A 144,179-nucleotide genomic window follows, 5' to 3' on the forward strand; every position below is an offset into this window, starting at 1 on the left:
AAGGTTGCAAGAGACTGATTGTGCCACTCAAAGGTCACTGAAAAAAATCACACACAAGCCTACGTAGAGTGCCATGTTAATCGAATTTAATATAGAATTATATACAATTAAGGTATACATTAAAAAGTAAATTCTGAATCAGATTGTACATTTGAAATTCATTATGGTGTACAACTGTAAAAATTTGCAGATGGTGTTTGTCAGAATACACTACATAAATATCGCTGGAATGGTAAGGTGAGATGTAAACCCACAATGCCTGCCGCTGCAATCTTGTCCATTATGTCACTGTAGCTGGGCTTTAAGGGTTTGCAAACAAATAAAGAAAAATCCACTGTAATATAGGCCTTACAAGTTTGCTTGGAAAGAAATGAGGTGACTTGTGGCCAAGTATGATGACCCATACTCAGAATTTTTGCTCTTCTTTTCACCCATCCAAGTGCATACACACAGCAGTGAGTAGGGAAACACAAACACACACACAGTGCTGCGGCACCCAGGGATCATTTGAGGTTTTGATGCCTTGCTCAAGGGTCTCACCTCCATCATGGTATTGAGGGTGGAGAGAGCACTGGACTTTCACTCATCCCAGCTACAATCCCTGCTGGACCTGAGACTCGAACCCATGACCTTTGGGCTTACAAACCATTCTCTCTAGCCACAACTCCTCCGGGTCCTCAGTGGGTCCTCTAGAGTGACTGTGGAGTTTAATCATGAATAACCTTTAAGAGAATGCAGTTATAGAGAGAGAAAAGGTTACTGGCAGAGAGCATGTGATTATTGTCAGAATAAGGATAGATCACGAATCATTGTGGATGACCAGCTGGGATGGAGGCCTTGCTTGAACCTGTTGGACCCTGGATCTGAATTCGTCAAGCATCAGCTGCTGTTCTGACTTCCAGTGCTGCTTATTGGTTTCACCCATGATTCATTTCACACAGACCTTAGCTGCAATGATCGTAGCAGAGGCTGATATGCCATGACAGATGATATTTTAAACAAACAGGCTAAAGTCATTAATAACAGCAATGCATAAACATCATGAATATTGGGTCAAATCAGATTCAGTGACTGGAGCTGTCCACACTATCATTTAGGTTAGTCAAAATGACATTCTGGCCTGAGGTTTGCTCTTTGTCTATTGTCATGCCCTAAAGTCAAAAAGTGAGTTTGGTTCATGTGGTTCATTTTAACATCCCAGAGAGCTCTGTTTTCTCCTGCATGCTGGATATGAGATGAAGTGTCTGACCCAATATCCTCTCCTTACAGAATTGTGGTTGGCAAACTGCCCTCTGACCGGAATATAAGTCAGTAGCATTATTATGTACCTTGGAGGCCAACAAGCCTCTATAAAAAGTCTGTTAATTAGTTGTGGGTGTCTTTCTGCAATCTACTTTATAGGTGGTGGCAAGTAAGTGAATTTATGATGAATTATTCATTCAACAGATTTGTTCAAAACACTGCTTCATTCCGTGACAGCATCCTACTGTATATACCTGCTGCTGTCTGTCATCTGTTAATCAAACAAAAGAAAATGAGAATAATTTGATGATCTTCACTGAATATTGCTCATAAATGTATGAATCCATTTATGCTAAATTTACACAGTGAAGTCTATGCAGTGCTTTATTATTTACTTTGACCAGTTTCTTTATAGTATGCTATTATAGGCTAAATTGTTTTAATTGTTCAAATTGATTTTTATGAAGGTACACACCCACTTTAGGGCCCCCAGAAATCTAGGATCAGCTCTGAACAAGTGACTCTTTATGGGCGAGTCACTGAATCATTCATTCTGCTGATTTGTTCAGAAACACTGAGTCATTCAGGCCCACTGCTGTGTGTTGGCAAAACTGTTCATTCTGTTGTGGCTTTCTTCTATGTACGTTAGCAGAGCAATAAATAGACAAAGTAACAGTCAGTGTAATATGAAAATCACTCAAAAATGTAATTGTTGTAGCCTATAAAATTAATTTTCAATATCAGCATGGCTGATTACCTGTGCCTCGTGACAACAGCCAATTCACACTCTTGCTTGTGTGATATTTCCCTTCTACACCGGAAAACAAGCTACGCCTGCGCATCCCATCAAAAGCATATAGAACTCATTATAATCAAAGAATCTGTATCCACCTTATAGAAACATGAAAGCAATATGAAAGTTAAGAGGAAGTAAGCTTTGGCTGCTGGTTTGAGGGGTCATGAACTGATTTAAGCTGGTGGTCCTAAACTGGTCCTGAGCTGGAGCTAGCTGCTTAGCACCAGCACATGACCAGCTAAAGACCAGCTCAAATCAGCAGCCATCTTTCAAAACATACCTAATCAACATATGCTGTCTTTTCCAACAGGGGGACATTATTATTCTTTGTTGAAACACAAAATATAACTAGTTCATGTTCGCTTAATAATAATAATAGTAGTCATAATAATAATCATTAAATTAAATCGATAATTGAATCTGATTAGACCGTTAGCACTGCGCTAAAAAAAACACCAAAGAGTTTCTATATTTTTTCTATTTAAAACTTGACTTTACATTGTGTACTAAGACTGACTGAAAATAAAAAGTTGCGATTTTCTAGGCCGAAGTTTTAAATACGAAAAATATAGAAAGTCTTTGGTCATTTTTGAGCGAGATGGTAAGGATTTTTTCTTATGTAGAAAAATTTCTTATGTAGCCCTTCTACACAAGTTTGAGCTTCTTCCTAACCAGAGCCAGTGAAAAAAATGGCTCTGCTTCCAACAATAACAGGTACGGAGCCCCACACATGGCATGCAGGAAAAAATAGTTGTAAATTGTTTACTGTTTACTAATTTGTTTCTTTGATTTGCTAAAACGTGTACACAATTTACAAAATCGAGGGAATGATTTAGCAAATCGAGGGAATTTAATACTTATTGTGTGCACATTTTAGTACATCCAGGGAATTAATTAATCGTGCGCATTTATTAATTTTTTCTTGCATGTCATGTGCGGGGCTCCGTAAAAAGGTGATGTTTTTGCTACTTTTGCTTTGATTCCCCCGGTGTAGAAAGTGTTGTTGTTGTTTTTTTTTAAGTTTTCTTGCAAATGTGTTTTATTTTACATTTTGTGCCTCAAGTTTGTTGTAGCCTTTATTGTCTTGACTCATAAACGTCTCTTCATTTGAATCGAACCAATTCCTGCACTGCATTTTCACTTATAACTTATAATAGATTCTGTTTTGTAGTCACCTACATTTTTTTTTTTTTTCGCAGTGTCATATTACTAAATTTGCTGATAGCAATATTTTTAATCTCAACAGTGTTTTGGATTTGTGATGTTAAAGTGTGTGGGGAGCTGTGAGGGGACTTTTGACACTTTGTCCTTTGATGCATGATAAAAACAAAAAAATTCCAAAATGAAAAAAAGGAAAAGAAAAAGCAAGTAAACCAAACAAACACTGCCCACATATCCCCCAAACTCACTCAGCAATCCTGTGGCCGAGCAAGGGCCGGACTTCTCATTGCCATGTGGCTGATGGAGGTGGGGTGGGGGGGCATTTTAATTTCCACATTCTTTCAGAAAAAAAAAATTCTTCTCCCAGCATTAATATTTTCAGTTCAGCTCTGTATGAATGGAAGGTGATGAAGAGGACAGAATCAATTGCTTCTCTGGTTGCCAGCTGTATGGTCTTAAAGATGGAGATACTTCATGAAGACGGGGCATCTTCAACTCTTCACTATACAACTGTATAGATAAGAAACTTGTGATTTAACAAGGTCAAAAGAAAAAAAAAGGTTTGATGCTGGATGACATCATCATGGTCAGGTTTCGACATAGGATTGACTTCTTGTTGTTCAAGTGGGTGTATAAGCACCCTGCTGTGCTTGTAAGAAAAGAGCATGTTTAAATGCTGCAAACTATGTATGTTGTGTTTATATTCTCATAGGATTTTTGGCATCAACTCTCTTTTTTTTCATACATGTGCTTTATAAAACCGAAGCAGTGTGGTTTTGTGTGAGTGTGCCTATGCGGGTATGTGTAACTGTTAACACAGCTGGCATTAGCTGGTCTGTCTAGCAGCCCGTGGTGGTGGTGTGGTCTGGGTGTCTGAATGGTGTGCTCAGAGAGTGAGGACTCTTGAGTGGGAACTGTTGTCGAAATCTTAATCCTTTAGGTCTCACCCTCACGCTCTCTCTCTTCTCTGTCCCTCTAAACTGTCCAGTCTCTCTCTGTGCCACACAGGGAGGTAAAGATGAGAGCAAGAAAGAGGCAGCTGAGGAGGATTTGCACTTCTGTTCCTCTTGTTTCTCCAGTTTGGCTGGGTTTGGGACCGGTTTAAGAACATCCACATCTCCTTTTTCACTCTCCTTGCTTCCTGTATCCGTCTCTCTTTATGGAGCTCCCCAGCATCACACACACGAGTGGCAACACGGCAGAGAACGCTGTGAAATGGCAGCTGTGTTATGATATGACAGCTAAGACCTGGTGGATGGTGAGTGTTATTATTTAACCTACTTTAAGGAAACTTCAAAACTTTGTGCTAACCTGTTGCGAGTTTCACATGTATATCTCTTTTTTAAAACCAGTCATGACGTAATTGACTGCGGAGTAATTGTTTGAGGGGTCTGACGTGTTATTTGTAGTGTGGTGAGCAGGTGACCTCAGATGACTTTGAACGCTGTTGTTGGGATGAAGCTTAGACATGGTTTCAGGGAATTTTTATTTTCCCTTTTACATGTTTTACTAAAATTCTAAACACTAAAAAAGTTTACTGACTTAAATATCTAGTGCCAATTTTACTTATAAATTAAAAATACATTTTGAAATAATTCTTTATAATTTTCTGTATACATAGTGAAATATTTCAATAAATGAAATATATATAAAATAAAAAATCTAAATTGACTTTATTACATTTCCATAAAAAATGACTCATTTTTTTGTTCTTTAACTAATCTCTCCCTTTATTGTGAAAGACAGGCATTTTATTTATTTAAAGGTTATCAAATATTTTTTCTTGAATTGCAGGCACTTAACTTTGACTTAATGCATACCTGACATTACTGTCCATAGTGCTCCTAAATGACATGTGGCATTAACTCAAGCTGATTTGCAGCATAATGCTTTGAGTATCAGTTTAATATATTACAAAATGTACAGATTGAGCCTGCTTCTATTCTACATGGGCTGATTTTGTTTTCCTCACATTATTATTAGTACATGAAGTTGTTGAAACTCAATTCCGTACACGTTTTATTTCACATGCTTTGTGTTTTAACTTATCTTAGCGTGTTCTCCAGAGCTGGAGAGCTCTTTTCTTCTCTCAGCCAGTTTCTGTTGGAATTCTCTTTGTTTGCTCAGTGCTCAAGTCTTCAGTTTTGCTTATTTATTCATCGATAATAAATTGATTTTGTTCGCTGTTTCGTCTCTTTTATAACAAAAGTGATTACCCACCCTTTATCTTTCTCTTGCTTGCTTTCTTCCTCTCTGTCCTCCTTCCTTTTCTCTCTTTACTGCGTTAGCCACCCACACTTTTGTTTAAATTAACTTGGCAATTAACATTTGCTATGAGCCCTCACTAATAACTAATCACAAATGAAGGGCTTTGATTGTTTGTCGAGCCCAGTCTGAGAAATGACCTTACTCTTAGAGCTGGTGTTTCACACATGTTCTTACTCATTCACTCACTCAATCTCTTCTTCTCTTCATGCTTTTATCCTTCTTGTAACTGTTTCACTGTTTCTGTTCCATACATAACCCAAAGGTTCGTCTGGTAAAGATGTTTCATAATTACATTTTCTTAAAATGTCTGTTGTTCTCAAGTATGGCTTGTATACATTCTAACAAACTCTTTATTTCCTCCTGTTTTAAAATACATCTTCTGTGCATTTTGCAGTTGTGGGTTGTTTGGTAAGACTTTATCAGGTGTAATGCATCTGAATGTAGAGTCTTGAATGCACACGCAACTTTGGGATGCATTTTGACTCAAAGTGCCCAGCTCAGTCAGGACGTGTGGGTGGGTTACACATGTTGTGCTGTTGCAGCCACAACCTTTGAAATCACATCTGACAAGCGGAAAATGAAAATCAACTTACAACAGAGAGAAGCACAAATGTTTTCAAAGTGACAGCAATTCATCTTTTTTTTTTGCATTTTACGTGTGGGTGGAGGAGTTTATGCTGGCTTTGCTCTTCTATAGGCTCTCTTTTCATATTTAGTGCTGGAGGTCTTCTTGTAAACAAGGGAAATGAATGATATAGACTGATATGTGCCATATGCGTGACATGAAAACCTTTGGGTTGCTTAAATGATCAGGTGTGTCTGTGTGTGTGTTTGTGGCAACTTGCAGCTCAGAACAATCATTTTAATCACTATACTGTAGCTCAGAAACCAAAGATTGTTCTAGATTGGATACAGTCAATTCTGATCGCCTTCCTGCCAATGAAATAAGACGGTGTACAAGAAATAAAAAAACTTAATCAAAGGAACATCTCCTCAGAATTTGGGATTTCCTTAAGTAGGAAGGAGATTAGGTTTGTCTAATGGGGTTTTTGAATTAAATATAAACATGGTTACAACTTAGCTAGACTTTTGCAGAATTACACTTCAGCTAAAGCTCAGGGTAAATGGGTTTTAACTTTAAATTCTGGTTTTTACAGATCATGTGTTATTCACAATTAGAACAATCTCAGTTTATTTTTTATGTTGTTGTAGTGAAGGGCACCTTATTCCATGTTGTTCTCTGGGCTTTAGTCGATATTTCACCCAAACATTCTGCTGTCATTCACTCACCGTTCTGTTATTTTACACCTATATGCCTGTCTGTGTAACACAAATGAATACATTTGTTTTAAAACTGTCTGTTTTGTCCAAAAACCCCACTGGCTTTTTCAAAATATTATCTTTTGTGTTCAACATGAATAAATGCTTATAGGTTTGGGGCAACATGAGGGTGAGTAGAATCAATTTTTTGAGGGAACTATCCCTTAAAGAATCGCAAAAATCTATTGATTTTTGTTCATTATTGGCTTGAGTACTTTACTGATGACTCAGTTTGGCACCGTTAATATATCAGTTATTAGATTTCATTCAAGGCTGCATCATTTCAAGTCAGGCAGAACCTTTTTTGTTGTTGTTATGCTTTATAGCTACCGCTGTGACGCAGTATGGGACAAAATATATCAGCATGCGTAACACTTTAGACTTAACGGGAAGCAGTGAAGCACACATTGGGGTTGTGTCGCCAAACCCCATTAAATGGGAGAGTTTGATGGTAACTCAAAACAGAGAGGATGGCAAAATTTGTACAAGGGCCCATGATTCTTTCCCCCGTAGTGATTTTCTACAGCATGAGAGTGGGACAGCACGGGGGTTGTGGTTCCAGCCCGTGACTTCAGACGTCTGGAAACTGACATGAATCATTCCCAGCAGTAGAGAGTGCACAGAGGCTAAAATTAGAGAGCATGGTCATTGAGGAGACACACTAACAGCCCTCACAGATGCAGCTAGTCAGTACCGGCTGAGCTGGCCCGGCCTGGCCTGAGGTGGGAGGGTGTAACCCCCAGGCATTTACACGTCTCTTTAGCCATTTACCAGATTTGAGATCCTGTGATCTGTGACTTTGTGTGTCCTGGTGTAAATGCAACTATATTGCTGTTAGTAACTTCAGTATGGCTATATAATGGTATAATGATGCTAACACCATGGTAGTTTAAAATATACCATAGTGCTGAATGATTAAAATATGCATCATTTTTGGTACTCCAAAATACCATGGTATTACCATGATACTACATCAATAAACATGAAAATACTATGATAAATTTTTCTTTATTGCTATTATTGACTGGTAGTACTACAGGTAATGTTGCAATCTAACAATGGGAATACATGTCACTGCCTTTTTTATTACAATTAAAGAAATTATATTTCACCCAAAATTAAATTTGACATCAGTTTTTCACCCACATGTGTTCCTAACCCATATGACTGACTGGCTTCTGTTTAATATAATAATACTCATAATAACATCAAAGGGGTTGCCAGGCTCTTAAAATGACAAAAATATAATCCATATGATTTATACTGTATGCTATATCGCAGGCTTTGTGTGCAAAAACATTCCAAGTAATTCACGGATAATCTTCCCCACCATTGTAGCTCTTAAATTTTATGTAATGTGAATGATTTGAATATGCTTATATTAATGTGTGTGCAAGTAATTTTAATATTTAATACATTTTAAATAGATTTAGAATGAAATTAGGGTGAGTAAATGAAAACAGATTTAGATTTTTTGGACAAACCCATTAATACAGCTCATTTTGACATGCAGTTCTACTCATACATTTGTGTAAACCCTTCCAGAATAGGCAATAAGAGGGATCATAAAAGCAAGAGGCATACAAACCTATGAGCAGAACTGTAACTACAAATGTAGAGCAACTAAATGAAGTCTTAAAACCTCACAATTAAACATTTCCATTCATGCCAAGTGGATCTTGAGGCTTTAGTGCTTTCAAAGGCAATCTGTTGGCCCTGGATAATCCACCACCTTAAAAAGGGAAAATATTTTGTTTCGCATTTTGCCTGCCAGTATAATCCTGACACCATCTGTGAGAGAGGATCTTCAGACAGCTGCATGCGATGTTGTGTCTACTTGTTTAGTCATGCCATTCAGTGCTTTGCTTTAGTACCCAGCAGTACTAACTACCAACACAATCTGCTTGATTCAACATGCAGTTCATAACATGTTGATACTACAGCATATGAGGGTTAAGAATCAACCACTAAAAACCCATACAGATCCTATATATAACCCATACTGTTAATATTGCCTGGGTGAAGAAATTATTCTTGTGCCTGTCCTGGTATTTGCGGCTCTGAAGCACTGGCCAAATGGCAAAAGTTCAAAAAAGGGGATCAAATACAACACATTCATCTGATTGACTCATTTGTTACATCAGTGTCATCTTCAACATATTTAAGAGTAGATCTTAATATAAAAAATAAATCATATTTGGCATTTTTTGTCAATAGGTAAATATACAATTATTTTAGGTTGAAATATTACATGTCACCACAAGGGGGAGACAACACTTTGCTTTTTCGTTCATATGGTATTGATATGATAATTATCCAGAAAATACGATGTATAATAGCAGATTTATTTTAAGAATTAGACTTAAGATAAATAATTAATAGGTAAAACCGAGACATTTTTTATTTGATTTTTACCTGTGCTTCACTTTCCACCAATATTTGTTTTACTTTATTCTCTTTGTCACTTTAATGCTCTTTGATTTCAATATAGGTCCTTTGCAGATTTTTCGTTTCGGCTTGTCATACATTATATTTTTGTTTTATTCATTACAAACTTAACTAGTTTACTCTATTCAAGGCACCCAGTAACTGGACCGTGTCCCAGTCCCAAACACTGCAGCTTAAAGCCAAACCTCATGTATCATCTTTGTAGTTCTGTAAACATGCTGCATGTAACATTGTTTATCTGTGTTGGAAAATGGATTTAAGCTTTGAGGTGTGTCCAAAACTGAAATACAAAGCACATGAAAATGATTCACATAGTGGGATAAAGCACAACACCACAGACAAACATCTGTAAAGGGTCAAACATTTCATATTGCCTTCTTTTTTGTTTCCAGTGATTGAACCTTAACAGACTTTTGATTGTGATGTAAAGCTGTTAGGTCATAAAAATAATTTACATTTCATTAGAACTGAGTAGGGCATATAGATTTGAACTTAGATGGGCAATATTTTTCTTTTAGTATTTTTTTTTTTTCAAATTGCTCACTTCAAAATATAGTTAGACACTTTTTCGCTTGTGTGATGCCATCAAAACATCAGGTTTTGCATGATCTGCTCTGCATTATCTTTATTCACATTATTTTTGTGTTTTAATAAAATGTACTTAAAACAATATTAAAGGGATAGTTCACCCCAAATGAAAATTCTCATAATTTACTTATGCTTATGTTGCTCCAAACCTGACTAATAAATATATATATATATATATTTAAATGTATATATTTCTTTTAACAGTGAAAATATAACAATGAAAACAACATTGGACCACAATGGCAAAACATTCGAAACGTTCCTCAAGAATGTCATACAGTTTTATCTAGGGTGAGTAAATTATGACTTTTTATTTTAAGTAAACTATCCCTTTAAAAAAAAAATCTAGTTTCATTTTCGCATCCTAATATAATGTATTATTAAAATTTAGCTTCTTATTAAAAATTATTGAAAGTATAATGACAAGTAAATGATTTTGCACACCAGTAATGTTTATTTTAAATGGCTTTGCATTTGAAGCATCTTAAAACAGACATATAACACTTGGTTTTATATGATATGAAGCAGGAAGTTGCTGCTTTGTCTCTTTATATAGTACAGGGCCCTTAGCACGGAAAAAGATAACTTGAAAGGTTGATTTTAATTCCTATAATTGTCGATTTTCATGACTCAACTATCATCAGCAGCTAATCCCTTCTAAATGTAATTGATATCATTCATTTAATGAAGAGATCATTAGTGGTAGCTGCTTTAGGATAGAATATGTGCACTTGTCCTGAGGTCTTGACATGCACTAACTAATCTGCATGTAATTAGAGTTCTTGGACTCTGCTGCAGGGTGCCGGGTCATTGCCTTATCACAGAATAATCACTGGCCAATTACTGTAATCATTTACCCAATAGCCATTAGTGAGGTCCCACAGAGGATCTGGTGATTAATTTCTAACATTATGCAAATTGTGGATTTTTGATGCTGAGCAAGGCTCTTTTCTCAGACTGTCTTGTTCATGGCTGCTCAATGAACCATGTCAACATGGTAGCATCTACTGCATTATGGATCCATATGTTTGCTCTCTCAATGAGGGTTTGGCCATAAGTTCTAAGTACATCACGGTAATTACATTTGGTGTGCATGTTGCATGTTTGACTTTGCAATTAAATGAATAAACTGCACATTTCATCTCGACAATAGTGCTATATAAAATCTAGCTATTACAGATAATTTGGAACAAAATACAAAAAAAGGTTTAATGGTTTTTAAGGTCTCGTACTCCAGGTTTTATTTTAGCAACACTAGCACAGTTAGCTTACTATAGCTAATTAAAGAACCACTAAACTACATATTTTTGTGTTATATTTAGGCAAATAATGATGATAGTTATATTTTGTTGATGTACTGTCAGAATAGGATCCTAATTTACAAAGCTCTAGCAGTTTAATGTAGAGTTGCTGTTTATTTAGCAGATTAACTGGACTGAACAGTTGAAATTTTAAATACACACAATAAAAAAACATACTTATAAGACATACTGTATCAACCTTTTTGTTCTCCTCATTTGCACCCTGAAATGTACCATTTAATAAAATGTGCACTTAGAGCGAGCCTGACTTGATTTGAACCACTTGTTTTTGATGGAATTGCTTGGCTTACTCTGGAGGTGACTGTAATGTGCCACAAATTATCCAAAATTGGAAGATTATGCACAATTTGCCCTCAGTTAGCATTCAGATGGCAAGAACAGTGAAAGAAATGTTGGTCCTCTTGAGAAGAAGGAGCAGAGTCTTGGCATTGGACTGCATGCCTTGGATCTGTGTCTTGAGAAAGAGAGAGTTTCCAGACATGTTCACCTCCTCCTCTCATGTTGCAGTTGTTTGGAAAAGTGAAGTTGTATTGGAGATTGGGATTTGCCTTGGGCAACAAATATATATGTGTCTCTGTGGAGCTGGCCAATCATACGTTGCACCTACATATGATTTCATTACATGGAAACAGCCACAAAAAGGCAAAGTCCACATGTGCTAAGAGTCTTACTGTTACTTCAATGATGCAATTTGAGGGGGGAAGAGAATACAAATATATTTGACATATTAAATCTGCAAAGCACTTGCACTCAAGCAGCAGTTAAACAGAAAATTATCCAGCCATTAGACGGTAATTTAGACTGGTATTACATTGATACATTGAAAGTATTGTTGCTAAGATGTATCTTTAAGCTTCAACAAATCCACACTTTATTCGTGATATACTGCAGTATTTCCATCTCACCACTAGCAGGAGTATGACACTGTAGTATGAACTGTAGAGAACACTTGATAGTGCCAGTAATTGATACCCAGTACTCTCTGTACAGTCTTTTTACACTTGATACCTTATCTGTTAGCTACAATCAACTAGGTACCTTATCTGTTAGCTACAATATAGCTAAATCAGTATACTCACATAATTCATGATTCCTTTGAAATTAAAAAGGTGCCATTCATAATTTAATAGGTACTGTATATCATATAAATTGTATATGGCTTAAATGGTTTTAGATATAGATATAGAATCAGGATCAATCAAAATAAAAGAATCAGATGAAATATTTTTTGGTAAACCTCTGCATTGGCTTTGGAATGTTTTCCACACAGCAGTACAGACGTTTTTGGTCTGCTCTGTTGAGGATGCCCACTTTTATGTGTCAGAACGATTACTAACCCGCAGGCTGTTTATTCAGAGATTATGTACTTGGGTGCTTGGGTGAGTTAAAAGGTTAAAACAGAGCAAACATGTTTCCCCCAAACATTTCATGAGTTAGGTTTAGATGACATATGATCTATCAACACTCACTTGTCAACTAAATAAACCTGTGCGGTTCATTTAGCTGTGGAATTTCTGAGTGTTTACTTTATGATTTCTCCCGATACAAACAGAAAAAGAGGGAAGAGAAGGGGAAGTTGAGTCCTTTTATGACTGTTTTTTCTTTAATCAAATGTTTAATGTAGCTCTTTTCATTTGTACAAGTGTTCAGGCCAGAGATTTTACCTCTCCGGTATAACAACACACCACAACATTTGCAGTTCACATGTTATACATGGGTGCATTTTTTAGCTCAAATTATTTGTATATTTTAAAACTGGTTATTTTTGGACAGAATCACTCAACTATGCAAATTACACATATTTCCTTTAAACTGTGTTTTTTACTTTATACATGTTAATCTGCAGTTTATCTAAAAAAAAATTACATAGGCATCTGGCCTATTTATACAGACGTATTTTAAAATAATAGAGTAAAAACTCTTGAATAGAATTAGAATTTTTTTGCTTTAAGTAAAATCATTGCAATTAGGCTAGACTTTCATGTTTTGTTTCCTAAAACATGATTCACTCTGAACTGAAGAGATGATTTTGAACATCAGGGCAGTCAAACCTGCAGTTTCCTGTACAGTATATTGTATCTCTTCTCTGGATGAAATGCATCTTCTTTGTTTTTCAGGTGCTTTCAGGTTTGACAGTGAAAAAATGAATAGATGGATAATACATTTGTGTATGGCAGCCAGTTTTTGAAACTTTAGTTTATGCGTGGGATGTGTGTGATTGTGAAAACCTGTACATGTGCCTTGTGTGTTTTTTGACCCTGCTGTAAAGTTAGAACTTCAATTTTATGTGCTCTTAGTCATAACCGCAATTCTGTCATCATTTCATGCATGCATAAATTAAAACTACATTGTTATTTATGCCATCAGCACCGAAATGTCTTTCAGTAGCCTATATTTTAAAAAAGAAAAGCTAAAATGTAATTTTTAGACATTTAAATAGAGCGAAAATATTTAGGACAAAATCTGCATGTTTTAGAGAGTTGAGCAGAAGTAGGTATTTTTTTACTCAGAAGCCATTTTGTGGGAGAAACAAAAAGAGCGTTTGCATGAGGAATCAGGCCACCAAAGTCCGAGGGATCCAAAATACGCGACTGCATTCAAAAGTGCCAGCCAGCAAATACACGAGGACATGTGGATATTGGAGAAGTCTTGTTGGAAAAGGGTAAAACTATTTAAAATATCGTTTAACAGGGCTTATTTGCACATAAGTAGCATCTATATTTATTTGAGTTCTAGAGTTTTTAGATTTATAGAGTTCTACCACGCAGATGAAAAGTTATTATTTTAATTACTGAATAAAGTTAAATAATGGTACATTTATTTCGGGAAAAAAATTATGGTAACAGCACGATAGTATTTCATATGTGTTAAAACGTTTGAAGATGAAATCATGCGATATATATATATATATATATATATATATATATATATATATATATATATATATATATATATATATATATATATATATATATCCGGAATATCAGCACCGAAATTTCTTTCAGTAGCCTATATTTAGAAAAGGCGAATATATATATTTAGCTAATTCATATCTCAACTGTAAGATTTAAAATTTGCGCCTCTATAGGAAATTTAGGCTATATAATTTAGCTTAAAAATGTTCATTGTTGTAAATTATGCTTTAGAAACCGACAAATTAATAAGGCAAATAGCCCCAAAATATTTTTAAATTGCGCTTTTAAAAATACAAATAAACTAATTTCATTTAGGCTCTACATTTTCCTTTTTTTATTAAACTCTCCATATTAAATTATTTTGAACATAATCATTGCTATATACTGATCAATACTGTAATGTACTGACCCATTCGATTTTAATTTTAAAAAACGCTATTTTATATTCATGTTATTAAATTGAAAAACTTGAAGCTTTTACCATTCTCGGCTCTGACCGAACAGTGCCTGATGAGGAACTCGAAAGGTTAAACATTTGGCTTTAGAGTTCAGGGAGCTGTTGCAGCTTTATCGAGGAAGAAGAAAAGCAAGACTCAAGCTTCGACGACTTTAAAATATTCTATTAAATAAAGTTTACTCTTTGAGACCCCACTGTGTGTACCTTTATGAAAAATTAAAGGCGTAAAACATTATGTGCAGTAAACTTACCCGCAATAGTAGGCTACAGTGGGCCTACTTGACTGTCAGTTCATTTCTGTTTTGAAATGCCCAAGGCGTCCTGTGACACTTAAAATGAAAGTAAGGTGTCACTTAAGGACACTACAATAATTGACTGAGCCCCTGATGACTTAAAATAGTTGAAACGCAATTTCAAGTGATACGACACGTTCTCATGTCAAAGACTGGTATGAACGTTCCCTTTAACTTGTTCAAAGCAAGTAAATTTTTTATAATAATAATAATAATTCTTCTTATTATTTTGTGTGTGTGTGTAAAACTAGACACTAATGCCCACACAAAACAAACGCACACGTGAGTTTTACGCACACACTCAAAACATTTATTTATTTATATCTTGGATACAGGGTTGGCACGATTCTAAAATCAGGTTTTGAAGTTAATGGAACATGTAATGTTTGTTCTGTCATAACCGGTTTAACATTCTTAACCTTGAACTACTATAAGCCAATGACAAATAAGGATCTCTGAAGCTGTAAAAAATAATATTTTGAAAATATACTTTAAAATACATGCAGTAGCTAAGCTATCGTTCTGATTGCATGCAATTTATAATTTTTTTTTAACTCTACAAAATTCAAGTAGGCCTATAACCATCAAGTCAAAAGTAGCCTACTAAAATACTTTTCTTTCGAATAGAATACACTGTTTTTTTTTGTAAGTTTTCAAACAATAGGTCTTTCTCTTTTTTTTTCATTTGATTTATTTATAAATCATTTTCATGCATCTCTGGCAAGTAGGCTATTTTTAGGATTACTCTATTTTACCCGAACAAAAATGAAAGACATGATCGTAATATAGCAAGGCCTAGGCTATTGATGGATGCATTAAAGTTATTTTACATGAATTGCATTCTTAATAACTTTATTGATTCAGACAAAAATTTGTGATACGTCACTGACCCATATATATATATATATATATATATATATATATATATATATATATATATATATATATATATATATATACATACATACATACACACACACACACACACTGTACGGTTCTTCTAAACGAGTGGCTACACTGCATGCACACACACACACACACACTCACGCCACCCACGTATTTCATCAATTCCTTCTCCGCGAGGACTGTAAGATGTGTGTATGGAGCTCAGAACACCGTCTGTGTTGCTATTCGTGTTTTGCAAGAAACAAAAGAACAGACGAGGCATTGATTCCTCTCTATACACAAGGACATCTATACGCTGCAAGTGCAATGCTGCAAAGCTATGAGACCGACGATTCAGCACTGTAAATTAAAGATACACGACCAAAACAACAGCCAGCACCTCCAGCCAGTGCACTCTCTGCAGCAAGCAGTGCATTACTGTAAAATGTTTATGATGTCCTTCTGCACCTTGTAACGAGGATTTCGGATTAGACGAGGCTCGAAGACTTCGCGTGGGACGTTTTGTATTTGGTCAGTGTCCGGGTTTATTCCTCCCATCGGAAGAGCACGGATTACTTCTTTGCGACGATAAATGGATACGGAGTTATAAAAGCCTCCGACGAGATGACCAAGCGTTGAACTGCAGAACTACAAAATCCTCTAAGCTTTAACTTTTATTGGTGGGAGGTTGGCAGTTTCAGCTTCGAAATGGTACGTTAACAAATCAGTTTCATCGTCATTATTATGTCGTTGCACCTAAAGACGAGGCAGATCACGAGTTATGCACCTCTTAAAGTCAAATGAGATCATCGTCAACGCACAGGCGCCGTGTTTCGGTTTCCCCCCTGCTTCCTCTCTTACCAGCCGGTTACTCCTTTTCTCGTTGGTTCTCGGCCAAATGTAAGGTTTTGTGGGAAAGGCTTAAAAATGCTTGCGAATTATTTTGAGACGCGCAGTGATTAAGAAAGCAAGCGGTTTGTCTTTTCTCCCATAATTAAAGTTATTAGTTCTGTGACAGGCGAAGAAAAAAAAGGTGTGTGCGTGCGTCTGTTTAGACCAAGTTCAAGTTTAAAGCCAGTAGAGGCAGATGCCCAGCTGTAGAGTTTGATCAGCAGAAAATGGCCGCAGGCTCGCCGGCATGAATTTGACATCTACACCGAAAGAGGCGCTACCTCCTCGGCAGAAGTCTCAGATCGTGTGCCTTAGTCACGACCGGGAGTTCGGCATTGTTTCAAAAAGTGCTACAAACTGTATATATAATTAGCCTACTTGTCATTTTCGCATGGCTGTAGCAAACTGAATATGTGAATAAAACAAATTAAACAAGCTTCACGAGATAGTGCCAAAAATGGATTTGACCTGGGTTGGCTGTTTACAGAAATATTTTAGCCATGTAAGCTCGATACACTTACAAAAATGTTTGGCTACTAGTGTTTTCTTTTGTAAGCTTGAATATAATTTGGAGTATAAATACAATGCTGCATGGATTTCAGCATTATGTATAAAATACCATGATATGGCATCTGATAAAGTACAGTAGCCTACTTTTTCTTCTGAGAATAAGAAATGGATTGTCTGCCCTTTAAAGGGAAGACGTTATTCTCTGCGGTTGCCAGTTAATTTGCGCTTACGGCAAGTTCGTAAAATAAGTTAAAACTAAAAAAATATTAAAAAAAGTATTATTATTTTTTTAATTTATTAATTTTTTAAGGGCTATTATGTTATGTTTTGTTATGTTAATGTGTTTTGTATCTGTAACTTACTCAAATCTTTCTCTTTTTTTAATTATTGGCCTATGATAACGTGGCAGTTTCAGAAAAAGTTTAATAATGAATATTTGCAATTGGATGGATATGTTTAATGTCAAAATTATGTCATTTTGAGACGACGGTGTTCCAGTAGTGTGATAGACTTCTCTCTCCCTGTCCAATTTTCAAGCCACAGTGCCTTCAGTGCATATTCAAGAGAAATAACAGGTGTTGTTTACACTGTTGGTTTTAATAGATTGCCTGGTTTTACACTTTAACTAAAGTCAATTGACCCTAGTTTATTTGATCTCCGTGTGATCACTCCAACAGAGTAAACTTGATTTCTACAAGGAGTTAGGTAAAAAAAAAAAGATTTGTTTTTGGGTAGCTACTACTGACCATCAGCTAGGCTACTTGTAGATGACAGTTAGTGATTACGCTTACCGAGGCGCGTTATTTTCTTGTAGTGACTTTATAATAAAGTTTCTGGTCATCAAAATATGCAAAAGAACAGAAAATAGCCTCACTAAAACAGTATGCGTGCACTACTATGCATATTATTCTCATAGGCCTATGTATTTATAATTAGACGCGTTTCAGGAATTTAAGTGACTGACAGATAAGTCAGTCCCTCGTTTACAAAAAAAATATTCTATGTGTACAGTTATGAAGGTTATGGTTATAGTTTTTTACGCGGGCTGAATTTTTTTTATGCACCCAACTTACATTAATCATCTGCCTCAAGAACACCTTTTCATGAATGGACACATGCATGTGCGCTCTCTGTGACGCAATGTCCGCGCAAGGCTGGCTCTAAAAGTTACTTTAGCGGTGCGTGTTGGAGTAAAATTGTTTGGAATACACGCGCGGGTGAAGCGCGCAGAACGTTTCTGCGCCCGAACAGGATCAGCGTGAGCGGGAAGAGCGAGCGGTGCGCGCGCACTGGCGAACAGGGGAGAATATAGTTTACCACTTTGTTTCGCACCATATGAGTTTCAGAAACCGAGGCACATAATCTTTTTATTATTATTATTTCACGGACTTAACGGATGCCCCTGGACAGTGGAAACCAGGGTTAGCCTCTCTTGCTCCTTCAAGTACTTTCGTTGGGATGGGCTATTTTCATAACGTCATTTCATTCCTCCCTCTTTTTCATGCTCTCTTTCTTTGATTCTTTCTCCCACCATTTCCTAAATGGAACAGATTGCAGCACCCCACTCGTTTTCCTGCCTGCAAAGTTTGGTTTCTAACGTGTACACCGTCTGCACGTTCTCCTTTGCCGGGCGTCTCTTGATTTAACGGACTCGAAGTGGAAGTCAGAAGTGGCGGCGGTGGAAGTGTTAATCATGATGAGGCTTGCCATGATTAACTGTGAAAAATGATCCACTAACTTGTCGGTGTTTTGCCACATTTCAAGTCACGCGCCCCCCTTTCAACATGATGTATTCTCCTCTCTGTCTAACTCAGGTAAAGTGCTTGTTTGTGTCTTTCTGAACGAATTGCTCCATATTCGCGACAAGATTTCAGTTGTTAAAGGGCGGGCTGAGAACTCTGCTTCTCTTTGCATATAGAACATCCATTCAAATAACACTAAACCGTATCCTCAAGTGTATATTAGGTTTTTGAGTTGTTATATGTTTCTATTATTGACCTTTAACAATGTAAACACAAAGTCGAAAATCAATTTGAAGAGGTAATAGAAGTCGTTGTTTATTGTTGTATTTAAGATGGAGTTTCTGTGCAGTAGAGGAGACGTTAGACTTCATAGACATTACTTCAGTTTTAATCATAAACTAGAGATTAATGTTACATGGTCATAGTTAAGATAAAAACTTATTATTTCATATTATAAACTTTATTAGTGTGTATTTTCCTCTGAAGTGGATTAATATATATATATATATATATATATATATATATATATATATATATATATATATATATATATATATATATTTAACCTATATGAGCACATATACTGTATATGTACACCAGGACTAGTTCAGTTCATGAATAGCGTCAAAAGAGAGTGCATTTTAGTAATGTTTATATTCTGTGTTAAGACTGTTAAAACTTTGACGGTTTTATTGGTTACAAAATATATAAAGTTACAGTATTCTGAAAGAGATTTGGGATGATATCTATACAATCCGGACTTGACCGTGGTTTCAGCTCTTTTCTTGTGTGCCTTCTAAGTTTTCAATTGAAATGATACCAAAAGGTTGGCTATTGAATTTTTTTTTTAGTCTGTTTAATTTTTAAACAGCCAGTCACTTAAAAAGAGATAAAAAGCATTCTGGACAGAATAACACTGACTTGCCAGATATCGGCCTTTTGGCTGTAATTTATCACAATTAATTTCAAATCCCATATTACTTGTTATAGCCGAATCAGTTATCAAATTTAAAATAGAGTTTTATGCACTGTGATAGTGGACTAGGCTTTAAGTAAATGTGATAGTATTTTAAAAGTATTTTTGTCAGCTGTCTGAACTGAGGCAGGCACAGAGGGTTTTTAAGGTCACTTTACTGTCTCAAATTGCCTTGCTGTATATTGACATGAGTCACTAGGTTTTTAGATGGCTGATGATTGCTTTGACCTTGGCTTGGATGAGAAAGTTGCCGGGAAATTTCCCCTGATTAACCAATGTCCACTTTTTGTCTTAGAAACTTACATAATAATAATAATAATAATAATAATTCAAATGTAAAAAGTACAGCTCAAACGTTGTTGCAAACTAGCAACTGTAGATGACAAAGAAGTTTTTGTGAGGGAAATTTTTTTTTGTTCTCTGCTCGGTAAGAAAGTTGTTCCATATGCTCGATTCAGAAAAAGCCCATTTTACTGACAGACATAATGACAGTTTGTTATAACTGTCAATCTGACAGTAAAAATTTGTAAATAGCAGCTATTTTGAAAATGTCAAACTTTTTGTTTGGCAGTTTATCTTGTGGTATAATTCAGCTCGTAGTTCATATCAAACTTTGTTTGATTAACTGCCTGGAAAACCTTTGGGATTTGGGCTTTTAAGTCCCACAAATATGTATTGAACTTTTCAGCTCTTGGTGAATGTGTCCAAACAGGCAACAATACACGCCTCACCCTCCAGCACTTGAATTTATTATTAAATAATTTACGGGGCTATGTTTCAATGCACACTGTGTTTTTTGGTTCTTTATGACAGTTGCTAGTTTCAGTCTTTGGATTAGTAAACTCATTATATTTCTGTGTAAACATGAAGTAACCATAGTCCAGTTTTGGAGTTGTGTAACTTTACCTAATTTAGTTTTAGTGAATTATACAGGTAAAGTTTAACTATCATACTTTGCTGAAAAATGTAAAGTCTTAAAACTTGTTGATAATAGTGTGCTCCACCTTAATATTTATAAACCAAATTTGATCTACAGGTTGCGATAAATATTTAGAAATGGAATAATCTGCGCAGCATTACAGATCTGGGTTGTGTAAGCTGAACTGTGAGCCAGCAGTGCGGAGGCCTTTGGTTTTCTCTGTAACCGCTCGGCATGTCCACTGCCTCTTTGGGCTCTCTGTTGTAGGTGATAGGATAATGTGATGTAGCAGCCTGCAGCGTTCGAGGGAGGGCATGCACCGAGGTTCTGGCCGTAGTCTGAGTGAGTGTGTTGGGCTGAGAGAGAGAGTGAGAGGGACAGATGAGGCATGTGCCAGACTCCACCGCAGTCCCGCTGGCAGCCGGAGGGGCCTTTCGCTTGGAGCTTCGCTGCACACAGGCGCTTCACAAAACAGCTTTTAAGCTCAGAGCCTTTTCCGTATGCTGTCATTACAATAATTCTGTCTCCTGTGAGCAGCAACTGCCTCAAATTGTAGTACTGGTGGAAAATATATATATAATATAATGTAATATATGTACTTCTTATTTTTGGTATTTAATTTTTTAGTTTGTTTTACTTTTCTGATTCTAGATTCTGTATATATATGTGTGCCTATATATATATATATATATATATATATATATATATATATATATATATATATATATATATATATATATATATATATATATATTTATTTATAACTTTTATTATTTTTATTAATAATTTTTTTAAAAAATCCAGATACTCACTGATCAAATGTATTTAGTACAGACCCAGTTTGATGCATATTTGCCAACAGTGTTGAGTAGTATCAGTGGGAGATCTGAGAGGCACTATTCTCCTGAGCTGGCAACACGCTGTCCTGCCCCCATTCCTCATCGATTTATTCCGTTAGAGCCGCAATTAGTCCCCCCTGGGAAAGAAGAGAAGGGCGATCCAAGCATCGAGCCTTTCGGAAACACTCTCACTCGAATGCGTTGACAGACAAAATACTATAAAATCTGAAACTTTGCTGATAAATGATAGCTGCTCTGTGTTGTTGTTGTTTTTTATGAGAGTTTTAGTTTTCATATTTCTGTGCAAAATATTCCAGTACTGAGAGCCTTTTTTCTCCCAGTTGGGCTTGAAATGACTTTCTTATATAAATGTTTTGTTCTCTAAATGAATGCATGCATAGTCTGATATTTATTTTTGCGATTCATTTCAGTATGTAAGTTTGGCTCATCTTTACTAGTTACATGTGCATGGCAAGCCAGTGTAACTAGGTCCTGATGTAATGAGTACTGAAATATTCTCCACCCCTCTCCATGGACGGGCACTTTGTGTTTGAAGTGCCGCTACTGAGCTCTCAAACGGCCCAGAACACCCCCGCAGCATAAATCCACCGGTCCTCTCTCGGTCTGCGTGTGTGTGCCCGCCTGAGGGTATTTTTATTTATTTTTTGTCAGGAGAGAGTGTTTGCTCTTTCGCTCGGCTCAGAAATGCTTGCCCCACTTTCGTCTGACAGCACTGAGTGGCACAGTCACTGTCGCGTCCCAGTGCGGCAGCTCCCAATGTGCCCATTTAACAGATTAATTAAGCTGTTTTGATCACCCGCGCTTCCTCGCCTGCCATCCGCCCTGCATTTATTGCACCTTTTTTAAACATTCAGCTGCTTATTCGTGTCGGAGCGGTTTGGAAAAAAGGGTCAGAATCTTAAGTGGAGCATTAGCTTTCATGTGTTGATCCTAGTGGCTGATATTCATTAGAGGACATCGAGGAGATTTTTAGGGGAGGGGAGAGGAGAGGAGGGGAGTTGGGCACAAAGAGTAGCCTCAGTTATAAAGGCCTGAGCTCTTGGCGTGAGTAGAGGACTTCATGTGGCCAGGGCTGGAGATGTCTGTGGAAGGTTGGCTGCATTTCATATCACACCCAGGTTCCTCTGCGGGGAGAATGGTGAGCAACCCTAAATATTTACTTTATGAAGATGTGTTTGGATTCCACCTGAGCCCGCAGCTTCGCTCTCTCATCCATGTCAGTGTATTACAGCAGAAAAGAAGTTTATTTTTGTTGTTTACTAGATGAGATGTGGTCCAGAATGAGTGCCTGAATCACCCTCTGGAGTCTCGTTTTTTAAATGAGCCTTACAAAAAACAGCTCAAATATCTGGAACAGATTAATCAACCATGCAAAGACAAAATATGTTTGGTTCTGCTCCACAAGTACCTCTGCATTGAAAAAGATCATATAAATTATACTTCACGTCAGTCATAATGCCGTTACCTGACAAGAAAACTTAGTTTTTTTGACCTTTGCAGATGTTTAAATCTGTATTTTTTACCTTCTGTATGTTACGGGCTTTGATGCTGGCAGAACCGTTGCTTTTCTCTCCAGCAGGGAGAGAGTTTTTGTCTTCTGCCCCAGGGTTTGGAGTCACAGTAGTAGGTCATTTTCAGAAGAACCTCTGCTCTTGGCAGAGTCAGCTCTGCTGGGAAGGCTTTAAGAAATGTTTCCAACTGGAAGGCGATCAAGAAGAGCAGTGCTGGCGTGGCAGGGTGCAGCGGGCTGTTTATTTAAAAAATCTCTAAATCTACCTCTGCTTCTCCACTACTGTGGTGGTGCTTTTCCAGTCATACATTTGTTAGTCGGATTTGATTTCTGCCACAAGCCTGACACTTGATTACATTCTTTGGTTATGCCTCTTACTATCCAAATGTAAGGAATACTACGTTGTATGTTGTTTTTTTACTGTAGTTCATCCTGATTGAAAGAGCAAATATTTTAAATTATACTGTTTAAATAATAGAATATATTTTTGAAATTGTATATGTATATGCATTTTATATATATATATATATATATATATATATATATATATATATATATAGAGAGAGAGAGAGAGAGAGAGAGAGAGAGAGGTAGCAATCCAAAATAGCTCTGCTGTGTAATTATTCAATAATTCTCTTTTGCGTCAACTGCAGTTATTGCATTAAAAAATAGAAAATTGTGCTTTAACGTATTCTGTATTTGAGTCTGAACAGATGTGGGGGATATTTTCTTGGCCTTCTCTTCCTTGCCTGCTTGCATGAGTTCTGCAGGCAGCTTGCTGTGCCTGATTTACACCTCTCCACTGCTCTCCAGAGCCACTTTTGGAAGACCGCGTGATATGATTTCTTCATTTGTGACGATGCAGGCAAATAAATTGTGAATGGATAGATCTGGTCTTGTTGCTTGAATGCCACTGAGAGATCTGTGCTATTGTTTCAGCTTACATTAGGTGACGTGACACAGCATTGGGTCATTGCAGGACAAATGCATGTTTTGTCAGCATTGGTAAAGGAATGTTTGCAGTGCAGACATATACCCAGACAAACTTTTAATGGTATGGAAAAGACTTATTGAGCATCATTAACTTAAGTGCCCTTAAATAAATGTTTTTCTTTCATTTACTCAATTTTTATTTTAGATCTTGAGAAATGGGAGTAAATATTACTGAATATAATGTCTCTGCGCCTCATGTTTCAAAACTTTACCCGCATGTTAAATGGAAGCACAAAGATGCATGTCACTGTACACATTCCTCACGAACCATAATCCATCAAGAGGATCTTCTGTGTTGCAAATGGTTTGAAAGGGTGGTTGAGCAAGCTTTCACCCCATATAAGTGCGTGTGTCTGGACCGCAGCTGGAGGAAGATGCCACAGTTCTTGTGGTGTAATGGAGACTCTCCAATACTGCAAGATAAGCGACTTCTTGTTGCGTTTGTATTTTTTTGCACATTAATTGCAAAGACCAAGATCCCTGTCCATGGCCTGGAGTAGAGCTGGGCTTTTAGATCACGTTCTTTCCCAGCTCCGATATGTCTAAAATCAGAAAGATTTAATTCTGATAGAGGAATGCTATCTTCACAGATTGAGCATATAGCTGTCGTTAATTAATATGTGTGTGTGTGTGGTCGGTTGAGGGGGCGGGAGATGACAGAATCGGTTGTGTTATTTTACAGGGAGTTGATGTATCCTCTCTGATGGGCTTTCAAGTTCTCAGGCAAGGCAATAATGAGAATGTTTATCAGTGCACGTGCACGCATGTTCAGTCATTTTATTGACAGCTCTGATTCATGCATCAGCCCACTCATAGCTGCACATTAAAACACCTTCTTTTGGGAAAAAGGATGATCTAGATATCTTGTTATAATAAGAAACCTGTGCAAACAGAACCTGTAAGGTATGCCGCTGGGGTTCTGATGCATTGTTCATTGTTTTGCTGACATGCGATTGAATAATGACCTGTGGCAATGCATTGCCAAATAGAATGAAACTTGTGGCATTTTTACATTCTCAGTTGCACTCGTGTTAAACCTTATCACCTTATCTCAGCACTAAAAGCTCCTAAACCTCTTCAGTTCGGTCTTCGTGAGATAATGTTTCTCATTTAGTCTAGGGGACAAAACATAAGAATCTCTTTGTGATTCCTGCGTAAGCGTAAGAGCTTTTTTATTTTATTTTTTGGACTCTGTATGCAGTGAATTATGTTGTATAAATTCATATATAGCTGTCATCGCTGAGAGAAGCTCTTGGTGTCCAGACAAAGACAAAGAGAGATGGATAGATGGGGAAATCTGTTAGAATAGCCCACAGGATTTGTGGCATTGGCAACATTAGAATTTCTGTCTCCTGATCAGTCTCTCTGGAACCACAATCATGTTCTAGGCACGCAGCCCAGCTATGAGTAAAAATCCTTGTGCTTCTCCAACAAAGAAATATTAAAGTCAAATCATAGGTAAATTAATTCCCGCTTTTGCACTTTGGGATGCAGTGACATCAATTTGTTATTTTGATAAAGGGCAGGAGCTGCTTTAAAAACGCAGCAGAGCAACACTTCGTCACAGTCTGAGGGCTGCGTTGGAGAAAAGAATGTTGCTGCATGGGATCAATTCGAGGAAGGAGAAAAGAGAAAGAAAGCATTTGTATTAGTGGGGTGCAGGAGAATTGTCAAGGTTTGACTGATAATTAAGGCTTGATGGTATAGCTGAACAGTCTCTATATTTCTGCTAATGGCTCAGAAATGCTCATTTTACTTAAAAATGTTATTTCTCCCCAAGATTTTAAGTGAATATATGTGTATATTCAGTATGTTGTCCTAGTATGTGCATTGTACATTGTTTGGGGAAATGTGTTTTTTTTTTCAGTCAAATCTGATAATGCTTTCTCTTCCAACTTTATCGTTTTGATCATTGTTAGTTAATCTTGCCGCCTCTGTGAGAGATCGAGATCATAGTACATCCGTTCATCTCTGCTTTGTCTCATGGCAGATGTTGAAGTCCACCCTGACTTGCACTTTGGCCTCTTTTTCTCTGGTTTGAGATGTCTCTGTGCATATGCATTTTATTCCTGCATTACACATCACAGATAAAAGAATCAGAGGTGTCAAAGCTTAAAGCGGAGACAGGTTATAGGCCTTAGATAAATATATGTGTGTGGGTGTGTGTGTTTGCACACTACAGGCCTAGACAGATATCTCTATGAATTAGGATCGGAGCCAAACAGAACAGTGCTGGGAAAGCAAAAGGACACGTCAACACTTGGCAATGACCTAATATAACTCTGGCTTGCTACATGGTGAAATTGGGGCAGTCACTTTTCTAGACAGCTTGTACTCTGAGCAAAGCACCAGTTCTGTGATAATGCTTAATGATACTTTTTGTTTAATTGTTCATTTGCTTTTAATAATGGGTTATGTGCAGTTCCTTTTGTTGACTGCTGTAGCCACATTTCTTGGAGAGATGCATGTGTGAAATTTACATTCCATTTACATTTATGTATTTAGTAGCCACTTCAATCCAAATTGACGTACAAAAGAGGAAAGATCGCAAATTGTTACAGAGCCAGTAGTATTCACAGTAGTGCTAGGTTTAGTGCTCTTGGCATGGCAGAGGTTGGGGAAAGAATTTATGAATGAAAGAGTGAATGATTCATCAGACCTTTCTGAAAATTATGAAAGTTTAAGCCTTTCATGCATTTCGAGCTTGACTAGAGCAGTTATCTTTGCTGTTTTGACAAAGTATTTCCTAATGAAACAGGAAGTTTGAGTAGGGCCTTTTTTATATATAAATGTAATTATTTATACTTGCATTAAACATAATTATTTAAACAAGCCTAATATTATTTTATTAAATACATTATTAACAACATTTTATTAAATATATTTTAATTTGTCATGACACAGCCCTGAGCATGATTTGTTAAGTGGTTGCAAGTAGAATTTGGAAAGACATTCTTATTTTAGAGAGCATCTCAAACAAAAGTAAACATGGATTTAAATATACAAATTCTAATCTTGATTTCATTTCACAGTTAACTGTGTGAGACTTAAGGAGAAATTAGAAAGGGCCTATTTTAAGAGACATATCATCTGTGAAAGTAGACAGGCAAGTTATCAGGTCTGAGTGTAGAAATGACATTTAGTACAGCTTCTGAAAAAGCATTGTTTTCCACTTCTCGCCTCTCATGGAGGAAGATGAGAGAGATTTTAGTGCAGGCTTTGTTCTTGAGCTCTGTACAGGGCCCTGTTGTGGCATGACTCGGATTATGGAGATTAGCAGGCTAACTGGTTATGTAATTGAATGTAACTGCAAGGAGAGCGAGAGAGAAAGCAAGCAAGCATGAGCAAGGAAATGTATTGAGAGTAGGGGAAAGAAAGCACTTTACCATGAACCCATTTTTTTTTTTTTTGAGTAGTGTAAGGTCAGAAAAGGGTCAGGCAGGTTTTGGCTTCCTCTCACTTCTTGTTGCTGGGGGGAAACACTGACTTCAAGAGTTCATGAACTCTCAGAGCCCAGGTCAAAGAGTTTCCACGTGTCTCAGAAATGATTCTCACCTTGATCTTGAGGACACATTTTCACCTCTTTCAGAGTTCATCTCTTTCAGAATTCATCCGCATAGTACCAGTTTCGGTCAAATATCACGCTGAACTTAAGGTGAAATTGATTCGGGTTCTATGTGTGGAATGATAAACTGAGAAACAAATAAAAAAGGAGTGGATGTTTTGGCAACTCCAATTGGTGCTTTTTGGTCTTTAGTTAGTCTTTATTATAAATTACTAAATTGCTTGATATCACCGGCATTTTCTCAAAATAGCCATTCGTAAGCATACTCTGTAAAATGTAATCAGAACATTCTGTTCAACTACCATGAAGTTGTCCGAAGCATAACCAGGTCAAACTGTGTTTTTCAAACAAATTATCCAAAATTTTGTCCATTTGTGGAACTTTTAAAGTGGGTAAAAATATTATTGGACTTTATTGTGACTAATGGCCACATTTTAATGGCAGTGAATAGAGCCTTTATAAAAGGCATTTTTTTTATTTAGTGTAACTGACGTACTTGCTAATGGCACTACTTACACAAAATGGAGAATTGAAACTGTCATATTTCTTTATGAGTGAAAGCGGCTATTTTCAGTGATGCTTTAGGACTCCTCTGCAAGAAGGCAAAGTAAGAACAAAGATGGATCTTAGCTGACGGCATACAGGAATCTGGATTAATTGGAAGAGGTAGTCGATACAAGAACAATTAATGGTCTTAGAGTCTGACTGAAAGCCTGTTTGAGATGTGCATGTTGTCCATCAGACAAATCAAGTCTTTAAAGGTTTTCCTTTGTGAGGACATGTAATAAAAACACACACCATTAACCCATTCACCCTTACCGGAAGAGCCAACTAGGCCTAATCAGAATTAACTATAGCCTAAAAATTCTGTTCTCACTCTTAAATAATTGAAATGATCTGTAACTGCCCCCTTTTCAGTCGATCAATTATTCATACTGCTTGGAAGTAGATTTAATTTGATTTGGGATACTCAGAGCCGATGTGCTCCCATGACTCACTTGGACCAAAAGATTTCTAGGTTCAGAGGGTGAGGGAAGACCCAGTTCATTTTCCCAGGATTCTCCAGGATTAGACCGTGCTGTCAAAAAGCGAGCTGAAGCCTCAGCTAAACTCAATTACAGGGCTAATGTAATTAAACCCACAGAGAGATAGGCAACGTGTTCTGCTACCAAAGGCCTCATTAGGGTCTACCTCATCTCTGCCATCATTTCCTAATTAATTACTCTGATTTAGTAAATTCAAATCACCCGTTTCCCTATACTTTAGTGGCTGTTTGCATTGGATTAGTGACTATATATCGGGGTGTATTCCATTTGGGCAATTGAATCTTTACTAAGCCCCGCCTCTTTTAATTACTGTTATTAATTTAGGCACGCTTTGACAGAATGTCGTGTAACAATGATTTATTGAGTAAAATGTACTCATAAAGTGCTAAAAATGTAATATATATATTTTACTTATATGGGCAAATAAAAGGATGTGTGGCAGTGCAAACTGCAAAAGTGCCTTTGTTGTTAAATAATTTATTTAATTGCGTGATTAAAAAACTGTGGATACTGCAAAAGGTTTTACTGATGTTTTGAATGTTCATTGGTAATGAGGGCAGACGTAGATTTATCCATGGTGTGCACTTCTCAGTGTTTATTTAAAGTTTTAGAAAAGGGCAAAAAAATACCACGTCCCCTCTGGGTACCATATGTCACTAATATAAGTGCCCTGCTTTTCTGTCTTTGTAGGTAATTTATTTTCTTGTGGGTAATCTAAACACACTCAACTTTAATTTGAGAAAAAAACTAAGGCTTGTTTGATATGTTATAATAGGGGCATAGCAAATGATTATTGGGTAAATTGGCAAACAAACTTTTTTTCTTTTTTTTGTTCAAATCTTTTGTTTTACATTTGAAAGGCTTTTGTATTGTTGCACATGGTCCTGCTCCGAAGCGTTTGAGTTTCTCTGATCTACATGTGATCATATTTGGTTGTCTATACTCATCCATAATTAATATTCTTGTATATGCTGAGCTTTTGTTTTTCTACTGTTCTGTTGTTTTATGGTTGGAAAATGTAAAATCAGCATGTTTGTCTATAGGTCTGGCTGTTATTTGAAAGGTGAATATTTGATCTTATTTGAGGTTGCTTTGTACATGCTGTACGTCTGTACGGTTATCAAATGAAGGCATAAAAAATTTATTTCATTGATCTTTTAATGAATGAAAATTAAGCAAGTTTTATTTTTTGACCAACAAAGGAGATTTACTATTAACATTAAAACATGGAAGAACTGTTGTCTGATTATTCCTTTAAAATGTCTCATTTTAGTACTAGTAGTAGGCTATGTACATTCTACTGAAAAATGTCTTCAAATTGAAACCAGACTTTTATTTTGACGGGTTGCTGTGAATACCTTTACAGTTCTGTTTATGTGATATGACGCAAGTTTTACTCAAATCAAATGTACAGATGCTCATGAAGTGATTCTCAGAGCAGTTCTGGATATGTTGTTAATGTGTTTATTATGTCATTTGGTGAGACAGCAGATGCTGAAAATTCCGCAAGCATTAAAAAAAACAAAAAAACACCACAAGCATAACGTGCGCTTCAGCGTGTGTAGTTAAATATGAAACCAAGCGTCTGCGCCTTTCATTAACAATGACATGCAAAACATGGAGGATTCATTTTTAAATCAACTTCTGCAGCTTAATATTTACAGATACTAGACCATATCGTGATTTGATTTAAGTGCAATGACCTACCTTTGATCAATTAATTCAAAATTTTACAAATTCCGTACCAATCCGCTGTAAATTGTGAATTATGTTTTTATGACTGGATTCCGTGATTCTGTCCACATTCTCTCCATCACAGAAATCATAGGGCCATCAGTTGAACATAATTTATTCAGGCAGTTCAGAAGTCTGTTATACTAATGGAGAAATAATACATTGCAAAATCATTAAATGGGAAAGAAAATGCATCAAATTTGCATCTTTCCATACATTGAACAGTATATTATAATTTTTTTTCTTCTGTTTTTAAAGATTAATTTAATTTTAATAACGACAAAGGTAATCTGTCAAAATGGGCTGAAATGAATATGCTAAAATACATATTTAGTAAATAACCAATATGGTTCAGATATATTGTGCATACCTGTTTTTTTCAATGCACACACACTGGCCATCATTGTCAATAGTACAGAAGAAAATAAAACTTTCTGCATTTAAATGAATGTGTGTGAAGATTGATTGAGCAAAACAGCTGGATTAGTTTCCATATACACTCATTCTCTTTTGTATTTAAACTGTGTGATTAAGGTCGCATGACAATCATTGAGCACGATATATGACCTGATTGAAAATGTATAAACGCTTCAGACTGAAGCTCTTTGATTGGCTGTACTTAACTGTAACAGTTGCTTTACCAGGTGTGCATCCAGTTCAGTAGTAATGCACTTGAACTGAGAGGTGTGGCTTGGCTGTTTGTAGAGATAAAGAGGCCTAAGTGCGCTGTGCGTACACGCGCGTGTGAGGGCAGGAGGGGTAATAATCTGAGGTTAACTGAGGTAACTGTGTCATTGTTTGCAGACATCACATGATCCACAGCCGTTTTCACGGTTCAACTATGGGCACTGTCCTGAGACCAATTACATTTGGAGTTCAGGTTGTCTGAGGTCCTCTATGAATTCTCTCGAAAGCAAGGGGATCACCCATAAAATTGTTTGTCCCAGGCCACATGTTTTTTTTAGAAACACCCCTCTCTATTTTCTCCTTGTATGCAGCATTTCAGTGTAAAAACCTGCATCTAATTAATTCACAATACCATTTAACCGCAAAATAAGAATTCAGTAATAGGTCTCTTTTTTTAATTCACAAGTTTTGGTGAATTTGAATTTGGAAGTTGAACTGTAATTATTAATGGAATTAAAGGAAGTGGATTTTTATGAATTCTTGGAAATTAGTTTTTTCCCCACTCCACTCTATACATGTACAGTATGAAGCGTAGAGAAGTATTTATTTAGTTCAAATTTAGTTAACGGCACATTTTTAGATTCATTATTTATTTATTTATCTAAGTTTGATTTTGCTTCTTTAAATTAAAATTCCAATGCAAGCTGCAATTCTGCACTTGCAATGCCAAGGCCCTGAGTTTGAATCCCGGGGAACATACAAACCATAAAAATGTATAGCTTGAAGGTGTGTCAGTTTGGTTAAAACTGTCAACCAAAAACATATGTAAATGTAATTGTATGTAAATTATAAATATGTAAATGATGCATTCAGTGTCTTTTCATTGCCTCTAGATGGTTTGTGGCATTTTAAAGAGTTGATTCCGGTATATGGATCACAGTAGTGCAGCAATGCTAGAGATTTTGGTGGTGTTACCTGATTTGCATAAATCCTTTAGTGAATTAGCCACTAGTGAATCAACGAATACAACAAGTGCAAAAAAGGCACTATTAGCAGACACAATAGATTCTTAAATTAAGCTAAACCCAGAAAACTGCACTATGATTATTTCTATGCAATCTAATACATTCCATTTTAAACACAAATGGATGTTGGTAGTAGATTTGTCAGGCTAATGCAGGGTGATGCTTTCATGTATGTCTGACTAGAGAATCCTGTGGTCATGACCTTTGTAAACTGGCTATTGAGAGTGAATGAACAATGAAGGCATGAGCCAAGCTTAAGCTCGTCTCAGCGATCAGCTGGGGCCCGTCTGCTGAGGGAGAGAGAAAGAGAGCAAGAGACATTCAGATTCATGCAAAGATTGGGTTTGTAGTTTGGGTGACCCAGTGATCCTCTCTAATCCTCACTAATGGTTGCATATTGTTCTGGAATGCAAAGGTCATAGCTCAAGTGGAGTGGGTGCATTGCATTTTGCAGACAGCATGCTGCTCTAATTTACCCTACAAATCTGTAAAACGCTTGATGCTAGAATCGCTGCTCAAACTGTCTGAGACACTTGGCTAATGGGACTCCTGGAGAGCTGCTATAAAACAGGTTTAATAAACCTTCAGAGCTTAAAGTCAACGTGAAACTAAAATGGATCCTATTTGGATTTGATATACAGGGTTTAATTTTTTTGTGTATAAATTGTGCACACTTAATCAGTGCATGCAATTCTGATGAAAAATGTGTTGGTTTTTGTAATCTTTCTTAAAAATGTAATAACTAAAACAAAACAATTCTCCCTTTTGACTGATGTCACCCAGGTCAAGCAGACTGTTAATGTTATTTTCCAATTCATTTGAATTTGTATTTTGAGTAATATTTAAATATTTTACACATAGGTTCATGCTCTTATTTTAATTTATTTTAAAATATGAATGTTTAAAGCTTGTTAAATTTTTTTTATGTAATTTATCATGTATAAATTATTACATTTGCTATTAATTTAACTAAATGTATAGCTACTTCACACAAGTATATTGAGAGTGAATGAACAATGAAGGCATGAGCAAGCTTAAACTTGTCTCAGTGGTCAGCTGGGGCCCGTCTGCTGAGGGAGAGAGTACATTTAAATAAATCTAATTTAAAAATTGAAGTAATACTTAATTACTTAATGCAATATTTTGCATATGTTTTATGACACTATTGTGTACGTATGATACTGTTTTATGATATTGCTGTGTGGTTTATGATACAGTTAGGTTTAATATTGGTAAATGGTAATATAATAATAATTGCACCCATAATAGCAAATAATTCATTCCATGTCAACTCAACCAAATTTGAGATCCCAGACTAAAATTTTTGTGTATATGCATAAATGAAGAAGAAAGTAAAATATGAAATGTTATAGATGTATATTTACTAAGTAATCCACTATTTTGTTGAAGGGGTCAAAATTACAATTTTCACATTATATTTGGAGCCAAATTACTCGAGGTCAAAATGTTGTCTTGAATATTTCTAGAGTTACAGGCATGCAAACTTTAGAGAAAAAAAAGAAGTGCTTTTCCCAATTGAAACTGTCACCATAGGCATATAATGCAAGTAATTCTTATCCTCTTGAAGTTTGGCTTTAGATCTCAGGTGTAAATTGCCATTTTGGACCCCCTTTATAATAAATAAATTAAATATACATCAATTAAATTAAATATTTAGGCTTTTATCAATATTTATGTCTTTATTGAGAAAAAAATAACAAAATCAAATATTTGAGCTGTGGAAGCTTCTTAAATTTGACACAGAATTACAAAATAACAATAGCTTTGAAGACACTGGGATACACTGAGATGGTCTTGAGGTTGAAATTGTTTCCTCAGAAATTCCTGATGGATAAAACCAAATCCTGCCTTTTACTCACTGAATATCCAGTTTTGCTTTGAAATATGTTTACAGAATTTCAAATATGTTTACAATGTCATATTGACAGCAGTTCAAAATAATACTGGGCTGGAAAACTAGCATTGATTGACACTCAGACAAGAGCTTTGTGTGGCTTTGTGATTCACTGCACAAATCAATCCTATGAAAGCACAGCTGTTTCCCAGGAGCGTGGTTATGCCCTAGCCTTTTCTAGCGGTCCCTAATGATCAAACAGCGTAAGAACAGACTGCGGCCTGTGTGTTTGTTTGGGAGTGTTTGGGTTTGGAGTCACTGGGCTGTTTGTATTTGAGGTTCTGCGGTCAGTATGTATGCTACGACGATGAAGCTACAGCTGTCCCTTCCTCTAAACGTGTGAATGGGTGGAGCGAGGAAATTAAGTGTTTTCACCAAACTGCAGTGGACAGGAAGACAAAGTACATTATTAATAACAGCTGGCATATTTGTTTGAAGGGGATATTTAACAAAAATGTTTCAGCGATGGTGATTGATGACCAAGTCATCGATCAGATGTACCCTATTCACTGGGATTGTGCCTAATTGTGCATAATTCATCACTTCATGTTATTCTGAAGAAAAACAGTGTTTGTTTTTATAATCTTCATAATCATTTTTCTCTACCTCTAAAATGACACTTACAGATGGCATATTCAAGGCTGCGCAAGTGTTGAAAAATGGTAGCTAATAATATCATAAGACACTTTTCACGATCCAGTCAAATCCGATGGATAAAATTAAGTCTTGTCCTAGTTTATATTAACATACTAAATGTTCGATTTTGCTTGGAAAAAGGCATATGTTACATTAAAAAGCTAAACGCATTTGTGAAATCGGAATACATTTATCTCCCACTAAAACATATGTACTTAAAAAACTAAAGAGTTTGAACAAACAATCTGCCTGTGTTTTGTCAGTGTTATTTGTCATTTGCAAACCATTTTGTAATGTGATGTATGGTATTTCTGAGAGAAATGCAGAGCAGAACTTGATTTTATCCAATGGGAATTGATTGGATGTTACACACCAGAATGGAACAGTCTCTCAATAGCTATTAGTCTCTTGGTCAACATTATCCTTCAGCCTACATTGCCTCAGTGATTTCAGCACAAAAGTGAGGTCAGTTTGGAGAAAGAGCAAGTCATTACATTTTGACAGAATAAAACAATTAGTTCACAATAAGATCATGAATGTGCATTGAGAAGGTACACACTCAAGTTCAATTCTGATTTTATGTTAACTGAATTAGATAAGAAGAGGTGGAAACTACATTAGGCCTTGTGCATAAAACACATTCTGAACAATGTAAATCATTTGTAAAACCGTTCTTACGTAAATCAAATGGTAAAATTAGTGCTTGTGTATTATAAATAAGGACAAAAAATACAGAGAGATTTCTCTTTAATTTCAGGGAAAATAGTTGACCTTTTGTGGAGCATCACAGAAAGTTTGTAGTTTGTGTTCGCGTGGGCAAGGTGTCTGATACCTCTCAGATCTTCATTTCTTTGTTCAGTGTTTTGTCCTGAGTCATTTAGAAACCAGGAAACTTGGGGACATTTTCACCACTGGCAACCCCTTCTGCAAATCAGCCAAGCAACTGCTGAGTGGAAAATACCATACAACTGAATTCTTTGCACGCACAACACTTTCGTGTTTCGTGAGCCCCGATCTCTGCTAAAATCAGGGCAGTGGGGGTTCTTTGAAGTTAGTCAGTTTGCTTACTGGATTGAAAAGACATTACTAGGCACTTTTGCTACAAGAGACAACATTTTCCCATGTTTTTGATTGAAGGCTCTCATTCTTCCTTTCCCCGCTCCCTTTAGTTCTAGCAGACACACAAGGAACCGGCCCTGGAAATCACAAAGACCTAGAAATGGTGATTGTGAGGCACTAATTGTTGCATAGATTGAATCATGCATAATTATCCTCTTCCATCTTTGTTTCAAATCCTAAAAGAAACAAACCCTCTCCTTGTTTCATCAATGAGAGTTTCAGGGCATTTCAGATGCTAATGGAACAGGTGCTTTTAGCTGTCATGGGAACATGAACCCTGTGACTTCATTCAGCGATAGATAGGCAGGCACATGTATCTTTTAGAGTATGTTTTAGCATATGGAGACATTCTTGTTTTTCCCCTCTGTCCTTTGTGCTAATGAAATTAAATTTCCCTTTTTGCCCCATGTTATCAAAAGATCTTCTGTTTTCACTAGTTAAATACTTCATAGATGCAATCAAAGGGAAGCATTTAGGTACATGGGTTTTAGTTTATGGCAACAAGATTTCAAGTAAATGTTATATTATATTTAATTTGATAATTTTTGACTATTTTATTTTATTTTAGATTTCATTTGATTATTTTTGACAACAGTATCTGAAAATATAAGGTAAGTTGCTTGCGTGCAGACTGGCATCTGTGGGTTCCTGTTTTTACCATCTTGCTACATTACAGTTTTAATTAATTGCTCTAAATTTACAACTATATTAGAGATAAAATTGTCACATTAAATAGAAAGAGCAAACAGCGTAACCTAAATACCACTGCAGCACATCATCCACACACTGCCTTTCCTCCTGAGAGAGGTTGGTTACCCAGCATCCCCCTCCCTCCATTATGATGCTGCATGGCTGAGGGCTGACTCAGCGCTTGTGCAGAAGAGAGAGCGAGGGAGGGAGGAAAAGAAAGATGCAGTGTGAGTCACAGAACATCCACTTTGATCCACTCAGCATTCAGATCCTCATCTCCCATCAGCCCACTGGGCACCGAGGAATATCCTACTGCAGTGTTCTGTGTCTTTGATAAGCTCTCAGATGTATCCAATAGTGTTTAGAAAGGAAGACACACAAAGGACTATAGAGATGTTGTTTGTTGTCTTGGTTAAATGGCAAATTCTTTAAAGCACATGGCACTTTTTTTTTTTTCTTTATAGTTTTATGTTGAGGACTAAAACAGTCGTAAAGGTGTACTTGGGTAGTGGACATGAACTGTCATTTAGTGATAGTGGAAAACTATTTGAAACAACATTCTATATTAAATATATTTTAATTATTAAAGTGAACTATTAAAATATCAACCAGTCTATCAATCAATAAAGTAGTCACACTCATGTTGTTCCAAATTGGCCTTTTTTCAGTGCAAGAAACTGAATCAAATTTAAGTAACTGTAATGGAAATCTTTTTTTTTTTTTTTGTGCATTTGTGAACTGTCTTTTTAAAATATATGGTGTTCGCTTACATGTTAAGTCACACTTTATTCAGGTCCGTAGTTTTTAAATAGATTTGCTCGGTGGTATATGTAGTGCATATTTTATTGCTGCCAAACCTGTATAGCAGAGTATAGACAGAAAGCAGGACAGTACAATACCCAGATTGTCGGATTCTGAATGTGTCACAAACAGAAGCATGCCTACTTTTCCTTGTTTTGATATGTTGGCTCTGAAAGAATGTCAAAGTTGAATCCATTAGACATATCCCAGTCGATCCACTTCCCAGCCAGTCAGTAGGAAGAGAAAGAAAGTGCTTTTGGCAACAGCAGTGTAAAAGTGCAGGAAGGGTGGGGGAGAAGAGTCTGCTTTTAATGCTCAGAGGGCATTCTGGGTAAACTGCAGTGTTACAAAAATTCTCACTGGCATTTTCTTTCCCTTGGCACACTGCATTCTACACAAGGTGAAAGGTCAATCATAGCAAAATATGAAAACTGCAGGGTTATTTAATTGATCGCTACATATGGTTTTACTAAAATAGTAGTTTTAAAAGCCGGCAGTTATTTTTTATTGCTTGTGATGAGTCTTGGAAAATCTTCGAGTTCTTCAGCATCGGAATCAATCTTCAATTTTCCCGCCCACGTAATTTTGGGAAGACTGTCTGGGAAAAGCTCAGCCCTGGGACACATGCTTGTGACACGCGGGGTGACCATAGCAACACATTGTGTGGGTGTGGGTGACCGCAACACCCCTATTTTGTCATCTTTTGGACTGCTCCCTCCCTCTTTCTTTCCAGCTCTCTTTCTCTCTCTCTCACTCTCTCTCTCTCTCGGTCTTGGAAAAAGATTTGCGCAAACGAAAAAAAGTCACATTCTCTGTTTAAGACATAATAAAGATGGTATCTGAGCAACGGACAGGAATAAAAACACATTTCCCTGAGCTCCGCAATAACAAAATGATTCAATTACTGCATAAATACAGCTGTGTGTGTGTGTGTGTGTGTGTGTGTGTGTGTGCGTGCGTGGCTGCCAGAGCCAGAGCAGCAGAGCTGGTAGGCCCGGCTTTTTTCAGGACACTCCAGTGGTCACCGTTTCCCTCATGCTATCACAGCCGCCCTGCCATCAGCCTCTGTCAGATCAAAGATGCTCAGTTCATCTGCCATAATGAAGCCATTCATCAGCCATGTTTATCAATAACATTCTCATCTTTAATGTGCACACAAAATGCAGTCAAAGCGCACTTCTCAGACTGATTGTTGTAAAAACAGAGCATTCCGTTGGAGCACGTCCAGGCCTAATATGGAAAAATTAGGCAGGAGAGAAAGGGAAAGCTGGAAAGAGAGAAATGCAATATGCTACTCGTTCTCCACTAATCGTCTTCATGTTAGTGTTGTAAATAGTGTAGCAGTAAGGCACAGTGTTTAAAATGTTTTATTTCCAAGTCATAGCTGTGGTTTAGCCCCATCTGACTGGTTGAGTTGAGGGGTGCTTATGTGGGCGACACAGGTTCAAGTTTTCTTCATTCTTAGGGTTTGGTTGTATGACGGTGTATATATTGTTTGTCTAGTGCTTCTATTGCAGTAGATGTAATTATGGACAGGAGCATATTAATTTATGTACATTTTAGCTACACAAAAATAATACAAAATTAAAATCAAGATGAGGACAAACTTGTTAATTTTTGTAAAAATAAATAAATAAATTATATTAGTAATCATTTGTAACTGGTCACATTAAGACAGAATTGTGACAAGTGTTGTTCATATATTGTCTCTTTTACAGTGACTTTGTGATAATTCCAATCAGAATTTAGTGTTAGAGTATTTTGTTTTTAATTTAACTGTTTCAGAATGTAAAGATGTTTTGGTTTTAGTCATCAATTTTTGCAGTTTGGATGTGCATTTTATTTATGTATTTGTTATTTATATTTATTTTATTGAATTGCATTTTATTGCATTGGATTGCATTGCAGAGTTGTTCCTCCATATCCGTGACTCATGCATGATTAGACTGACTCATACAGTGATCTATGATGTGTTCAGGAAACTTGTTTAAAAAATAATCAATTCTGTTGCAGTTCTGTTTGTTGCCACTAGTGATGCAGAAATTACACAGTTGCCCAGTTGTGTGTCTTTGCCTGGTTTGGGCCTCATTTGACCTGCCTCTGAGCTTTATCCAAGGCTGCGGAAAGGAGAAAATGCCCAACAAATGTTTATTTTTACCAGAGTAGTTGGTGTATTTGCTAGTGCTGAAGCTAGAAGAGTAAAAGGTGAAAGGAGTTCTAAAGAAAAGAAAATAAATCCACACACGTCTGCAGGGAAACAGGCCCATTTCTAATTCTCCTCTATTCCTGAAATTACTATTTCCTCCTGGCTTTTCCTTCTTGGAAATTTGGGCTGTCAGTGGGTGAAAATTGTGTCCAGACTCCTTTTAAGTTCTCAAGCCAGAATGTCTGTTTGAATATTTGTTCAATGGACCCAAATTTAGTTGAGAAACTATTTTGGGACAAACTATTTTGGACATTAATTTAGCTAAATAAAACGACCTTACCATTTCTCTAAACACATGCAGTTAACCCTGATGAGTTTTTTTGGAAATCATATCTTGTGTCTGTTTGTGCAGCTTGGTTTGCTGGTTTTTGTCAGCCTCGATTTTCCATATTCATTCTTTTTTTTTTTTTCTGTAAATCTTTGGAAAGTTTACTCAGAGTCAGTAACTGTATCAGTTCCGTCTGAGTCGACTGATTACAGATGTGAGTGTGTACAGTCAGTGAGTCTATAGGCCTCTCAACCTCCCAATTACAGAACTCTTTTTGCAATTAGCTTCTCCCGGTACAAACGTTTCAATTACTGGAAATAAAAACATATTATATATGCCCTGCTGTTGCAATAGGGTTTAAAAAATTTTTTTTTCTTTTTCAGGACATTTCAGCAAGACCACTCTTAAAGGAGGTTTTATAGTCTTTCCAATAAAGCTCTGAAGCAGCACAAAGACAGGGCAGTCAGTCAGTTTTTGTGACGGAAAAAGTGCACGCACAAATATGATTTCTGCACTTTAAAACTAAAGAAAAGCTGTGCTATCAAAATATTGCATCATTTGTTAAAGGAAGTATGTTTGGGATTTTTTTTTTCTCTTTTTGAGATCCGTTCTTTTCTTTAACACCAACATGCACTGGCAAAATAAATATAGTAAACAGAAATTTTCCTAAAATCAACTACAAATATTAATTATAATATCATCAATCTTTATTTTTATCATTAATAATTATACAAGTTTCTTGAGATTTATATTTGATGCAAGTGAACCTGTATTTAACAGTCTGTTTTGTATTTTCTTTTAGCTTGTGTAGAGTTGTTTGTGGTTTTCAGATGAATATGTGGCCGGAATACCATGTATTTTGCATTTCTATCCTAACTGCACAATTATATGATTAGTTGCATTTATTGTTTGCATACATGCATTAGGCTCAATTTTGGCTCTTGACCATCACTGGAGGTCTTGTGGTGTTTTGAGGAAGGAGTTTAAAGAGTCTAGCATTAAATGTTCTGTGTTTCAGGAGATGGTTTCAGTGGAGCTGAGTAGCTATGAGATTGTAAGAGCGTTCACTGCCGTGAGCTGCAGAAATTGCTTATTGCATGAGATCCACAGTGTGCCGAAGTCACGTCTCATTATGTTCATTTAAAACCTGCTCACTGCTCGCAGCACACCCAGACCAGGGTGCGCTGTTTCCTTTCCTTTTTTTTTTTTCTCTCTGTTTGAATTACTGCAGCCAAGCAGCCCTTGGCCATTTCTGTCTCTTTCTCTCTCTGTGGTTGCATTATGCCTAAGAAAAAGTGACACGCCGGTAACTATGTCATGCTATATTGATGCCACAGCTGACATCATTCATCTTGAGCCTGAGTTTCATTATTTTGCCATAAGCACAAAACCCTCCTATTGAACATAAGTTCATTCGCATATGGGGATTTTTTTTGGTTGATGATTATCACAGATCTGTAAAGCAGCGCTCTCATTATGACTTTTTTATGCACACAAGCATAAATGGCCACGGCGGTGCGCACAGTGCTTTGAGTCTTGTTAATGATAATTGATAGATGCGCATGTTTAATGTTCGGTTGGGGTTTTAGTAACATTTATAGCACAGTCTGCTGCTAGTTTAGGCTTTTAGAAATGTTCAGATATGGAAGTAATTAGTCAGACCAAATGAATGCTGCAGTAAACGGTTAAGGGACTGCGGTTCGCAACGTGCCTGGGAGGTACATCTGTGTGTGTTGTTGTTGTTGAAAACTTACCGCTGAAAGTGAAAATAGTCAACAAAACATAATTGGATAAATAATGACTGCACATGGGGCTTCGGCAAAAGTTGCAAACAATGGAGGACTGTGGGTGCAATAGAAAACTCTGTACACACTTAACATATATATATATATATATATATATATATATATATACATGTATATATAAATCTGTAATTTACATTTTCTCATTGGTAAACTACAACGAATGGGAAAAAATTCATTGCAATAAATGCGTCAATAGAGAAAAGAGCCAGGATGATTCATTTCCCCTTTCTACTCAAATTGAACTGCAGACTTGGCTTTTGTTTGTCAAAAGTAGATTTTGAGTAAACACATGAATAAATGTCTTTTTTGTCTTTTTTTTTTGCTCTTTCCTCCCAGGATGAATTCCATCCGTTCATCGAAGCGCTGCTGCCGCATGTGCGTGCCTTCGCCTACACCTGGTTCAACCTGCAGGCCCGTAAGCGCAAGTATTTCAAAAAGCACGAGAAGCGGATGACCAAGGATGAAGAGCGCGCCGTCAAGGATGAGCTCTTGGGTGAGAAGCCCGAGGTCAAACAGAAGTGGGCTTCGCGCCTCCTCGCCAAGCTCCGCAAAGATATCCGGCCTGAGTGTCGGGAGGACTTTGTGCTGTCCATCACGGGGAAGAAGCCTCCATGTTGTGTCCTCTCAAACCCGGACCAGAAGGGGAAGATGAGGCGAATCGATTGTCTGCGGCAGGCGGATAAAGTCTGGCGTCTGGACCTGGTTATGGTGATTCTGTTCAAGGGCATCCCGCTGGAAAGCACGGATGGGGAGCGGCTGGTCAAAGGCGGCCAGTGCTCTAATCCCATCCTCTGCGTCCAGCCTCATCACATCAGTGTGTCCGTCAAAGAGCTGGACCTCTACCTCGCTTACTTTGTGCAGGAGAGAGGTGAGTTTGCACGCCTGCTACGCTAACATAGCTTATGCGATGCTTCTCGGAACTACGTTGTTGCTAAATGCTAGTGCTGGGAAGTCGTGTTGTGCAAAGGTACATAGAAACCTATGCTTGTGGAGTGGCAGTTTGGTGTGTGGAGTATATCAGAAAGATGCTCTGGCTCATTCTTCTGAGAAAAGCTGTTGACTCATCATCCTGTGCTGTTGGTACCAGGAGCTCCAAATTTTGAGTGCAGCTTTTGCTTGCAGGCCTCAGAATGCAGCGTGAACCACTACGCTTTTTCAAACCTGAGCCGCACTTTCAGAATCACCAACATTTAGTTGGTTTTAACCAGAGAGACAGGAAGACACAAGCAGTGCCAACACTGTAAATTATTTAAAATAAGTTAGTCTGCTCTGACAGGCGGGTAGATGTGTTTCTATTTATTGGATGTTTGTTGTATAAATGGAGCTATGAAGGCTGTTGGGATACATTCAGGCTGATTTACCATTTAAACCTGAATTCGTCATTTGTGAACTTGACATTATGCTGTAGTTTCTGCTTTAATTTGGTGGCATAATCTTTTTGCAGGCACTTGAAGGACACGAATTAATGAATTAACTTTATTAATTAATTAACTCTATTCATCAAAGAACTTAACATTATGGGCAATAAATCGTAACCATAGGTTCATCCACATAGAAAATAGTCAAACCTCCGAATAATGATTCAGACGATTTAGTAACCTAAACAACAAACATTTTTACAGCAGATTTCTTAAACTTAACTACAGGTGTCACGTGCTCTCCCTGAGTTTCCGTTGTTTATGTATTACTGTAAATGGATTTTCCGTTCGTTTTTTTTTTTTAACCAAAGTATGAGTCAGCATTATTTTCTGTGGTAATTGACAACATGCTACAGAAGCAGTAAATCTGACTTTGTAATACCGTTTACTCGTTGGCAGTAATTAAAATATGATTCTGTAGAAGTATAAGATGCTCAATTTCTCAATTTTGTATGTATTTATTAAGGACGTGTAGTGCTCATAAGTTCAGTTGAGTGGTCAATGTGACAGGATGAAGAAGTGTATGTGTGTGTGCTCGTGTGTTCAGTACAACAGCAGTTAGGGTTACTCGGCATTTTCAATTAAATCCCAATTGTTTATTCTCTCTTTTTTTATTTTAATTTTAAATATATGTACCAAACAGGCATGTAAATTAAAACTCTTGAAAAAGCAGTCCTCAAATATGATTGGCTGAGCAGCGTTGATAAACAGTCCAAAAACACTGGAACTTTTTACCATCTTTTGCAGTTTTCCAGTCCAAACCAGAGTAAACTGCTGCTTAAAAGTGTGTAGTCAGTAAGATTACAATTTCTTTATAAAAAGTCTCTCATGTTCACCAAGGCTGTGTTTATTGATCAAAAATACTGTAAAATATTATGAAATATTATTACAATTTAAAATAACTGTTTTCTATTTTAAAATATTTTGAAATGTTATTTCTGTGATGCAAAATATAATTTTAAACATCAGCCATTCAGCCAGTCTTCAGTGTCACACGATGCTTCAGAAATCCTAATATGCTGATTTTATATGAAACATTTATTTTTATTATCAATCAGTTGTGCTGCCAGGCCAGCATACAATTTCATTCAGGATCCTTTAAAACATTTATTTGAAATATAAACCCGTTGAAACAACTTAAATGTCCTTATCGTCACTTTTGATCAATTTAATGCATCCTTGCTGAATAAAAATATTAATTTCTTTCAAAAAAATTCTAGTCTACTATAACTTTTGAACAGTAGTGTACAGGTATGTACGTGCAAGGTTTCTCCCACCACTGACCTGAGAGGAGGAAATGGAACCATTCCGCTCGCATATCCTGTTCCACAAAATGCATTTCTTTGGCCTAATTAATTTTTATTCGTCAACATTTATTTGTTTATTCGTCTGGTGTATAAAAACAACATCACATCAGCAGAAGTGCTGTAGAAGGAAATAAATGTTTGCAAAGCATTTGAAAATGATTTTAGTCCACAGCTGCAGCCTGCAGTCTTTCACTGCCTTACTGACTCGTTCTTTCTTATTTCCGCCCCTTTTGTCTCTCCGCCCCCTCAGGCGACCTTCACCCTTAGTTGTCTGGGTCAGACAGGCAGCCCGCATGTCACCTGACCTGCTTAATAGCATACAAACTCCTTGCTTTAAACAGTCCGATAAGGAACTGCGTCAGTTCGCCCTCACTCCTAATAACGGCAGCACTGCAGAGAGAGAAGGAGAGGAAGTGCAAGGAAAGGAAAAGGGGGAGTGGCCGAGAAAAAGGCAAGAGTGAAAGAGGCATACAGTCAGCATTTGCCCTTAAAGACACAGGGCCATCTTTCACTTGCAAGGCATGCTCAAATTCCCTTAATCTCAGTGAAGTTGAACAAGACCAGCAATGTTTCTGCAGTAGCAGCTGTGTTAGTGTGTAGATACCTGTCTGATTTGGTATCTTTGCTAATGGAGCAAAGAGCAGGGTGAGGTGGGGGTCCAGCATGGCAGCCAGATTGAGAAACAGTGGCCATTAGTCTTACTGCCCTCCTTCTCTCATTCAATATGCTTTTCACTTTGCAAATGTTACAACCGCAAGTCTCTCGGGGTGAAGCGGCTCCCTCGAAGGATGATCAAATTAATTACATTTTTGAAAGATTAGGCTACCAGCCTCATTAGAGAGCTATACTATTTATCTAATGCCGCTCTTCGTTTCGGGCTGTATCAGTTTCCAGCGGGGTCACATGACCTGGCTCGTGCCCCAGTCCTCCTCTGATCTTTTTTTATAACTCGGAGTCTCTGAAGCTTTTGTTGGGACAATAAATATTATGCTTGTCAAAACATACAGGATGGTGGTTTGACCGAACTGGAGCACACGGCTGGTTTGGTGGCACTGGAGGCGTCTGTGCCAGACATCAAGCCTTGGTGTCCTGGCATCTGAAGAGGCACTAAAACACATCGGCTCTCTTTCCATTCATTTCACATGTGAGAATGCACTGCAAGTCAGCTGAGCAGGAAGATGCAGCGCACACATGCTCAGTAAACACAGAGATGGAATGTGCTCCAGTGCTCTGGCAGCGGAAATTTGGGAGGGGTGGGAGAAAAGGGTCAGCTCAGGTCAAGTTCACAGCGCTGTCCGCCTCCAACAGGGGGAGGTGTTCAGCATGCTTATCTTATTAAAGGGCCAGCAGCCTATTAAGCAAAGCAACACATGCTGGGTTATAAGAGTCTTATTCAAGAAAAGTACTTTTTATATACATGGTATGGTTGCTATACTATTGTGGGAAGATATCTTGTAGTAGTCTATAGGTATTTCAGTAATAATTATTGTTGTAATTTACATTACTGTTAGATATAAAGTTGAACATCTGGGATTTAAGATTGGATTTAATCCTTGAAATATACACATTCTTAGCATTTTGATCAAATCTTTTTGACAAAAAATGAATGATTTGTTAATGCAAAATTAATAAAATATTTTAGATCCTGCACTTTGTAGGTTACTAATCAAATAAGTAAATATATGACATTGGTCAAGTGAACTCTCTCTGTACATGCTGGAGAATGTGATCAATAGGTTTTTAACATCTGGAGTTCATGCAGCTCTCGTCTCAATAAAGCAAAAGAAGTACAAACCGAATGATAATACATTCTGGTTTTGTTTTTTTAGAATTTTTATTTAGAAACTTAACATGGAGCAAGGAGCATTTCCACTAGAGCTCTCAGACTTTTGGATTGCTACGTGAAGCAAAGATATGATTATACAATAAGACTGACTGGCAAAGGTGTGATTTCCTGACATGAAACAATAGCTGCTCACTTGTGGCTGAAGCTTGCGGGTCTCATAAAGAAATATCAAAGTGTTCCAACCCCACAGTACTTTCTTTTCACACTTTACTAGTTCTTTATGTGTTTCAGTGAAAGATGCTATTTACAGTAAATAACTGTTAGCCCAATCCTCCAGCTGCTTTCTGAGCAGTGCTTCCTGAAAGAGAACACTATTCCGAAATGAGTCTGACATGCAGCCTCTCTGTCTGAAGGGAGAAATCCTTGGAGTAGGAATATGTCAATATTCAGTAACATAATGGAGCTTTGATTCTTCGATGAGTTCTGTCAATTCAGCTTTTACCAGTGGTATCTTTGCAAAACTAAACACTTCCTCTGATGCATGAAGCTCCTATTTGATGTCTTTCTAGCTCATTAAAAGCAATGTGCGATTTATAAATCATGATGTAATTGTGTTCTTTACAGTAATGTAATTACATATACATGTGTATGTATATATATGTGTGTGTGTGTGTGTGTGTTAATAATATTTATATATTTTAAATATTACATTTCAGATAACTTCAAGTTAAATCAAAGAATGTATAAATTCATAAGATGCTGCATAAGTGCTGTCAATCGATTAAAAAAAATTAACTAATTAATCGCACAATTTTTTAAAATTAATCGCGATTAATCGCGATTAATCGCAATTAAAAGACTGAAACTTTTTGGATATGTAAATGTAAAATGTAAATAATTAATGTAAACTCAAGACAAAGAAACTATTTAAATTCAAAATATGATTGTTTATTGGAATTTTTGTTTAACTTGTAACACAGATTTTCTCATGTAAACAACATACCTGCAATAAACCATCAATATCCTCCAAATTAACTGTTGGCTTGAAAGCCATATTTATTACAGAAATAAAAACACAGGCATGTAAGTACCATTTGAATTTCAAAACAATCAATGCCAATAAAAAACAAAAATGATTTCCATGTTGAATTCTAAGTGGACTGCAAAAAAATTCCAAAGTATAGTCATTGCCAGTGCTTTAAGTGGGCCAGTAGCACAGGTACTCAGTACAGCCACTTCCAAATATAGCTCTTGAGCGTACTGCCACCTCTCCGTGCGCCCAGAACGTGCTTGTAGCGTACCGGTACGCTCATTTGGACATCTGTTTTAATAGAGGTTTTAATCTTTTACCTGCACTGCCGATTTTCAGAGCGCCCTTCACAATGCAAGCTTCCTAATTCATCCCACCCAGAGCAGAAACTACATTACCCATTCACCCTTAAGTTATACAAGTGAATAGCGCATGTGTCGCTTTTCCCACTGTTAAGTGTCAACAACTCAACGTGGCCGGAGAAGGTGTGTGAAACTCATTGTGAGTTATACTAAAGCAAAATCTTGAGTATTTATTGTCTGATAAACATTTAAAACTGTCTGCGGAGGTTGAGTCGTCCTGCAGCCCCTGCTGGCTGTTCATTGGCTGCAGCATCTTTTTTCTAAGTTCTAAAAAAATACCATAGACGGCAAGGCACAAATTTAGATATTCATTTATCTAATTAATCTATAATATATAGTTTTATACTGAAACTTTCCATCTAAAAGTCCTTCCTTGGTCTTAACCATATTTCTTTGCACGTTGAACACACATAGGCCACAACTGGAAATAAAAAAAACTGCAACCGCGTTAATTGCGTTATTTTTTTTTAACGCGTTAAATATTTCAAATTAATCGAATGCGTTAACGCGCTAATTTTGACAGCACTAATATATATATATATATATATATATATATATATATATATATATATATCTCCAGTATATGGAGAGAGAGAGCATGAGAGATGCGTGCAGAGGGAGGTCACAGTTGAAAGTCAGAAGCATTGCAGCTCTGTGGTAATCAATCTGTCAGATCAATGTGTGGGGCAGCTGGGGGCAGCTGGGCAAAATACAACGTATTGTGCTGACTGTTCACAATACGCTCACTGCTCCACTCCACGTGAGATACGCTAAGTTCCCCTGAGATCACAGCAGGACAGGCCATCCAGAAAACTGCACATCTACTAAGTAATATTTTACACTCACCGAGAGGAAATATGAGAACTCTTTGTTTTGGTGCATAAATAAAATGAGTATTAGGCTACTGCTTTAGGAATTGTGATATCTGTAGGAACCAAATAAGTAATCTACAATAATTTGCTTAGACGAGCAGAATTACGTTATTTTTGGACTTTCTTTTCAATTCTTCATCAGTCTGTTGCTTAATAGGCCCCCCATGGTTCTATCCTTTGAGAATGGTCTATTAAAATATTGCAACTCTGTACTATCTAATAAATATTAGTGTCAGCCAATAGAACAGAACAGTTTCTTCTATCACAGCACATAACTGTGCTGTGCATCCACATTAAATTACATCTAAAGGTTAACATCAGTCGATCAGTAGCGTGCTGACCTTACGTAACCTCCTGAAGAGTGTGAATGATAACCAGACATGGTTGCTCCCTGATTAAACAGTGACTCCCTGATTAACCCCTCATTCATTACTGTATCTCAAACTGTTGTTACAGGTCACCATCGTTCTGCCATCTGGAACTCTGCTTAGTGGAAATTTAATAGAGGCCACCTGAACTATCTGAGCCGTTGGGCCTAATTTAGTCGTTTGTTCACACAACACTGAGTGTGAAACTTGGCTTTGATTTGATTTTAGGACATCTGTAGAAAACACTTTGGTAACACTTTATTTTTGGGTCCCTTAACTAGTTGCTTATTCACATGTATATTACTAGAATTTTAGCCATTTATTAGTAGTAATTAAGCACATATTAATGCCTTATTCTACATGACCTAATTTTACATCCCTAATCCTACCCAATACCTAAACTTAACTACCTTACCAACTATTAATAAGCAGCAAATTAGGAATTTATTGAGGGAAATTTGTATATATACTCATGTATGTTCCACATTTCAAGTTACACACAGTAAAAAAAAAAAAAAAAAAAAACCTTTGGGAAGTTGTAAATAAAGATCATTGGAGTAGGTTTTGCATGAATATACTATTTCAGTCTTTCTATTTAAAGTTTTCACATTTATCTCAGTGTATTACTTCTTTGTAATTGAGAAATTTACTAGCATTTATTGAGTGAAAATTGTTTGTGCACCAAATCTTTTTCAGTATATAAATTAACAGTGAACACTGGTTTATTTATGAATAAACATTTAATTATTAAATGCTATATATTTCTTGCCTAATGAATTAAGTTTAAATTAGTTACATTATTAACAGCTTGAACCTTAGTGTACAGTGTTAAGTGCAGAGACATTTACTGGGCGACATCCATTCTTTTCAATGGAAACCATGCATTTGGATTGAAAAATTTCCTTGTACAGGTTTTGCAACAGGATCAGGTTTTTCACGAATTTGCTTTGTTGACCAACAGAAAGATACAGTCCCGGTCTTTAATCCTTTATAAATGCATTAAAATTTTAATAATAATAATAATAAAATGTATTAATTTAATATTGTTTATCAGATCTATGGTAAAATTCTATAAGATATATATAAGGTTTTTCTTATTTTTATAAACCAGTAGGAAGCGTTTACATTTTATGTGAATATTTATGTGAACTTTCAAACAATTTAAATAACAAAATTTTGGCCCCCACTTTATGATTTTGTGAATGTTCATGGATTGCATGTGCATGCAAGAGTGGTGTTTTTGTTGTTGACTTGTCAGGGTGTTTGTGACTGGCAGGCACACGTTTTAGTTTGCTTTATAATGAAAGGAAAGCATTTACATGACACTCACTGTTTGCAACTCCCTGTCTGCCAGTCAGATTCTACTAAACCAATACTAATTAGAGTGTGTGTGTAAGAGAATGAGAGAAAGTGTTTGAGGTTCTAAAGAGGCCAGCCTCACTGGGAGTCTTGGATTACTGACTCTTTATATAAAAAAAAAATAGATGGAGGGAGTGGACGACGAAGTGCAGCAAATCTGTTTGAACCTTCCAGGAGATTGAGTAGAGCGAGTGGGTTTGTGCGTGACAGACTGATGGTGTCCTCGAGCCCTATAAAAATGTTTCTTCTGAAATGCTGGTGCCCCAGCTGTTACAGTGGAGATAGACATCTCTACAGACTTAACCCATCCTGTCCTTGCTCTGCCAGGCTGTGTGTGAAGTAGACTGTCAGCTTTATTTCTCAACCTTGGCACAGCTGCCAGGGAGAATTCGCTTAATTTCAGACATGTAGGACATTATTTATTTTGCAGAACACGAAAGAAGATATTCTGAAGAATGTTTTAACTTTTTTCTTACACAATGAAAGTCACTGGGCTCCAAACTGACGCCACTTTTATTTGGTTTATGACATCTCTAGGATGCACTTTATTATAACGTTAAATTGTTACTACATTAGATATCATGAATTTTATAGCATTTTTTATTCTAGACTAATGTAATCACATTCACCAGTGTTCAGCCAATTCGCCACATTGACCAATATAAAGCTTTGGCCTTAAATGGGGTTCAAAATAACTCTGGAGCTCAATGATTTCATTGTCTGTACAAAAATAAAATAATAATAATAAAATCCTTTTTTATGACTATAAACAAGGAAAACAAGTTAATCTAAAGGAACCACACATTAACATGGTTTTGTTATACTAGCCATTTAGTATTTATTGTGTAATAATACTAATGGCAATCATTCTGAATGAATGCAATGCACGCATACAGAGCGCGTGATCTCTGTGACGCCCAGATGCACAAATCAGACCCTCCCACCTCTGTAATAAACACGGAGATGTTAGTCCCGTCCGAATTGGTACATGAAAATCACAGACGTCAGGTGGTAAGAATCGAAACTCAAACGTAGTTTAGAAAACTAGTCCCGTCCGAATAGTGCTATAAGATTGATTCTTTATGCCAAAATACCATATGAAAAAGTATTAGTATCCATGATGGAAACTATCCTTTTTTATTATGAATAAAAATGTAATTAATTGAAATTCTGAAATAAAAATGGAAAAATTTGCTCATTATGTTGCAAGTCGCTGAGCAAGGTGCAGTCATAAAGAACAGGATCGAAACTGAAAATTACAATTGAAACCAGGTACATCAAAGTGTCGTCTTTTGCACAGATTTGAAAGCCTTTTCATGTTTGGCTGGAAACCCCTTGATTTAGTTTACTCTCAATACATGTCTAAACTAATGCTTTTGTGACCACAAATGGGAAATTAAATTGGTATCATTTTCCATCTTGACTCAGAAGGATGTCTGAAATGACGACAACGGAAACCGTTCCCCCTGAACAGGAAGTGACACTCTCATTTTTCTTTGCCGTTGATAGCACTGTTTAAATGCTTTTACTGAAACTGCTCTGCGATAAATGAAACTTAAAGACGCACTTCTAAATGCAGTGACGCAAGTGTCTTAACTTTACAAGAAACTTTTCTTTGTGACAGCAGCATTCTGCTTTAATGTGGTGTGTCGTGACAAAAACAGTTGAAGGCATGGTATTCAGCTTGAAAAATTCCCTCTCTGGCTAACATGTTTTAACTGAATTGATGAGTAAGTAAATTCAGAATGTCATTTACCCTTTGAGGGGCATCCTTTGACTCCCCCCTGACGTCTCTGAGGTTTTGAAAGTCATTTGCTCTTGCTGTTTTGGAGATTTGCATGGCCTTTGCATGCAGCAGCCTTTGTTGAAATAAAAACTGTCTGTCAGCAGATTAATATGGCCGCGCCACCATATTGCTAATCCCTAGTTTGCGTAAACGATCTATTGAATTAATAGGAAATTGTATGATTTTAATGAGAAAATATCACATAACAAGCCAGCGTTTTTAAATCTGAAGTATCCCTGTAGATTCTTAAAATACAAACACCATAGGCATGAAAACGGTTATTTTTTAATGTCGGGAATTTCCCCTATTTATTAAAAAGCTACGTTCATTACAGTAGTGAACATCATGAACATGATAAACATCAGACGGACACGACCTCAGCGTATATATAACAAATGACAAAGTGCTCATCCTGAAATCTGAAGAAAAATGTATGCTTTGTATACCTTTATTTGCCTTGAACAGTTATTCATTTTTTATACAATTTTGTTAAAGTGTTTTATTTGTAATTCGGCGCTAAGTGCAAATGTTTCAAAAACAGTTAACTTTGAAGCGGGTAATGATTTAAACGGTGGTTAGATTAATTATTAAATTAGTAAACAACATTTACATGGAAACGGTAATGCTATAGTTAACATATTTGCGCCATCTTGGAGAGTCTGAAATAGATGTTGCTCAGTCAGGGCACTGAAAATATACACTTACTAAATACAGAAATAACTGACTAAATACAGTATGGATTTAAAGACATTTAAAGGCTTCATTTGCAAGATAGTAAGTTAAGCTTTTCATTTCAGTAAAGAGCAATATTAACAGAGGCCATTGTATTATTTATTGTAATATATTCAAATCCAGTTCTGATACTAGTACGTTCAAGTTTAATAATTCCTGAATAATTACATGCATAAAGAAATAGGCTATATTTTGTGTTGGATCAGTTACCTGTGTCAGCAATGCGCAGCAGAAACACCCACCTAAACGGTTTAAATATATCACTTATGCTGCCCAAAAAGACCAGAAACATTGCAGATAACATCTGAAGTAAAAATAAATTTAAATACACACAATATAAAAAATATTTGTTTTGCTTAAAGGTGCCATCTGTAATGTTTGGCAAAAAAATCAAGTCATACTCCACATTCCATACCAGATGGGGGCAGTATGCCTCAATAAAGTGAATTGGTCTACTCTAGAGTAACAAACGAGAAACGGCATAGTCTCTATGCTCCGCCCCTACCTTCACAACAACACTACAGCCATAGCCGAAGCCTAACTGTGCGTTCACACCGCCGGCGTTTAGAGCGTCAAAAATCGCTCTTGCCGCTCTGCTCACGACGCTGCAGAAAGATTTGTGAGCACTCAGACGCTCTAACGTAGATCGAATGCTTATTTTGTATTTAAAGCGGCCGCAAAGCAAACAAGCTTGTTGATCTCGTGCAGACTAACCACAAGGAGGTATAAGTTAACCTCATTAAATATTGTTGTGGACGAAATATTAGGATCCTTTACTTAAAATGAACAATCTCAGACACCTTGATCCATGTATCACTTTTAATTTATTTTTTATGTCCCTGTACGCAAACAGGGACACATCATAGATTAATACAAACGCTAAACAGCAATAATCAACCTGTCCTTTATTCTGCTTGGGAACTGATGTGCCAACTCTCAAGCATTCACCGTGAGACACACGCAATTGACTCTTTTCACATGCTTTCACGCCACACATCAATTTTTTTCACGCACAGAAAAACCACGAAGCAAAGAGGACACAGAGACCAACATACTAGACAGAGCAGGTTAGTTATGATATAATATAATGGGTAACGTTAAGTTATAGCTAGCTAATTATCAAATGCAGCTACGGTTAGCCATCGCTAACATTAGCACGTTTATCGAACAGCCTTCGATACATTGCTATGTTATAACTTCCCGAAAACAAATACACAAACATATAAAACAAACTTCTAGCGAAATACTAACAGCATCTAACTTACTGTTAGAAATGTTGCAAGTTCGGAGTCGAGCCTCATTTCTTTATGGTCCATCAGTTGTCTCCAGCGATTGAAAGCAGTGCCGATGTTTACTCTGATTCGGCTCCTTTTCTTATCGGATTTGATTTGTGATTCCGAGCGCGGTTGTTTCCCTGTAGTGGGTGGTGGTGGTAGAGGTCTCTTGCCAAGGGCTTGAGACATCATTTCTCTCTCTTCCCTGAACTGAAATGAAGTGGGGGGCTGTACTTTCCACACGATTGACATCAGGTTCAAGTACACGCCCACAAGCCGTGCGAGTTATTAGTGTATTGCAGGTTGGCTGGCGGTTATGTTGCCCGCATACCACCTTCCATGGCCGAAACTGGTATTACGACACCTGTCGGGCCTGGGCTAGTAATGCTAATGGTAATTAAGGTTGATATCTCTGCAGCACTATAACTTGACATTTTTTTTATGACATCATCGCCCTTATTTTTTCTCATTCTTTTGATGCGTGTAGGTCATGTTATGGATATTTTTACCTCAATTTTTGCATATGGGACCTTTAAGATTGGGTGATTTAAGGTCAGCTGTTTGCATGTGACTCAATGGTGCTCTCTGCTGGTAGGGACTAGTAAGATGGCGGATCGAACCCTTCCGATGGCTTCACTGACTTTTGGCAGTTTAGAGCGCGATGAGCGATCCAGTCATATACTATATAGATTAGTGGATTAATCTTATATTTATTATATTTTTTTCTTAAGGAAAGAAAACTAAATAAAATATATTTCATTAAAATAATATATATATATATATATATATATATATATATATATATATATATATATATATATATATATATATATATATATATAAATTTACATACCAACTAGATTGATTTATAGATAATTTACAGAAAGAAACATTTCATGGAGTCAAATAAAACGTGAACATTATTAAACTTATATGCTTCGTGTCACTCTGTCCGAACTGTGTTGCATAGCAGTACGTTGTCATCTGGATCAGTTAGCAAAATTTTACTTTGGTATATCACACAATCCTGCGGTGGCTATAGTTAGCTGTGCTGGCTGAATTATGCTGTATATTTTACCGTTACTCAGCTAGGGCAAGGTGATGAAGGAAACTGGGTATTGTACTTTAGTTCTCTCTCTCTCGCTGTCTGACTTTGAAGCCGCTTTGGTATTGCTCCATGGAGGTTTGAGACCTTAAGACTGAAGGATGTTTGACACAGAGCAACAGATCAAAGTGTGGAAAGAGAGAAGTGACAGATGAAAGACAGAGACAAGAAGGGAGACTAGAACCTCACAGGCCAGAGACTAACATCCTCACTTGGCATCACATATTATCCTCATTTCAGTGCCCAAGACAGGACACATACACTTTCACAGACACATAATTATGCACACATAAAGCCACGATAAATGCAAATTAATATACACATGGGGCATTTCTACTGTGCAGTAGATATTAATGGTACCATCATACATATTTCATTATATTGGATTCAATTTTCAATTTTAAAGGCGCAAATCATATTAGTAGAGTGAACATAGTGGTTAATTTAAATAATTGAATTATTGTTAAATAATTTAAGCATGAGGGATTTTTTTATTTAGTAATTTATAATTAATTTAGTATTTTTTACTTTTGTATTTAATTCGTAACTATTTTGATATAAGAAAATGTTTATTAACGTAATTATTATTGATGAAATTTATTACGAAATATTCTATAGAAATATTCTAATTTTTTTCCTCTAAATGAGATGTTTAAAACAAAACTTGTCAGTTTAGTTAGCTTTCCATTTTATTTATAATTAGCAATAATGCCAGTCAGTTTCCTTTAGAATATCTTTTTTGGTGAGAACATGCTAATGTCAGTAATATTGAATTCAATAATAATTCAGTAATACAGAATTTTGTGATGTTTTTGGTATTAATTATTTTGTTTTACTGTTTTTGTTTTAAGAATCCATTCTGTTTAATGCAACTTTTTAAATCATTAAGATAGCATCATTTAAGGAAGTATTAAATATTTATTTTTAAACTATTTATTTTTATCCCTTTAGGCTTCTCTTTATTTTATTTACAATAATTAATGTGAAAATTAATTAAAGTGTCGGAGCCTGGTCAGAGCACATTTCTGAATGTCTGAACTTATTTATAGAAATACTTCCTTAAATGACAAAGCACACTTTTTTTCAGACTTTCAAAAGTTAAGTTCAAAATAGTGTTCATTTCGTTAAAAAAACTAATTAAATTAGTTTTTTCCCCTGACGAAAATGAAATGATAATAAGCTCATTCAAAGATAACTGAGAATAAATAAACATGCAATATCATTGACAAAAAAAGACGAGATTAAAATGTAGTTAAAAAAACAAAAACTTTACAAAAACCTTTTTATTTTTGTTGAAAAAAGTGGATCCAAAATATTTCAGACTCCTGTACAAGACTCTATGATGCAAGCGTTCGTGTTTGTGGTTGCCAGATAGAAGACCTCAGATCCCCCAATTAGAGCTTTTCTGTTAAGTGGATACAAACTCTGCCTGTCTTTATGCAATCTAGCAACCTTTCCATGTGCCCTTTCTGCGGAAGGGCCGTGATCTGAAAACACCAACATACAGTAATGTACAAGTAAGCTGGAGTTCAGCAATCTCCATTTGAAGTATTCTGCTTAAATGAAAGTGTCATTCAGCTAGTCTGTGTTCTGTCATGGATCTCGACTGTATTGTTTGTGATAGTGGTTGTGGATTGTAATGTTACTCACTCAATTTCTGTGCAGCAATAAGTCTTCTTGCCATTTTTTTAAAAGAGAAACATTAATGCAATTTGGAATTATTGAAATTACTATTAGGATTTTCTCTGTTATAATATATGAGAGTAGGTTTTTGTTAAACCAGTTTTCATAAAGTATACAGCGAGTGTACACCTGAAGTCTTTGGTGTTTATTTAGCCTCTAATTGATATCCTGTTATAAATCTGTACACTAATATTAGATGAGGTCAGATGCATGTGAGTCGATATTCTATTGATTTGTGCTTACTGGTGAAAGAGCAACTAATGATGAAATGTAAAAATCACTCAAATTAAAGTTGAGCAAAATAATATATTTTTTTCATAATTTAAACCATTGTACAGTAAGATGAAAATGTCAAAAATGTGTTTCTCTAAAACTAGACTAAAATTCTTAGATATCTTGACTAAAACGAAAACAGGCCAAGTTGACTAAATATGATCAAAACTAAAAGTTACTAAGACTAAGACTAAATTAAAAATAGCTGACAAAATTAACACTAGATCAAAATACAGTCATGACCCATATCAGTTCACAGTGTCTGTCAGATATTGACTCAACTATACATCAAATAAGCACTTACTTCATTTTAGGGGGATTTATAAAATGTCTTTACCTGGAGCCAACTGAAAGAGAAATGTCAAATTTAGTTGTTGTTTGAGTATATGACTGGTATGAATGGTGCTGTTGTGTCACATCTGATGCCTGTGTATTTGTCTCAGTGCACATGGTGTCTGTGTTGTGGGTCGTGGCATGCCTTGCAGCAGCAGAGACAACAGCTTGCTTGCCCACCCCCAACCGAAACCACACACACAAATATACATTTCTACTCATTTCTTCACCGTTTAGCAATGTTTAGGATGTGTGGGGTTTTGCATCTGTCATAAACCGAATTGAACTGTACTAATTACTAATTTGCCATTTAGCTTGCTTGCATCAACTAGTAGACTTTTAGTAAACTTATTTACAACATATTCATAATCAACTATTCAGCAGGTTGTTGGAAAGCCAAATCATCTTAGTAATAGTTACATATCTGTGTAACTATAGGCTCCAATAGACGCATTATTTGGTGCAAGTGTTGGTAGAAAATATTTTTTCACAGAAGAAAAAAAAAGAAAATTTTTTAAATATGTAGATTGACTGTGCAACACCTGATTCCCCTAACTGTCACTCAACACACAACTCTTAAAGTTTACCCTCTTTAAAAAGCTCTGTGACAGCATTGATGCCTCATAAGTCTTTGAAATCCTTTCCCAGAAGTCCTTTATGGGTCTCATGCTAATGATTGCTTCGTGCGCAGTGATTTACACTGGGGGATCCTGGGAGAACTGTAGTCTTGGCCCAATTTAGGCGCTGGGGTCCTCACCACCTCTCCATTGCCTCTGATCTAATCCTCCTTGCCCTCAAAGGAAGCAATTAAGAGGCTGCCTTTAATCCACACAGTTAGAGAGGGAGATTGCCCTGTGCTTTGACGGCCAAATGATGCATAAGTGGTTGTTTTGGAGTGGGAGCCCTATTTGAAATCGCTTGTCCAGACTTTCTTGAGTGGGTCAGACTGTGAACTTCGGCAAACTGTGTTTGAAGTGAAGTATGTCTGAAGAGTCAAGCGTGAAGCAGACTTTGCATATCAAACTTAAATTAGCTAATGATTCTCTCATGAATGTGTTTCAGTAGTCAAATAATATCATTTTTACAGCATTCACCTTTAGTCTTTTTTTAGTGGTGAAACAAGAATTTGTGCAATTGTTGGTCATATGTTTTTACTGAACTTAGTTTCATTGCCTATATCCAGAAGTTGTAATCTTAAATTTACTCTGGCTACCAATACCTGCTCACATAAAATTCCAAGGCATTGATGTTTGCCTACAAAACTACCACTGGCTCTGCACCCACTTACCTAAATTTATTACTTCAGACTTCCCTCTAGAAGCTTGCGTTCTGCAAGTGAACGTCGCTTGATTGTGCCATCCCAAAGAAGAACAAAGTCATTTTTACGGACTTTTAAATTAAATGTTCCCTCCTGGTGGACCTGCCCAATTCAATCCTCATGAATCGGCTAAAAACACATTTCTTCTATCTTTATTTGACACTCTAACTCTAACACTCTCTATTCTAATTCTATTCTTAAAAAAAAAACGTGCACTCTATTCATCTGATGATTGCTTTCTTATGCCATTTATGTACACGTACACACACATACATACACAAAGTATTCATTATTATTATTATAAAATAATAATATATTATGAAAAAATGTAAACATCTATTTCATATTTATATGTATTTACTGTACAAAGATGTAGTGTATAAAAGCATGGCCTAATCAGAGCCCAGACTTAAAACCTGTTAAAAATCTGTGGAATGACTTGAAGACTCCTGTGCACAAATGCTCACCGTCAAATTTAACTGAACTTGAGCAATTCTGCAATGAAGAGTGGGCAAGTATTGCAGTCTAGATGTGCAAAGTTAGTAGAGACAGAGACATATGCCCACAGACTAAAGGCTGTAATTTAAGCAAAAGGTGGTTCAACAAAATACTGACACAAGGGGGTGATCCTTTTCCCAACTCAGTGATTCTGTTTTTTTATTATTATTTTTTTTTCTGACATGTTGGTGTTATATCTTTCACTTGGATGTTATACATTTACAGCTGGATAAAACTAAAACTTTGTCCTTCTTCATTTTAGGGTGCAAAGCAACAAAATATTATTATTTTATAGGGGGGTGTGTCTTTTCTATACCCACTATATATCATTTGTTGATGGTATTTGTACATGGTAATACAAATAAATTATTTATTTTGGGGGGGATTTTAAGGTTTACTATTGAAGTAAGTTTTTTAATAAACAATTTTGGTACCATGTAGAGTCACTCGCAATCTGGATCCTAAATCAAAACCAGTTGCAAACTGCTGCTCTGAATGGAGAAGTTCTGAATATGTCCTCTGAAACACTGCTGTCAGACTCTGATTAACATGTGCAGGGTTCTTTATGGGGAACTTCACTGCACCGCACAGATGGGAACTATCACTCCTCCTTCAACCTTGCTTGTCTTCCCATTCTTGATATTCACCACAGTTCATCTCTTCTGCCATTTCCATTATCAGTCATTTTGTATGATAATGAGAGTAGATCCTGAATTTTAAACAGATGTATGAGCCCTGCTTCTACATCATCTCATTCACATTTTCCAGTTTAGACCGCATTTGCAACGGCAATGTTTACAACAGGATATTTCAGATCCTTGAAACCAGATATTAAAAGGGCTTTCCCTTTTCTTCGTGCTGATCAGCGTTATCTTATCGATAAAATCAGCTTCACTTTTCTAGTCCGTACTGTCCATGTAGCCTGATTCATGGTGCAAACCACATTATATGTTAAAGGAAGTCAAACTTAATTAGCGTCCTTTGCAGACTTTAAATGCAATTACTCTAGCATGTGGCTCCGCCTCCTCACTCTCTAATGCTTGGCAAGCATCCTGTGTGATCTTAATCCATATCCTATGCTCATTCTGCAATGCATGGCTTGAGCAAGGTGCTCTTCTCACAGTTTGCTGGAGCAAGAGCGATTTGGTTTGTCGGCATGAAGTATTGCAACTGTCACTTTAATTTACTGGCATTAGCTGGCATTCTCCTGTTTTACAGTAGTATTTATTACACTGTTAAGGAGGGATGCCTGCAGTATGTGCGTCTGACCCTATAGGCGTTCTTTCAGAAAGCTTTTTGATTGACATCTTCACACTCCTCTCGTGATGATTGGCCTGTTGAGAGATCCTAACCTCTCTCAATAGGGAGCTGCCACTCTTGTCAAAGCTGCCCTGAGGTCAGATCATGGACAGTGTCATTCGCCCTGTGTGAGAAATGTAAGGTCACATGGAGGATAATATTTTCATATTTTCCTTTGCCCTGGTTGTGGTATTTTGGTTTCTTTCCCTGTCAACTTCCATCCGCATGTGTTTATTCTTCCATGCCAATCCTAGCTGCCTTCTTTCACATCCTGTCTTCTAATTTGTTTTTTCTTCCCCTTTTGTTATGCGTCCGTCTCTCTTTTCTTTTCCCCTTTCAGTCTGTGTTTTTTTTTCTTGCAAAGAAACACACGGTTGTACTAATGTTTTTTTTTTTTTTTTTCAAAAGACCCTTTTTCATACATTGTGTTTTGGGGCTACCAGGCGATACATTGTCAATATTGATTTTTAAACGAGGCAATAAATACAAAGAGCTCTAGTCAAACATAACAATAACGGTAAACGTGGAAAAATTATTGTTGCTGAGCCATTGCGGTCACGCCAAGGCCCGTTATTTCTACCATCACTCAAGCGTGTCATATTTACATTGAAAAGCCTCATTAAGATCGTGCTCTCCATTAAAACTCAACGCCAAGTGCCGTGTGTGGGTGTTCAAACACGCTCCCATATTGTAGCATTTGGAACGCATTTTAAAGGAATGACATGCGCTGGAAACAATCTGCTTCCCGCAGCTTAAATACTAACCCTGATACTAGAACCCGAACTGCCCTTCCCGCTAATATTGCCTGCGGTCACCACAGCCATCCTCGGGGTTCTAATGATGGAGAGTTGTTTGTGGGATGGAACTGCTGGCAGTTGGCATGGCTCCAGGGGGCATGCTGGGTAAACTGTGTTGATAGGGGCGGGGCTAGAAGACAGGTCCTGAAGTGCCCTTGAATCCTGTGGCACTGCCTTCTAGCTGTCAGTCAGGAGGTGATTGGTGTGGCTGAAAGAGGAGGGGAGACTGAAGGCTGTGGGTAAAGTCATTAATCTCAGTAATCACCCTATCTAGAGAAAGTCACACACTAACACTTACACACACTTGAGCTCTGTGACAAAACATAGTGAGTTAGATACAGAGGCAGCTGGCATCTAAGGGAGCATTCTAACAATCATGGATACTCAAGAGGGACTGATTTGGAGCTCTCTACATAGGCAGCAGCCCCTAATACATTATAGCAAACAATTAAATTAACTGAACACTCAACAAACAGAGATTCCACACTCATTTTAAATGTAATAGTCTATAATTAAGAGTATACATTTAATAATCTGTAATATATATATATATATATATATATATATATATATATATATATATATATATATATATATATATATATATATATATATATTTTTTTTTTTTACTATTTACTGACAATTTCTTTATAAAAAAAAAATACACACACACACACTTTTTTTGCTTTGGTTTTTCTGACACCCCATCCCCCCCAATTTTTTTTTTTTAATTTATAACTTTTATTTACTTCTTTATTAACTTGAATACTGACATAATGGCAAAAATATATATATAATGGCCATAAAACAGCTGAAGTTAATCATTACAGTTTACATGAGGATATTGACTTTTTTAACATTTAAAACAATTTATTTACTATGACAAAAAAATTATTATTACTGTATAATATATAATAAATAATATTTTGTTACATCCACAAGCAATTGGTGCGTTTTTGTTAATGAATATTGCTAGTCTGCACATTCAATACATATAAAAAGGTACAAAAATATTGCACCTTTTCCCAAATCTTCCAGCTCCTATACTGGCTTAAAATACAGCTTGGCTCTCTAGGTTTTACAATAATACACTCCCTCACACAACATAGACAATGCAGTATGATCAGCTTTAGGGTGTTCTAGTCTATCATGTTATGCTTGGGAACAGTTCAGCTCTTAGGGCTTAGAACTGTGTCCTGACTCATTTGCATGTAAGTCTGTGTTTGCATGAGCCCATCCAGCAGGTTTTACAAATGAACATAAATAAGACATAGATTGATGCTGCCCCGGAGGCAAGTAGATCTTCAACAACATGCATACAAAGAGAGAGTGGCATGTGTTGTTTAATAGTTTCTCTGCGCGTTTGTAATTTAATACACTCGCTCACATGAGTCTTTTGTTTTTCCTCTTTTAACCCTTTACAAATCACGTCATAAGAGCTGTGCTGCTCAGCAGATGTTCTGTATGCTGGTATTCTATACACACACACATAAACAGGCTGTTTTAAGGTGGTCAAAGCCCTGGTTTCACACACTATACATGGGACAGAAGTGCTGTTGGCAGTCCATCTGCTCTGGGCCATAGCGAGGGACTAATGCTAGCAGGTGCCCACTAGCAACACACTTGCAGCATTGTTAGCGCCAGTAAGTTTGTAGATTTACAGAATGCAATTATGTTGACATACTCACTGCATTATTTATTGTATTATTGATATTATCTTGATCTCCTTTTTCTTTGAACTGTCCAGTTACTGTGATAATTTAGTTAAACTGTGCAGCCGGTTATGTTCAATAGAGTCTCTTTGTGTCTTGTGTTATCTCCTCGCTCCGTCCCCTCCCTTTCCTTCTGCTCCCTGGCCACAGACAGCTGCCCGCGGGCTTTATGGGGTACTGCCAGTCCTGGCATCAGCAGACAGCATCACTGATGGCACAGAACAATGACAGGGGCACCCATGGCATGATTGGCATGCGGCCTGCAGGATGAAACAGTGAAAATTATATGGTTGTTTAGGTTTACTTAACTGTCTCACCACGTCACACTTGGCTAATTCATTAAGTGTTGATTAAAACCTCCACTCAGCTTGGCTACAGCTGTTGTAAAGAGAGAGAGAGAGAAGCAGCTGTCTGAATTTGCAGAACAGTTACAAGCGCACAGGCTGGTGTGCCATACACTCACTTGCATGCTCGGGCTTTCATCCTGCTGTTCATTCACACTGCTCTATATCTGCTCCACTCTACAGTCTATGTCTTTGTCAGCTTTAATTGCATCTATATTTATGAGCAGAGAGGGAAACCCCCAGTCGTTCAGTGTCTATGAATGGAGGTTTTGTGTATGACACCATGGACAAAAACAACCGTATTGTACAGGATCACTGAACTGAACCATCACAAATAGATGCAAGGTCCCAATGGAAATCTGTCTCGCAGACTATAGATAATCACAACATTAAAATAAACTAGGAACAGAAGCCAAGCAATTGAATTATAACAATTTGTTATTTTTGTTAGAAGTTTTGTAGTGATCTATCTATCTATCTATCTATCTATCTATCTATCTATCTATCTATCTATCTATCTATCTGTCTGTCTGTCTGTCTGTCTGTGTCTGTCTGTCTGTCTGTCTGTCTGTCTACAGTATCTGTCTGTCTGTCTGTCTGTCTATCTACAGTATTTGTCTGTCTGTCTGTCTGTCTACAGTATCTGTCTGTCTGTCTGTCTGTCTGTCTATCTACAGTATTTGTCTGTCTGTCTGTCTGTCTGTCTATCTACAGTATTTGTCTGTCTGTCTGTCTGTCTATCTACAGTATTTGTCTGTCTGTCTGTCTATCTACAGTATTTGTCTGTCTGTCTGTCTGTCTACAGTATCTGTCTGTCTGTCTGTCTGTCTGTCTATCTACAGTATTTGTCTGTCTGTCTGTCTGTCTGTCTATCTACAGTATTTGTCTGTCTGTCTGTCTGTCTATCTACAGTATTTGTCTGTCTGTCTGTCTATCTACAGTATTTGTCTGTCTGTCTGTCTGTCTGTCTATCTACAGTATTTGTCTGTCTGTCTGTCTGTCTATCTACAGTATTTGTCTGTCTGTCTGTCTACAGTATCTGTCTGTCTGTCTATCTACAGTATTTGTCTGTCTGTCTGTCTGTCTACAGTATCTGTCTGTCTGTCTATCTACAGTATTTGTCTGTCTGTCTGTCTGTCTGTCTATCTACAGTATTTGTCTGTCTGTCTGTCTGTCTATCTACAGTATTTGTCTGTCTGTCTGTCTATCTACAGTATTTGTCTGTCTGTCTGTCTGTCTATCTACAGTATTTGTCTGTCTGTCTGTCTGTCTACAGTATCTGTCTGTCTGTCTTTTTATCTATAGTATCTGTCTGTCTGTCTGTCTGTCTGTCTGTGTCTATCTGTCTGTCTGTCTGTGTCTGTCTGTCTGTCTGTCTGTCTGTCTGTCTGTGTCTATCTGTCTGTCTATCTACAGTATCTGTCTGTCTGTCTGTCTACAGTATCTGTCTGTCTGTATGTCTGTCTATCTACAGTATCTGTCTGTCTGTCTGTCTACAGTATCTGTCTGTCTGTATGTCTGTCTGTCTACAGTATCTCTCTGTCTGTCTGTCTATCTACAGTATCTGTCTGTCTGTCTGTCTGTCTGTCTACATAACAATCTACTTAACATTATATCCATCCATCCATCTCCGTCTGTCTATCTATTTATCTATATGTTTGTCTCTCTTTCTGTCTGTCTGTCTTTCTCTCTCTCTCTCTCTCTCTCCCTCTCTCTCTCTCTCTCTCTCTCTCTCTCTCTCTCATTCTCTATATTATTTCTCACATTAGAACCAATAAATCAGCAGGTGTGTGTGGGAATGTGATGCCTTCAAACTTTTAAAGCTGATTTAACTGACAGGCTGCTTTTAAATTGTCTTAAGCAAGAACAGACAGATTATATTAGCGGGGAATATAAAAAGCTCTTTGTTGAAACTGGCACAGGCAGTGATATTAAAGAATTCAGGAAACATATTGTCATGGATTTAAAGGCACAAATACATATTTCCCCTCTCCTGCATTTTTGCATTTTTATCTGCAAATTTGCTTAATTTTGAGGGCTGTTTCTACCACGAGGGTCCCGTTTACATAGTCATTCAAGGGAGCAATTCGACATTTCTTTATATAATCCAGATCACATTTTAAAACCATTGGCCTGGAAAGAGAGGGTCACTCTTTCCACTCTTCCTCTTCCTCTCTCTCTTACTTTCAGTCTCAGTCTCATTCCTTATTAAAGTGATTGAGGGCAGGAGAAACTATGCTCGGACACTTAAACCCACCCTGAAAATATGGAACATTTTCTACGGCTGTTTATTTGGAATAAAATGGGCATGCTGAGGGATTAGATGGAGAGAGAAAATGCTGGCACCAGCTGTTTCAGAGGTTTGAGTTACACAGCTGCGCTCCTTCGTGACATCCCCCCACTCCCCACCCGCAAAGCTTCGTTCAGCCCCTCAGCCTGTTCTAGGTATTTCTGCCCCATAAATTACTCTGAAACTGCATGCTAGATCAGTTATTGCATCACTGCAGCAACCGTTAGAAGCTCCGGTTCCCATAGAAACCTGAGGCTAGACTAGCCAATACACATGTGCAGCCATAACTGTGCATGCACATTGGCTAGACTAGCCTGAAAAATATACTTTTAAAGCTGTTTGAGCATAAGAAACAACATACATGGGGCAGTTCATTTCAGATAATGTTGATGATTTATGATTTGAAATATGTAATTTAATAGTGAGTTCATATGGCAGTTTTTGAGATTTCAGTATTCTCCCATTCATTTAGATAGGACTTGTTTGAGCTGCCCAGATGGGTTACAAATATGTGCGCCAAGTGAACAGACTTTCCTTGAAAGGGAGTTTGGTGATATGTATGGTGATATGTGATATGTACGTTACCTGAAGCCACAATGAAGCTCTGCCAGGCCGAGACTAACATGCCGATGCAGATCTCAACCAAATTTCTGTGTATTTGAAGGCAGTTGTTTGTACAAGTGTATGTATTTGCCATAGCCAAGACTATCTTAAGGCACTCAGGGCCAGACGCTTGCTTGTGTGAGGCTGGAGATTGAGTTTCTTGGCTGACTCTTTCTGTCTGTCTCTCTAATATTGATCAGGCCTTTCCATCCTATTTATAACTCAGCCGCCTGGGTCCTGGGTCTGTAGGATCGGCTCCTCGGCCCTGTAGGGTTTCTGCTCTCATGTCTGTCTCCACTGCGCATTACTCTACAATTGATGGTGGCCACACTGATGAATGGAAATGGGGATGAAATGTTCCACGGACAAAACTGGCTTGATTTAGTTAAAGCAACAGTTAGTGGTGACATCTGTGGCTTGTGTTAAATCAGAATCTGCTTAAGGTGTTAGCTTTGACCCAGTCAATGACTTGACGGTGGCTTTTACAGAGAAAAAAATCATTTGATTGTTTGTAAACTGTAGATTGTGCACTAGTGCTTATGTAGACAGTTTTAAAGCATGTACATTTAAAAAAAAACTTTTTATTGTCCTATTAAAGCTTAATTTTCAGAGATATACTTACACTACCTTTCACACATCTAGGGTTGGTAAGATTTATTTGTAAATGTTTTTTTAAAGAATTCTCATCACGACTGTATTTATTTGATCAAAAATACAGTAAAACAGTTATATTGTGAAACATTATTAAAGTTTAAATAACAGTTTTCTGTATTTTAAAATGGAATTTATTCCTGAATGCCAAAGCTGAACTTTCGGCAGCCATTACTGCAGTCTTCAGTGTCACATGATCCTTCAGAAATCTTTCTTATATGCTGATTTGCTGTTCAGTAAACATTTATTATCATTGGCAATGTTGTTTTATTATCAGTTGTGCTGCTTAATAATTTTGTAGAAACTGTAAATAATTTTTTCCAGGATTGTTTATATAAAAACAGGATTTTTTTGATATATACTCTGTAACATTGTCTATACTGTCACTATTGATCAATTTAATGCATCCTTGCTAAATAAAAGTATAATTTAAAAAGCAAAACGAACATACTTTTGAATTGTAGTGTAAATACTTTACACTTCAAGGATAGGTAAATTATTAGTGTGCTAAAAATTTGAATGTGTAAACATTCTTAATAAACATGTAAAAATGTTTACATTTTGGTAACCCTCACCAATTGATGGTATTTAGCTTTAAAGTATTGCATGATATTTAATTCAATTATTTTCATCAACTGCAGCATTCACTGCTGAAGGGGGTTAATGTGGCTTTGAGGGAAAATAAAAAATAATAAAAGAGTGAAGGAGGGGGTGAGAAGCAGATATTGCTCTTTTATAATGAGTAGTCCAGATGGCTTGAGGTTAATGTTAATGTTTGCCACATTGCAGCGTTGTAGCAGAAAGCATATCATAAAAAACGAGAAAGGGAGTGAGGTAAAATCGATGGCAGGGAGAGCAAGGGAAAGTGAGATTGTTAAAGGAGGGGCAGAGGCAGCCTCTACTGAAGAGAGGGCATGTGAGGACAGCTGCGCTACGTCACTGTTGTAATCTCTGTGCAGCGTGCTCTTCCTGTCTTGCACACTTATTTCTGTCTCCAGTTAAATGGGACCGTTTCATGTTTAATGTCATAATACTAGACATATTCTTCCAACATACTGTATATATTTGATTTTATATTGCATTTCTTATTTTGTTTTGTTGTATATATGAAGTTACAGCAGATATTGACTGGAGGTTTGATTCAAGTTTTTTTCCACATCATAAAGCCATGCATGACTTTTCCTTTATTTTGAGGCACGTTGCTGTTATACGCTGATTGCGGTTTATGCAGAAGTTTATACACAGAATGGAGAAAGGGGATCAGAGCGGGGCTGTTTCTACTAAATCAGATACAACGTCAGTTGCAGTGTGCAGCCAGTGTAATCAGAGAGAGAGCAGAGTCCTGGAGCAGATCACTGTCTGGGCTGATAATCGACCCACCCTGAGACCTGCACAGATGTGACATGCTAGTTGAAACCCAGAGAGGGTGAGAAGAGGAAAAAGGAGGAAAGATATAACTGACATCTTTAAGATACGTGACTGCTGAGCAGGAGCATAGCTAGAAACACTTAGGCAACATTTCTCAGTAGTTGGGTGGTACGTCACTATTTTTTATGTAATTGAGCCGATTCTTGAGCATTGCATTTTACCTTACAAGTGTTAGGAAGTAAGTTCCAGATGTCAACTTGCATTGCCTTATCTTTTGACTCTTTCATTGAATCAAATGAATGGCTCTGTAATGCATTTAAATGTAACCGATGTTCTAAAACCATAAGATTATGGTTAATATTTGAAACACAAAAACCTGAGAGGTGTCTGTCATGTTTGTGCCTCATTGTTTACCGTATGTGATGTGCTCTATGTGTGAGTGTCGAGCATTATTTAGATGTAAATAAAAGCTTAAATTCAGTCTGGTAATCATAAAGCAATTGTGCCATTTGGATTCTTTATTATTCCTTTTTGACCATTTGGAAGTTTTGGTTACCTGGACTTTCAGTGGAGGGACAGAATTGTTTCAGGTTTCAGGGCTTGCAAAATGTTTAAATCCCTGATAGTACTTTGGGCAGACATTCCTTAGATTTTGACAACGGTTGGAATTTTGTCACTATCACATGGTAGCCCATCGGGCAAGGTGGTGATACATTTTTTTAGCCCAACTGGAAAACACAAACATATACGCCACGAGCCCTGGGTTTCATAAATATATATTTGTGTTTTGAAGATTAACCAATGTATTGGTTAATGTCAGTGTAAATCGATTATTTATTTATTGTTTTAATTTTTTGGATGAACAATTCCATAACATTAGTTAATGCATTACATTAGATAAGAGAAACTAACAAAAAACTAAAAAAAAATATTGTCATTTATTAATCTATTAATGTTAGTTAAAATAGTATTGTTCATTAGTTCACAGCACCTTACCTGTTAACATATACTACTTCTTATTTTTAAAATAACACTAAGATAATAAATGCTATGGAAACATTATTCTTTGTAAGTTCAAGTTCATATATTAACTAATGCAAACAAATCAGACCTTATTGTAAAGTGCTACCAAAAAGTAATAATTAATAAATAAATAAACAACCCTACTTTATAGCTAGCTTTTTCAGTTCTGGTATAGCTAATTTTTCCGTTGTTGTTAGTTAGTTTTCTGTTGTTTTAGTTACATTTCTGAGGACCTGGCACAATACTGTTGCTCTTACAGGTTTGTATGGATTCATGAAAAGTCTTTTTTGAAGAATCACTAAGCTGTTTCGAGTCCCACAGGGTAGCACTTGCATGAGTTCTATAAGTCTGTAGTTAAATTTCCTTTCTCAAAATTAAATATAATCACTTTAATACAATCCTTTCGGTTTTAACTTAAAATCTTAGCTTTGAATAGACTAAACAATGAAGATTAATTGTGAGATCTCAGAGCTTGGCCTGCATGACCATTGGTGTAGGTTTTCCAAGCTTTCTGAATGAGGAAAGCCCTCATCAGTGCTGGACGAGGAGCATGTTGCATGCAGCCAAGCCACCACACTGAAGCGGTGGAGACTGCCACGTGAGGACTGAAGGATCCAAGATCCCCGAGACTGAGAGAGAAAGAGACAAGGATAGTGTTTATCTGTGTTTTGAACCACTTTCCACCACAATGCAAACCACCCGGGGTGGTTACCACCCTCAGACACCCAGCCTGATTTTATGGTTCCCTCAATTCACATGAGGAACAAACATGACGTGACATGTGGCACACGCATGACAAACTCCTGACACAGTGTAGTGGGAACATTGTGTGATGTCTTTATGAGGCTGTTTATGAGCTTAAATTGTTTATAAATAACTAGTCTTAGTATGTTAAATAGCTGGTCTTGTCGTGCATGTATAATGAGCATAAAATCATTGAATAGACATTTTATTTTTAGTTTAATAATGCATTACACTTTACCAAACTGTATACGAATTGCAAATATCAAACAACCTGTAGAAGTGAAAATATTAGTCCTGGAAATTGACACATCTATAGGCAGTTTCACTCTGTGTCAATATGACACTGACTCCGGCAAAGCTGCCCCCTATTGGTTGCACTAAACGTTTACACACACACATATAAACTGGTGATAATGGTAATAATAACCTCCCAAAATTCCTCAGTGTCTTCAGGGTCTTGTTTGTTTAGGGGTAGAAGTTGAAAGCATAGTTCACCCAAAAATTTAAATCACACCATCATTTACTCACCTTGATGTTGTTCCAAACATGTATGGCATTCTGTCTTCTACGAAACACAAAGAAAACTTTTTGAAGAAGTGTTTTTTGTTGTTGTTGTTGTTTTTTCTCTCTCCATACAGTTTTATGGACTAAAACAGTTCAAAATATCTCATTTATGTTCCACAAAAGAATGAAAGTCATTCAGGTTTGGAACAACATCAGGGCGAGTAAATGGTGCCAGAATTGTGAAATGTTTGTATAGGTAAAAAGCAGTTTATCAGCCAATACTGTTGTGGTTTCTGTTGTATTGTTTGTGTTTGGCTCTATGTCCGGTCCATTCCGGTAAAGTCCGTAATAGCAGAGCGGGAACCCGGGTGTCAGATCAGAGGGGATTGTAGCCTCTCCGACCTCAGTGGAGGAAAATTTCTATTTATTATGGATCTCCAACCACATTGCTGGGCCCTAAGAAACCGCAATTTGAAAAGAATCCTGTGCCGAGGAGAGACAGGGAGGGTGATGGAAGTAACCCAGAGGGTGAGGCCTCTGTGTTGAGGGTCCTGGCGCGACTCTGGCCTTGGAGCCCTCTCCAAACCAAACACCCTCCCAGCGCCCACCCAGACAGTCCTGCCCTGCTTAAAGTCCCGGAACGTTGGAGGGAGAGCAGGGAAGTGAGCTCTGCGAGATCTGTCCATCTGCCATGACTTACTGTAGCCTCCGCTCTCCCGTTAGCTCGGCCAATTAGAGATGTCAGAGAATGTTTTGATGGAAACCCAAATTAAGTCTTTTCTCAATTTCATCCCCATAATCATGGAACAGTGGATAGCGGAGGCACGAATTGGTAGCCGCTAAAGGTTTTCCCAAACACACGTGATGTTGGAACTTTTACCTTACTAATTGTTGTGTGAGTGTTGCATGTACACTTCTATGCATGTGCACAGATGTATTTGCATGTGTGCATAAATTGTATAAATTCTGTGTGTGCGTAGTAATCATTTAACATCATAATTTCACGTGCCAGTGTTTGTGCACTCTGCATTGGTCCTCACAAATGACACGCTATCCTCGAATTGCAGAGAGGGCGCTTTATAGCTGATCCAAAGGCTATGGTGGGTGGTTTAAGCCATTTTATATAAATATATATTTTAATATGTCTATGAAACTCATCCAAAAATAACTTGAAAGGAATACGCCGTTCACATCTGGTTTTTATATTGTGGCTTGCGGAAAAGCAGAAAAAGCAGGAGCTTTATAATTCTTTACTTACAATGGGAGTGAAGCCTCAGAGTGCCCTCTTCAACTTGTTTAATGAGTAATGCTGGTTTGGCATTGAACTAGTACTACTAGTTTATTTCTCTTTCAAAGGCAGAACATGACACTATTTTACCTCTGAATGAGATTGATGAGGCTTAAAGATCATTCTGGTGTCCAACTATGAATTTATCTTAGACCTAGAGCTTCAGTGGTAAGCGGCAATGATCCACCTGTTGAAAAATTGATGGCAAAAATCATAAATTCCTTACTGAGGCAATTATACTCACTGAATATTGTTTTCGAATGCTTATTTTTAGTTTCTCATGGAGAATATTTTTCCCATTTGACTCTTGTTGTTTGTGTCTGTTCAGACCAATGTATTTTTACATTGCAAGTTGACCATGATAATGCTGTTATATGTTATATTTAGCATTTAGTGTTCAGAAAAGATTGTTTGTTGATTTTTTGGCACAATATAAAATAATAAAATAGGGCTGCACAATTAATCGAATTTGTAATCGCAATTACAATTACAGATGACACAATTATGTAATCGTTTAAAGGCACAATTACACAAAAAAAAAAGTTCACTTACATCATTCTGTGTGCATAAGATATGTTGTTGTTCTCTCTACAGATTATCTTAAGGGTTTTTTTCCCAATTGTTTGAATTTCTTTGTTTTAATATAACATAATACCATGCATATATTTACTTTGGTTTGGTTTCTCAGAAAAAATAAAAAAATAAAATAAGTATAATTTTATATATATATATATATATATATATATATATATATATATATATATATATATATATATATATATATATATATATATATGATATTTGAGGCTTAAAAAAAAAGAAGTTTTTCAGGAAGAGTGTTTTCCGCTGGTTTATTTTGATATAACAATATGGCATGCAGTGGCTTCAAACAATGGCATAAAGCTATTAAAAAAATTATTCAATCTAAATTGTGCTAATCGTAATATATAATCGCAATTACAATTTCAAGGGAATAATCGACAATTATGATTTTTGTCATAATCGTGCAGCCCTATAATAAAATAATTATTAGTCATTGTAGTTGTAGTATTAAATATTAATAATGCACATTACATTTACTGTGTAATAATAATAATTAGTACATTTTTAATCGTGATTAATCACATAATTGTCTGCGATTAATCGCAATTAATCACATTGTTATGCACAAAATTAATAATGCATTCTAAAGTAGTGTACTGTGCACTTTTTTCATTTTAAGTACTGCTATATGAACAAAAGTGTAATAATATTTGGTTTGCAAACACTTTAACATAATAGCAGTTAAAATATTTCTTGTAGTCTAAATCTCAACTTTTAACAATAATGTAATTAAATTAAATATAAAACAAGCCATTTGTCACTGCCGGGACATTGAGGTTTTTATAGAAAATATTTTATAGTTTTTTAATAGAAAAACAAGTTATGCTCCAGCCTCGATCATAACATTATAACAGACACCTTCCTATTAGAGACCTGCATGATCGGGTGCCCCAACGCAGCAGAGTGTGGCGCGGGACAACACTTGTACGGGAGAATAATTATGGAGTGCTCACACTAGGCAATCTTAACTGTGGCGGAGTGCGTTTGACCCCAAAAGCCTGATTCGTTTGACTAGTGTGATTGCTACATTTAGCAGTCCCTGGCTCGGTTGGAAGAGGTGGGCAAGAGCACAGTTCAGATATAGATCAGTGAGTGAGCGCTAACCACACCAGAGTGCAGATCTTCTGATACGTGCTGCATGATTGTGTGAATATTTCTGAGCGGCAAAAGCAATAGATCTGTAAAACAATATATTGTGTGAGGGACGTGTGTTAACAAGTTAACAAAACAATTCCCTCCCTCAACTGTGTTGAGCGTGTCTTTACGTGAAATTGGAAACTTCCTATTTCCAACATATAAAGTCATGATTACAAGCTCGTTGCATTCTTTTCTGTTAAAAATAACAGTGGACAGTGGTTTGTGAATGTTGATGCTAAGCCTAAATATTTTGATCAAGAGCATCCCCTCCTGTGACCCGTGATTTGTCTGTATGTGTATTCAGAGCCAGTGAGCAACTGACTTTCATAATAATAAAAAACTTTGTTAACGCACGATAAAATAATTGTCAGCGTTAATCAATTAATGCGATAATAACGTGTTAACTAGCCCAGCACTTATAATAATACAGCATAATAGTGATAAGAAATCAGAAATATGAGTGCAATTTAGGAATGGTGATCCCTCCTTTCAATTTAAAGAGCAGATTAGCTGTTTTTGGTTCCTTTAATAAATAAGCTTTAATTTTCCATGTGTCTTTCACAATTTAGAGGTATCATTGTTAGGATGTAACATGTGCAGTGTGTGTGTCTCTGCACCTGCAGTGTGACTCTTGTATAGCCCTGCCTGTCTTCCTCCAGCTGGCAGTGATTTGTTCATATGTTCAGATTGAGCAAATAGCTGCAGTGTGTTATTACTGTCAGACTCAGGCAGTCCCATAATACCCCTCTGCCACAGGAAGCTGCAATCTTGCAGAAAAGGTCAGCTGAACCAATTACCTCCGCCTACCATTTTCCCCTTAGTGAGTCCCTCTGAGCGTCCCGCGCCCACTCCTTCCTCACAGGCCCCCCGGTATTTGAGACAAGAAGTTAAAGACTGTCATTTGGATGTTGCAGCTGTTGGACATCGTTCCCTCCTCCTCGACTGCATATTTGTGAGGGTTTGTCCTCATTGAATATTGTTTTTGAATGCTTATTTTTCCATTCCCATAAAGATTAAGAAAATTTTATTTTCATTCTTCCATCCCCCCTCTCTCTCTCTCTCTCTCTCTCTCTCTCTCTCTCTCTCTCTCTCTCTCTCTATATATATATATATATATATATATATATATGTATAGGACACCAGTTTGTCGGACCACATAAAAGCACAGGCTTCCTTCATTAATCATCAGCTTTGCAGCATTGACCCTGTTCTCCTTACCTCAGCATCTTCAGAAAAAGATTTAAGAGTAGACATTCCCTCTCTCTCCTTTTCTTTTTATCTCTCACTCTTGTTCTGTCTTTCTCAGAGTGCTGTATGCAGGGTCCAAAATTTAAACTTGTCAAGCACCAAACACAAGTTTAAATGGGTTTTGGCGAGTAAATAAAATTGAATTATTTACCGTTTGGCCACTAACTTGATTATAAGATGCATTATTTAAACTGAATTGTAACAATGCTAGTCAAACTGCAATAATAGAGTCACAGAAAGCACTTTCTAAATAAAATATCTAATACGACTTGAGCCTCAATGGTGAAACCTAAATTAAATTACATTTTATTCAATAAAAGTAATGTCAAATTTGTCCACCATGGCTCAATGTTGTTCCAACATTTCCTCTCAGCTCCCGATTCACAAACTGTTTTTGCTTTTTGACACCTGGCGGCTATGAAAATCTAAACCCGCTGTTGCATTTCTTCTCTGTTTTACCCTGGCGCTCATCCATCTAGTGGGTCTGTAATGAATTTAGATGAACACTGATATTCCTAAGATTTGAAGATAACCCATTAAAACTTTCCCAGTGGATTCATATCCATGCAGGCCCGGGGGCCAGTGCGGGCCACCAGACTGCTAAACACTTAAAGAAACCCCTCCCTATCAGTCTCTCACTTTCACACACACTCTTCTTCAGTCTGACATTCTCATTCAGCTCTTCTCTAGATGTTAAAGACTTATTGACTGGCTGTGATGGCCGTGGTCAGGATCAATAACTCTTATTCCGACAGCTCTCACACTCATCGGAGACAGAAAGAGATGCAGACAGAACAGGAGTTTTGTAGAGATTTGCATTCACTGTTTGTTTCTCAGCAGAAAACAGCATTGAAATCAGAGCTGTGTAACTGATCAGCCGTGCTGGAGAGAGTGACAGAAAATGATACACAGGATTAAACGTTGGCAGAGATATGATCAGAATAACAGGCCATGATGTCTGAGACACACACTTATCGATTGTGCTGTGTTACATTATGTTGCATTGTGCTGTGTTGGATTACCTTATGTTGTAGGATGCACAATATATCTGTAACATATTAGTGTTTTTCAAAATTTATTTTGGATATTAAACAGTTGTGCAAGATGATTTCTTTTAATTTTACATTTAGATTAACTTTTTGTCATCTAACACTCACTTCAAATTATTTAATGTTGAACTTTGCAGATCTTTTATCTAATTTATGTGTAATTTGTATGTTACAGTGATATTAATTTAAGTAAATTAACAATGTGTATTCTTTCTTCATGGTACCAACACCAAAACGCATATGATTGTAATGCGTGTCTCGTTAGTAAAGCCGGTTCTGTGATTAGTGGTAAATGTCCATCACCTGCTTTCAAATGGAATGGCACTTAATGGACAGAGCCGTAGTTCGTTGACAAGCTACGCAATATCGCCTTCATAATCGCATGCGATTAATCTGCGATTATGAACGCGATATTGCATAGCTTGTCAGCCTATTGCATCCTTGTTGTGTTTGTCTGCTTTAGATGGTTTTGTACTGAATTATTGTTATGATGTGTTATGTTATGATGATCAAAAGCCTGGAGTGAGTCTAAAATCCATTTGGTCTGAGGACTCTAGTCAGTTCAGTATTTTGGGCATTTGGTTGTTGATTGATTTCATTAAGTTTTTGCGGCCCAGAATTTGCAGCATGGCTACATTTTGGTTATCCACTGTTTAAACAGTTAAAATACAGAACAAAACTTTGCCTGTTTTTTTTTTTTTCAGGTGTTCTGAGTGTTTTTAGCGGGTTGCTAGTGTGCTGTGGTTGCTAAAGTCTTCAGAAATATTCCTTATAGGCCCAGAGCTAAAAAGAGCCCTTGACCAGGTCTCTATATTTTCGTCCCTGTATAAATGGCTCAATTTCCTCCTGTAAATCCAGAGGATTTCTTTTGCCGTTTGATCACTTTTGAGGCAGCTCTAGTATATCTCTCACCAATAAGTTCAATACTTTGCTCGACTTATCAAATGTTACCATGAAAGTGTTCCAGGATGGTGTGCGGTTATACAAGATTCATAAGGGCTGCTTGTGGCTGAACGACTCGGTTTCATACTAAATTCCAAAGTTGCAATGTAAAGGCACAGCTCATAATTGTTTCAGTATTTCGGCAGACTCAGTGGCCCTCGATCCATCAGTCTCATTGGCTCTGTGCTGAGGGAAAAAGCACCTCTTCCTCTCAGTGATGGAGAACGCTGGGGTGTGGTATGACAATGTCTCCTACTTATCTCTGATATACTTGACTGCGTCTTTGTTTTTCTGTATTTTTTTTTTGTTTTAAAATATTTAATATTTCACGAGATGAAGCAGTTGCCTTTTATGTTTACAAATAATAATTTAATGCTGCTTGCATTTCAAGCCATTAAAATAATTGTTATTGATATGCAAGATATTGATACTTATTTTGCCTTTTGTGCTCACAAAATTAGATTAAAACAGATATTGTAAAATATTATGACGGTTTAAAAGAGCTGGTTTCTATTTGGATATTTTAAAAATGTAATTTAATTCTGTGATGGTAATTAGCATCATCACTCCAGTCTTCAGGGTCACATGATCCTTCAAAAATCGTTCTAATATGCTGATTTGCTGCTCAAGAAACATTTCTCCATTTTGATACAGTAATGCTTTTGATGAAAACTGATTTTGATAAATTGATGCATTTTATATATATATATATATATATATATATATATATATATATATATATATATATATATGAAAAGTTACATATAACAATGAAAAGCTTTTTTTTTTTTCTCCACAAAAATTTGTGTGCGATCACACACATGGTGACCTTAATTATCTGATGAGGTGTTTTGAGCAATTGGAAAGTGTTGAGTTTCTTTGTGTCGATGTGCAGGATTTCTAGAGGAACATTCTGAGCTCAGCTGCAAACTATATGTTTATTTTCTTCTGGGTCTGCGAGAGTGGAAGTTCACTCACTCTTCCTGCCATGACTAACTGTGTAATACCTCATGTTGTTATTTAGCTGTTAGTCACTCTAATGGCTGAAGCCGTGCACAGGAATGTCTTTCACGTAAGGTCATTTCCACAGCTCAGACTTTCTCTCTGACTTTCGTTCTCTGCCAACTCCAACTTTCTAAATCTTCAAAATCGCTGCCAGCCATTTAGCAGCGGCCATTTGCCTCTTAGTCTGTCTTTCTCTTGCTCTCTCTTCTGCCCTGAATGGAGAGAGTTGGCACATGGGCAAGCTGGCACTCTTCAGTACAGTTACTTATACTTTGTTCTTGCTTGAGAAAAAGAGGGAGGGATAGAGTGAGTGTGAGAGATAGAGAGAGGGAGAGAAGGCAGAAAGAGCGATCTAAAATGGCTGCCAATGGCAAACCTCCTCTCTGCTCATGAAATGTCTGCCAAAAAAAAAAAAAACTTAAATGGCTGTGTCGATGTCTGATTCCTGGCTTGAAATGTAGCTTGTATGAAAAGAAATAGAAACAACTTTTACTGGAAGTAACCTCACCTTTACTGCAGTGACGGTTTTAGTATGGAAAGGACAAAAAGTTTTTAAGCGCGGAGCCATTAAATCATCAAGATGCTAAAGAAATTACACCAAGGAAAAATTGGGTTCTGTTGAGGGGGAAGGAAGCAGTCCTCTTGATATGTCAGAGAATATTTCTCGGGTTACTAATCGACTAGACTTACGTGTCCAGATCACACATTGGGTTGTAGTCCAACTAAGGAAAGCTACCGAAGCGTTTCAGAGTTTGAGCACTTTACAAAATGGCGAGCTTGAGAGAAAATGGACGTTGTACAAACACACTTTCATTGCATCATATTTTCCGTCTGCATTTCTACTTCTTTGTTTGCAGAAGCGATTCTTCTGTTATTTACGTTGTGAATGTTACTTGCATTCTCCCTCAGATTTATGTGGAAAAAATAGTTTTACGATTGGATTAGATTGAGTTTTTTCATTATCGTGTCACTTTTTGAGAAAACGCCTTACAAAATGGCAAACATTTACTCCATGGACCACGAAGAAAATGGCCGTCGTTCAAGTACACAGTCTTGCATCATATTTTCCATCTGCATTTCTACTTTTTCTTTCTGGACTTGTGTCGAAAACGAAATGAGGAGCTCTCGGTTGAAGCAACTCCTCTCTTATTTACATTTTAGGTTTTGGTGTCTTCAGCTTCACGGGTCCTTTTGGACACTGAGATGTGTCAGAGGTGCTCGCTGTCAATTCCTCCCTCAAACTGACACTTTTATTTTTTCTTCCCTCCGATTCTCATTGCCAGAGATTTGGTCTGAGGGCTGCCTGCCTAGAAACCGGCGCAGCTTTTGGCAGGAGTGTACGGGACTCTGAAGACAGTCGTGGAGGAGAAAAGCCGAGGGAGAGAGAGAACTGGAGCGTGTCCCTCTGTGTAGCTGGCAGCACTAATCATCCTGGCCTGCGAAGAATCGCAGCGGTGACAGACATGTTTGTTTATGTTTTGTGTTGGGTTATTTTTTATTTTTTATTTGCCGCGCTTTAAAGCATTGCTCATCTTCTCTGGAACAGACTTCAGACCTCTCAGCATCCATCTGTCTCCTACTGTTTAAGGCCTCTCCAATTTTTCATTATCAAAACATTGAGTATTATGGCCCGGGTCCAACCGCTTCCTTTGGAATGTCATTGAACTTTTGAAGATTTGTAGGACTCTTTTTTTCAAGACCATGTGTATTTTACTTGCAACAACACAATTAGGCTGCACTTTGCACATATATTTTAAGAAAACATTTCATATTTCCTGGCATCATTATCCAAGTGGGCGAGACTAGTTGTGATGTTTAAGTCAACATAAAATCACTTTTTTTCTTAATGCACATTCCCTGCCTTATCGTGGTTTACTCAGGGTTTATTTCAACGGTAAAAAATATTGTGTGATCTTTAATTATAATGAAATGACTTTGTTTTCCTGTTACATCACAAACGCCAATACTTTTATTGTATTAACTGTTAAAAAATAAATATAAGAAATTGCAATTGTGTTGATGCTGCTTGTGTGTTTTCATGTGTTTCTTGAGCAGTAGTTTGCGGTCGGCCTCTGAGTCCTGCAGGCCACAAAGAGTGTGAGATTTGTAATGAAGCGTTGCATTCAGACGTGTGCAGCCGGTCGGACTCTCCTCAGCTTTGAACTGGCAGTGGCATGCATCCCATCTGATAGGGAGCTTTCTTATTTATTTATCCAGCTTGAGCTTTTTTACTGGCTTTTCTTTGAACGCCTGCCAGAGTCCTTGCGGTAACCCCTCTATTCTTTCATTCCCTATTGAGAAAATCCTCTGCCGCTGCTTGACTCGAATTTGTTTTATGTGTTTATCTGCGTTTTCCCTCACATCCGTGTGGCAAAGAGCTGGAACGCACACAAATGGGAAGGTTTTATGGTTGGATTAGGTTGTTTTAGCATTATTGTTGCTTCAATGAGTTTACACTTTGGCAATACAGTCCCTGTGCTCTGCCAGGGAAGAGGGTTCAACAAGATTATGTTCGGCCTTGCCAAACAAGTTGAAAAGAAAGAGAATATTTTGCAGCACTTTGATACGGTGTGTTTCTCATTTACAAGGCTTATGAGCCATTTGGCCGAGCCTCAGCTCGTCAGGGTATCAGAACGCATGGCTGTATCAGTAACCTGTGAGTGATTTGTTTAAAACATACAGAGTGTTCGCTTTCTCTGTTGTTTATACAGAAACATGTTCTTCTGTCAGATTAGCAAAGCTATAGCTGACATGATTAACCACACGCTGACATGTCAGAGGTTTCTGTTCACTGAACATACACTTGAATTTAGGAAAGACTCAGAATCTTGGACTCAACTTTTAAAGGTGATGATACACGAGGAGACTATTTTGAGTAATGTTGCTTGGGTACTTTTGCATTGAGAATGGGCAACAAATTTCTGGATACTTTAGATTGGTCATGGGTTCTGTGTCTCACCTGGGTGCCTGTCGACAGCAACATTGCTCGAAAATTTGCCCCATGTGTCATAACATTCATGCGCTGCAATTTGTTCATTATTGGCATTTATAAAAATGTACCACATATAGAATCAGAGTAATCATTCAAATGCTTATTATTTGTATGTTTTATATCCATATTCTGCTGGTGTAATTGTACCAGTAATTCAGATTTTCAGATAGTCCTGTAAAAAGAGCCGTGAATTTAATCATATATTTTATCCAGCAGAAAAAAGTAATATTTTTTTATAATCAGTGGTGTACTGGTTCCTTGAGAATTGGGTATAGTCTTAATTTATGCTCTTTAATTTGTTATTTGTTAATTTGTTTAATTTGTTAAATTCTGTAATTTATGTTGTTATTTTCCTATCTCTTTTAATTGGCTGAGAAATCAAATACACCGCTGGAAATGAACCAATAGTAACTTTTATTAAAAGTAAAAAAAAATCAATTTTTATTACAGAATAAGGCTGAAGATATATTTTATAGTTTCTAAAGCCAACTGTAATAAATTCTATGTCAATTAGCACTGCATTATTCAGATGCTTTTTATTACCTGGAGAAGCAATGTGTGTGTTTATTGTCTTCATGTTTCATCAGTTGACATGTTTCTTTTTATTCAGCATAGCTACAGCATATTTTGCTTTGGCAGCAATAGCTGGTTGCCTTTTTCCATATTAGGGATTTCCTGGCATGTCATAAATTATGACTTCTAGGAGTCTGTTTTGGACTTTCTGCGTGAGGGCGCCCTCTGGCTCTTCCCATATGAATGAAACACGCTGCATGAGAGTGTTTATGCCTCTGTACTGACTGCATCACTGACTTTACTGGGTGTTTGGAGAATATTTGCAGTATTTGTCAGGCCAGTCGGGGCCTGACTTGTACAACATATCGGTATTTAACTTAAGGTCAACAGCCTTTGCATCATGTCATGTTATTTAAGAAATATGTGCAATATTATGATTAATATTTTTTTCAATATAAATTAGGCCTAGTCTTTCACTATAACATATAATAATTTGGTTCAGTGCTTCACAGAAAACCAAATGTTTAAGATTGCAAAGCATAAAAATTGAAGGTAAATGAATGCAACATTTAAGGTCTGATCCACCATAGTGAAAATTGTGCAAAATATGAATATTGACCTGAATACTCCAAGCCCCTTCTTCTTTATATATCTGTTAAGAGAATCTGCTGAGTTGAGGTCTAATGCCTCTCTCTCTCTCTCTCTCTCTCTTTTTCTTTCTCAGAAGCTGAACAGAGCAGTAGTCCTCGCACAGGCATTGGTTCAGATCAGGAGGACAGTCGAGCAGCCACCATGGGTAAGAGAGCACATGTACACACACATTCACACGACCACGCGTACAGGAATACTTGCAGTACACATGCATGTACTGTGTGCTGCAGCATACAGTGTGGTGCAGTCCTGTAAACGTCCTCTCCTGCACTATACAAACATCCTGTTTATACAACGCTACCTATATGCACGGCTTCAAACCAATACCCACACACTAAACCTCTTTCTCTATCTTTGCCCAGTTCATTTCACACTCCTACCCACGTTCCCCTGTTTCAGCAGAGCTAGTCTGAAATGCCAGCACTTTATTATGCATTATGTGTGAATAAAAGTCAGTTTGGGGAAACGTGCGATCAGGACAGTGGCTTTAGTCACATATTCAGTCCTGCTCATAATGCTGTAGTATTATTATGGGATGGGTGGGATGGCTGAGGTACTTTACTGTGTCCATTGGTAACTGTTTAAAATAGGTTTGGCAATCGCTTTCAAATTTTAGTTTAATTTCAATATATATATATTAATATTACATACTGATTAAATGTATGGTTGTAGTAATGCGATTGTGATATACATTACTGTTGAAAAGTTTGTAGGCAGTAAGATATTTTTATTTGAAAGAAATGAATACTTTCATTAATAAAAGTGACAGTAAAGAAAGTATTGCAAAAGATTTCTGTTTCATATGAAAGCTGTTTTTCTCTACAATCAGCATATTAGAATGATTTCTGAAGGATTGAGAGACACTGAAGACTGGAGTAATGGCTGATGAAAATACAGCTCTGCCATCACAGGAATGAATTACATTTTACATTTATATTAAAATATAAAACCGTTATTTCACAATATTACTATTTTTTGTAAAAAATAAATCCAGCCTTGATGTTTTTATGCTTATTAAAATTCTGTATTTATTGCACATATCAATATTTTCAACAAAACAAAAAAACACACACACAAATGAAGGTGATTCAAAAGAAACTTTAGCTGATGAGTGAAACACTGTATCTGAAAGTTCCTGTTGTTTGTAATTCGCTCCAAGCCACGTCTACTGGCTGAACAGCCTGAGCTTATGTAAAACTTCTACATGCATTCATTTAGTAGATGCTTTCACCCAGAGTGACTTAAAAATGAAAACTAAATTCAATTTCTTTGTGCGTGAGATGCTGGTGATATCCTTGTGTTGGAAAGTTCCATCATTTATTCCATGTTTTCTTTATCTGTTTAACAGATGCTCCAGAGTTTCAAGATAGCTTCATAACTTCAGGCGTCTTCAGTGTAACAGAACTGGTGCAAGTATCAAGAAGTGAGATGCTTTTATATTTTATATACTATACTTTATTCGAATTTCAATTTTTGTGTGAACTGTCCCTTTAAAAGCATCTCTGGGAGACCGATGCATTTTAGTGAATGATTTTGTCTGAGTTTCTAGTCTTTTTTTTTTCTTGCCTTCACATCTCATCTGTCCCTTCCCACCTCCCACATAGTCCACATAGCAGGCGCAAGCGTCAGTTTCACAGCCGTTTTATGTCAGGTTTGACAGTTCCTCATTAGAAGGAAAGGAATCCTGCAGGTCTGTCCAACGTAATTGATTGTGTTTAACTGAAATTATTTTCTTCTTCTTCTTAGTTGCCTTATAAATGAGTCAAGTAAGCAAGACCGCTGTGTATCACTCCTCACACCTGTGGGCAATCACAGAGTTTTACAAGTAACAAACAAACTGTTAGATCGCGAATGGATGCTAAGAGCTTGAGATTAATTAAATGTCTTTATTGTGCATTATGCAATTTCATCAGCATTAACCAACATTCTCAAACCAGTTATTTTTTTTTTTAGTCCTACACAATATTTGATATAAGTGTTCATATACTGTAGTTCGCAGTCATACAGTACGTGCTGGAACAATAAGCCCATTGTTCATACTTTGTATTTACATACAACACATTCAGGCATAACTGAACACACACAAAATACAGCCTGTCCATTAAGCCCGAGCAATCACTGTGCAGCTGAACACACATTCACACACAGAGTAATGCAACGATATTAAGAAAGAGGTCAGCTCAGGTAAAAGCAGACATGCAGTGGCACAGATTCCTAAGCTTCACGTGGGCTTAAACATTAATGTGTGAGATTACACCCAAATAATGCAAGTCGTGCTTCAAAACACTAGTTTACTGTACACTAGATAACAATCACTTTTCTGTGATAGTCTATTGTAGACTAGATAACAATCGGCATTGTTAACCATGTGAGTAAAGAGACAAAGACACAGCTCAACACCAAATATTCTTTTATGTGAAGGTGCTAAGGGATTCATAAGGATGTGAACTACAGTTTTTATTGTTCCATACAAGCAGTAATGAGTCATGGCCTTGGTACAGTGGAGGTATCAAAAGCTAGTTCTCTGCCATGGTATTTTGATATTTTTTATGGTACTGAATGATTACTATTTTCCTTTACCACAATATTTACATGATACCTCAGGCTATTTTTAAGAATATTATGATAATTCAATGATACAAGTTCAATAACATTATATGGCATTTTATTGATACCATATCCAAAAAAAAACAAAGTACTTTTTAGTCATTGTTGCGATAGATACATTGCCATATAAAGGTTTGGGGTCGGTAAGATTAATTTATTTTAAAGAAATGTATACTTTTATTCAGCGAGGATGCATTAATATGATCAGAATTGACAGCAAGAGATTTATAGATTTAGAATAAATGCTGTTCTTGTACAAAAATATCAAGCAGCGGGATTGTTTTCAAGATTAATAATAAGACAAGTTTCTTGAGCGCCAAATCAGCAAATTAGAATGATTTCTGAAAGATCATAAAGTTATACTGAAGACTGGAGTAATTCTGATGAAAATGCAGCTTTGCCATCACAGGGATAAACTGCATCTTAAAATACATTAAAATAGAAAAAAATTCAAATGTAAGATATTTCACAATATTGTTTTTACTTTGGTTTTGATCAAAACAAATGCAGCCTTGGTGAGCAAATATTATCAACTCCAAACTTTTTAATGCTAGTGCACGTTATATATATATAATATAGTTCTACACCACTTTTTTGTTAACTGTTTCATGCTTATCATAATGTGTGTGTGTGTGTGTGTGTGTCTGTGTGTGTGTGTGTGTGCGCAGCACCAGTGGTGACGGGTACGGGGCCGAACTTTTCTCTCGGAGAGCTGCAGGGTCATCTTGCTTATGATCTGAACCCTTCAGGGGTGGGAATGAGGAGGACCCTTCCCAGCACCTCCTCTAGTGGGTAAGTACACACTTCTCCACCATCTACCTGCAGCAGGTTCACCTCCTCTTGTCAAAGCCACTGTGTCCTTCAGCTACTTTTGACTGGTGACTTTTGACCTGTGTTTGTGCATGCATACGTACAGTAAAGAATCAAAAAAAGACACAGAAATTAAGCCACATCTGGTTATCAAAATGCAAAATTAAAATAAGGAATCCATCCATGTCCAGCTTTGATAAGTCTTGAACATCCTCTGATTCAGTCCAGTGGTTCAGTCCGATGTTAATTAAGGAGTGAACCAGATACTTTACCAAATTGTCCACAGTTGTTGTCAAATTTTTCTTTTCAGTGTCTGATTTATGATGCCCTTTAAGTAATGACCTTTGATCTTTTTCAAAAGGCACTGTGATTTTTATTTATAAGATCTATAGAATACTTTTATTCAGGTATCATATATGTATTTAATGTAGTTTACTTTCCCTAACTGAAAATATATCTGTCCACTGTATTAAGTCCATTTGCTCGCTGAGCATTTAAGTAGGAATTTCCATTCAACTTAAAGACTGAAGTAAATGTGGCAAGCATGTAGGACTCTAACATAATTTACATATATATTGTCACGGGAGCCAACGACAGACACAGTGGGCGTGGCGTCAGGCCTCGGAGAGGCTTTTATTAACAGAATTTTTTTTTTATTTTTTATATGTATCGGAGGGTTAACTTTGATTTAACTTTCACGTCTGCTTCAACAAAAGCTGTAGTGGCATCCAACCCAGTTACCTCAAGACCAGAACCAACAGCAGCTACACTGTTGAAGATGTTTGTACGCCAGCTGTTGTTTTTGAGTTTGGTGGTCCTTTGTGTTGCCATGAATGCAACAGCCTGCAGCAGTTGCTGATTGGTTCAAACCAGAATTTGTTTGGCCTCTTTATCCGAACCAGGCTGAAACTGTGGAGCATGTGAGATTTCAGGGAGGTTAGACAAGGCTTTGGGAGTTTTAAATGTACCTGTCAGCATCTCTCCATGATAAATGTTGGCTGTTAACTATTTCTATATTGGCTGAATTAGACAGAGGGAGCCCGAGGCATTTTGAGCTCAATACACCAGTACAGCTCGGTGACAGTAACATTTGTCATGTGTGTGTCACGGCAAAAACCACCCCAGGCAATGCACAAAGCTGAATAAAAACATTGCAAAACTAAATCCTTACATGCACCTGGGAAAGATGGGTGAGTGTAAAAGAACACGGCCCCTCACTCTGGTCTGCTGAGGGCAGTTTATTTGATTTATCTGCTTTTGTGGTTAGCCAAAGCCTCAGCCCTGATTAATGCATTTATTTTCTATTAAACGCACTGCAAAGCTAAAACAAAAGGTGAATTTTGGCAAACTGCTCATCGTAGCTAAGTGCCTGTAAAAAGCCGGTCCAAAGGAACATCCATAAGACACGTCCAGACAGTTTAGGAGAGCATTTGTTCATCTGTGTGAGAAATAAGATTTGACTAAATGCTTGGCTCTGTTATTAATCTTTTCCTTCTCTTTCTCCTTACACAGAAGTAAGAGACACAAGTCTGGATCCATGGAGGATGATATAGACACCAGCCCAGGGGGCGAGTACTACACCTCTCCCAACTCCCCTGCCAGCAGTTCACGCAACTGGCCAGAGGAGATGGAAGGAGGTGAGCCTTGTGTTTGATCTTACAATACAGCATTTTAACATAGAAATACAGAGTTGCAAATGGAAATAAAAAGTTTCATTTGCTTTGCTTTCATTAAAGGTTCATTCCATGAACTTATTGGGCAATAACTATAGAACTGGGCCATAAACTTATTACAGGGACAATCCCTCTGGAGCGACCTGGATTAAAGCACAATGGTGACTTACAGTATATTGATTGTACCAGCAACCTTCCAGTTTCCTTGATCCTTCACTACACCAACCATAATGACTTTCTTCTTATAGATAATAGATTCAAGATTTTCAGTGGTTTTAAGTTATTATATTAATAGTTTTAACTATTTAATAGTTGCAGCCTTTACAGATTACCATACAAACATAATGACATAGAAATGCAAATAATTTGTAGGAGAATCTTCTTCCTGCTGTCAGTATGTGTATAGATGGAACTGAAATGAGATGCAGTGAATAGTGTGAGAACTAATCGATTTGTCGACTAGTGGGTGCCTACTGTGCATGGAGTTCATTTTTGTAGCACTTTCAGATAGTGAATGACAAACATATCAGGTTTTCAGCTGCAGTAGAGGAAGTCTAAAATCACAAGCTTAGACTGAACTTGGATTTAAATTTCCTCAACGTATTGCCAAACCCTAATTAATTCATGAACTCTCGTTTTTTGTGAAAGTTTGCAGAAAGCTGCACTGCTTTGTGCACTCTACACTGTACTGTTCTGTACCTCGGAGCAGTATTTGCTGTTTTTTATACTGACAGAGGCCTATTTGCATGGTTATAGTACGGTCTTTGACCTTTCAGTTGTCTACTCCTCTGCAAATATAATTTTTCCATCATCTTCAGATCTTCATGAAGCATTTCTTAGTAAATTAATTACAACTAGAATAACTGGGTTGGCTGGTTTACTGCTGTGCTCATCATGCAAATTTGTGGCTTTGTTTTGAGGCATTTCGATTTATGTAATCATATGGAAGAAATACATTGGGAATAACACAAGTCTGACAGTGCATATCAGAATCACCTGTGATGCTAAAGCATAACCAATGAATGAAAAGGTATCAAGAATCACTGCCTTCGAAGCTGTGAATAGCTGAGGGGTTTTGACAGCCATCAACCCACCATAAAGATCTTTAAAAAATCATTTAAGACAGGTATTTTTATGCTGAAGCAGCTCTACTAAGTTCAGATCAAGTAGGGCAAGCAGTAGATATAGAAACCATACTGTAATCCACCTCTCTTGAATTAGGGGAAGTTTCTATGAGCAATCTATGTAGGGAAAGTTCCGTTTGTGGGAGCAAATATAGGATGTGTGGTTCGTAGGTGCAAATGCAGTGTTGATGTTAGTTCATTGTTTGTACTGAAACATATTCGATTTTGAGTGATCTTGCATGGTGTGCTTTTAATAATATGTCAAATTAGAGTTCAATGGAATGCTTTGGTCTAAAACCTAATGAAGAGAGCAGTTTAAGGTAACATATTAGACTCCTGATAAGAAGGCTGTTTATTTGAATTATTTTGCCTGATAGGATAGCTTGTTTTGACCGGATTCTAAGGCTTGTATGCTTTCTGGAGAATGTAATCCCATAATGCATTGTTACGAGCTCTGAACACAAATAAATCCCAGAGACTTCTTTTAAAACATTGCAAAATCTTACCCAAATTTTTGAACGGTTGTGTAAATATAGTTATGTGTGATATATGATTATTACATAACCATTCAAAAGTTTGAGGTTGGTAAGATTTTTTTTATGTTTTTGAAAGATGTCTCTAATACTTACTAAGGCTGTAGTTATTGAATCAAAAATACAGTAAATATTGGGAAATATTTTTACCATTTAAAATAACTGTTTTCTAATAAAACATCTTTATGAATATATATTATTTTTCAATGTTGAAAGATACATTAACAGTTTATTGTAACTGAAATTATTTTACCCATTGATTAATTTACCTGTTATTTTTGTTTATTAAGAGTATTGCGCCATTAGCTTAGAAACATGCTAACGAACATGAGGTTTTAAGATGGTTAAGACTCAGTTTTGTTTAGGAAGTAGGCCTAGGAGGCAAGGCAGCTTGTTTTGAAAGAGAGCTAAAATGCCTTAAATAAAATAAAAAAATTACATGCATTTTCAATTAATTTGCATGCATTAAGTCATACAGTTTAATATTTATTAATGAGCAAAAATGTTTCAAGTTTGTTGCTCCAGATCAGCGTTAAAACCTTATTGTGAGATTAGAAAGGTGCTGAGTTGCTGTTTCACACCTTGCATAACATCTGACTTCTGTCACACCCTTGTGAATATACATTAACCCTCCAGCCAAAACTGTTGCTTAAGATCTCAGGAGACCTTGCTTCACCCCTCACTATTGATCCATAGCCAGCTTGAATCTGAAATCCATGTGTATGAAGTATCAGCACTGGTCTCATATCAGCCTCTAGGACAAATGCCATCACTGTACTCACAGTTGAACCCCCTGCGATGGACCAACCCTGCCCACTTAACTTCCTGTCTTGACATTCCTAATGAGTTTCTCTTTAACAATCTCCCAGCTGATTGCTCTGGTCTCATGCACCTTTGGTTTAAGCTCTGAAGGATAAAATGCGGAACTGTAATGTCCCTCAAGGAATGTTTCACTCAAAAATGGAAATCCTGTCATCATTTACTCACCCTCATGTCATTTCAAACCTGTTTGACTTTTTCCGTCTGCGGAACATAAAAGAAACTTTAAAGAACGTGGGAACCCATTGACTTTTAATGTTCGGAAGAAATATACAAATCTGCTTTTGTGTTCCACAGAAGAAAATAAGTCAATCTGGTTTGACGTGACATGAGGGTGTGTAAATGATGAAAGAATGTTCATTTCTGGGGGAACTATCTCTTTAAATGGCACCCTAAAGCCGCAAACAATATGAAAGAATGTAGAAGATCTCCACATATCCTCCTTTAAAAACAAGGCAGTTTCTGTAAACTTATTAGGAAAAGCTTCCATATCGGCAAGGTTCTATATAGATCACTCTGACATCCATATGGAGACTGTATCTTTACTTTGACCTTAAATAACCGATGCAGATCATTAGCTACAGACTTGTTTTCCCATAATCCCATACGTCTGGCTGCAGAGAAAGAGTGCATTTTCTGCATTGCACTGCTGCACTGTTAAAACTGTGGTTCTCTCGTCACACTGCACCTCCTTGTGGTCAGCTGTGGTAACTAGAAGCATTTGCTGTGACCTGACAGAAGCATCGAGAGTGACCACGCATTGCTCAATAATTAGCTGACTAAGCTTTCCTTTAGATTTAGAAAAGTTGTCCTTGTATAGAACAATGGAGCTGAATGTGCAGTATTTCATATAAGCGAAGCACACGCTCTCCTCTCTCTCTCTCTCCTCCATCTCTGTCTACTCTTCTCTCTTTCTCACACAGGAATCTCCCCTACAGTTAAGAAGACAGAGATGGATAGTCCATCTCCTCAGGAGAGCTCTCCACGTCTCAGCTTCACACAGCACCACAGACCTGTCATTGCAGTGCACAGCGGTGAGGGGACAACACACACGTGCAAATATCTGTCTGTTCTGTCATCACACGCCTGCACACACAAACACAGCAAATGACTAGCTGGGAGAACAAATATACAAATTCTACTGTTTACTAATATACAAATATACAATTTCTACTGTTGTGTTTAGTTATCCAAACTGTCTCCTCTAATATCAACATACAGTATCATGTACAACCCACTTATATAAGGCTCTGTAAAAAAATCAACATGATTTGCGATTCTCATTGTATTTTGAAACCTTAAATTTGAAGTTTTTGGGATGAAATGAACTAGAAAAAATGTAGGGGCTTTATTTTAGCCATCAGGAAATGTTTAGATGGTGAAAAGTGGGAATAATATACCAGAATTGAGCCACTCTTCGTCTAAAAATAAGTAGTCTAAATAGTTATTTGGCTACTGGTTAACACTTTCTTAAGGGATGTCAGCAGAAAAAGAAAGTTATTACACTTTGATGAAAAATTATAAAGTCAAACCATTTTTTCCTTGGGAATAACATTAATTTTTCATGTTGAGACCAAGATTGTGCATTAAAGTAAGTAGTGACAGATTTTTCCTTCTGTGTTGTGAAGTACATTTGCATGAAACAGATAATTGAAATCTGAATACACCTGAAGATCTGAATGCATGTGAATGTAAGAAAGGTTCTTGTGAAACATATGAAACATGCACAGATAAATGATTCACAGTTTAATTGGGCTGAGACGAGAGTACTGTCAGGTCATTTCTTATAGTAGTACAGTGACCCGTCGTCTCCAGAGCCTCACAGCTAGCTGAGTTATGCTCAAACAATTAGTCTGGATGGATGAATTGGTGGAGCGTGTCAGCCATATGCTGCCTGCACCGTAACATCAAGCTGATATTACCTCTGCTGGGCTTTGTCAAATGTGTTACAGCATACAAAGTGTTCTGTAGAGAGTTATGATTGTTAAATATGACAGGGAGGTGTCATCTCAACAAAGAGCTCTTTAATTATGATGTTGGTTATACACTATGCAGCTTAATCAGATGTGTAACTAAAATGCAAGGCATGAGCGTTATCGTTTTTGTTTATATACAGGTACACTAATGTTTAAATGTTATGGGATTGGTACGATTTTTAAAAAATGTTTTTGAAAGAAGTCTGTGAAGAAGTATGCTCACCAATTAATTTTTGTAATTACTCCAGGCTTTAATGTCACATGATTCTTCAGAAATCATTCTAACATGCTGATTTGGTTCAAAGTTGAAAATATTAACGTAATAATAGTATTATTTCAGTTTTTCAGGGTTCTTTAATAAATAGAAGCTCGGAAGAAGAGCATATATTTGAAAATGAAATATTTTGTAACATTATAAATGTATTTACTGTCACTTTTGATAATTGAATGCATCCTTTAAAAAAAAATCTCACTGATCACAAACTTTTGAACAGTACTGTTCTTTGATGATGTTATTTAAAACTACATGCCAAATATTGTTTGTTTCAAAGCTGAAGTCCACAGGTATTGATTTTGACAGGAATTATTAACAGAATAATTACAGTTCTGTCATTCTTTACTCACCCTATTGTCCTTTCAACTTATAGGACTTATTTCTTCTGTCGAAAATAAAATGAGATATGTTAATAAATGTTCATGCTGCTCTTTTTCATACAATAATCAGGAACTGAAAAGTACTAAAAAGTAGTAAATGCACCAATTGTCTGTCAGCAGATACTTCCAGTAAATAAGGCATTATATCATTATGTCTTTCAGGTCTCTCTCGGAGTCCACATCCCTCCTCGTCTCTGCACTTCCCTGGCGCTCCTATTCTCCCCCAGACTGCCTCCACCTACTTCCAGCACACGGCCATCCGGTACCCCCCACACCTCAGCTCTCAAGACCCGCTCAAGGATCTTGTCTCTCTGGCCTGTGACCCGTCCAATCAACAGCCCAGCCCAGTAAGATCATCCCATTGAGCAAGCTGATACACTTTATATAGACATCAGCTTTCATTCACACTCTAACAATCATATATGTGGATATGTGAAAACATATCCAAAATTACCCTATCATCAGCATCACATGTTTAGTTCAACCAATCAGCAGCCATATGGTCCCTTACATGAGCCTAGCACAGCTCGGAGCCTGCCGTGTAAATTCATATTCAACAATGGATTTGTTAGTATGCCAAATTAAAAAGGAGTTGAATTTGTACGTAAAGGGGTCATATTTCCATGACAGTCAAAAACTGTGTGGAATAAAACAGCAAGTCTGATTGTCCTGACTTAGTGGATGCCGCTCATTTGATATGCAACGGGAGCATTTATTAAATGGACAGTTCACCCAAAAATTAATATTGTGACAGAGTGGAAGTCAGTGGTAACCAAAGCTGTCTGGTTACCAACATTTTTCATTAAACTTCTTTTGTGTTAATCAGAAGAAAAAAAGTCATACACGTTTTGGAACGACATGAGTATGATTAAATAATGACAGAATTTTCATTTTGAGTGAATTATCCCTTTAAACTTTTAAAAAAGGATCATTTAATTCTTCAGGCCAAGTAAATGTAAAACAGCTAAATTTTGGTAGAAAAAAAAAATAACATCAGTGGACTTCGGAGAGACATTTAAATAATAATAAATCCATGTTATGACCCCTTTAAATTAAACCAGAAGGGATTAATTAGGAGATTGACTGCTTGCTTCCTGCATCTGCATTATGTATTTGTGTGTGCAAGTGAGAGAGAGTCAGACAGAGTGGAAAAGAGACAGATAAACATGCCATCATGTGCCCTACATGGATCGTAGCCCGTGTAATCTGAACCAAAAAAGAGCTGACCGCTGTCTTGTAGAAGCATGCAGCCTCGACACGGTCAGATTTCACCCTTTCCGTTAAAGCAATCTGCAGTCTAGATACAAGCATCGATAAGCCCTCTTTCCTTCACAACTGCTCAAAGACAACAGATGAAAACCTATTTGGCTGAGTATACAGGTGTATTTAACTTGAAGCAGCGCTGTGTAGACTGATCATTGTATGACATCAAAGTATCATGACCGCTATAGAGAGCAGATGCTCCTTATGCTTTCGAATCATTCTCGTGGTACTTTGATGTCATACACCGATCGCTCTGTGCAGTGCTGCTTCAAGCAACCTTTTAACTTATCAGGGGCATGGCTACAAGCTGAGTGGGGTTTGGGCTGTACCCATTCAAAAACACTGCTTGTTTGAAATTTTAGTGATGTTTAATTGAGAATGCTTGTTTCAACTTAAAGTTGATCTTAAAAAAAAATACTAATGAGCCTATCAAATGTATACAGTGAATGAAATGCCAGTTTACATAAAATGAACTGATAAAATGTTAACCTTGCCAAATGTAAAAATATTAATATGCCTAAATTCTCTTTTGGCATTTAAAATGATTTATTTTAGTTTTTAGTGTTTCATTTTTTATTTATTTAGACCAACAGCTGGAATTGGCCGTTTATTGGTTTTTGGTCAATTATTGGTTATTGGTACATGAAAATAAAGATCAAATTATCAGGTAAAATGTCTATATATATCAGCGCATCCCTAAGCACTTTAAAAATTATACAATCAATAAGGTATGACAACATATGTTTTTCCATTACTTAAACTCAAATTAAAAAGTTATTGAAAATAATTTAACCAATTTCTCTTCATTTTTACACAAGTTACCCAAGATGCAGAATTTTTTAAGTTAGTTTAATATAATTTAAGTTGAAATAACGTGTAACTTTTTAAGCTGAAGTGCATGGAATTTTTTTACAGTGTATTTTGCATTACAGCGGTAGTGTCATATATTTAAAATATATGCTAAAAAAACTTTATTTGAGTGTTATTTCTTCTCATTATGACATAATGTTCCGGATGTCATCTGAGTAACATCACTGACTCAACAGGGTGATCAGCTCTGGAAAGATTCTGCTTGTTCTGACTGTAGACCAGGAATACGCACTGGCTGGATGGCTTCATTCTGACAGTGATTTGCAGAACTACACAAAGTGTGAACGGCTTCTCACTTTATCCTCAGGGGTGCCTGTAGGAGAGTCAAATGCCATTTCCACGTCAGGCAGAGAGAGCGAGAGAACAGGAAATACAGCCAAGAAGGAGGAGGACTCTGTGTCTAGGGGTGTTGCTGATGTTGGCACAAATATGGGGGAAGAGATAGAGACACACACATTTATGAATCTTGCCCTGTGTCAGCCGTGCCCCGCAGATTCTGCAGACTCATTGAAATTCCCCCTACTGCAGTCTGACCGTAGCCAAGCAGTCACAAAGAACAGCCGCACCGGCCCACAATGCCGCTGACTCACTCACCAGCTATTGTTGTGCAGGGCAGTGAGTGTGCAGTTTTACTCCGAGGGAATGCAAACAAGAGCCAAACCCTCTGAGAGACAAAGAGAACATGATGGAGGGTTTTATGGATTTGTGGCCAGGGTAGAACGATAGAACGATGCATAATGGTCCGTTCGCTAGAACAGTGTGCACAACGTTACTCTGTTTCTTCCACATAACTGCTGATGGCAGGGGGAGGTGGAGATATGTGACTGGACTTTATATTTTCATCAGATACCAAGTGATTTCTTCCACTTTAAAAAATGTATTAGCTAAAGAAATTAAGTACTTCAGACAAATACAGCTTGTTTGGAAAAATATCTGCTCCTTCGACAATCCACAGCAGCTCTTAAATGTTACATGCAAATTTAGACATCAAAATATTATGCTTTTTAGTATGAAAAATGAATAATTATTTTGAGATTTCCTAAAGACTACATTATTATTAAAGTATACGTTTGCCAGTTTTCAACAAACTTTGTATTGTTACAATGTCAGTAGTGTAAATGAATAATGTGTATTCTTTCTCTGTTACACACACCCATCTCCGCTTACAGACAGTTGGATTGAACCCAATGTATTATGGGTGTTGAAATTTCTTTCCCTTTTTGCCAATGGGAATTCCACCACCCTTTTATTTATTTATTTATTTTTCTAGTCATTAAGCAACTTTTTTCTCTCTTTCAAATATCAACAGAGATAGTTATGTACTGTTTTTAATTGTCTATGTAACTATTGGCGTAACAGGATTTATTATCTGTAACGTAGGATCTAATTTTCAAATAATAAATAGAATATATCACTGGCAATGCCAAGGTCATGCATGAACTGATGAATACTTTGTATACGCTGAATGCAATGTAAGTAACTTAGGATATGAGCATCTGCCATTTATTACATAAAAGTAACATGAAATAATTTTTACAGTTAACTGTGCCCTCATTGTCATGCATTTTTATCAGTGTCAGTTTTAACGAGTTTGAAATCTTTGTGGCGTTACATTGCACTTTTCCAATTAAGTTGGAAATTCCAATTTTTAAACTGAATGGAACACTGCATTAGTTCACCAAAAATGTTATAGAACTGTTAAAATCTTCCATGATGTCAACCATGATATTTAGCTGGTAGTCCTAAATATGCAGAGATCTTTTAGCATTGAGAGAAAGCACTGAGAGTTTTAGCATTGAAGAAAAAAAACAGAGCTAAAGAGAGAGTAAGACAAACACAGAGACAGTAGATGCATGTATTATGATGTTAGCTGTGTTGAGGCAGTGAGGTATCCCTCCCCACAGTGGCTGACTATTGCCCTCTCTTCCTCTGCAGCTGAATGGCAGTGGTCAGGTGAAGGTATCCAGTCACTACATCACCTCTCAGATGCTGGCCCCCCCGCCACCCCCCGGCCTGCCCCGTTTGACGCTGCCCCCAGAGTCCAAATCCAGCACCACCTCTGCAGACGCAGCTGCCAGCTCACCCACCTCCCCCAGTAAGTGGGACTCTTGCAACCCGTCCATTCGTTCACCCTCTCTGTCCCACCTCTGACCATAGCTTTAGCTATAAAGTCAAGTCAAGTGACAAATAAAAGGCTAGAGTTAAAGGCCAGGATTTAGTAAAGTATACCTTTATAGAGTGATTAAATTAGCAAGAAACCTTATAAACGAATCAACAAATGAAGATGGCTGGCTCAGAGTTAGTGGTCTGGCTCATGTAATGAACCATTTACACAGTCACAAAGACACAACACAGTTGTTTTGGCTGCTTGAGTGGTCGACACATTTTGTTATTTTATCATATCACATTTTATATACATATATTTACTTTATATAATATTAGGCATAATATTATCATTATACAATATACAATTTTTATTAATTTTAATTTTAAATAAATGCAGCATTAGTAAGCATAAGAGACTTCTTTCAAAAATGGTAGTGCATTTAAATGATTTATTTATATTAACAATCAGAATAAACAATGTTTCATATGTTTTTTTTAGTTAATTAGCATAACTATAGGCTTTTTACAGTTGGAATCAACGTTGCAACTAGGAACAAATTATATATATAATTATATAAATTATATATATTTTAAACAGCTTCATAGTGAACTATCTGCTATTAAAACAATGCTGATTTCAGTGTGAGAGAGAAACAAAGCAAGTGTCTTTCTATCAGTAAACCCTATAAACAACACAGATACATTTGGATGACAACTCGATCAGCTCTAATGGACCAGTGCTTGCTGCCTTGTCCATTAATCATGCTAATTTAATTATTAATGCAGAGAACAGATCAATATGTTCACCATCCTCTGAGCTGCAGAATCCCTGATGATCAATCGCCTCACTACGCCATCTCACACAGTCGGACTCAATGCTCAGCATGATTATTCAGCTAGAATCACGTCCTGTAATCACGTCAGCCTATCCAAAGGCCTGTTTGATAAAGGTGATTCCTTATTTAATAACAAGACATGGAGCATTTCCAAAGAAACATAAGAAAGCACATCAGCTTCTGTAATTGCTGATAATACAGTTCTTAAGGGATGAAGACGCACATTCACTAACAACAGACTGAATTTACATAAGCAGACAACAGAATGAGCCTACGCCACACAGAATATTTATTTACTCACTCTGATGGTAACAAACTCAGAAACTGTGACTCATTCACTGTCTGTGCGAAACAGATGTACACACTCAAACTGCATTTTAAATCAGTACTGAATATAGTAATATTAAACTGTGTTTTTAACCGCTAAATCCACCGGGAGCCAGATATTGAAACTTGACATTACAGAGATTTGCATCATGTTTAGAATTTCTCATCTTGTTGATGCTCTCACAACTTTATGGTCCCATTTTAATCCAATTTCTCTGTTTTTCTTTCAGCTTACTCTGCTCCCGGGACGCCACCTGCCAACCGCTCCTTCGTAGGAATTGGTTCTCGAGACACTGGCAGTCTGTATCAGGCACAGGTATCACAACACAAACCTCCATGTACATTTTATTTGCACACAAACTCGGGTCATCCACTCTCAAAACAGACACACACAAACACAGACATCAAATTAAATTGTAATGCATATTATAGATTAAACTGAATAACTGCATTTTAACTACTGAAAACTTCAACTAAATTCAACCTTAATTTCAAGCAGTACTTGAAAATTTCCCTTGAACCCCATTGCCTGAGGAAACACTACAGCAGCGCTCGTCTGGACCCTCTGAGAGACCCAAGTCTTCTGTGTTCAATTATAGATCAGAAATGAATAGATACAGGATCTACCGCTGGACGCTCAGCTGCCAAAAGAAACGTAGTCCTTTACATTAAATATAGAGCCAATGTAGATACAACACCTTAACCCATATATGGGTGATTCATAGAATGTGTATAATTCATATGAATTATATAAAAAATTTTACATTTAGTTTTTCTTGTTTTAAGATAAATTAGACTAAAACAATGTAATATTAAGACTTGTTTTCAGAGAATATTATTATTTATATAAAGTATTTTTTATTTCACGTTTAAAAAATAAAATAAAAAATTCTGCATTTCGTGCTTCAAACTAAATATATTCTCTGAATATACAACAAAATATTAATTCTTATGTAAATGATTATTGATTGTTATTATTTATTATTATATGATTGTTTTATTGTTTTTATTGGGAAAAAACAAATCAAAAAATATTTTTTATATAAATATACAAAATATTAATAAACAAAGGCGTTTTTGTTTGTTTTTGCAGTCCACCATATAATCCTGTGTGTTCAGCCTTCTTATTTATGAATCACATGCAAAACTTTTGCATGCTCAGCACAATCCTGACCTGATTAAAAGGCACACAATAGTAGCTGAGATTCTCTGTGATGCTTCATTAATCCTGTAGTCCCATAAATAAAGACTTGAAAGGCCTTTCTTAAGTAATAGCTGCAGTTATGTGGGATTTGGCTAGGGAATGCGGCAGTGCTCAGGTAAAATCTGGACTGTGGAGGTGAACTGCATGGCTCTGGAGTCCGGGTGCACTGCTGCATTGCAGTGCTTTCAGCTCCATAAAAAAAGTGTAAATGCACTCGATTGAGCTGTGTGACTGGAGAGCGGGACAGAAGAGTGATCGATGAGTACTAGTGTGTGTTAGTATGTATTAAAGACCATTTCTTGAAAACCTTGAACCCAACAAATGACAAACAGACATAGCAGTTAAGGTTCTTCCTTAAAGTCCAAACTTTTCTAGCTCTCATGTGTGTCTGTGTCCTTTTGAGAGTGTCATGAGCTGAGAGGGAGGGGGAAAGAAGTAATCAAATGAGAGGAGGTTCCGTTCATTTGCTCCGTGATGGTCACGTCCAGGGCTGTCTGGTTGCTTGGGGAAACCAGACATGATGTAATTGTCAGATAAACCTGTGCTTGAGGGAGTGGAAAAAGGAAGAGAGCACTGTGACCAATCAAATTGACCACACTGTCTTGTGTGACTGAGACTAACACTGGACTGGTCTGGGAATCACTGACTGTCCAGACCTCGTTTGACAAAACACCTGATTATTAAGAAAAGAACTTGATTTTTATTATTAAACAATATTTTTTACTTAAATACAACATGTTAATTAAAAATTATTCATTTAATCCTTTTTTAATTTCTTTTGTTTGCACTGTGAAAAGCAGGGTTATTGTCAACTAAACCTAAAGACAACCTGAAAAAATATTTTTAATCTGAAATAAAATATAATATATAATATATTTTTTTACGTTTTAAAAGCTAAATTAAACAAAGCAGACTGAAAATATTAATAACAAATATAATAGTATTGAAATTTTACAGAAATAATACTGGTGAAAAGTAAAAATGTGTAGTTTCTGTCCTAAATGATTTGACCCTAAAAAATAAAAAGTAAATAATTATTATAATAATTATTATTAAACAGTATTGTTTTATTTATTTTTAATATACCTATTTTTTACTTACTTTCTTTCTTTCTTTGACACTCTCATTCTATGTCTTTGTATTAAACTCAGAGTTTAATAGACTTCTGTAGTTTTCTTTTCACTGATGAAAAGGGAATGTTCCTAACAATCTTTGTTTTTGGAGGAGCTTGTATTTCAGCCTCACCTCCAAGCTCCCCTGAAGCATTGTAATTAAAAGGAGAGACTGTCATTTGTTAGGCCCTTGTGGTCTAATATGTCCCCCTTCTTGGACCAGTAACCTGCCTTCGTCTCAGCTTTATATTTTCATAACCTAAACCACCTGTCACAAAGACAAAGCCCATTACTTTTATAGGGAACTAAATATTTAGTTTGGAGTGAACGCCTAACCACTGTTAGCCTGGGCTCTACTGATCTCTGTGTCCTCAGGAAAGAATGAGTGAGTGAGAAAGTATGAGCTTTGGATGTGCCCTAGTGCAAGGAAAAATTAAAATATCAGGCAAAAGAGAACAGTCTGGAACAGTGGACTGAAACCTGTGTGATGAGACAAAGATGGAATGGTTACTCTCCAGATTTTATACTTGGAATATTATTTTAATACCTTGCCGTGAACTTGCTGTTTTTACAGTTTAGATGATAAAAAATTACATTTGTGTGCCATGAATCTCAAATATATGATAAATGTGTTCATTAAATATTATATTTTTTCACAAATGTTATCACTGTATAATTTTCACATCTGGGGTTTGGCTATAGTGTATAAATATTTATAAATCTTTTATAAACTGATTTTAATAATAAAACCAGATTTTTATTATTATTATTATTTAAATATAACATAAGATGTGGCAACATGGTGTGCTCATAGTTAATCTAGTCAAGCTTTTACATTTAACCCATTTGTTTATTGTTCCTCCAAGCAGCCTTAATTAGTTTGATCTGACTCAGCTCACCAAGATAATTGACCACTGAAAACATCACAGTTAGGTAACGTTGAAAATCTGCTTAATTTAATGACTTTAGTCAGCTTCACTAGTGGTTTTGCATTGGTTTGGTTGTATCAACATTTGTGGAGATGAATTTGATAATAACTCCCCACTTTCTGGCCAGTTTCTGGCATAAATCAAAGAAACAACAGGAGACGATGCTACACGTGACATTTTCTTGAGCTGTTTTGATCATATTTAAGTGTAAATTCTAATCTGGTTTGAGGTGAGGTTAGAGAATATATCTATCACAACCAAGAAGAGGGGCATATGGTGCAGCACATTTTCCTACCAAAGAAAGTATAGAGTTTCCATAACTTATGTTGGAAATATATTAAATCTCAACTTGACTCTCTAGAGAAAGAGGATTGCGGATTTATCTCATAAAGAGACATTTTCAGTATAGTAAAATGGTGTGTTGTCACTTGAAGTCAAAGCCAAGATGAAATCCAGAGCTCTGGAGTATGTGTCTGTGAGTGTGTTTCTCCAGAATTTATTTATAAATTCAGTTTTTCCTCTCAAGCATTCAAGGGTAACATTTAGCCTTTCGGTTTCGAGTGAAATGCATTTTGACAAAGGAGTGGTTTTAATTGTGCTGTCAAATTCACAAGGCTTGAAAACAAGTACAATCCCCACACTGTCCACTCTCTCGGGCTTGAATGTGATCCAGTAATCAACACAAAATATGATTTGGGAATACTGCATCCCAGTACACTGTAGTTAGTAATCACTCAGAAAGCAACATCTTTGCATTTCCCTGCAGTGTCAGCTGTCATTATAAACGGTTTTCTCTTTCTGACAGTAGTTTCTAAATGATGCTGAAGTTTTATGGGTTGTGTAAGGTTAACCTAAATTCAAGTTTCCATATCAGAATCACACCATTCTCAGATAGCTAGCAAACAGAAGTCAAAATAGACTGATTTCAGCAAGTAATTATGTTTATATACTTAATTGTAAGCTTAATAGCTTGTATTGTGGCATGAAATGTTAGATACCTGGTCTTGCATGTGGTCTGTAGATTGTGGAAACACCCTTATTACTGATCTTTTTTACCTAAATGTGTCAAATTTTAACAAAGATTCTCAAGGCTGTGTGCTAATATCTGGACACTGCATTGTGGATTTGTGGAGTCATTTTTCTGTGGTTTGGTGTTGTACAAGAATCAAGCCATTAGTGTGATGTATACAAACTCTTCAGCAGGGAATGGGAAAATCTTTTCCTTTTTTAGCATTATTAAATCAATACATTCGGGGGTAGTTGAAGACGTCTGTTGGACTGCTGTGAAATTACTTAAAACCTTAGTGGAAAATATTGAGCCAGGGGCTTATGGCATGAAATCCTTTTTTCTGTTTTTAAACCTTGTCAAATTTTAAAAGACTTCAGTGGTCTGTGAATGAAAGCCAAAATCCTGTTATGCTTTTAAAAGGTTTGGGTGGGATCCTGCTGAGCTCTTTCTCACTGTCTGGCACTCATAGCATTTTACTCTGTATTAGTTTTAATAGGTTCCTCAATTCTGGCCCCTGACTAAGTGTTTGCCTCCCATTATCAGAAAGCCACTGATTATATTTGTAACCTCCAGCTCATTAGATTCTGCTTTGGGGAGTTTTTGCATTATTTAGATCCTCACAGGACGCATACCACTTACTGTCACCACCACATACAAAACCTAAACACACACACAACTCACACACTAGCAGGGTAAATGGATGTTTCTTTAGCTGCTTACACTCAAATGTTCTAGGGTGGGATTTCTTTTTCTTTTTTTCATCAAGACTGCATTTATTTGATCAAAAATACAGTAAAAAACAGTAATTTAGTGACATATTTTTACAATTTGAAAAACTCTTTATATTTTAAAATGCAATTCACTCCAGTTATTCCAAGTTATGAAGCCATTCTAATACATTGATAGATAGATTTATTATCATCAATGTTGAAAACAGTTGTAATTATTTATATCTTTGTGCAAAACGTTGAAATTATTGAAATGTTTATATATGTAAACATGTAAAAGTCCTTACTGTCATTTTGATCAATTTAATGCACCCTTGATGAATTGGTGTTCATTTCTTAAATATTACTGACCCATAACTTTTAAATGGTTGTGTAAATATAACTTGTGAACAGAATTATTAAAGTGATCAAATTATAAAATTGTCAAATTATGCATTAGGATTCATGAAAAACTACTTCACTCAGTTGCTTTCTGATAAAGGGAGGCAAACTGTTGGTCATGAAAGTCAGCAAGACAAAAGTAGTTGGCCTTTTTATTTCAGAAATGTAATTTCAACCACAAAAATGCTGTAACAGTACACAATCTGAGATGTGATGGAAATATTTATGTGGTTTGAGAAAAATGGAAAAATGACAGAATGATGAATGAATGTTTGTGATGAATGTTTTCCTGTGTTGAACTTTGTTAGAAGACAAATAAAGTGTGTTTATTCTACAAAGCCAAAGGTGCCCATTGTTTAAGAAAACCCATAGAAATTGCCCTGTGCATTCAATTTAGAGGAAGCTGCCCCATCTCGACTAGATTTTTTATCTGATTTAGCTGTATATCCCATAGCACTCCCCCTGTTGTGTTACTTGTGTTTGTACAGATGTCTTGGTGATTTTGATTCTCTCTCTTTCTCTCTCTTGCAGTCCTGGTATCTGGGGAACTGATCGTCACACACACGCAGACGAACCCGAGGAGGCACAGACATGGATTAATTTTTTTTTTTTTTTTGTGGGATTTATGAGAAAAAAGTTGTGAACAAGATGCAAGAGGGAAAATCAGATATATATGCAGTATTTGTATACACACACACACACACACACACACACACACACACATATATATATATATTAGGGGTGTAACGGTTCACAAAATTCACGGTTCGGTTCGATACGATACACTGATGTCACGGTTCGGTTCGGTTCGGTTCGATACGTTTTAGATACAGCAAAATGTAAAAACATCTCAACTTTTCAGAATGCCGCAAGCGCACCGCGGGTCATGTGACAAGAACCAACCAATCAGCTTCATCCTTTCCCGTAACAACGTTGAGAGCTCAGCCAAGATGAAGGAACAGCTGATCATAGTTGTATATGGATTGCAATTTTGAAATAAATTCAGTAGCAGAGCTACTGCAAGCGATTTTTAGAGCTGAAAATCCATTTATCCTTCGCTGAAATTTCCGCGTCTCATGGAGAGAGCACGTCATTGTTGCTTAGCAAAGACAGACGCCTCAGGAGAAAGACGCGCTTAGCGTTTTCCATGCGTTTTTAGGCACGATATGTGAACGGCCCCTAATTAGGCGCTCGCTCACTCAGCACGCGCTGAAGGCTCGTTGCAAAATGTCTAATGCATTTAACAGACCAGAAATATAAGATCCTAAAATAACCAACAGGTCTGGTGTTTGGGTTAGATTCCCTGTAAGCTATAGTGTCTAAATGCTGCAGGGATAGTTTGCTGCGTGCATGTTTCTCCTTTTTTTCGTCTTTTCCCAGATAGTACTGACGCATATATCCCAGATATTGCCGCTGTTTTCTTTTTTTTTTTTTTTTGTAATCCCGCTGGTGTACCCTGTCATGTTGCAGATGCGACATACCGTTGTTTTTTTATCCACCACTCTCTTGCCATCACCATTATAGCTTAAAGGGAATCCAAAGTGCACCCAAACACCAGACCTGTTGGTTATTGGAGGATCTTCTCATTTCTAGTCTGTTAAACGCATTGGCTATTTTGCAACGAGCCTTCAGCGTGTACTGAGTGAGCGAGCGCCTGCTGAGTAGCCTAACATAAACATATAAGATGGTGTTTTTTTCTTCTTCGGGAGTGTCAGGGGCGTTGCCTGTTACGTTGTTTGGGTTATTGGGCTACCTTGTTGAACGCATATCATTATATTTCTTTCTCTCTCTTTTTTTTTTTTTTTCAAATATAATTAATTACTCCAACGAACCATTCGGTATACATAATGCGTACCGCGTACCGAACCGAAAGCGTCGTACCGAACGGTTCAATACGAATACGCGTATCGTTACACCCCTAATATATATATATATATATATATATATACACACGCAATATGTGTGTATAGATATATGTGCACACATATTTATATATTGTGACGAGTCAGCTGCCTCCTCCCTGATTGTCACCGGCACCCCGTCCTAAATCGCCGCCCTTCACCAGGCTCCCGACTGGAGTGGGTGTGTGAGAGGAGGGGCGCTGGACGAGTCAGGGCTGGCGGCGTGTGATGGGGCACACCTGAAGGAAGTGGAGCCTCATTACCGCCGCTGTTTAAAAGCCCAACGCGCCTCTCCTCAGGAGACCGGTCTCTTCCCCGTGCATGCACACTGGTGTCCTCGTGGGTCCAGGAAGGGTGCGTTGAGGGACTCCCGCGCCACCAAGACGTGAGCTGCCGGACCCGCGATCCGGATGGGAACCGCACCCGTATACACGGCCGACGGGCCAGGATGCCGGGCCGTCCATCCCCTACCAGCGCCGCGGCCAACGAGAGAGACGCGGCCGCTAGGAGAAGCCGCCGCCCCTCGCGCCCCGGACCAAGGAGGGGAGCGCGTGCGGCCGCCGGACTCCGCCCCTTGCCTGGACCCTTCCTTGATGAACACTGCCCGACCTACACAAATCCCGCAGCACAACGAGGACACCAGATTCCCTGTTATTTTGGACACTTTCCCCCTTTGGCCACTTTTATTCCCTTTGTTTTATGATTTCTGTTAATAAAAGCCTCTCCGAGGCCTGACGCCACGCCCACTGTGTCTGTCTTGTGCTCCTCCCGTGACACTGGTGGAGAATGCGGGCAGGCGGAGCCTAGACAGCGCAGTTGGGAAACGTCTAGTGACGTCACTCCCTCTCGCTTGCAAACGTTCGTGAGAACCCAGACTGGGACGGAGGAAAACTGGGGACAGCCTCCCAGCCACAAAAAGGGTAAGTGACTTCTGTTATTGTCATTTTACCCTGTGGTTGGTTGAGGCTGTCACTAAAACCCGGTCTCTCTGTCCCTGTTCCGGTGCGCTGCGAGAGGGAGGACCGCCCGGAGAGGAATCCCCGCCCACTCCGACCGTTTGGAGCCTGGTTGAGGATGGTAGCACTCCCGTGTGGGCGGCGCCCTGATGACGGGGATGTCGCTTGGGAGGGGGAATGTGACGAGTCAGCTGCCTCCTCCCTGATTGTCACCGGCACCCCGTCCTAAATCGCCGCCCTTCACCAGGCTCCCGACTGGAGTGGGTGTGTGAGAGGAGGGGCGCTGGACGAGTCAGGGCTGGCGGCGTGTGATGGGGCACACCTGAAGGAAGTGGAGCCTCATTACCGCCGCTGTTTAAAAGCCCAACGCGCCTCTCCTCAGGAGACCGGTCTCTTCCCCGTGCATGCACACTGGTGTCCTCGTGGGTCCAGGAAGGGTGCGTTGAGGGACTCCCGCGCCACCAAGACGTGAGCTGCCGGACCCGCGATCCGGATGGGAACCGCACCCGTATACACGGCCGACGGGCCAGGATGCCGGGCCGTCCATCCCCTACCAGCGCCGCGGCCAACGAGAGAGACGCGGCCGCTAGGAGAAGCCGCCGCCCCTCGCGCCCCGGACCAAGGAGGGGAGCGCGTGCGGCCGCCGGACTCCGCCCCTTGCCTGGACCCTTCCTTGATGAACACTGCCCGACCTACACAAATCCCGCAGCACAACGAGGACACCAGATTCCCTGTTATTTTGGACACTTTCCCCCTTTGGCCACTTTTATTCCCTTTGTTTTATGATTTCTGTTAATAAAAGCCTCTCCGAGGCCTGACGCCACGCCCACTGTGTCTGTCTTGTGCTCCTCCCGTGACAATATGCATAACAACGTACAGTATAAGATGCTTCGATACACTTTTTAAAAAACAGACAATGGAAATGGATAAGAGCGTGAGAGAATGGCCATAGATGGAACAGAAAAGAAGACAAAAGAGGAGGATGTTTTTGTTTTTCTGGGAGGCCAGCCCGATCTATGGCGTATATTGGCGGACTCTGACTCCCTGCCTCCTGGAATGCCTCTCTTCAGTCCCCTCCTTCTGCTACAGGTGCTGCTTCCTCCTATATGCAAAATAAGTATCCTTTATTTTCTTAATGAACAGTGAAGAGAAACCCCAATGAAAGGGTTTTTCTGTTAGCATTTCGCCACAGGTTTGGAGGTGAGCGCAGCCTGTTTTTATTCTTTTTTTAAGTGCGCAAGGCAACACGACGTGGAAAAGGAACTGAAAAGGTTGATGCTTCCGTTCACATGACATTTTGGAAAAAGAAAAGAAAGGAAAGGCTACTTTTCATCCAGTTTTATTGACAATCATGTATCTGCGTCCTTGGTTTCTTTCAGAGGGTGATGTTTTCTAAATTGCATTCTCTGCCGTTTGTAACGGAGTCCACTTTTTGGAGCAAACCTGTCATGTTTTTTGTACATCAGAGGAATATTAGTGGTACCTCAGTGACATTATACATCACAGTCAGCGTCTATACACACATGCACACACACTTACATGTAAACACACCTATCTTGAGGCAATGGCATGTACTGTTAAAAGCTACACGAGGTGTGTGTGAGCTGTGAAACAGCCTTCATAGAATGAGCCAGGGAATAGTAAGGGTGTATTAGCACCTTTCTCTCTTCGCAATATGAAAGCCCCTCATTCCCTGGACCCCGCTGTAAGTGTGTGTACGTGTGAATCTGTGTGTTTGTGCACGTCATAAACATTGTTAGTCCCTTATTCATCTCTGTGAGTTCACAGATTAGTTTTTTTTTGATTCATGTAGATTCGTGGATTTTTTCACGTAGTGACAAAGGGAGTTGAAATATAGTTCTGTCATTACTTGGACAGTATTGGGTGTAGAGGATAGAATTTTATGTTCTCTATGTGTAATTAGTTTAAATTAATTGGAAATTACAGGCATTGCACTACTTTACATTTTTATTTTTCCTCTTTTGCAAATTCCCGTTCGGCCTAATCATATGGAATGCTGCGGGTCGATTCTTTTTGTCATGTTCTGAACTCACGATAGATGAGCGTTGGTTTCCTAGTAGCTAAGAAGCAGATCAGAACAATCCAACATTTTGTATGTAAACGTGTCCATGTTTATGTTATTACTTTTATACAATACCCATAGTTTAAGAAGTGAAAAAAAAAACAGGCTTTCTTTTTATTCCCCACATTTCTAATGCAAGAAACTATGACTGTTTTTATTTTGAAGCAGATTATACACTTTAATCCGTAGGAATGTCAATGATGTGGATGTCTGGCGTGAGACGGGCTGTAATGCCTTACGACGAAATACAGATGGAAGTCAGTGGCTATGCTGCCCTTCCCAGAGTACACTGGGAGGTGGACGCCTACGACCAGCATGTCTCTGGTTGGTTGCCTCAGAAATGGGTTATTCTGCACTCTGAGATGTGTTGATTTGTACTAATGAAATAACATCAGGGCTTAATCTACAATGCTACCGAACCCAAATCAAGAAGCCATGAAAAGTGCCTGAGACATTGCAAGATTTGCATTCTAATTCTTTTTTTTTTTTTACTTTGACGTTTTGCTTCATCTTCTGTGGATTGTTGTTGTTGTAGGATTTTGAGAGGTTGTTTTTATGCCCAGAGAGAAATTGTAATAGGCCTTACAAGCCCCCAAGCCCCTCAGCTGCATGGGCTAATGCTTAGCCACAGGAAACGCAAACAGCTGAGCAAAACACACACACACACACACACACCCTTATAATGACAGAACATGACAAAACCAACACATATCAGAGCTTTACTAGGTACCCTCACAAACACACACACACACACACAGACACACCGATATGATATAATATCCACAAACTCTGGTTGCTTTAGCTAACCTGTTATAATGGCTTTGTGTAGACATTCTATTGAGTTGACCATATAAGGCCCAGAATACATACATGACTTGTTTTAATGGTGCTGATATGAAAATTATATGGAAATCTCTATGTATTAATTATATATATAACTGTGCATGGTGCTTTCAAAAGAAAAATCATGAGAATTAAGCTTAAATGACCACCGTATCACAGACATGGGCGCATGGCAGATGATCTTAGTATTAGCTCTGAAACAAAATATCCTCCTTAACAACCCCCTTTGAGCAAATAGCCAATGACACAGATGGATTTGACCTTTGTACTACATTGGTTTGACTTTTATCCAACGACCCCTCTTCTAGTTTGCACGATATTTTATAAAACATATGTGCCTTGCCTTTAGTTAAGAACGACAATGCGTTATTTTAAAGGAGTCGATTAATTTTTTGTTTATTTGATGTAAGCAGTGTCACAAAGGAAAATAATGCTGCATGTTTGATTGCCTGTCATTATGAGAATTAGACTAGCAGGTTACCTGATAGCTGTAGTTTTGGATGGGTGAGAGAGGCTTTTTTTGACCCTCTTCCTCTTCTAATAGCACTGTAGTTGGCATGAAATCTTCCCTGCATTATTTTCTTACCGTTTTATTTCCCTCTTCCGTTCTTGTAATGAGATAGTAACAATCTGTGAAAGATGCAGTACCAGCTCTTCATATCAGCTCTGAGCTGACGTTTTGATTCCGTTTTCATGTTAAGCTTCTCTTAAATTGTTTAGATTGTATGTTATTATGTGTTTAAATGAGTTCGTAACCATTATGGATGTGAAGAGGATCGGCCAGAGATGGACATAATAAAAATGAGATGGCCATCCTCTATAAACCCATCAACTAGTTTTGCTCTGGTTTAAATTCCACAACTGGGCACTTAAATAATTATTTTGCAATCAGCAATACTTTACATCCCCTCACAGAGATTTTTGCATTATATCAAAGAGTCAAATTTACATTTCATAATTTCAGAAAACCCAGGCTACAGTAGAATGTGTTTTGATGTGTGACCATTAATGATTACTTTAATTCGTTGGATTATTTTAATACGTTATTTTAGTAATCGAGTCCCATGCATATGTCTACAAATTAATTGTAGAATTCTTTCATAGAGAGTAGTTGAAAAGTATTTGTCCAATTCAGTGTACTTCCACAAGAACTGCAAGAAACCATTGAACTGCTGACTATGTGTCTTTTAGAAAATGAATTAATACACCAGGATGCTTCTTCTTCTTCTTCTTCTTTTTATAAAATGAGATGGTAGAGGATAATTTATAATTCGTAGTGTGTAGTGTCAGGGCAGAGAATTGCAGAGGAGAAGATATTGTGTATTTCTGGAGCTGAGTCAGGAGAGGCCATGTTGTAGTTTGTGATGCAGTGTACAGTATTGTTTCTGCAATGGATATTGCAGTGCTGGTAGCTATTTAAAAGTTTAAGTCGAATGAGAAAGAACAGGAGATTTTGTTTACATCATGCATGTGGTAAGATCTTGGTCGTGGATGATTTGTGAGCCTGCTGTTGTCCACCCTGGCCGAATCGGAGTGCTATAGCAGAACGGCATTCCATCCATACCATGATCCAAACCCTTTACAGAAGTGCTAGCATCATTCAGCAAGCAATTTTCCTTGTGTTTAACAGGACAGGCAACGGGACGGGGGTCTGCCTCAGAGAGTGAGGCCCAGATGAATTATTTTACAGTGGTTTTGAAGCAGAAATGGCAAATTTTATCGTTGTAAATGACTTGAAGCTCCGACGAATCTCGCCGGTCAGACTTGCACGACCCGCTGCCTGTCCTGTGAAGATTTGCACTGCTCCATTTTCATCTTTTAAAGCTGTCAACCCTCTGGCCAGGTTGGGACGGTGGGCTCAGTAGAACAGGATCGTAGTTTCGCCAGCGCAGCGGCTCTGTGTGAGCTCTGTGAGCATGCCGTCTTCGTTTGCTTTTTGTATATGATAAAATTGGCTACACGCGGCTGAGAATTTGAAACACTTGAAGAGCAGAATGTTGCCCCGATGTGTGCTTTTTAAAGTGGCCACATGTGATGATTGAACTTGCTATGACATGAGCAATGCATTTGAGCTAATGCATGTAAAAAAACAGTATCTTACTGTTTGATTTCGAAACCCTTGACTAATATTTTTGATATATTATAATTTTTATGCGTGTTGTTGAAATGTTACATTTCAAACACAGTTATCTTGTGTATAAAGGCTTACTATATATCCAGTAGAATGAGGAAAAGACAAATGTATATAAAAATGTCTTTTTTTTTGTGTGTAATAATTTTTTTAATGTTTGTATTTAGTAGACATAAGCTTGTGGTCAAGCCACAAAAAATTTTGAAAGCTCCTTCTAAAGGATCTGCTGTTGAGAAGAAAAAAATGTCAGCACCATTAGCACACACCTTTCACACAGTTATCAAGTTTTATTTTGACCACAGAATATGGACTCCAGTAAATTCAGCATCACTTGTCGTCATTTTAAACAGATCCAACAGCTTCACCGAGCTTTATGCAGATTTTTTTTTCTCTTTTGTCATGCTAGCTTCAAGATCTTTGAACACTTTTTTCCTGTATTTCTACTTGGAAGATTGCACTAGATAATCTGGTATTTAAACTTTGTCTAATAATACTTCTTTTTAAGGTTTGCTTCTCTGTTGATATTTTCAGCCTTGATGATCATGATGAATAGAGACTAATGATGAGAATGAAAGAAAGATGGAGAGATGAAGCTGCTTAAATGGCATCCATTTATTTACCTGTTGTCATTTATGTGATGAATTTATCCTTTCAAGATGTTGAAATCATGCCAGGTTCCTGTACACTGCAAACCTCAGAGGTTTGAACTGGATTGTTGAAGTAGAAACACGTACAGTCACACTCCAAAAAACATCTTAATCAATACTTTGTCTTTTCAATAAAAAAAATCAAAGATATATATTACAATACACATTACCATTCCAAAGTTTGGGGTCAGTACGATTCAGCAAGAGCACATTACATCGATCAATAGTGCCAGTAAAGACATTTATAATGTTATTCATTATGCTTGTTTGCTTTTCCATGCTTGAATGGAAACGAATCATGGTTTCCACAAACACTGAAAATAATACAAATGTTTCTTGATCTGCAAATCAACATATTAGAATGATTTCTGAATCATGTTACACTGACAACCATCACAAGAGTATATGACATTTTGAAATATGTTCAAATAGAAATCAGTATTTTTAAATTGTAAAAATATTCACTGTATTTTGATCAAATAATCAACTTTGGTGAACAAAATACTTCTTTCAAAAAAATGTAAAAGATTTTACTGAGCCCAAACTTTTGCATGGTTGTGTAGTGTACTATATATATAAATGAGATGGTAGAAGATAATTTCTAATTCGTAGTGTGTAGTGTCAGGGGAGAGAATTGCAGAGGAGAAGATATTGTGCATTTTTTGAATTAAAAAACAAACAAATCTGGACAATCAGAGGCATGGTTTACCTCAGCCCATTGATCGTTTTATGGAGTTTGTACAGGCTAACATGACTAGCAGGACTTTAGACCTCACTCTTCTGAGTGCCTTTCTGGATTCAGCATCAAGCTGCTGGATGTGTGTGATCTTTCCCCTGGTTTTGTAAGATCAGCCTACTCATGCCCGTATTTATTCAGAATTGTCCGAATGTGCATCACTGAAAAGATTGTTTAATTCTGAGGTCCATGCACTTTAATTAGACATCGACACATGTAATTATGCTGAATAGAATGTAAATTTCCCAAGTCCAATTTCCCTGTTCACCCACTGACATAAACAGGATGTGAGGAGACCTTACTCCCTACTGCATTCGTGAGAGAATTAGACATGCATGACTGTTTCACATTGTACTGTTTCCTTTTCTGTTTTGTGTAATGTAAACCTTAATGCAATACCATGAACTTTGCATGGCCAAGGTAGATAGAACCATGAACGTGCGGACAGATCATTGTTTTGTCTCCTCTCAGTAAGGGCTGGACAACCACTTCAGGGCAGAGGCACTGGAATGCAGTTTCTAATCTTTCCTTCCTTCCATTCTCAGTATTGTGGCACTTGGCAGGATTTATGTCGTAGGTCTCCAAAGTTGATGAATTGATATGTGACATGCTTGATACTGGCAGCAACTGGTGAATCTGAAATTGAGGATGTGCAGTTATGTTAGTCTGCACCAGTTTGAAACCAATAATAACAGATCAATCGAGCTAGCAGTAATACACTAAAGATCTGGAAATTGTACTTGTGTAAAATAGCTGAATAGCATCTATGCAACTAATTCAGGCTTTATACTGATATCTTTGTGCAGAAACTTCTTTCTAATCTTAAGAACTAAGTCATCTAAGCTGGGCTAAACCTACCATTAATTATAATTCTCAATTAAAGTGAAAAAAGACTGTTAGTTTAATACTGCATTTACTTCTGGTCAGAATTAACATGTCGAGATTCAAGATATGAGATGTTCACGAAATACCTAATCACTACATCAAATCACATATTCATGCTCTTTGCATTAAATTGATCAAAAGTGACAGTAAAGACATTTTGTGTTTTTGTAGCTTTATAAACTTTAAATAATCCTGAAAAATATATGTAAGTTAAAAAAAATCAGTTTTGCCATTACAGAAATAAATTAAAATATTAAATATCTTAAAATAGGAAAGCTATTCTGATTGTAATATTATTTCACAATTTTTGATATAATATTTTAGATTTTTGATAAGCTAAATGCAATTTTGGTGGGCCATAAGAGACTTCTTTAAAAAAAAAGAAGAAAAAATTACAGAGCCCAAACTTTTGAACAGTAATTCTGACATGATGTGAATGTAGCATTATAAAATTATTTGCCCAGGTCTGAAACAATATGCTCCTGAGAGTGCATTTATACGTAGGTGAGCTGACTGGTTATACTGACATTATCCCATTGAAGGAATGCAATTCAAACTTCTCAAACACTGTTTCAGATACTCATGTTGCTGATTGAGCTGTGGGGGTGATGGATAGTTTTATTCTGAACTTTGATGACATTTTACTGCAGCGTTGATGGTGGCACACTGTTTCTGGGGTACAGTTCTACAGCAGATTAATATGAATGAAGACCCATCCTTAATTTTTGTAGAATGGCTTATTATTTTTGCACTCCCTTTTTGACTCTTTGCAAACCAGCAATTTGAATCGAAGGTATATACATGGATATAAACACTGTAAGAAATACCAAAATGGGTTAAAAAAACAATTTTAACATGTAGTGCCTGTCATTTTACTGCTTTGCTTTGGTTACTCTTCCTCGTCCGTGTGTTTCTATATAAACCATGAGCTGTTACTTGGGAATTTTCTGTCCTGCTGGCATCATCTCTGCAGTGTTGGTCTGGATTGGATACACCTTTTGTTTATCAAATGCTTCTTGTATGTTATTATCCAACCAAGGGGCCACATTTGCCAAAAGCCTCTCAATAACACAACCTCAGAGTGCCGCAACATATTGACATTGAGGTTAGTACAGTCTGGCGATGCTAAGAATGATAGCATGTGCTAAGGGCTTTTCAAAATCTGGCCCTAAGGTTAAAATGGCTTAAACGGGGTGAAGAAAGTGTCTCTGTTCAAAGAGGAGAAAAGCCATTCATGGGCTTTGCAATTTATGCAATATTTTGATACGTCTTTCATAAATTAATTGCCAAAAACACCCCGACATACCGCCATCTCCTGAACGTTAGAGAGCCCCAAAACAGTCACGCATCAATGTTTCAGGGTGCCCTCTGTCCCATTACAACAATTGTTTTTATTCCGAATTAAGGTTTAATTTCTATGAATATTGCTATCTTTGTCATTTTATTTGTTTTTAAGCATGCTGTTTTCTCTATGTTTGGACGCTTTGAGTTGAAAGGACGAAGGTTGAAATGTTTTTCAGAGAGCATTCTAATGCAGTGTTAAATTTCAAGGTTTTTGTTGGTTTTTCCTTCCTCTTTTTTTAATCACATTATTCTTTACAAATATTACAATAGTAGTTACTCATTAAACGCTTGCTTGCTGCACAGATAAACACACTTCACACCAGGAAGGTGCATGTGGACTTTTAGTTCAGACATATTCACAACTGGCATGATGACGTGCATACATGTTCTTTTGGAAAGCATTGGATTTTTGTTATTTGTCTCTGTTTCTCTTAAGAACCTCGCTAAATTGTAATCTATCAGCATAAGTCGGTATGTCAGTTTTGAAACGGATGGGGAAAAAATTAGTTTTTCTCATGCACAACAAACTAAATTTGCCATGTGTTTTTGAACTGGTGTGAGGGGGCAATTACAGCTTTAACAATATTTCATTATAACATTGTATTCAACCATCGCTGTTCGCAAAAAATAAAATAAAAATAAAAAAATTGCTCATGAATACAGTACTGGAAGTATGTTTCCCTATGCAAAAAAAATAAAGAAAATGAAAATGAAATAAAAAAATAAAATAAATAAAGCTATGCTACAACTCAGAAATTAGGTGACTGTGTTTTTCTTTTTGAACCAATTAGACTGATCAAGTCTGATCAAGTTACTTGGCAATCTTGAATGTTCCTGTAGAATGATCTTGATTATCAGTCATGTGTGTCTTTTGGAAGTGTGATATCATTGCTTTGTGTGTGTTGGATGTTTATTAGCTGTTCACATCCGGACGGAGACAGGCCATGTGCCTGAGGATGATCTAATTTTAGCTGAGCTAAGCTCTCACTATTACTATTTCGCCATCACTATTACAATGCCAGAAAGGGGTGCACGATAAATATGAACTAGGCCCAATCCCAATTCAATTTTATAGCCCTTCCCCTACCCCTCCGCCTACCCCTTCCCCTTATCCCTTGAAACAGAGTGTCAAGGGGTAGGGGAGAAAATATTCCCCCAAGGATTGGGACACCACTACCATGACGTCACACGCCATCATTCGTCGTCTAGCGCTTACAATACACACATATACTGGTGTGCATTAGAGCCTTTAATTATCATCCTGTATTAATGAGCTGCTTACTGACACACACACATATCGGAAATTGCGCAGCTCACACATCCAGGAGAAAATAAACTTGTCAACGCTGCCCCACGACTTTTATTAAATACAGTTTAAATACTAAATTGCTACATTATATTTTCCAGCGACAATAGGATACAATCGCTCTTTTTAAGTAAACTCACTCTAAAAAGATAAACGCACAGACGTGAATACACTCAATTTCCATTTCCCTTTCTCTCTCTCTCTCTCTCTCTCTCTCGCTCTCTTTCTCTCTCGAATAAGCAATATTTGAGAAAATGGTTTAGCAATATATAATTATTGGGGGGATTAGTCTACGGCAGTTATTGCTCTGATCAGACATATGCTGTGGCACTATCACGCAGTCTGTAATGATATGACGTTAGCAAATATTAGCGATTTTTTGCAAAGATTTCTTTGAGTAACATGACCGTTAATATAAACTCACAATTGAATGTAATATACCTGTAAAACAAAAGATTACTTTTCGTTAAAATCTTTATGCCAAAAATGCTTACAAATTTTCTGTCTTTTAGTTCGCAGTAGCAGCCATGTTGCCGAGATAATTCATAAAGCCGGTTCTCTAATCAGCGGTAAATTCCATCAGGTGCGTGATTTCACATAGAGCAGCAGTTACTTACAAATTCCGTTGTTAACTGACAAGCTACGCAAATCCACGTTCATTATCAGTGTGGATTTGTGCAGCTTGTCAGTTAACAACGGCTCCGTGTAGTAACAGCTGCTCGATGTGAAGTCACGCACCTGATGGAATTTACCGCTGATTAGAGAACCGGCTTTACTGACGAGATACGCATTAATTATCGGCCGATATTTATCTTGCACCCCTAGTGCCAGAGAGAGGAAAGATGTTGCTGGTCATGTCATGATATTTTATTTCTTATTATAATGATGCGTAAAAAGAGTATTTTATGGCAAGAACCATTTTGGGTATTCATATTTTGGTAAAAAATGTGTTGCTAAATAATTAATTAATCCCAAATCTTTTCAAATAAATCTACTGAATTTAATTAAATGTAAGGTTGACCTAGAGTCAAACATGACTGAAGAAGCAAACTTAGTGAACACACAACATTGTACTCTACTTACATTAGCTGTATTTTTCATGCTAAATCTTCGATAATAGATTTTGTCCTTGTAATTGTCACTCGATAACGGTTATGCAGGAAGAGAATGACTCATTTCTATGCAGAACAAACTTTGAATTGACAAACATTTTAAATGACAGTTTTAATTCTGTGAGCATGAGCTGCATGGAACAGGAGAAATGGAAGAAAGAGAATGAAAGACCGAGCTGAACACTTGTGGTTAGAGGTTTGTTTTCGGTTCAACTTGGCTGAGGTGCGTAACACACCTGACTCTAATCATCCCTCAATCCATTAGCCCAAATACACGATTGCTGGAGCTGCTTTTGGAAAAGTATACTTTCAGCTCTGGAAAGGAAGTCAAGTTTTATTTCATTTTAATGGTTTAAAATAGCACAAGCCAGCACAAGGTCCTTTTTCTTTAAACATACAAAGGGAGTGAACGAGCGCAATAACACTTGCTGAAAGCTTTACGTGAACCTTGCCAGAAGCCCCTCATGAGCTCACTGCAGAATGGGAGTCAAATTCCATAACAGACACTAACCAGAAGTACCAGTTCAGTTTCACTATTTCCATAAAACACTAGCAAAGCAATGACAACCCTGTATAATTTTGTTCTAAAATTGATTAAGGGGATGAAAATATGTAATTAGCACAAATTACATCATAGTTTTAATTACGAAAAACATCTTATATTACTATATACACCTTATATGTGTATATGCAGAGAGACAGATATATAAAGTGATAAATACAGTAGGCATATGGGCTTTTATATTACAATTGAATAAAAAAAGCTCAATACTGAGTTACTTTTTAGAAGGTTAGACTATTTTTGCTCGTCAAAGAAAATGTATGAGAGCAAAGCAAACGTTCTTAATAAATCAGCTTTTTCAAACAATTCAACTGAGTGAATGAATGTATCTGTTGTCACGTATTCTCAGAGTAGATAGGGGGTCATATGATGTCGCTAAAAATAACATTATGCAATGCATTTATGCGGATTAAGGTTCAAAACACTTTTTTTTTTACCACATAATGTGTATTATTGTTGCTACTCTATTGCCCCGCCTTTCTGAAACATGCTGATTTTTACAAAGCTCATCATTCAGAAAAGTGAGGTGTGTTCTGATTGGCCAGCTATACAGTGCATTTTGATTGGCCGTATTCCTCAAGTGTGTGACGGAAATCTTATGCCCCTTACCATACTGTGATGCAGTGTCCCAGGAAACAGTCGTCGTCCTCTTTAAAATGCTGAATTTTTGGGTTGAACTGTTCTAGAACAGTGTTAATAACACTTAACCACTGATTTCTAGTCTATTTCCAGTATTTCTAATATACTTTTAATTTGATTAACACAACAAATTTAAACCACCATCTGAATTAATCTGCAGAAGGTATTCTGTGCTCATCTGCTGATTAGTGCAGTTCTGCCACACTTTAATATTTTTTATTATGACGGTTTACACTAAGAAAATTTGGCATGCAGCTGTGAGACTTTTAATATACATAAACTACACCTACTCTTCTCTCTCGCTAGTGCTCATGTGCCAAGTCCTGTTCTGCGCTATATTCACTATATCAACCATTAAAAGAACGGATCTCGGTATATAAGATATTTACTGTTATTACTATTTCTGGATTTCTCATGATCTTGAGATAACTGATTGTTTTATCGTGATCTAGGCAAAACAAAACAGTTGTGATCATGAGTTAAAAAATAAATCGTTATTTTCAGGCTTCTGTACTTTTGCATACTTTTTGATTGGACTGTTAAAAAACACCTTATCTCGGTTTGAAAATGGCCAATAATCAGGAAGCGCCCCAATTTTGTTCTGCAGAGGCTTACCCTACATCCCAGTGTTCATACTATCCATCCTAAGAATGTGAGATTAGAATAAGTGTGTCCCAAAGCATAGTATGTTGAAAAGATTATGACAAAAATCCCGGATGGTCTACTATTTCAGGTAGACCACAGCTGGCAAATCCACGTGCTACTTCTTTTTTCTTTCTCTGATGCGGTTGGAAGTCAAATGAAATGAAATGTGGGGGATGTTAACGGTGACAGGATGATTGACAGGCCAGTTTACAGTGACAGGGTGTGTGTAACAATGTAACAGATTACTCTTCTATTACACATAGATAAGCATGTACTTTTTCTTCACAAAAAGAGTACATACTTTAAGTGTGCTACATTTGGATGCAGCCTGTCACTCGTTTCCCAACTCCTGAATGAATCAGTGAATCGCTTGAGTAAATTAATCTGTGCTTATTGGGACCTGTAACAGATACTACAGACTTTTTTCTACAAACGTAAAGCTTCAAAAGTGATCAGAGAAATGAATTGGCCTCATGGTTTAACATTTATTCCAACACAGATATAAACACATGTAAATTACATCTTATTTAGAGGGATTCAACAAGTCATTAAGAGGCAGTGAGCAAAAGAGCTTGATGTGGTGCCCGGTGTGACTATTTTTTATGATCTTTAGTCATAGAGTGTGCTGCTAACAGCCCAACTCCCCAAAGCCTGAAGTCTGAAACTACCGTTCTCCACTCCAAAGAAAACAGCTTCGCCTCCAGAGCTAGCTGAACTGCGGCTCGCCGGCAAGAGGAAACCCAGCTCCATTCACGAGTCTCTAAAGGAACATTTTAATTACAGGCTGAGCTGATGTTGGCTGAATGATGAGGACACCAGCAGTGCCCAACACAACGCCTCTAGTCAAGGTCACAGATGTAAACATGGTATATACAGGATAAACAATTGTCCTGTTCTGTAAACATGCTATTATTGTAAACATGTTCATAGGTCGGATATCACGGAGCAATTCAGTTTTGCCATGTCATCATTTCATCCAAAAAGATCATTTGAGGAGTTAATAGAAAGGTAAATCTTAAAGGTGTGCACATTCAATTTATTTTACTTTCCATTACTTTACTTGACTCTTTCTTACATTTCATAGTATTTTCACCCAAGGGGTTGGTTTTTATATTCTTGACATTTTTCAGAATTTAACAACACTGTAAAAAATGATTTTTTGAACTTGTAAATAAAGATAGCATCAGTTAAGTAAATTTTACAAACAAATACTATTTTGTCTTTTTACTTCAAAATATCATGTTTAATTCAATAAGCTACTTGAGGTTTCATTTTTATTTATTTTACTTAAATACACAAGTAAATTCAAATGGAACTGACTAGGTAGAAATGAAAGTTAAAACTCAAGTATATTTTACTAGGAACCGTTTGTTATGTTTACAAGGATTCTTTAAGTAAATATCAAAGTTATGATGCCATATTTCCCATCAAGCAATGGGGCATGAATAATTAAAAATGTACACTGTTTTATGGTTGTTTTTGTTGTTAGTTGTTTATTTTAGTTGTTAGTTGTTGTTTGTTTTAGTAACATACTGTTTTGTGACACCTGGAGTTTATTTTCTATTCAAAATGACCCATTGATACTCAAACACTATTCACTGATTGCTACCGTCATTGTGTGTGGTGTACCAAGTATGGAGGTCTCTGTGTTCAGGTGGCTATTAATTTTATTGAGTGGGCATATCATCTTAAAATGATAACAGCCTGTCTACATGCTTACTTGCATGTTTGCAAGTGAACCAAATGCTTTAATAGCACGGTGATTTACCAGTGTTACCTTGTTAAAGTAAATTGCATAAACTCACAGATTTTATTAAATTCAATGTTTAAGTTGTACTTAAAATATATGAGTGCAAAATTTGCAAAAGAAAAATACAGTTGTACACTTTTTTTCAGTAATAAGCATTAGGCTACACAATGTAAAATTCAGAAACAAAGAGTCACCAAAATTAACTGGGAATTTCCAAGTAAACCTAACTTAAAAATGTCTAATTAAACCTACTAATAATTATGTTTAGGCTTTTACTTAGCAAATGTTTGTAAATTTACTAAAATTTTCTGAGTGAAAAAACTTAGCAAGCTTTTTTCAAGTAAATCCTACTCCACATTTTTTACAGTGAACAAAAACCAAACATAAAATGTGTAAATGGATTTATCTGGATGTTCAATCTGATCACAGTGACTGTAACTTTCTTTTCCAATCTATCTCAGGTTCTTTCTACTTAATATTTTTTGTCAAGCTTGTGAGCCTTTTTAGGCCCAGTCTAGTCCCTTATAGTCCCTATATTTATTTATTAATCCATTCATTAACTTCATTATTTAGTCCCCACAATGAAAATGATGCAAGTAAAGTTCATGAAAGGATGTCTTTTGAGCACTATGAATTCAGTTAATGCTGTTTTATATCAGGTTCAGTGGATTTTTATCTAGGTGGACTTATAAGGAAAAGTTAGGGTTGTGGCCGCTCTTTTTATAAGCCCACTTGAAAAGAAGCATATGGATTATAATTACAGACAAACCATTACCTTTTTTCTTTCCTAAAATGTTTTCTTTTAATATGGTGATCAACTGTTGTTCTATGGTGTTTATCTTAGTGAGCATTACTCCAGGATTGCTCCACATACTCATTAAGTCCTTTTTAATTATAGAATATTACTTTTAAACACTATTAAAATAAACTATGTCAGCTGACATTTGAATCATTAATCTCTTCATTTTAAGATTCTTATCTATACTGATTAAGTTATATGAAGAAGAAAAAACAATGTCTTTAGGGCTCAAACAAGTTTGCATGATTTCAAATAACTCAATAAATAAATATTCAGTCGTGTGTGTGTGTGTGTGTGTACAGGCTGAGGGTGGTCCATTCTTTGTTCTATTCTTTGAGCGCTGCAGAAGTTTTAATTGTGATTTTTTTTATTATATCTCTAGACTTGCAAGTTCAAAGTGATTTCTCTTTCCTTGGTTTCTCTCTAGCTGTGCTTATGAATTGAATATTTCGATTTACAGTACGTGATGTGAAAGCCTTGTAAAAGCATGCAACAGTAATGGGCTCCAGATGTCTTAACAAAGGACTCCCCTCTCTGCAATAAGATCACAATCAGGTCACTCCACTATACAGAAACCTCAGGAGTGAGAGTGGCATGCCTATGCAGTTTATGTTGTGAGTTATTTGTTGTATATAACATTTTAAACTTATGCATTACGTAAATTATTTTATCCAATTAAACTTACATTGCATTCACACTATACAGTGCATTTAATCAGGTCTTGGTGATATATGATCTTGGTGTTGCCTGCTTGTTTAAACCGTTAGCTGAATGTTAGCCTCTCAACTTTAGCTTTAGTTAAAATTAATATTGTATAGTATTTTTTATAGCCATATTTTATTTAAAAAAAATGTAAATGGCATTTCAGTTTCACTACCATTCAAATGTTTTGAATTAATAATATAATTTAATTTTTTAAAGAAATTAAGACTTTTATATAGCATAGTGTCACAAAGACTTTTACAATGTTGCAAAACAATAAAAATAATAAGAAAGAAAGAAAGAAAAATCTGTTCTTTCTGTTCTCTATTCATCAAATAATCCTGAAAAATGATCGTAGTTCACACAAAAATACAAACTGATCATAACAAGAAATGTTACTTAAGTACTAAATCAGCATAACTTCTGAAATATCATGTGACACTGAAGACTGGAGTAATAGCTGCTTAAATTCATCCTAACCATCACAGGTATAAATTACAATAAAATAATATATATAATTGTAATAATATTTCATAGTTTTGCTGTTTTACTGTATTTTGAATCAAATAAATGCAGCATTGGGGAGCATAAGTGTCTTAATAATCTTGCTGGTCCTAAACTTTTGAGCGGTAGCATTTATTGAATTTATTTTTATTGATTCAAGAATGAGAAACCTGCAGAGCTCAACTGATTTACTGATGGTTGTTTCATCAGTATCTCTTACCCTTAAGCTTCAGAATGTTTTTATCTGAGGTTTTGTCATTTAACTTCACAGTAATGAACGTTAGAAGAGAACGAAAAATGTATCTGTTACCAGCTCTCAAGTGATGCGTGAAGCAAAGATGACGTCGCTCGGGAACCAGAATAAAAACAACGAAATAAAAAGTTCAAGGCAGCGTTGGTAAATGAGAAAGAGGAGACTCTCTCTCTCTCTCTCTCTCTCTCTCTCTCTCTCTCTCTCTCTCTCTGGTTTCATGCTTCACTTATTGCTGCTGACTGTAGGCTTAGTTACTGTCACTCATCAGCGCTGTTTCAGCTAAACTTTTTCCCATATTTATAAACCTTGAGAAGTACCGCCGGACAACAACTGCCTAGACACAGTTGAATGTTAATTAAAATGTAATGAATTACCAGTAGTTCTTAAGTTAACATTAAGAGTGTAAACCACATAGAGGCACCATATTAATATAAAAAGCATGTGTTAGGGATTGTATTACATCACAAAAGCACAACAGTTTTGCTAATCACAGATGGTTCATTTAGGCAACGCCAGACCAAAGTCCACTTTAACTTTAAATGCTGTATACTTTAAACTACAGTTTAACACAAGTAGCCTAATGGTCTCCACCATTAACACAATTGAACACCTGGCCATTTTTTCTGCAAATTATATTTTCATCATATAATCCCTTGAGACAAGTAAATGGTTTCAAAGGCAAAACTGTGTTACATCATTTGACTGGAAGCATTTAACATGTCCAAACTGCCAGTCAAAATGAGTAATGGATCTCATACCCATGTCCATTTAGCATATATACATGCTGAACCCAGACATGTCATGCGAGTCAATAGCCAGTTAATCAGAGCATTATGTGCACAATGTGACTCATTGAGAATGTGCTCTTCAAATCCAATGTTCTCACTACCCTAATGAATATCTCAACTTTAGGCAAGTTACAGTTACAGCAAAGTAGTAAAACTCGTATTGATTATGTGCCAACAAATAAATAAATAGCAATAATAAAAATAGAGAGCACTACTTTTATACTTTTTATAATGTATTTTATTTGAACTTTAGGTTAAAGCTGTGACTAGGCGAAGGCTGCTCCGTCTGGTGGATGATTTGAGGAACAACACTTGTGAAGACATAAAAACAAAACTAAGACCACAATTAGTAAGTTCAAATAATATATATTGGCATATTAGATAAGTTGATATGTAATTGGAGAGTGACTCTGTGCTAAACTGGCATCATTTCCAAAGAGAAAGACTTGTGTGCTGCAGGACTGTGATCATCTGTTCTTCTCATTAGAAACTGGTCTGCTTGGTCTCCTCATTTGCCTCCAAATCAGCCGCTTTGTTGTCATAAAATGCAGCCATTTCATCCTTTTCTTCTAGCTCATCTCTGCAAGGTGAGATAATAGACAGTTTTATAGACAGATGGACAATTTAATATTAATAAAACTCGTATTAATTGTGACCCTGGACCCCGGTTTGACTCCTAAACCTAGGGTTGTGGGTTCAAGTCTTGGGCCGGCAATACCACAACTTAGGTCTCCTTGAGCAATGCACCAAACCCTCAACTGCTCCCTGGGTGCCACAGCATAAATGATGAACACTGCTCTGTGTGTGTGTTCACTGCTGTGTGTACGTGTGTGTTAGGATAGGTTAAATGCAGAGCACGAATTCTGAGTATGGGTCACCATACTTGGCTGTATGTCACGTCACTTTCACACTTTCAAAAACAGTCAGAAGAGTATATTTTTTCAAAATTGAGATTTGTACATTATACCGAGATACAAGTATTTGAAAATTTGGAATCTAGGGGTGCAACAAATCGAAATATTGAGAAACTCACCTTTAAAGTTAATGACGTTAATGAAGTTCTTAGAAATGCATATTACTAATCAGAAATCAAGTTTTGACATATATTTACGGTAGGAAATTTACAAAATATCTTCATGGAATATGATCTTAAAAAAAAAGGATAATTCTGACCCATACAAGGTATTTTTGGCTGTTGCTACAAATATACCTCTCTCTTATGAGGGATCTCTTATGCTCACCAATGCTGCATTTATTTAATCAGAAATTCATTAAAGCAGTAATATTGTAAACATTTTATTGTTATTTTAAATAGATTTACTATTTTCCAGACCATTTGATGAATACAAAAGTTCAAAAGCATTTATTTGAAATAGAAATCTTTTGTAAGATTATACATTGATATTATTAGAATCACTAGTGTTATTTTCTTATACATTTTTCTGACCCAAACTGACCATCTGAACAGTAGTGTATAAATACAAATATACTGTCAGAGTATTATGTTAATGTTTAAACGTGATATGTGTTCATTATGTCTTAGGTGTGTCTTTGCTGATCTTGTATGTCAGGTGTCTGAACGTGGCCTTGACAGTATCTCAAAGTGTTTTCAAGAACCGTAAACTCTGCATCACCATCATGACTAATCAAACAATCTTTAACTAGAAGCATTACTGCTATTACGAACCTCTAAAATGTGTTTCAAGCATGAAATAAAATAAAATGCATTGTACTGTCAAATGTTATGTAAAACAGAAGAATCAGGTATTTTATTATCTTTGTAGATTTTATTGTCACAGAATATATTGTCCTGAAACATTTCAGGTCAGTACTCACTTGTCTTTCTTGAAAAAGAGTCTTTGCGTGATGAGGAGGACGAAGACAATGAAGAGAAAAACAACAACGGCTGTCAGTCCCACCAGCCACGGCTGTAATGTGACTTTAGTTGTATCTGATGATGCCCGTTGACCACCTGAGTAGCATTGTATCACATAAAGTTTACTAAACATTTATATATTAAATAATTAAAGGATGTCAAATTTAGTAAACTAGAAAAACTAGTACATTAAAATGTACAAAAATGGGGATTGCTGGGGGAGAGAGGAAAGCAAAAATGACAAATCACTCACCAGCTTGAGCCTGACAAATGGAGGCAAAGAGTATTATGAAGGCAAGGATATTCTGTAGATGAACCATGATGAATTTACAGTCCGCACACACTGCTGCGTTCCTCTCAGTTGTCTGTGCATATGTGAAGGATTCTTGGTGTCCAAAGTCCAAAATCCATTAGAGAGATCAGAGATCACAGCTTGTCACTCAGAGAGTAAGTGTGCATGATTATTCTTAGACAATCTCCCGCTGAAGACGTCACGTGCTGTTATGCTGTAAAGACAAAAGATTTACTTAGCAATCTGGCACAGAACTGAATCTCATGCCAGTCTAAACTGCTGTAAGGCTCATAGACACAAAGATCTCTATTGACTATTGATATTTCACTAAAGAACTATAGTGCAACAGTATAATTTATATAAAATATATAAAACACTTTATTTAATATGTGAGTTCTGTTGTAACATTTGGACAATGTGTGTTTACATGTATTTATGCTACTGCTCTCATAACTGTTCACAGATTTCATGGTGTGCAGATAAACACGTTTTTAATCTTATGGGCAAAACAGAGGAAAAATAACGCTGACTCAGCTTGCAAAAATTTTGTCCAAACAAATTCTCTCTGGAATATAATTCCCTGCTCCCTGTGACCACGTGCTGATGACTAGCAAGTTGTCTTAAATTCATCTTCTATTTGATACATCCCAGCTTCCTGTTTCAAAAAAAAAGTATTTCAATACAGAAAAATTGCCAAATAATTTTAACCTGTATGTACATAGCTGACACAAGGGATTCGTGTGTGTTAGTTTTAAAAAGATTTAAGTACATTAGTGTTAGCATTCAGAGGAGAAAAATATTGTATTTATTTCATGCTAGCTGCCGCTAACATATATTTGAATGGAGGATGGAGCATGAGGCTGAATCCTGTCCGATTAAACCCAGATGGCTGGCAAGTCTTCAGAAAGTTCTTGTATATCCTCATCTTTCATCATGGCCTCCTGCTCAGGCACTGCCTCTGGAATCCAGACTGCCCTAAACTTATCCCACCTTTCCCAGAGAATCTCTGGCTCTTCCACAGGCTGCTCTCCAAACAGGAAATCTACAGGACACAATACAGGCAAGAGTTTAGTCTCATGCATGCTAATGTGTACAACAGAGCACTAGTGTCTTCTTTATTGAAAGTAATAATGCTTGATGTTTTGCAGATAGATTTCTTCAAAGGTTTTTTAATTTTTAGATGTTGTCAGCTATAATGATCGTGAAGTCTAAGAAGTTCAAACCAGCCTGAGCTATACAGATGCATGCTTTCATTCAACGCAATTTCCATTACATTCAAGTTAAGCATGTTATGAGGCATTCCCAAGGAATCAAGCCCATGAACTTGGTGTTGCTATTGCCAGCCTTGGCAAGCTGGTATTCAAGCTGACGAGCCAAAAAACAAATAAAAAATAAACCAGCAAACTATCTTGGGCAAGTTTATGTATTTGGAAAAGCAGTCAAATGTTTTCCAGTTAAAAGGGATTTTTAAAGGGATACTCCACCCTAAAATGAAAATGTAGTCATGAATCACTTACCCCCATGTCGTTCCAAACCCGTAAATGATCTGTTCGTCTTCTGAACACAATTTAAGATATTTTGGATAAAAACCTGAAGGCTTGAGACTGTCCCATAGACTGCCAAGTAAATAACAGTGTCAAGGTCCATAAAAGGTATGAAAAGTCGTCGTCAGAATACCATCAGACGTGCAATCTGGGTAATATGAAGTAACGGGAACACTCTTTGTAAGCGAAGAAAACTCAAATAATGACTTTTTTATTCAATAATTCCTTTGTCAGCGGTGTCCTCTGTGTCACTCCATATCACCGTGCTGTGTATGCTCTTCTGTGTCATCCGCGCCACAAGAATGCGCTGTTGTACGTGTATTTAGCTTCGAAATTAGAAATAAAAAAGTGCAGAAAACCTGAAAAATTTCCTTCAGAAATCATTGTAATATGCTGATTTGATGCTCAAGAAAGAGTTCTTACTATTATCTGAAAAAACCATCTGTTGAATAGATAGTTAAAACATTATAAATATCTTTTATAAGTTTATGAATGTCACTTTGGATCACTTTAATGTAACTTTTATTTCTATTATTTGAATTGGTTTTGAATGGTATATAGTCTATATATAGAATGTTTGTCTTTATTTATTATTTTAGGTTGGTTAAGATTAGAGGCGAACTAGTGATTAGAGGCAGGGTTAGATACATTATATCTGAAAGTCAGTATAAGTTAGCTATGTTTATGGTCAGATAATATTATAATAAGATAATATGTTATGTACATGGCCTGCAAAGCTTTTTTTCCTCATTGCTTTCTGTCTCACACTCCTTCTCTCTCTATTTCTGATACTGAATGCTCATTAGACTTCTTCCTTTTTGCTTCTTATTCACACAATCACAACAAAGTGTGTCACAGTATGATGGCTTCCCTGAATGACTGTTTCTTCATTAGTGGCTGTGACAAATGAAGTCACCTGGGTTTAGCCTTTTTTATTAGGTGTCTGCCTCTCAATACCTGTTGGCATATTTTAAAGTGCAACGTAACCAATGAAGTCAATGAAAACTCATTTGTAATTTTGTCGTGATATTCCGTTCAGATTCAGTCCAGGTCTAAAATTCTAAAACATATAGCCCTGGTTTCACAAACAGGGCTTAGCTTAAGCCAGGACTAGACCTTAGTTAAATTAAGATATTTAAGCAGCTATTACAAAAATGCCTTTACATTACAGGTGTGCATCTTGACACAGAACAATGACACTGACATTTGTTAAGATATGTCAGGGCAAGATATTTTCAGCTGAGAGAGTTCTGAATGCCCTGACTTCATTTCAACCATGTAGCAGCAACTTCTTAATGTAACAACTGGACATATCTGCAAGCCCAAACACAAGGTCATGTGGATCACAACAGGATGAAGAAATTCTGTGTTACTTGAAGAAGATTTGTGCGTTCACTGACTTTGGAGAACAGATGTATGTCCTCTATGTTAAGCACACAGCACCCTCTATCTGTGCTGATCATCTTACTGGAGCCAGCGCATGCTAATCATGCTAATCATGCTAATCCAGATCAGAAAGTACAAGATAACAATTGCCATGTAAACAACACAGTGCTCTACATATTAATTTATTATTGAGGGAAAGAGACACATGTAGAAGAGTAAGACAGATACAATTTCACAAAACCTGTGTAACGTTAGCTGTTTTGCTAAATATAGTGAAAAAAAAACATCTGCCTACAGACTTCAGATACATAAGCTATGATTTTTGGTAACTAGAACAGGTGAAAATAAGCAGCACTGACAAAGAGAGATTTTTTGGGTGGGGGTGTGGATTTGGGGCTTGTGGAGGTGGACTAATGGATGAAAGAGAGAGGGTTGTTCATAAGTCTATTCACGGACACCTTTTTAACCTCATGATTTGTCAAATACAGCAGATTTAAATCCTAGCTTCTATCCGTCCGCGTCTGGGTCAAATGGCAGTCTGTTCCTTCTTTGTTCTTATTTTCTCTCCCTCATCCCTACTTCCTTTCCTAAGATGGTCTTTGGTGGTTCTTCTTCTTTCTCTTCATCACCAGGGTCACGACCAGAGCCTCAATCTGTGTGTAAAAGGAAAAGTAATGTTTTCAAAAGTAGATATATAAGTTAATATGACCAGAGTTCATTATTCTGTGCTAAAGGCCAATGAATGTGCTCTGAAGTAGCCTGATATGATTCTCTTAATCCCAGGTTTAATCCTTCGGCTGACATCTCGCTGACTCTGATATTCAATTGCTGGTAATGGCAGCTGTCTTTCATGAAGGTGAAAGCTTTGAATTAAGGGTTAGCTACAGTGTACTGTAATCCACCTAATCCTGTCTGAGATGCTCCTGTTCACTCTCAAGAGGGAGTGGGGGTGTTTTTAAAGGGGTTTGAATGACATTATACACCAAATATAGGCTACACTGAAACAGAAGGTGTTTACAGTGCCATAATTAATCCAGTAGGTTTTTTTTTTGACAATGGAGTGATAAAACAACATCGTAGCTAAAGCAAGGTGTGGAGCAAAAAAACTAAATAAATAGATATGCTCAGTTGAAGACTAGTTTGCTCTTTGCTCAGAAAGTTAACTATCAGAAGATAATTTTACAGACATATAAGAAAGTATAATCATCTTTCTGTCAGTGAAAAGTGTTTAGCCTTAATTGTTGTCAGTTGTGACACAACGTCCAATAACTTTACATTCAGAAATTTGGGGTCGGTAGATTTTAATGTCTCTTCTGCTCAATATTGTGAAATATTATTACAATGTATTTACTATTAATATATTTTAAAATTTAGTTTTAACATAGCCACTAATCCAGTCTTCAGTGTCACATGATCCTTTAGAAATCATTATTAAATGCTGATTTGGTGCTCAAGAAACATTTTGCATTATCGGTGTTCAAAATGGTTTGTTCTGATGAATAAAAAAAAACTGGATTCTTTGAAGAACAGAAGGTTTCAAATGACAGTTATATGAAATAGATAGAAATACATAACTGTCTTTACTATCACTTTCTATTTTATGTGTCCTTGTTAAATAAAACTCTGACTGACAACAAACTTTTGAACAGAAGTGTATTTTAATGGCACTTATTGAGATTTGTGAAAATGGGAAGAGTTTGTTCTATTCATAAGACTTTTGTTTTAAATTATAAAATAAAATATAAAGACATAAATAATACAGTAATGAGACGTGGAGCTGAAACTGTTTGCAGGATTCAGTAAATTATCTTGTAAGAGTAATAGTCCAACGACTCTCATAACATTAATACTTACTCAGGCGGGAATTTCCTCAGTCGGTTCTCCATCTCTGATCTTCTTGCCGAAAACCTGAGACAGAAGAAAGTTCCAGTAGACAATAGTTAAACTAGTGTTGGCTGCCACTATGCCGATCAATATAGGATGCATGGCTGATTTCAGTTGTGGTGGTGTTCTTTCAGAGGCTGATGCTGCACAAACTCTCTCCGACTCTAACTGACTGAGTGACTGGCAGAGGAAGAGCTTTTGTGTGGTCGAGTAAGTGATTTAGATAGATCTGATCCTCTATGAGTCAAATCGGATCTATATTATTAATCTCCTGCTCATCTCTAATCCTTTCTCTGTGCCTGTTGCATTACAAAAGTTATAAGAGGCTAGTTGTCAAGACTTTTTATTCCACAAGTCAGGGTAGGTTTATTACAACATTTTAGACTACCCACAAGCTATTGAACATGCCTAGGAAAATACATAGTTCAGTGAATTAACATGTGTTTACCTTTGTGAAAACATTCCCTAATAGCAGTCACAATGGAACCTGTGGTTTATTTACAATAATAATAATAATAAACTTCTTAATGGAATACTTAATCTAAAGTTAAAATGATCTATATGATCTGAATGATGAAAAAAATTAACTAACATTTACTACTGTTCAAAAGATTGGGTCAGGGTTTTTTTTAATACAGGGATGCATTAAATTGCAATTAAATTTAATTAAAAGTGACAGTGTACATTTTCAGTGAAAAACATTTTATTGTTACAAATGTTTTTCTTTTGAACTAGAATCCTGAAAATAACATAATATTGATGAGATTTTTTTTTTTTACTTAAGCACCAAATCAGGGTATTAGAATGATTTCTGAAAGATCACTAAAGACTGGAGTAATTGCTGTTGAAAATTCAGCTTTGTCATCAAAGGAATAAATTGCATTTTAAAATATTTTAAAGCTGCAGTAGGTCACTTTTGACGCTCTAGCGGTTAATAAACAGAACTGCTTGCGTCTTGCGGAAGAACATCGTAGCCGGAACTACTTCTCTCTGTTTATGTCTATGAAGAATCACAAAGGTACTGGGTTACTCCGCCGCGGTATCCCCGAAGCAATCTAAAATAGTCTGAATATAAACACTTATTATAGGTGTACCCTAGTGATTCAGGACAAGCCAAAAACACGGTTTGGAAAATATATTCATGGTGTACTCGCTTATTATATACATTTTTCTACATTTTGAACACAGACAAAGTTACGGACCGCAGCTCTGATTGGTTGTTTCTTACCGGGAGCAGTCTGTAACTGCAAATGGCAATAGGACCACTGGGAGGAGCCAGAGGAGCTTGATTTTTTTCACAGATTATCTGTCTCATATTCTACTGTCAGGAAATAATGACAGGTTTAACAAATATGTAAAAAATATATTTTTACAAAAGTTACATACTGCAGCTTTAACACAGATATTCTATAAAAAATGTAATAATACTTCATAATATAATTTAATTTTTTACTGTATGTTTAATAAATAAATGCAGCCTTGACGAGCATAAGAGACTAATAGGCTTCAGCTTTTGAAGTGTAACACGAATAACATGTTTTTCAAAACCTTTGTAGAAAAAATAGATATATAAATAAAAAAATTTAAAGTTACCTGAAAGTAAACCAGATCCTGAAGAGTTGGAGCATGGAATATTTGCGCAGGTCAGATTTTTCAAATGGCAAGATCTCCCTCCACCCCACTGACAAGTTTTAATATTATTAAATGACTAAATAAAAATATAAGGCATGAAAGAAGATCCTACTCTAACCTTCCTACACGAATCTATATGCAGTGTTGGCTAAGCAGGGTTGTCTTTTTTGGCTTCATCGTCCGTCTTCTTGTGAAAGGCTTCTGTCAGAAGGAAGATCCAGTATGCAATGGTGATGGAGGTATTTATTGTGACAATACCAATCATGAAGGGGTGTAGCATGTTTGCAAGTTTTTTTTTTCCTGACTGCCGTCTACAGAGTTCATGTGATTTGTGTTACTTTTAGCCTTTTTCAGCAGTTTGGTCCAGCCTTTTCTTAATTATATGGTTGTCTCTCCTCCCTCCCAAACTCAAATAAGGCTTAAAAATCCTCTGAGCCTTTGCTGAGCACGACATTTCAGGTTTGTCACCCTCCAGCCACACAGTCATCAGTAAATTAGAAGTGCACGTGTACTTTTATCAGCCAAATTTGTTTAAGGTTGCCAATTTATTGTATCATACAGATAACAAATGCATTATAGATACACAAGATTAATCAGTGTGCAATGCTTCTAATTTCTGTTTGTTAACAGCAATCTTTCTGCTATACTAACTAGGGATGACCACTTAATTATTACAGCATTTGGGTTTTAATTACATTTGTGCTTCTTTAAAGGTGAATCTTACTGAATGAGATATACTGCTGTGTGGATTAGTTAAGCAGAACATACTGTTATAGACTACTGCTCTTAGCTCTGCTAATCACCTCTGCTCATGCATGGAGGATTTAACATTAGTCACACAGACTTTACTGAAGATCACAAACATCTCAAATATTCATGACACAAAACGTTAGAGCTTACAGGCAGAATAAATCATAAACATATGGTCACATAAATGCTTTTATGATGTAAATGTCTTGTTGTCAAAAGAGGAATTTTTGCTTTATCTGCAAAACAGTTTTTATTAAATATTCAAGCATTCAAACTTTAACTTGAGTTTGAAATAAGGATAGCTTGTTTAACATTAACATGTTTTAGGAAATGTTTTTTCTCTAAGCGCTTGTTAGATTTGGTGATAAAGAATAGCATTTCAGTAGCCAGGTCTGAAGCAAATAATCCGCATCCACCAGCAGCAGAAATCCCACCGGTTGACCCATGAGTTCTTTGTGTGGCTGAGAGCAGAAGCCTCTCTTTTCTGCCATAGTCCATAGATTGAACTCTGCAAGATGGTCCTCTCATCTGTGCTGCGAGTAAAACCACAACAAACGTCCCAGAAAGAGCCTTGTCTATGTACCACATGCTGAAGCACCAAAGAGTGCCATCATGCCTAGGGTTGTAACAATACACTGGTATGACGATATACCATGATATAAACATGTACGATTATCATACCGTGTACATTTGCTTATCTACGGTATTGGGAGAAAATAACAGACACAGAATGTCACCTGCGCCTAGGCAACACCTTACCACTTAACTGTTCTCTTGCTCCACCCACACGTACAGCGGAGACAACATCAGAGACAGAGGCCGTTATCTCTAATCTCTATCCCAGGTCGAAATATGAGTTCAAACTGGCACTAGTATGGGATTAATTTTTATATAGAATAGACGAATGCTTATTTGTCATCGAGGGGTAGACACAGTTTACAAAAACTGTGGCCGGAAAGCGGCTGCAAAATGAGGAAACGCATCGAACATGTTTACTTATTCAGAATATCATCCCTCCGTACAGATACGGCCATGTCCCATTTATAACTTAAGGTTTAAGCATTATTATTTCTGAGATGCAGAGTGAATCCCAGGATCCAGTCATGACAATGAATTTACAGTATATCTACAATACAGATGTCTCATAAATGTGTGATTTGATGGATTGATGAATAAATCAAAAACTAAGCTGTAAAGTAATAACAAAAGCACTGCTATATAAAATATAGGCTAATCTGTTTGTTGTGTCGTGTACTACATTCCCAAGTATGCGCCGGCGTGGCTTAAAGTGCCATGTTTAACAGTGCTGCTGTCTCACTGAGGACATGAACACAAAACACTGACAGAACAATTAATAATCATTTCATCATTTTATTTGAGAAAACCACTGTCAAAAACAAATACACTCAAAGCTCTTCACTACAACCCGTTAAAATAAAAGTCAGCTTTTTAACTGGAAGAAATAGACAGAAATGACGATTGTAGTATAATGTAGACTACTTCTAAAATAATAATAATAATAATTTACATAAACATTTTTAAGGAATATATATATTTTCCCCCTCATTTTAATTTAGTAAATCTCAGTTGTGCAGGCCTCTGTGAAAAAATAAAAGAGTAAAGGTTTTAAAATATTAATTAAATTGTTACATTTTTATGCAGTACATTTGTATTAAATCATAAAAGTACAGAATCTATATACAGAAACCAGAATTTATTAATTTGTATGCATAATCAATTATAAATTTAAGTTAACTAATAATTAACTAAAACTAATAATCAGTGATTAAATTTTCTTGTTTTTGATTAATGAAATTTGAATAAACACATGATTTCAATCATTTGTTCAACCAAAAAAAAAAAAAAAAAAAAAATCCAATTGTTTAATATCGTGAAACTGTATAACCGTGATATTTTCTAAAATGATTATCATACTGTGAAAATCTCATACCGTTACATTCCTAATCATGACATGATTGTGATTTCAGGAACGTCTACAGACGTCTTAGAACTGCATAGCAAACATATACAGAAATTACTGTTTACCGTTCTCGTGCTCCGGTAAATCAGGAAAAAATGCCTTCGATATCTTATTCGTTTGTGAATTTCAGCTCGCCTGTCTAGTATGTGACGTTATGAATTTCGTCTTTTCGCCACCTAATTTTGGATGCAAGTAAATATTTAATCTCCGCAGCATTTCTCGTCTCCCCTTGCATGTTTTCAATAAGAAACGTGGCATTTTGTGCAACGTGCAGTAATAAACACTCTACACAGTGGAATGTATTGTTTTTGTGATTTAGGACAGCGGCACAACTAAAACGTTCCAACGATGTGCATAAACTTGGAGCGCCACTTCCGGTCTCCTGTGTTCTTATCAAAATAAAAGTTTGTTTTAGAACAATGGATAAGGAAATATAAATATAATAGAATTTTATGAATTTACTGTTTTGATTTACCTAGTATCTCTTCACTTATCTCTTTCTTTTTTTTGTATAAAGTAAATAAGGTTGCATTATAAAATAAACTAGAAGTAGAATTTGAGTAATAGTACTTTACTACTATACTTTATAATTTGTTTTACTTGAGTTCTATTAAAACCAAAACCGAATTCGTGTTCTATTACTCAATTACATTTAAATGGGGATTACTTTCTGTTGTTTTTAACGGTCAACTTAAAAAGCTAAGAAAATGATTTTTTTTTTTTATACCTTAGAACACTTCAGTATGATTACATTTGTGATCTATTATGCAAGTATTAATTTATTTATGGCACTTTTTAAACTTTTAATTATTTAATTTAAACTTTCCGTAACATATAGTTAGCCCTTTTTAACCAATTGCCCAATATTATTTTTTTCCCCGTATATAAAAATAAATAAGTTCAAATTTACCTTTTCACTTTTAAAAACAGCAACGTTTTGTCTTTTTTCAAATTTCGTGACGTCAGCGTTCAACTCAGTCCCATGATCCCTTGCGGTGCCATCGATAACAACAGCTTCGATTTGCTAACAACATCGCGCAGCGTATCTTATATCCATTATCAAATATATTCGCATTTTTTTCAAGGTTGACACTCAGTGCGTTTGGTTTGGATAAGGTTCTGCTGATCAGATTATAAATTCACCGAATATCGTAGTCAAGGTAGGTCCAATGACTTGGGTCAGATTAGCCTGACTAGCTGCTCAGTAATCCATTGTGAAACACCAAGATGCTAAAAATCAGTGCAGGACAATACTACATCTTCTGTTATTTTATCAATGTATACATTTAGATGGTCTTGGGTCAGCTGATATATAACGCTGACATATTTTTTCCCCACAAATGAACACAGACGTTGATAGTTAGCCGTGTTGACAAATGAATCTAGTATCTCTTCATTCAGGACTGAGAGCAGCTGTGGGGTAATTACTTTCTGACTTTATATTGATATTTTGTCTTTGCTTTTCCTGTTATTAAAAAGGCATTTAATTTATTTTATCCGTAATAAAAATGTCATTGTTGGCTTAGGCCACGAAACGATTGCATTTAAGACTATGTGTCTTTAATTAAAATGTCATGAACTGGGAATCGCAGTCCAGCATATTCTTGTCTCTCTATGCTCCTATTGTCTGGAAGCTGACGATTGAGCAGCTGTTCTCTAACACCTGTTAAAGGGGTACTGAACAGATGGCATCGGCTGACGAGGCTTGTAGCCTTCTGCCTAGTCAACCAGACATCAGATGAACGCCACCTAAAAGTCTAGACCTTTAACATTGTTGTGACCTTCCCTTAAAATAATGTTTCTCCCATATATTTTTTTTAAAATGGTTTTATGTTATTTCCATGAATGCACTTTAGGCACCGTGCCCCTGGATCTCCACATTCCCAGATTTCTGAATGACATCCATGGATCAGGACTATGAGCGCAGGTTACTGCGTCAGATCAACATCCAGAATGACAACACCAGTCCCATGGTAAGTCTGTGATCTTGAATATTGCAGACTTGAAATTGGATTATTTTGATGTTCTATTTTTTTCTGTGCTGTTTGAATGTTTTTAAAATGATCAATTTCAGACCTTTTAGTTTTGATCTGATTGCTTTTTTTATTTTTGTATACAGAAAGTAAGAGATGTGATCTGTCATCTGACTCCCACCCCTGAGTCACCGCTGTCATCACCAAGCAAGCATGGAGACAGATTCATACCGTCTCGAGCTGGAGCTAACTGGAGCATCAACTTCCACAGAATAAATGTGGGTGATGCATAAAAAGAAAAATATTATAAATACTAGTAATGGAGCTTCCAATTAGCTTCCATTTGATTTGAATGAAAATAATGGTAAGTGTCAAGTTCAAATTTCTTTACTCTATTTACAGGAAAATGAAAAGTCACCAAGCCAGAATAAAAAAACCAAAGACGCGACATCAGATACTGGCAAAGGTGAGCGAGAAGAGGATTGCGTTGATTTTACCTCCATAGTCTGTTTTAATAAAGCATTGGTGTTGTTGGTGTTATCTTTTTTTATATAGAGAGAGACAGACTATGCTTTAAATGAACCTCACTCTTGATGGATCACGTTCTCAAATATGATACTCCACCCTCTTGTGTTTTGTAACTCGAGTAAATTCTGTCGTTTGTTTGACAGCGGACGGCTTGGCGTATTCTGCCCTTCTGAAGAATGAGTTGCTTGGTGCCGGGATTGAGAAGGTCCTGGATCCTCAAACAGAAGATAGAAGACTACAGCCCTCCACACCCGAGAGGAGGAGCCTCTTTAGTGTAAGTCTCTCTTATCGGCTGATCTGTTCATTTGATGCTACATGAATGTTTTGATCTGTGATTTCAGCGCCTACTTTGTGTTTGTGTGTACAGTATTCACTCAGTGCCAAAAGATCCACACCCGACGATAACAGTGTTTCCCCGTACTCCCTCTCCCCTGTTAGCAGCAAAAGGTAAGCTGAGGCTTCTCCTGAAACGTGATTAGTAAAAATGCATTGATTTAATTGCATGCGTTGTTTTTGTTTATAGTCAGAAGCTTCTGCGGTCACCAAGAAAACCCACACGCAAAATTTCCAAGATTCCTTTTAAGGTGCTAGATGCACCGGAGCTACAAGATGATTTCTACCTCAACTTAGTGGACTGGTCCTCTTTAAATGTTCTCAGTGTTGGACTGGGGACTTGTGTTTATCTTTGGAGTGCCTGCACCAGTCAGGTATGCATGAGAGACACTGGCTGTTTAAGCAAATTTAGGGTCATTTAATACCCAGTGAACAGTTGAACTAAGTTGTGTGTATTTTCTGTGCTTTGTCCACAGGTGACGCGACTATGTGACCTATCAGTGGAGGGTGATTCAGTTACGTCTGTGGGCTGGTCGGAGAGGGTGAGTTAACCTTTATGACTTGGACTATCGGAAGTTGCTTTCTGGGTTTTGTAGTCTGACCGTTATTCTGTCATAGGGCAATCTTGTCGCTGTGGGTACACACAAAGGCTTTGTACAAATTTGGGATGCTACTGCCGGCAAAAAGCTGTTTGCCTTGGAGGGACACACAGCAAGAGTTGGTGAGCATTTTTTTTAAATCCTTATGGAAAATTAGGATTGGATTTCTATAACTGGAAAATTATAGAAAAATCATTGAAATTCATTGGTCAAGGTGTTAAAGTTTGTAATATGTTATTCAGCAAGTATGAATTAACTAAAATTGACATTAAAGACCTTGCTAAAAAGTTCTGTTCTTTTCATAATTTTGTTTCAATGCGGGGAAAAAATTTATCATGTTTTCCACAAAAATAATAAGCAGCGCAACTGCTTGTCCCCAAACATTTGAAATGCAGGACATATGATTGCTCTCAAGCTTCTTGTTGGACTGCTTTAATGTTTCAGTTTACTTTCTCATGTGCTTCACATTCTAGTGAAATGTGTAATGTAAACCTGTTATGAAAACTCAGGTGCACTGGCCTGGAATGCAGATCAGCTGTCATCAGGCAGCCGGGACCGGATGATACTTCAGAGAGATATCAGGACGCCCCCTCTGCAGTCAGAGCGCAGGCTGCAGGGCCATAGACAAGAGGTCTGCGGACTCAAGTGGAGCACTGACCATCAGCTGCTGGCCTCCGGAGGAAATGACAACAAGGTGATCTGACTGCTCTCTCTCTCTCTCTCTGTCTATTATATGGATAGATGTAGAAGTAGATAGATGTAGATATAGATATAATTGGAATGTACAAAATATTCAAATATATTAGCACAAAAAAGGTTTTTAGGGAAAAAGCATTCTCTAAAAGCATTCCTGTGTTTGATCCATGCAGCTGTTGGTGTGGAATCACTCTAGTGTGTTACCGATGCAGCAGTACACAGAACACCTGGCCGCAGTGAAGGCAATCGCCTGGTCTCCTCACCAGCATGGACTGCTGGCCTCCGGAGGGGGGACGGCAGACCGCTGCATCCGCTTCTGGAACACTCTGACAGCGCAGCCACTGCAGTGTATCGACACAGGCTCACAAGTCTGCAACCTGGCCTGGTCCAAACACACCAATGAACTGGTATGTTAATTCAATTTAACTAACCAAATGGTCAGTGTTGATGTTTGTTGTTGGTTATAACCGGCATTAATGCTGTAGAATAAGAGAAACAGTCATGATGGTGTCTTGTTGCATGTTCCATTGTCTCCAGGTCAGCACACACGGTTACTCTCAGAATCAGATCCTCGTGTGGAAATACCCCTCGCTCACTCAAGTTGCCAAATTGACCGGCCACTCGTACAGGGTGCTCTATCTGGTTAGTACTTCTGCTGTTTTATTTTAACAGTTGACACACTTTTTGTAAATAAGTATTTTCAAATGCTGTTTAGTGATAATATCCCTTTATCTTGAAGGCAATGTCTCCAGATGGAGAAGCAATAGTGACTGGCGCAGGCGATGAAACTCTGCGTTTTTGGAATGTATTTAGTAAAACACGATCAACAAAGGTAAGATACTTTTTTTTTTTTACCGTGTTTTCCGGACTATGTCACACTTTTTTTTTCATAGTTTTGCTGGACCTGCGTCTTATAGTCAGGAGCGACTTATTTATCAAAATTAATTTGACGTGAACCGAGAAATGAACTAAGAGACATGAACCAAGAGAAAACATTACCATCTCCAGCCTTGAGAGGGCGCTCTATGCTGCTCAGTGCTCCTGTAGTCTACATTGCAATCATAGAGCGCCCTCTCGTGGCTGTAGACGGTAATGTTTTCTCTTGGTTCTAAATAAATCCGACTTGTAGTCCAGTGCGACTTGTTTTTTCCTCATGACGTATTTTTGGACTGATGCGACTAATACTCAGGTGCGACTTCTAGTCCGAAAAAAACGGTACATTTTTGTGAAACTCTGGCTGTTCTCAAGTTCATATCCTCAGTTTAATTCTTGTTTTTTGTGTCTTTCAGGAATCTGTGTCAGTTTTAAACCTGTTCACCAGAATACGATAACTGGGCTTGTAAAGCAGATCGAGTCTTTATAGCATATCTATGTCATCAATCACACGCAGTGGACTGAGATCTACACTGAAAGATCTACGGGTCTCACCCACAACACTTTTTTCCCCTTCCCCGACATTTAATTTTAAGTTAAAATGTTATGTTTACTTTTATGTGTTCGGTTCATGATTTTATGTGATTGTTTTTGGTTACAGAGAAGTGTCTATGATGAATGACATGTTATCCAAGCCTTAAGCCAGAAACAATGCCATTGAATCAGGGTGTGAAGAAATATTTAGCCATTGTGACACAGCTGCCTCTGGAATCATTTGTGATCATTCTGTTGAGTGATCTTTTGATTGTGAGAGTGAAAAAAATGCATATGGAAGACAATTCAGTTTTTAACTTAAGTTGCTTAAAAGTAATACTGAGTATTATAAAACACCCTGAAAAAAAAACATGCCTTTTTGTCATTTGTTGTATAATTTGAGTATAATAAGCATATATAATATAATTAATGTTATTTTCATGGTTTGAATCCGTAAACATGGAAAGTATTTCTCATACACTAGAAACGTTTCCTAAACTGGGCTAGTGGAGTTGATGAAAAGCAAATAATGAAATCATGAAAACGTAAAAAACAATAATAATAAAAAGTGATTCGGCTGACAAAAACGTTTGGAAATCTCTGTACTAGAAGGTTGTTAGATGCACAGCGGGTTAGAAGTTCCTTCTATATATCAAGTCCTGATAATTGTTTTGCTGCCTTTTATTTGTTTTGAAGGATTTATCTGTCTTAAAACAGTTTGTAACAGAATTATTGGAGTATTAAAGCAATGGCATTTTTATGTCAGACAGAAATGACTAAAACACATTACTCTCACATAACAAATTGATGTAGTACATACTTTATGTTCAGCAACAATGAATTAAATTATAGTTTAAACTGCATTCATCAACGATGGATCGAATTTATCAAAAGTTATAGTAAGACTTTTACACAGATAAAAAAAAAAAAAGATCAAATAAATACAACCTTTAGTGAGTGAGATGCCTTTCAAAAACATGACCGCAGATTTTTCAACAATAGTCTGTTAGTTTCTTAATTAGCTTTAAAACCGCCCGACATTTTACAGTTCACAGTTTAATTGTGTTAACATATCAATGTTTGGTCTAACCCAAGAGAATTACATAAACATAACATAAGTTCCCACAAGAGGGTATTGAGGATAAAAACACAAACCCACACTGGTAACAGCACAAGCATTCAGCATCTATTTAACTTCTACCTTCAGTAGTGAGATTCAGGACACCACAAGACAAAAGACATACAACTGCTCCTTTATTACCAGACCTTTATTCAGGTGTCTATTAAATTATTTGAGAAATCCAGAAAAGGTGCATAAAATATTACTTGAACAGGATGTATCCTCAAGAACAAACTCAATATGTTGCAGAAAAGTAAATACCTACTCAGGTTAATTTGAGTGTAAAGTAAGAGTAAATTGAAGAAAGTATGTACAGATAAAGTTGACCAACATAAACTTTGATCTCAAATGCAAAACTAATTCAGGATTCCTTTGTTACCACTGTTGGAAAGTCCATCCCTCTCTCTGCATTTCTGACACGGCAAACTGACCAGGCTGCTCCCACCTACACAGACAAAACCAAACAGTACGCTCATTTGATTAAAATCATAGTTTGAACAGTTTGGGATCAAAATTAATGCTTTAGCTATTAGTTACAAAATATTCTAACTTTATCTCATTTCTGAAGTTTGCATCATTGATTCTGTTTAATACTGAAGCTGGTTAAAAGCAATCCCTACAAGTATGAAGCACTATAAAAACAATGGTGATCTGATGATTCCACAAAGAGCCCATGTTGGAAACATTTGAGAGCATGTCATGTCTTACCAGTGTGTGATGGTAGTAGTCTTCACTTGTTCTGTGTAAAGACGGCCTTTCGAGCACCTCTGTGTGAGCTCACAGGCCATACATATATATATATATATATATATATATATATATATATATATATATATATATATATATATATATATATATATAGACTGAGTAATAAGCAATAATCAATTCACTTACATGATTATTTATAGAATGGGTTTTGATAATCTACATTATAATGTAAAAATATACTGAGATCCAAAATGTCATGCTCTACATTCAAAGCTGCAATCTTCTCCTCTAACGCCACCTGCTGTCTAGAGGTCAAGACTTGCAGAGCCGAAAGCACTTGGTTTGTAGGATGAGAGCATAGAACGTTCTGAAAATTAAACATATAGAGGTTTTTGAGTTGAGATGTGCAGAGCAAAATTCCTGACATGCAGACACAAACAAACATGCATCCTCCTAAAATAAGTGTCTTCATTTAACTCCACTGCTGCACTTGTCCAGTGCTGGATCACTGCTTTTCTTTCTTCATGAGTAAATCTAAATGGAAAAACAAATTATTATCAACAAGATTTTTATCAACAAGGCAAAAGTGATAAAGCTCATCTATCCACAATATCAGCATCAAATGTCTGTGCGTCTTACTTAGTGGACAGATTCACATTCAGTTGACTCTCTAGCAGGCACTGGAAGAAGAGAACCCTCTCGCTGAAATGAGAATGAAATGGTAATTCATGAGTTACAATCAGTGGAAAGCCAAGTTTAACCAAGTTGTCAATTGGAGTTTGACTAGTTAAAATGATCTAATTAGGCACCAAGGAAATAGTGAAGGTTTAGTTAAAGATTTTACGACTACACCACCTAGCTTTCTCAAATGAAGGCCATTTAAAAGTAGGATTTTTTAATTTCAGAATTAAAACTGACATCAGCAATGACAAGAGGCCAAAAAGTAGCTATTATTATAATATTATAGCATCCATCACAATCACCATTAAAAACAGCAATACTTACTAAAACCATTGGATCTGCTCCAACTTCACTGTCTGGACTGTCAGATTGACCGAACACCAGCTTCACCTTTGCTTTCCTGGACAAAAAGAAAAATATGCCCTACCATTCAGAAACTAATGCATTTATTCAGAAAAGATGCACACATCACAATACAGCACACATCAGCTTTAAAACACTGTTTCAATTGATCTTTGAGAAAGCTGCAATAGAAATATGACAGTCTGAAGCTGGCTCACTTGGACAGCTCTTCCAGGGAATTCTGTTGGGTGCCAATCATGTGTGTGTCCTCTAACAGTATGTTTCTCTCCTCAGAGCAGTGCTGTCTAAAGAATCCAGAAGGATCTGTCTGTGCCTGCCATCCATAAAGTCATCCCAGTTCCTGTTCATGTTCTGCTCTGCTCAGAAACAAGGGAAGAAATGTCTTAGTTACAACAGCAACAACATAAAAATACCTTACTCGGATGTATTTTTAAAAAGGATATTAAACCATAAACAAATTATTAGCTTCGAGTGAATTTTCAGAACACATCATTATAAGATGAGGTTACAATTATAAGCATATCTCCTTTAAAATAACAGATGTTGCATCGTTTACAACAAAATCAGGAATGTTTATTAAGAAAAACCTCATAAAACAACCATATGTAAAATTTTCTGTCATAAAATCTGTGATATTTTAAAATAATTTAGATACGATCATAGTATTTAAAATAATACTAGATGAAAAACTCCAAGTATTATACAACAAATTCCAAGTATTATACAATACTTGGAATTAGGTTTGATATATATTTTCAGTTTTCATTTCAGTTTAAAGTTTTGTTATGTGCTTTTGTCATTTTTGAACATTTCTATTTACATTCTTTTCTATTTCAGTCATTTTAGTTACGTCAACTTAAGTTTTATCTTTTTTTATAACTCCAGTTAGTTGTAGAGGCAACATTTTAAGTTTCTTAACGAACATTTCGTGCTGGCCTATAGTGCTGCTGCTCCTCCTACAGGTCTTCTTCTGGGTGTTATATTAGGCAGCAATTCCCAGGAATAATTAAGAGCTGTAAGCTCAAGGTGAAGTCTGGTAATGATTGTGTTTTACTGCCTCGACTTCCTCTTTCACCGCC

At 36.9% G+C, this 144,179-nt stretch overlaps 3 protein-coding genes across 11 annotated transcripts; 2 read left to right on the plus strand and 1 right to left on the minus strand.

Moving 5' to 3' along the window:
* The first annotated feature begins 15,844 nt into the window (after positions 1 to 15,844).
* On the plus strand, positions 15,845 to 103,562 carry LOC113069923 (nuclear factor 1 C-type-like). Of its 8 annotated transcripts, none has more exons than XM_026243049.1 (12): positions 15,845 to 16,406; positions 18,647 to 18,910; positions 41,870 to 42,401; positions 81,874 to 81,945; positions 83,149 to 83,223; positions 85,076 to 85,199; positions 86,730 to 86,854; positions 90,290 to 90,400; positions 92,159 to 92,343; positions 96,065 to 96,224; positions 97,629 to 97,714; positions 103,293 to 103,560. In XM_026243049.1, the coding sequence occupies exons 2-12, from the start codon at positions 18,881 to 18,883 to the stop codon at positions 103,311 to 103,313; spliced, it is 1,521 nt and encodes a 506-aa protein (XP_026098834.1). In that variant the 5' UTR covers positions 15,845 to 16,406; positions 18,647 to 18,880; the 3' UTR covers positions 103,314 to 103,560. The 8 variants fall into 8 exon arrangements, with proteins under 8 accessions (XP_026098834.1, XP_026098835.1, XP_026098833.1 ...); XM_026243048.1 differs by lacking the exon at positions 15,845 to 16,406 and adding an exon at positions 17,492 to 18,517; XM_026243050.1 differs by lacking the exon at positions 18,647 to 18,910.
* A 20,005-nt stretch (positions 103,563 to 123,567) lies between these two features.
* Positions 123,568 to 125,626, minus strand: smim24 (small integral membrane protein 24). Its single transcript, XM_026242883.1, has 3 exons — positions 125,477 to 125,626; positions 125,184 to 125,319; positions 123,568 to 123,927 (listed from the first exon to the last, which is right to left on the minus strand). Exons 1-3 carry the CDS (start codon positions 125,541 to 125,543, stop codon positions 123,831 to 123,833), a joined length of 300 nt encoding a protein of 99 aa, XP_026098668.1. The 5' UTR covers positions 125,544 to 125,626; the 3' UTR covers positions 123,568 to 123,830.
* Positions 125,627 to 135,658: 10,032 nt separating this feature from the next.
* LOC113069925 (fizzy-related protein homolog) lies at positions 135,659 to 140,809 on the plus strand. Of its 2 annotated transcripts, XM_026243055.1 has the most exons (15): positions 135,659 to 135,852; positions 136,043 to 136,112; positions 136,549 to 136,665; positions 136,812 to 136,943; positions 137,068 to 137,131; positions 137,337 to 137,467; positions 137,561 to 137,640; positions 137,717 to 137,900; positions 138,003 to 138,068; positions 138,145 to 138,247; positions 138,635 to 138,819; positions 138,995 to 139,228; positions 139,359 to 139,463; positions 139,561 to 139,653; positions 140,111 to 140,809. In XM_026243055.1, the coding sequence occupies exons 3-15, from the start codon at positions 136,588 to 136,590 to the stop codon at positions 140,150 to 140,152; spliced, it is 1,497 nt and encodes a 498-aa protein (XP_026098840.1). In that variant the 5' UTR covers positions 135,659 to 135,852; positions 136,043 to 136,112; positions 136,549 to 136,587; the 3' UTR covers positions 140,153 to 140,809. The 2 variants fall into 2 exon arrangements, with proteins under 2 accessions (XP_026098840.1, XP_026098841.1); XM_026243056.1 differs by lacking the exon at positions 136,043 to 136,112.
* Positions 140,810 to 144,179: the final 3,370 nt, after the last annotated feature.

The sequence above is a fragment of the Carassius auratus genome, unplaced genomic scaffold (assembly GCF_003368295.1).
Source record: "Carassius auratus strain Wakin unplaced genomic scaffold, ASM336829v1 scaf_tig00002576, whole genome shotgun sequence".
Lineage (NCBI taxonomy): Eukaryota > Metazoa > Chordata > Actinopteri > Cypriniformes > Cyprinidae > Carassius > Carassius auratus.

Coding starts and splice junctions, on each gene's coding strand:
- LOC113069923 (XM_026243046.1), top strand. CDS start 22,654: ATGTGGCCAGGGCTGGAGATGTCTGTGGAAGGTTGGCTGCATTTCATA. Junction 85,200..86,729: donor CCCAGCACCTCCTCTAGTGG/GTAAGTACACAC, acceptor CTCCTTACACAG/AAGTAAGAGACACAAGTCTG. Junction 86,855..90,289: donor GCCAGAGGAGATGGAAGGAG/GTGAGCCTTGTG, acceptor TTTCTCACACAG/GAATCTCCCCTACAGTTAAG.
- smim24 (XM_026242883.1), bottom strand. CDS start 125,543: ATGGTTCATCTACAGAATATCCTTGCCTTCATAATACTCTTTGCCTCC. Junction 125,320..125,476: donor CATTTGTCAGGCTCAAGCTG/GTGAGTGATTTG, acceptor AATGCTACTCAG/GTGGTCAACGGGCATCATCA. Junction 123,928..125,183: donor CTCTTTTTCAAGAAAGACAA/GTGAGTACTGAC, acceptor CTCACCTTGCAG/AGATGAGCTAGAAGAAAAGG.
- LOC113069925 (XM_026243055.1), top strand. CDS start 136,588: ATGACATCCATGGATCAGGACTATGAGCGCAGGTTACTGCGTCAGATC. Junction 136,666..136,811: donor ATGACAACACCAGTCCCATG/GTAAGTCTGTGA, acceptor TTTTGTATACAG/AAAGTAAGAGATGTGATCTG. Junction 138,069..138,144: donor CTGTGGGCTGGTCGGAGAGG/GTGAGTTAACCT, acceptor ATTCTGTCATAG/GGCAATCTTGTCGCTGTGGG.